This window comes from Lithobates pipiens, unplaced genomic scaffold, assembly GCF_037356315.1.
Source record: "Lithobates pipiens isolate NorthernLeopardFrog02 unplaced genomic scaffold, aLitPip1_a1.2 Scaffold_11, whole genome shotgun sequence".
In the NCBI taxonomy this organism is placed as follows: Eukaryota; Metazoa; Chordata; class Amphibia; order Anura; family Ranidae; genus Lithobates; species Lithobates pipiens.
The window spans coordinates 25,591,104-25,735,282 of record NW_027507696.1 but is presented as its reverse complement, the minus strand read 5'-3'; the positions used below and the strand labels follow the sequence as shown (position 1 = coordinate 25,735,282).

Below are 144,179 nucleotides of genomic sequence, written 5' to 3'. Positions count from 1 at the left end.
GTTCACTGTGAATAACGTGTGTGAATAAATTGAAAAATCATGAACATTTGTGAAAAACATGAGTATCCAAAATTTTGTCCATAACGGAAGAAGGCGAACAATCTGTGTAGTAATAACCATGAAATGTCACATCCACCTGTGCAAAAGTCAGGAGAAAAGTCCATCCACTGATGAGATGAATCTTCAACCAAAAAAGTGCAATCCACGTAGAGAGAATTGCTTGCCAAATAGTTGTGATCCCCCACTACAGGGGATCAGGAAAAGCATATGCTCTAGGCACAGCTATAACTTCAAAGCGCATGGAACGTGCCTGCTTGCTCACCAGCTACTCTCCAGATCACCTCATTGGTGGGTGCACATAACATGTAAAAAAGATGCTCCGATAGTGTAAAACCTTATGGTTTATTAGATCCGATGTGCTGGTCGGGCACACTTGGACAAACCCGTCCTTCTTCTGGATACACAACAGTCACTCGAGGTGACGTCCGTGCGGTCGTCCTGCTCCGCCCTATGCGTTTTGTAAGAATTGCATCATCCAGGGGCACTGGATGATGTAATTCTCTTACCAAATTTGGCCGGCAAATTGGACTTCAGGCTTTCTAAGATGCTACATTTGTAAGCTTTTTTAATCTTCTAATAAGCCATAAGGTTTTAAGGAGCATTTTAAATACTTTGCTGTTTTGTCTTGCGCAACTGGGTTTTTGTATAGTAATACTACTCCAAGTAGCCAGTGTGAGAGCTGTTTTATAGGGTGGTGGCTGGGCCAGAAATGTCTGCCAAATCTTAGAAGTGATGTCACATTATGCTAGCTTGTAGAAGTGAATATTTCTTTGCTAAATGTCTTATTTTATTTTTTTCCCTCTTTTATAGAACCTCACATACTCCTGTTTAGAAGGCCTCTTCCAAAAGACCAACAGAAATGAATTGCTCTTCACTTTTATCTTTTGGGACAATCTGTATATATTGTAGTATTCAGTGAATACAAAGACTATGACCCTCACAACCACAGCTGTGCACAAGCTGTATTCTTAACAGCACCGGAGCTCTGGGAGTGTTTTCTACATTGAGCTGCTATTTTTCTGTTTCTGTGTTTTTTCGTTTTACCGTCACATCTAATTTTTTATTTTTTTTTCTCCTTTAGACCACTAGCTAATAAAGTTTATGTATTTCATCTATATGATGTTACTATAGCTTATGGCAAAAAGTGCATTGAACGTTAAATGGATTTATTTCCATTTTCGAAGGAAGTTTAAATTTTGGATTGTATAGAGCAGTGCTCACGTTTGTTTTTTTTTTTTTTTTTTTTTTGTTCTTGTTTGCTTTAACAGAATGCTTGTTACTCTATGCAAGTCAAGGGTAATGCGAGATGGGCACAATCCAGTGCAAGCTGTTTTTCAAGTGTACTATGTGTACCCAAGAACAGGCTGGATCATCTGGGGTTTTTTTTTTATGAAACTCTAAGAACAAGTGTGCTTTTAATAAAGCAAAGCTGCATCCTGTTAAATGAAGAATAAGCGGTTTTTATTTGAGCTTCCTGGACTGCACACTTAAAAGATATTTTTAATTAAATACACATTTTTACAGTAACACATCTTGCCTTGTCTATACAGCCTACCTATTCAGTTCTTAAAGTGTGACTAAACTAACAAACTGCAAGCATGCATCTCTTTATTGCAGAAGAGACTTGCTATGGGGTTGATTTACCAAAACTGGAGAGTGCAAATCGGCTTCCAACTTCAGCTTGTTCAATTAAGCTTTGACAAACTGGAAGCTGATTGGTTTCTATGCACAGCTGTACCAGATTTTTCACTCTCCAGTTTCAGTAAATCAACCCCATGTCTCTTCTGCAATACCAATTGCTTACTGGCCTGTTTGCAGTCTATAGAACGTGCATTCCTGTCACATTATGGCTGTGCTGGAATGACCGGCTCCTGCGGGATGAGTTGTCATTCCCTGACCACCCAATTAAGAGGCCTGGAAACCTGGCACACAGAGTTAGTCTGGACAAAGATGGCAAATGGTGGGTTGGTTCATTATTGCGGGAATAAGTGAGTTCAGTTCCACTTTAAAGGGTTTGTTGCCCCAACATTTTATACTGATGTGTCTGCTGTACCATGTACTTGTATGAAAAAGTATCCTGTTTTTGTATTGCTGCCTTTGTGTGAAATCCCTGGGGTGCCTGCCATTCACTCTACTTTGCTATTAAAAAAAAAAAAAAAAACTGACCACACTATAGGAAGAACAGAACAACTCCTTCTTCTGCTCTGATGATCAGACTTGTCCTGACGCTTCTGTGCACGGCCTTTAACTGCAAAGAACAGTGTACTTTTGCTTCTCTTCCCCCCCCCCCCCCCCCCCCCCGGGTTCTTATGCAGCTGAGAACATGATCACGAAGACCCCTTGCACATTGAGGCACTTTTGGGCTAAAAATAGCGCCTGCAAAACATCTCCCCTGTGGTCTCTGGCTTTCACACTGATGCGATGTGCTGGCAGGATGTTAAAAAAAAAAAAAAAAAAACTGCAATCTTTGGAGCGGTGTATACACCGCCTCCTGCCCATTGAACTGAATGGGCAGCACTGCCACAAAGCGCTGCGGCGGCACTTTGTGGGTGGTTTTAACCCTTTTTTTTTGCCCGCTTGCGGGGGGGTTAAAAGCTCCCGCTAGTGGCCAAAAATGACAGTAAAGCACTGCCAAAAATGGTGCTTTACTGCCGATGCCTCAGTGTGAAAGCACCCTTGTATTAAAAAGTATTGATAAGGTATTTAACTAAAGGACCGCCTCCTGTACATATACATCGGTACTTTGAAGAGGGACAGCTCGTTAACAGCAGAAGCTGCCACAACCGAGATTTACCTCTTCACAGGAGGCGGAGCCGTAGGTAGCGGCGGAGGCGCTTGAGTCCTTACCTACGCTGGGTATGGAGACGAGTGAGGCTAAGATGGCACCCACTTGTCTCTATACCATAGGAGGGCTGAAGCGACGTCAAAACGTCACTTCTGCCCAGACCTCTTAAAGGAACAATGTAAAAATAAATAAAATCAAGTAAAATAAGGGGGAAAAAAATTAATAATAAAAAATAGAGCGAGAACAATAATTCTAGCCATAGACCTCTGTAACGAAAAATATGCAACCTGTAGAATTTTTTTAAATGTCGCTTATGGAGATTTTTTGAGGGTAAAAGTTTTACGCCATTCCACGTGCGGGTGCAATTTTGACGAGTGACATGTTGGGTATCGATTTACTTGGCGTAACATTCTTTCACAATATAAAAAAAAAAAATCTGGCTAATTTTTATGTTTTATTTTTTATTCAAAAAAAGTGAATTTTTTTTCCCCCCAAAAAAGTGCACTTGTAAGACCGCAGCGCAAATACGATGTGAAAAAAAGTATTGCAATGACCGCCTTTTTATTCTCTAGGGTGTTAGAACCCCCAAACACTATATATTTTTTTTCTCCAAGTAATTTTCTAGCCAAAAAAATGTTTTAAACATGTAAACACCAAGTCTGAAAAGAGGCCTGGTCCTTAAGTGGTTAAATATCTATACACCAATGTTTTGCCTTTCGTTTCTATTTTAAACTGGATTTTTTTTTTTTACAATCATTTTAAGTCTGACTATAGAAAAAGTAAAATACATGATGTTGACTGTCACTAGACTTATTCTATTATTGTGAGACTGAAATTTGGACTAAGATTGTACTGTTGTCCACAGGAGGATGTGAACATTGCCAAACAAAACTGCTTACCAGCTTGGTATAATGGCTTCAACTTCAGCGTGTGTGGTGGTGGTTTTTTTTTTTTTGGGTGGGGGGCTGTGTTCTAGTGTCTTAGGAGCGTTGACACCTTTTATCTTCTGCCCAGAGGTCTATTCACTGTCTTGTATCATACGTTGAGCGACTCAGAAACCTTGGATCCATGTAGTTTTAAAAGCAAGTGTTAATCCCATTTATTTAGATAGTGTGTTGCTAGGTTGAACAGCCGGTTTTGTCTGTGTTTAAGGGCGGGTTGCAACACAGACAAAACCTGTCCTTCAGCACACTCATAACTGTTACTGCAGAAGCGAGGCTCAATCTGACAACTACGGTGTCCCTCCCCCTGCGCATGTTTGGGCACAAACCGCTAGAACACTGGCAACACTGAAATCCTTGAAGTGTAATTTATTGGTACATCAGAGTGACAATATTGTGGCTCCGATGTACCAATAAATAACTTTTCAAGGCTTTCAGTGTTGTCAGCTCCTTTCTACTGTTTGATGCCTTCAAGTTACCCTCTTGCACAGAAGCAATTGGAACAAGCATATGTTGAGCAGCCAAATCTAGCTTTTGTGTCTGCTACATTAGACCGCATTCACACCTGGGCATTTTGGGATCTCTAAAAAGCAGGTTCAAGTGTCATTATCTTCAATGACACCTAAAACAGGATATGATTTTGCTGCGATTCACTGCGTGGAAAATCTCATGAGAAGCTTGTCGCCCAAAAAAGGAGCAGGAGCTTCTTGTAGGCGACAAACTTCACAAGATGTGACTTGCACAATATTATGTGCAAACCGCATTGAAAATAATGCCAACTTAACTTGCATTTTGTGATTGCAGCACAATCACTGATTCTGCTGCAATCCCAAAATGCCCAGGTGTGAATGGAACCTAAGCGCTGGTTTTCAAATGCACAGGTTCACGTGACAGCCTAGATACGTGTTTCTATTGAGGTGATTCACATGCATTGCTTTTTGAGTGCGTAGGTGATCAGTGTTTCTCCAGTCCTCAAGGCACGCCAACAGGTCATGATTCCAGGATTTCCCTCAGATTGAATAGCTGTGGTAATTAGTAAGGCAATGAAACTGATCAAATCACCTATGCAAAATAGTGAAAGGCCGGAAAACATGAAATATTGGGGTGCCTTCAGGACTGAAGTTGAGAAACACTGATAGATTATAGTGGCATGCGCGGATAAATGTTCACATAGGATTGCTATTGACATTCACATTGTGGCACGCATATGCATGAACCCAGGCTAAAGGGGCTGCTTGCCCACAGCAGGGATAAATGTAAAAGAAACTCCTTTTTGGAACTGCATTGCCTGGGTGTCTGGTGCTCTGATTTGCATATCCCTGAGTGAACAAGCATCGGGTCAATGAGGGAACTGAATAATATAGGAAACAAACATTGGGGGTTATTTACTAAAGGCAAATCCACTGCAGTTGCTGTAGATCTGAGGGGAAGCTCTGCTGGTTTCTCTTATATTCACCGACCGACCCAGCTCCTCTCATAACCATTGGGTTGTTATGCCCTATTACTAGGCATTAGTTGTAACACAACACTCGGAACTCTTAGTTCTGCCTAGGGGGCAGCCCCTTGGGCAACAACCCTCCACCCTGCCATGCAGTCATCAGTTTTATTTTGCCTAGTGAAGAAGGACCTAGGAACCCTGCGGGCCCATCGGTCTGTGCTTTTTTTATGCAGAAGTGTGAAGTTTTTGCGTGGTCGGTGAGCTTTTATGCTCTGGGGCATACATATGACGGGGCTACTGATGTCTGCATCACAGTATGCCAGGCCAGCAGCCACCCAGTACTGATCAGTGAGTGGGTCTGTGATGGAATGTCTCCCAGCTCTTCAGGACTGGTAAGTACAGCTCTCCCTGCCTCTGCGGGGCTGAGCAGCTGGACATTGCCTGGGAAGTCGAATCGGGGGTCCCTCACCTCCCTCCTCTCCTCTGTCTTCCCTTCCCCCCCCCCCTCTCTGGGGGGATGCTGCATGTGGCTGCTGAGTGGTGTGTGTGTGTCTATGCAGGGGCTCTTCGGGGGCGGGGGGGGGGGGGGGGGGGTTGCGCTGGCGCTAGCGGGGTCCTGTTCTTCATGCCCCTGGAAGGTGTCTGAGCTTTTGCTGATGTCCTGTACAGCGCTGTGTTCACTGCCATCGTTTTCTCCCTGTACCTCATGGAGCTGCTTCGTCTGCATTTTTAGGTGTGGGCAAGGGCAGCATGCTCTCCTGGGCTTCAGCTGCCATTTTCCTGGTGATCTCCTATACAGGACACCGGCGGCCACCTTCTTGAAGCCTCAACACGTTTTTCAGTGTTCTCTAGCAGAAGCATGTGCTCCTGTGCTCTCACAGCCATTTTCACTGTGTTTTATGTCTTTGTACTGGGCGGCCATTTTATTGAAGCCTGAGCACATTTCAGAGCGGTTTTGGCACCGTTTGCAACGGCTGCCACCGACACAGCTTTGTTTCCTCTGCACCTGGGAGCCCACAGGGACTACAGGCACTACTTGCTGGATAGCGCGGAACTCCCTAGGGAGGTGAGTCTGGCAGGAAGGAGCCCCTCAGCCAGCAGCAGTGAGGAGGGTGGGACTGTCACTGTCCTAAGTCCCCTTAGGGTGGCAGACAGGGTAGGATCAGCATGGCTTCAGAAACTGGTGTTTCTTCCCCCGAAATCCAGGCAATTGCAACCGGGTCACCAATTGCCAATGTACACCCAATTTGTTCGTTGCCAAGATGGAGGCGGTGCATGGGAAAAAGGGGGCAATAAAGCGGCCCCTGAGACGCCCCCCCCGTCTTCTGGGAAAAGCTGTGACGCAGACTTGGGTCCTGCTGAGGCTGGTGACCCCTGCTCTGTCTTGTCAGATGACGCTGACCAGGACCGTTTGGACAGTGAGGATGAGTCCCGTCTGGGTCCGTGCGTGACAAATCGCTTGTTGGAGCGTTTATCACAGCTGTGCGTGATACCTTGAAGATTCAGGAGCCAGCAGATCCCTCTGCTGATGTAGCGGTCCCTTTTGGGTCCCGCAAGCTAGCACTTTCACTTAAGGTGTTCCTGTATCTGACTTATTTTGACAAGTTCATTTACAAGGAATGGGGTCGTCCGCAACTGACCTTTTCGGTCCCCAAATACATGGTGGTGCGTTACCCTTTTGAGGAGAGCCTTCTCAAAAAATGGTCGGCTCCCCCAGTCGTGGACCCCCCAATATCCAGGCTAAATAAAGTAACCACGATCCAGGTAGAGTGGACTCCTGCATTCAAGGATCCCATGGACAGGAAGGCCGATGCAGTGGCTCGTTCCTTGTTTACGGTTGTGGGGTCAGCCGTGCGACCAGTACTGGCATCCGCACTTGTGTCGCAGACAGTAACTGAGTGGGCAAAACTTTTGCACCGCAAATTGGGAGAGCAACAGGCTTCTCCTGTCTGCGTTGAACTAGCAGACCTTAAGTACGTCTGTGAAGCGGCCCTGGATACTCTCCCTCTGTTATCCAGGGCTTCAATGTCAGCTGAGGTGCCTGATTTGGCTAAAATGCTGGTCTACTGACCAGGCATCCAAAAAAGCCCTGACGGATCTTCCCTTCCTTGGAGACTGTCTCTTTGGATGACATTATTAAAAATGCCACCGGTGGTAAGAGTACCTTACTCCCACAGGCCAGGAAGGCTAAGGAGCCACGCTGTAGGCAAGGACCCTCTTTTTCCGCTCAAAAACTGCTTTTTCGTCCGCCCGGAGCTTCGGCAAAATGCACCCAGGACGACTGACAAAAATGTACCTGTAACCACAAGCCTGCGAATAAAAGTGCTACCGCATGAAGGTTTGCCCCCACCCATGTCTCGGGTGGGGGGTCGCCTTTGGGAGTTTGCAGCCCGGTGGTCCTCTCGGCTATCCGATCAATGGGTCTGCGGTCTGATTTCCTCAGGCTACAGGATAGAGTTTTTCTCTTGGCCGCCAAACAGATTCTTCCCCTCCAGCATACCCTTACCCCCGGCTCGCCAGCAGGCCCTCTTGGGGGCAGTAAGGGACCTACTGAGTCATGGGGTGGTTGTTCCGGAATCTGAACGTTTCCAGGGATTCTACTCAAATCTGTTTGTAGTTCCCAAGAAGGAAGGGGTACGTCCAATCTTGGACCTAAAAGCCCTCAATCAATTTGTAAAAGTGCAGAGGTTCAGAATGGAATCAGTTCGCTCAATAGTCGCTGCACTCCATCAAGGGGACTCCCTGGCGTCCTTAGACATCCAGGATGCGTACCTGCACATACTCATATGCCTTCGGCATCAAAAGTTTTTGAGATTTGCAGTCGGGGAAGCCCACTACCAGTTTGTGGCTCTTCCTTTTGGTCTTGCATCAGCCCCTCAAGTCTTTACCAAGGTATGGGCTCCAGTTTTGGCATTGCTGCGGCAACGTGGGATTGCGATCGTGGGATACCTAGACGATCTCCTCCTGAGGGCATCTCAGATCCGTGGTAAAACTGCTTATGAACCGCAAGTGGTCGTTGCTCCGCTTTTGCATGCAAGTCCTGGGACTCATGGTAGCCTCCTTCGAGGCAGTACCTTATGCCCAGTTCCACACCAGAGTCCTGCAGAAGGAGATTGTGGGACAAATCTCAGTTGTCCCTGGATCAATAGATCCAGGTGAGCCAGTCAGAGATTCACTGATCTGGTGGCTGAGGTCCCCGGGGATTTAGTCCGGGAAATCGTTCCTACCTCTGAAGTGGACAGTGATCACAACGGACGCCAGCCTATCCGGCTGGGGTGGAGTGATGGGGGTTCAGTCAGCTCAGGGCCTCTGGTTGATGGAAGAATCCAAGTTGCTGATCAATCTGCTCGAATTGAGAGCGATCAGGCTGTGCCTCTCCACATGGTTGATGAGAATTCAGGGGCATCCAGTCATACAACGCCACAGCTGTGGCATACTTCAAGCACCAAGGGGGGACAAGGAGGTCGCTCACATACTTCGGTAGGCAGAGCGACACGTACCAGCCCTGTTGGTCATTTACATCATGGGAGTGGAGAACTGGCAGGTGGACTATCTGAGCCGCCAGATGCTGTAACCAGGAGAATGGGCGTTGCATCCGGAGATATTCAGGTTACTGAGCCTGAGGTGGGACACACCAGACGTGGATCTTCTGGCCTCCCGTCTCAATCGGAAGGTGCCAAGATTCGTGTCCAGGACAAGAGATCCATGGGCAAACGCGCTGGTGGCTCCGTGGGATCAGTACCAGCTGATCTATGCCTTTCCTCCAATGAAACTGTTACCACATCTGCTTCGCAGAGTGGAAGCCAAGGGGATCCCAGTAATACTGGTTGTCCCAGATTGGCCCCAGCGTCCTTGGTACGCAGACCTGGTGGCAGACGCTCCCTGGCGACTGCCGTTGTGAGAGGGCCTTCTGTTTCAAGGTCCGATTCTCCATCCTGCTTTACCATTGAGGGCTTTAATGGCATGGCTATTGAGAGCCAGGTGTTGAGGAACCGGGGTCTGTCGGACTCGGTGATCCCAACTATGCTGAGAGCACGAAAATCTTCTCAGAAGATATACCATCGTACCTGGAAGGCCTACATCTCCATGTGTGAGGAGAAAGGATGGCATCCTCGCTCCTTTTCTATATCCAGGATCCTGCTGTTTCTTCAGCAAGGAGAAGACCAGAAATTGGCGTTAAGCACCATTAAGGGGCAAATTTCAGCCTTGGCTGTCTTTTTTTTCAGCGACCCCTGGCGTCTCACTCATTAGTGAGTACCTTTGTTCAGGGGGTACGACGTGGAGTCCCTCCGGTGCATCCGCCGTAACCCCCGTGGGATTTGAACCTGGTGTTATCAGCGCTTCAAAAACCGCCGTTTGAGAATATCAGGAAGATTCCCCTGTTGACTCTTTCCCAGAAAGTGGTCTTTCTAATGGCCATCACATCGGCCAGGAGGGTTTCGGAACTGGCGGCCTTGTCTTGCAAGTCGCCCTATCTGGTTATCCACAAGGATAAGGTGATGTTGCGTCCGCAACCGTCCTTTCTACCGAAAGTGGTCTCTGCTTTTTATGTTAATGAGGACATTGTATTACCATCTCTGTGTCCTAAGCCGAAGCACCCTAAGGAGGTGGCCCTTCACGCTCTGGACCTGGTTCGGGCTCTGAAGGTGTATTTGTCTACCACTGCTCCCTTTCGGAAGTCAGACTCACTATTTGTTTCGGTGGCTGGTCCCAAGAAAGGCATGGCGGTCTCGTCGGCCACCATTTCCAGGTGGATCAGACAGATTGTAGTACAAGCCTACACCTTGAAGGGGCAGGTGCCCCCCTTTCCAGTGATGGCCCACTCCACAAGGGCAATCGGAACGTCTTGGGCCTTTCCGACATTAAGCGTCTGACGCTCAGGTGTGTAAAGCGGCGACCCGATCGTCTGTCCACACGTTTACCAAGTTCTACAAGGTAGACGTCAGTGCATTGGCTGATGCCTGTTTTGGCCGCAAAGTTGTAATTGATTATGCAATATATTTCAAGTATGCAGAGTATGGATGGGCATGCAGAGTATGGCTGGGTGAGCATGGATGGATGGATCTGTCACAGAGCAGCTCTGTGGGTACTAGTCATGCAGCCCACAGCGCTGCTGCCACCGATCTCTCCCCTCTCCGGTCACACTGGACAGGGAGGGAGGAACCGGAAATCATGCCAGTTTGTTTACATGTGATCGCTCCATCACTTGACGGAGCGATCACGTGGTAAACGGCCACAACCAGTGGATGGGTATGCAGAGTATAGGTGGGTATGCAGAGTATGGCTGGGTATGGATAGGTGAGCATGGATGGATGGATCTGTCACAGAAGTTCTCGGGTGCGCACAAGAGCGGAATTCTGGGAGGACATCATAGTATGCCCTCCCGGAGTTAACAAACCGCCCTGTAGCCGTCATTTGGCTATGGGCTGGTTATTAAGTGGTTAAGAGAAAATAGGATTTTTTATACACAACACCCGGCCCTCCTTTTTTATCTTTACGTTATAATGCTTGTTGATGCTCAACTACACTGCAAAGTGCATGAGCATCATGGGAAATGTAGTTCCAAAACATCTGGGGTGCCAAGGTTCACCATCACTGTAATAGGGCATAACAACCCAATGGTTATGAGAGGAGCTGTGTCGGTTGGTGAATTACAGAGAAAAGGATTTTACGGCAAGTACAAAAAATCCTATTTTTATCATCCAATCACGTGCAAGCTAAAATGCTGTTTTTTTTTTTTTTTCCCGTGCATGTCCCCCTCGGATCTATAGGGACTGCACTTCCAAGTGCACTTGTAGTGCAAAGTGGGTTTGCCTTTAGTAAATAATCCCCATTGTCATCTTGTAAAGACAGCGTACACTGCAATGTTTTCAGAGGAGTCCTGAGGATTAGGGAGAGGTACACCAGAAGACTGACAGTTTGATTTGGAGATTGATCAGAAAAATATTCTTCATCTCATTGATGTGGCTTTCCAAGTGGGAGTAATTGATAAAAAAGTAGATTTTTAAAGTTACAATATCCTATCCTGTATTGTTTGGGAACCACAAGGTCCAATAATCAGTTAGGGAACCTGAACTGTGACTGGAAAAGTAAGTAAATATATTGATAAGGTTTCGCAACCATTTATAATTGCCATTTCCTCAAATATGAGGGATACCACACATCTTTTAAAATTTCTGGCTAGTGTGGCTGTCCCTGAGCATGTTTTGTTAGTGCCATTGAATGTGGGCTCATGGGTTGATTTACTAAAGGCAAATGGATACTGCACTTTGCAAGTGCAGGTGCTCTAGAGCAAGGGTCTCAAACTGGCGGCCCTCCAGATGTTGCAAAACTATAAGTCCCATCATGCCTCTGCCTCTGGGAGTCATGCTTGTAACTGTCAACCTTGCAGTGCTCATGGGACTTGTAGTTTTGCAACAGCTGGAGGGCCGCCTGTTTGAGACCCTTGCTCTAGAGCCTTAGCAATTGGGTATTCTTTGCAAAGTGAAGCTTTACCTCAATCACCTGCAAGGATGTGTGCTTGCATGTGATTGGATGATGAAAGTCTGCAGATCACCCCCCATTTACAAAGCTCCGGAGCATCTGAACTTGCAAAGTGCACAGAGAGGAGATCTCCATTGTACAGCTACCTCGCCCCCATTTAACCCTCGATGTCCAGTGGTACAATCATTATTCCCCTCATTCGACACCAGTACTATAGACGCCCACCTGCCCCCTGGATCCCCTTCCCTCGCAAATGCTATGGTCACCTTCCTGGCTCTATCCTACACTCTAAAGGCCCGTACACACGATCTGACTTTTTGATAACAAACATGCAAATTAGCTGTTTTGGAGCAGCATCCAACCATGTGTACGCTCCATCGGATAAACTTTTTCGGTTTTCATCAGACTTTTGTTGGCTGTGCGAATGGAAAACTTTCTGGCAACAAAAGTCCGATGGAGCAAAGTCTGATCGTGTGTACAGAAACCATCGGAATTTTGTACAAAGTGCAAACACGCATGCTCAGAACCAATGCAAAAGATCACACAACAATACAGAAGTTGACCAAAGGTGGCGGTAAAGAGCAGAAAAATCACGTGATTTGGTGAAAGTTGGCTGAAAAAGTCCTGCCGTGTGTATGCAAAAAGTTCTCGGCCGATGCCCTTTGGTACAAAAATCGACAGGAAAGTTTGTACAAAGTCCGATCGTGTGTATGAGGCTTTACTCGCATCTTCAATTTCTCCCTCTCTTTGGCATCTTCTCCAACTCTGAAACATGCACTAGTCATTCCCATACTTAACCACTTACTGACCGCCTCACGCCGATATACGTCGGCAGAAGGGCATGTACATTGCCCTTTAACCACCTCAATACAGTGCACTTGCACCCCCTTCCTGACCAGACCAATTTTCAGCTTTCAGCGCTCTCAGTTTGAATGACAATTACTCAGTCATGCAACACTGTACCCATATGAAACTTACGTCCCTTTTTCCACACAAATAGAGCTTTCTTTTAGTGGTATTTAATCACTAGTGGGTTTTTTAGTTTTTGTGCTATAAATGTCACAGCCCATGAGAGTAAAAAAAAAACGTAAATTTTGTGAAAAAAAATTCCTTTTTCTTTGTTTCTGTCATAAAATTTTGATAATTAGTAATTTTTCTTAATACATTTTTGCCAAAATTTATACTGCTACATATCTTTGGTAAAAATAATCCACATTAGTGTATATTATTTGGTCTTTGTGAAAGTTATAGAGTCTACAAACTATGGTGCCAATCACTGAAAATGGATCACATCTGATCAGGCCTTCAGTACATCAGGTGTATCTCATTTCTTGAGAAACTAACAAGTCAGGAAAGTACAAATATCCCCCAAATTACCCCTTTTTAGAAAGTAGACATTTCAAGGTATTAAGTAGCATGGTGAGGTTTTTTTAAGTTGACATTTTTTCCCACAATTCTTTGCAAAATGAAGATTTTTTTTTATTATTATTTTTTTTTTACAAAATTGTGATATTATCAGGTTATTTCTCACACACAGCATATGCAAACAACAAATTACACCCCAAAATACATTATGCTACTCTTCCCGAGTATGGCGATACCACATGTGTGAGACTTTTACACAGCCTGGCCACATACAGAGCACCAACATTGAAGTAGTACCTTCAGGTGTTCTACGAGCAAAAATGACACATTGCCCATAAAATGACCCCATTTTGGAAAGCAAACACCCCAACGTATAATCTGCGAGGCATAATGAGTCCTTTGAACGGTTCATTTTTTTCCAGAAGTTTTTTGAAAATGTGGAAAAAAATGAAAAAGCATTTTTTTTACACAAAGTTGTCAATTTATGAGATATTTCTAACACATAGCATGTATATAGCAAAACACATTCTGCTACTCCTCCCGTGTATGGCGATACCACATGTGTAGGACTTTTACACAGCCTGGTCACATAGAGAGGCCGAACATTAAAGTAGTACCTTCAGGCGTTCTAGGAGTATAAATGACACATCTCATTTCATTCCTACCTATCACACTTTTGAAGGTCCTGGAGCACCAGGACAATGGAATTACTACAAAATAACCTCATTTTGGAAAGCAAACACCCTAACATATATTCTATGAGGCATGGGCTGCAAATAGGTACTCGGGTACTCTGATGGGCTGCAGATAGGTACTCTGATGGGCTGGGGACAGGTACTTGAGTACTCTGATGGCCTGGTGACAGGTACTCTGGTACTCTGATGGCCTGGTGACAGGTACTCGGGTACTCTGATGGCCTGGTGACAGGTACCCGGGTACTCCGATGGCCTGGTGACAGGTTCTCTGATGGTCTGGTGACTGGTATTTGGGTACTCTGAAGGGCGGTGATAGGTACTCAGGTACTCATATGGACTGTGACAGGTACTCAGATAAACTGTGACAGGTACTCGGGTACTCAGATGGACTGGGACAGGTACGTACTTTGATGGGCTATGACAGGTACTCGGATGGACTGTGACAGATACTCGGGTTCTCTGATGTGCTGTGGCAGGTACTCAGGTACTCTGATGGCCTGGTGACAGGTACTCGGGTACTCTGATGGCCTGGTGACAAGTACTCGGTACTCTGATGGCCTGGTGACAGGTACTCGGGTACTCTGATGGCCTGGTGACAGGTACTCGGGTACTCTGATGGCCTGGTGACAGGTACTCGGGTACTCTGATGGCCTGGTGACAGGTACTCGGGTACTCTGATGGCCTGGTGACAGGTACTCGGGTACTCTGATGGCCTGGTGACAGGTACTCGGGTACTCTGATGGCCTGGTGACAGGTACTCGGGTACTCCGATGGCCTGGTGACAGGTTCTCTGATGGTCTGGTGACTGGTATTTGGGTACTCTGAAGGGCGGTGATAGATACTCAGGTACTTATATGGACTGTGACAGGTATTCGGGTACTCAGATGAACTGTGACAGGTACTCAGATGAACTGTGACAGGTACTCAGATGAACTGTGACAGGTATTCAGGTACTCAGATGAACTGTGACAGGTACTCGGGTACTCAGATAGACTGGGACAGGTACTCAGGTACTCTGATGGGCTGTGACAGGTACTCTGGTACTTTTATGGGCTGTGACAGGTACTCGGGTACTCGGATGGACTGTGACAGGTACTCGGGTACTCTGATGTGCTGTGGCAGGTACTCGGGTACTCTGATGTGCTGTGGCAGGTACTCGGGTACTCTGATGTGCTGTGGCAGGTACTCGGGTACTCTGATGGACTGTGACAGGTACTCGGGTTCTCTGATGGACTGTGACAGGTACTCGGGTTCTCTGATGGACTGTGGCAAGTACTCGGATGGACTGTGACAGGTGCTCGGGTACTCGGATGGACTGTGACGTGTACTCGGGTACTCTGATGGGCTGTGACAGGTACTCGGGTACTCTGATGGGCTGTGACAGGTACTCGGGTACTCTGATGGACTGTGACAGGTACTCGGGTACTCTGATGGACTGTGACAGATACTCGGGTACTCTGATGGACTGTGACAGGTACTCGGGTACTCTGATGAACGGTGACAGGTACTCGGGTACTCTGATGGGCTGTGACAGGTACTCTGATGGACTGTGAGTAACAGGTACTATGATGGGTGGTGACAGGTCCTCTTTATTGGGGGGGCAATCAGTGTGTGGGGGGGCAATCAGTGTGATTGGTGTGTATACTGTAAGCGGTAACGAGATATTACCGCAATCTCCTCCTCACACGCGATCTATGTGTGAGGAGGAGAACCCGGTAACATCTCGTTACCGCAGTTTGTTTACATTTAGTGATCAGCTGTGAAACGATCACAGCCGATCACGTAGGTAAACAGCCGGCCAATGGTCACATGGGGTGTAGGAGAAAGCTCTGAGTGATTATGCAGTCTCATGGGATCTCAGTGTTGTGCCATAGGAAGTCCTGATAATAGATAGATCATGGGAGATATGGGCATGCTCAGTGACGTCATTCTAAAGAACAAAAAGGATTACAACAATATTATGCAAGTAAGGAGATATCTACAGCTGTGACAGGTACTCAGATGAACTGTGACAGGTACTCAGATGAACTGTGACAGGTATTCAGGTACTCTGATGGCCTGGTGACAGGTACTCGGGTACTCTGATGGCCTGGTGACAAGTACTCGGTACTCTGATGGCCTGGTGACAGGTACTCGGGTACTCTGATGGCCTGGTGACAGGTACTCGGGTACTCTGATGGCCTGGTGACAGGTACTCGGGTACTCCGATGGCCTGGTGACAGGTTCTCTGATGGTCTGGTGACTGGTATTTGGGTACTCTGAAGGGCGGTGATAGATACTCAGGTACTCATATGGACTGTGACAGGTATTCGGGTACTCAGATGAACTGTGACAGGTACTCAGGTACTCAGATGAACTGTGACAGGTACTCAGATGAACTGTGACAGGTATTCAGGTACTCAGATGAACTGTGACAGGTACTCGGGTACTCAGATAGACTGGGACAGGTACTCAGGTACTCTGATGGGCTGTGACAGGTACTCGGGTACTTTGATGGGCTGTGACAGGTACTCGGGTACTCAGATGGACTGTGACAGGTACTCGGGTACTCTGATGGGCTGTGACAGGTACTTGGGTACTCTGATGGGCTGTGTCAGGTACTCGGGTACTCTGATGGGCTGTGACAGGTACTCGGGTACTCTGATGGACTGTGACAGGTACTCGGGTACTCTGATGGACTGTGACAGGTACTCGGGTACTCTGATGGACTGTGACAGGTACTCGGGTACTCTGATGGACTGTGACAGGTACTCGGGTACTCTGATGGACGTGACAGGTACTCGGGTACTCTGATGGCCTGGTGACAGGTTCTCTGATGGTCTGGTGACTGGTATTTGGGTACTCTGAAGGGCGGTGATAGATACTCAGGTACTCATATGGACTGTGACAGGTATTCGGGTACTCAGATGAACTGTGACAGGTACTCAGGTACTCAGATGAACTGTGACAGGTACTCAGATGAACTGTGACAGGTATTCAGGTACTCAGATGAACTGTGACAGGTACTCGGGTACTCAGATAGACTGGGACAGGTACTCAGGTACTCTGATGGGCTGTGACAGGTACTCGGGTACTTTGATGGGCTGTGACAGGTACTCTGGTACTCAGATGGACTGTGACAGGTACTCGGGTACTCTGATGGGCTGTGACAGGTACTTGGGTACTCTGATGGGCTGTGTCAGGTACTCGGGTACTCTGATGGGCTGTGACAGGTACTCGGGTACTCTGATGGACTGTGACAGGTACTCGGGTACTCTGATGGACTGTGACAGGTACTCGGGTACTCTGATGGACTGTGACAGGTACTCGGGTACTCTGATGGACTGTGACAGGTACTCGGGTACTCTGATGGACGTGACAGGTACTCGGGTACTCTGATGGGCTGTGACAGGTACTCTGATGGACTGTGAGTAACAGGTACTATGATGGGTGGTGACAGGTCCTCTTTATTGGGGGGGGGGGCAATCAATGTGATTGGTGTGTATACTGTAAGCGGTAACGAGATATTACCGCAATCTCCTCCTCACACGTGATCTATGTGTGAGGAGGAGAACCCGGTAACATCTCGTTACCGCAGTTTGTTTACATTTAGTGATCGGCTGTGAAACGATCACAGCCGATCACGTGGGTAAACAGCCGGCCAATGGTCACATGGGGTGTAGGAGGAAGCTCTGAGTGATTATGCAGTCTCATGGGATCTCAGTGTTGTGCCATAGGAAGTCCTGATAATAGATAGATCATGGGAGATATGGGCATGCTCAGTGACGTCATTCTAAAGAACAAAAAGGATTACAACAATATTATGCAAGTAAGGAGATATCTACAAGCAGTGTTCGTTTTTTTTTTTTTTTTATGCTGACTCACATGGGACAAAGTTGTGAGGGAGAATTTACAACCACTTTAACAACCTATGCCCCATCTCCTCATTCTCCTTTTCCTACAAACTCCATGAATGTCTGCTCTACAAAACGAATGTGTGGCCACCTCACTGCGAACAACCTTCTTGATCCCCTTCCATCTGGATTTCGCCCTCAACACCCCACAGAAACTGCTCTCCTATAACTCACGAACAATCTACTAACAGCTAAAAGCCAATGAACAATATTCTATACTCCTACTCCTGGACCTCTCTGCTGCCTTTGACACAGTGGACCACACCCTCCTCTAAAAGCTCCATTGCTTTGGTCTCCCCGACTGTACATTTTATGGTTCTCATCCTTCCTATCTTACCGCTCCTTGAGCATCTACCTCCTCCTCTTCTCTTCCTTTCTTTTTTGGGTTCTCCCAAGGTTCTATTTGTGGACCTCTCCTATTTTCGATCTACACTTCCTCCCTGGGTCAGTTGACAGCCACCCATGGTTTCCAATACCGTTTCTATGGTGATAACGCCCAAATCTATCTTTCTACCCCTCAGCTCACTCCATCACTCTCCGTATCGCTAATTTACTAACAGTCTGGATGTCACACCACTTCCTCAAACTTAATCTCCAAAACCAAGCTCATAATATTTCCTCCCCCACGCGCCCCTTCCCCTGACTTTTCTGTCAAGATTGATGGCACAACTATCAACCCATCCCTGCATGCCAAGGTGTAATCCTGAACTATCTTTTCAAGCCCCACATCCAATCACTGTCCAAAGCTAGCCACCTTAACCTACGCAACATCTCCAAAATATGTCCCTTCCTAGCAATGACACCACAAAGATCCTAGTTCACTCCCTGGTCATCTCTTGCCTCGACTACTGCAATCCACTCCTCATTGGCTTACCGTTACATTATATTTATTATTATACAGGATTTATATAATGCCAACAGTTTACACAGCCCTTTACAATATAAGGGCCAGTTCACACTGCTGCGATGCCAGACATCGCATGTGATTTGCATTTCTGTGCACATGTATATTTGTGCGATGCGAATTCCGCCATACAAACTGTATGGCGGAATTCGCATTGCATTTGGACCAAACTCGTGCAGGGCCCTTTTTTTTGTTTGCACCAGAATTGGATTGCATGGGTGTTCACATCCATGTGATCCGATTTCTGTTCAAATTCACAGTTCATACTGCGAAGTGCGAACCACAAATCGATCTGGGGGTGTCATTAACTTTGTATTGACACTCTCAGCGGTTTGCATAGGGCAGTATTAACCACTAGCGATTCAGGCGCAATTCGCGAACCCACACTGGATTTGCAGGGTTTCAGCATCGCACCAGTGTGGACTGACTCTAAAGGGGTACAGTACGATTACAATACAGTAGGAAAAGGAGGGCCCTGCTCATGTAGCTGACAATCTAAGGGAGGGGGAAGTGGTACAAAAGGTAATAGCCGCAGGGGATGGTGGTGACTCAAGTACAGTTCTTGGGTGGAGGTGGGATAGGTGTTCCTGAATAAGTGAGTTTTCAAGTATTGCCTAAAGTTGGACAGGGTAGTAGCTGACAGGACATACTGGAGCAGGGGGTTTTAGAGGACGGGAGAGGCTCCAAAGTCCTGGAGGCGAGCACTGGAGGAGGTAACAAGGGAGCGCAAGAGCAGGAGGTCTTGGGAGGAGTGGAGAGGAGGATTTGGCCAATATCTGCAGATGAGGTTGGAGATGTAGCTGGGGGCGATGTTGTGGATGGCCTTGTATGTTGTGATCAGTGTTTTGAGTTTTATACGATGGGGTAAGGGAAACCAGTGAAGAGATTGGCAGAGAGGAGCAGCAGTGACGGATCGGATAGTAAGGTGTATAAGGCCCCATTCACACCTGAGTAGGGATGAGCTTCGCGTTCGACTCGAACATCGGTCGTTCGTGCGTTCGCCGAATTCCGAACGTTTGGGCCGTTCGCGGCAAAATTCGTGTGGCCCACAATGCACTGCGATGGCGCAATGCATTGCTGTCCATCTTTAACAATAGAGCTTGCAGTCAGTAGTGTCACTCAGGAGATAGTGCGTGCTGTGTGCCTGCTCTGTACCCAGTACATACCGCTATTATCCACCTACATAGCTGTTCTCTATTTGGGCCCGATTGGCATCTGCTGGAGTTATTGGAAGTTGTGTGTGCTTCCAGCACAGCACAGTATACATCTGTATATACCCCTTTAACTCTGCTGTTTTCTTGTTATTGTCTGCGTGCCCTGACCGCAGTATACACCGTGATATTCACCTCACCTATATAGCTAGTGGTCCATCTTTAACAATAGAGCTTGCAGTCAGTAGTGTCACTCAGGAGATAGTGCGTGCTGTGTGCGTGCTCTGTACCCAGTACATACCGCTATTATCCACCTACATAGCTGTTCTCTATTTGGGCCCGATTGACATCTGCTGGAGTTATTGGAAGTTGTGTGTGCTTCCAGCACAGCACAGTATACATCTGTATATACCCCTTTAACTCTGCTGTTTTCTTGTTATTGTCTGCGTGCCCTGACCGCAGTATACACCGTGATATTCACCTCACCTATATAGCTAGTGGTCCATCTTTAACAATAGAGCTTGCAGTCAGTAGTGTCACTCAGGAGATAGTGCGTGCTGTGTGCCTGCTCTGTACCCAGTACATACCGCTATTATCCACCTACATAGCTGTTCTCTATTTGGGCCCGATTGACATCTGCTGGAGTTATTGGAAGTTGTGTGTGCTTCCAGCACAGCACAGTATACATCTGTATATACCCCTTTAACTCTGCTGTTCTATAAAAAAGGCATCTGCAGGAGTTAGTGGGTGTTGTGTGCCTCCAGCACAATATAAACTACCCAACTACTGTTTTACCCAACTCCCTTCAGGCCATTACCATGTCTGGAAGGCCAGCAAGGAGAGGCAGACAGGCGCGAGCCGATAAAAGAGGGCAAGCAGGCTCTGTGTCTAGAGACAACAGTGCTGGTCGTGGACGCGGTGCATTGTCATCAGCACGTGGCCATGGGACATGCTTGTCCTTCTTTTCTGCAGCTGGACATGTTGAACCGCAACATGCCAACGACTTGGTAGAGTGGATGACCAAGCCCTCTTCATCCTCCTCATCCTCTCTCACCCAGTCTCAGGGTAGTAGAAAAGCAGCTGCCAACACATCGTCGTCCCTCCTCTCAATGTCATCATCAGTGACTCCTTCCCTAGACCCACCACGTCCTCCTGAGGAGTCTCCTGAACTCTTTGAGCACAGTGTTGGGTACATGCTCCAGGAGGATGCCCAGTGTTTGGTGGGCTCTGATGATGACACTCAGCTAGAGGAAGGCAGTAGCGTGAGCACAGAGAGAGGGGATGCTCAAGAAGGACAGCAATCTGGCAGTCATGTTCCACAAGCTGCAGCATACTGCCAGGTTTGCTACAGCGATGAAGAGGGAGGGGATGATGAGGGCACTGACTCCACGTGGGTGCCTGGAAGGAGGGAGGAGGAGGAGGAGGCACATGTCCAACGAGGCAGGATGCCCTCCGGGGGCCAGCTTAGGGGCAGCACACCGACTGAATCACACCGCAGAGCTCCGCCTGCGCAGAGCGCTTCCTCTGCGCAGAGCGCTTCCTCTGCACGTTATTCTAAAAGTTCTTTGGTGTGGGCCTTTTTTGAGACGAGTGCATCAGATCGCACCGCTGCTATTTGCAACATATGTCTCAAGCGTATCTCACGTGGCCAAAACATCAGCCGCTTGGGCACCACATGCTTGACCAGACATATGTTGACCTGCCATGCAGCTCGTTGGCAAGCATACCTCAAAGACCCACACCAAAGAACAAAGCGGACCTCTCCTTGCTCCTCATCAGCTGGCATCTCCAACCCCACTAGACCTTCAGTCCTCTCTGAAACCTGCTCTGAGAGGAATGAAGGTGTAGAATTAGGTGTGTCACAGCCAAGTGCTTCCGGGAACTCTGCTAGTGGTACATCCACGTCCGATTATAGCAGACAAATGTCCCTGCCCCAGCTGCTGGACCGGCGGAAGAAATTTACTCCCAGCCATCCACATGCCCAGCGGTTGAATGCTAGCTTGGCTAAATTGCTAGCACTTCAACTGCTGCCTTTTCAGTTGGTAGACTCGGCCCCCTTCCGTGAGTTTGTACAATGTGCGGTTCCTCAGTGGCAGGTCCCCAAACGCCACTTTTTCTCACGGAAGGCAATTCCGGCTCTCTACCGGCATGTGGAAGGCAATGTCCTTGCCTCGCTGGACAGGGCGGTCAGTGGTAAGGTGCATATTACCGCTGACTCATGGTCCAGCAGGCATGGACAGGGACGTTACCTGTCTTTCACGGCCCATTGGGTCACTCTTCTGGCTGCTGGGAAGGATGCAGGACAAGGTGCAGTAGTATTGGAGGTTGTTCCGCCACCACGCCTCCAAAATGCTACTATTGGTTGTGACACACCTCTCTCCTCCACCCCCTCCTCTTCTTCTTCCTCCATGGCCTCTTCCAGTGCTCTGTCCTCAGAACCAGCGGTGCTCCGTAGGCATTGCAGCGGCTACGCAAGTATGCAGGCAAAACGATGCCATGCCGTGCTTGCGCTGGTTTGTTTGGGGGACAGGAGCCACACTGGGGCGGATGTTTTGTCAGCTCTGCAGGGGCAGGCCGAGAGGTGGTTGACGCCACGCCAGCTTAAGCCAGGAATGGTGGTTTGCGACAATGGCACCAACCTCCTCTCCGCCCTCCGACAGGGACAACTGACCCATGTGCCCTGTGTAGCTCACGTCCTTAACCTGGTGGTGCAGCGGTTCTTGGGCAGGTACCCCGGCTTACAGGATGTCCTGAAACAGGCCAGGAGAGTCTGTGTGCATTTCCGCCGATCATTTAATGCCTGTGCTCGGCTGGTTGAGCTCCAAAAGGAGTTGAACCTGCCCAAGAACCGCCTTATATGTGACATGCCCACCAGATGGAACTCAACATTGGCCATGCTGCAGCGGCTGCACACGCAGCAGAGGGCCATCAATGAGTACCTGTGCGACTACGGCACCAGGACAGGGTCAGGAGAGCTTGGTTTTTTCTCACCACGCCAGTGGGGCATGATCAGGGATGCATGCACTGTCCTGTCACCGTTTGAGGAGGCCACAAGGATGGTGAGCAGTGACAGTGCATGCATCAGTGACACTATACCTCTTGTCCACCTCTTGGAGCATACGCTGCGTGGAATAATGGACAGGGCACTTGAGGCAGAACAGAGGCAGGAAGAGGAGGACTTCCATGCCTCTCAAGGCCCCCTTTATCCAGACAGTGTTCCTGCTGTGCCACCCATCACACAGGAAGAGGGTGAGGAGGAGGAAGAGGAGGAGGAGGATGATTGTGTCAGCATGGAGGTGGAGGCTGGCACTCAGCATCAGCAGCAGCAGTCTTATAGGGATGATTTACAGTCCCAAGAAACACGTGGACTTGTACGTGGCTGGGAGGAGGTAGCTGCGGATCATGTTGTCCTTAGTGACCCAGAGGACTCCGGACCGAATGCCTCAGCTAACCTACGCTGCCTCCCTGATCCTGCAAAGCCTGCGGAAGGATCCTCGTATTCTTCGGATCAAGGAGAGGGACCATTACTGGCTGGCCACTCTCCTTGATCCACGGTACAAGGGTAAGGTTGCCGACCTTATCTTGCCATCGCAGAGGGAGCAGAGGATGAGACATCTCCGGGAGGCCTTGCAGAAAGCTCTGTGCAACGCGTTCCCAGAGACTGGGAGGTCACAAACTCCTGGTCCTGGACAACGTGTTGCTGAGGCATCAGTCAGAAGGAGCGGTGGAGAAGGTGGCCGTCTGACTGATGCTTTCAGACAATTTTTTAGTCCGCAGCCCCAAGGTATGATTGGTTCCAGCACCCATCGCCAGCGTCTAATTTACATGGTGCAGGAATACCTAGGGGCAAGGTCAGACTTGGACACCTTTCCCACTGAAAATCCTCTGGCTTACTGGGTCTTGAGGATGGATCACTGGCCAGAGCTTGCACAGTATGCAATTGAGCTACTGGCCTGTCCTGCATCCAGCGTTCTTTCGGAACGCACCTTCAGTGCTGCTGGTGGCTTCGTTACCGATCACAGGGTGCGCCTGTCCACCGAATCAGTTGATCGACTGACCTTCATCAAGATGAATCAGTTTTGGATCACCCACAGCTACCAAGCACCTGAAGCTGATGTAACCGAATAATTTTTTTTGAAATACCACATCCCTTCAAGACTGCCTATGCTGATGCTGAGTGACTGTCCTGTTATGTTGATTGTCTATCCTCTTCCTCCTCCGCTGATATGTTGGAAGAACATTTTTGGTTCTGGGTGATGCCAGCAGCCCAATTTTTCTGCCCCTGTTTAACAGGGGCGTTTAAGTACAATTTTTGATGCAATGCTTTGCAGCAGGGCTAATTCCTGCAAAAAAACTAGAGTGTATGGCAGAGGTTGCAGTGTGATGGCACCAGTGCCTAAGGCCCAATTTCTCTGCCCCTGTTTAACAGGGGCGTTTAAGTACAATTTTTGATGCAATGCTTTGCAGCAGGGCTAATTCCTGCAAAAAAACTAGAGTGTATGGCAGAGGTTGCAGTGTGATGGCACCAGTGCCTAAGGCCCAATTTTTCTGCCCCTGTTTAACAGGGGCGTTTAAGTACAATTTTTGATGCAATGCTTTGCAGCAGGGCTAATTCCTGCAAAAAAACTAGAGTGTATGGCAGAGGTTGCAGTGTGATGGCACCAGTGCCTAAGGCCCAATTTTTCTGCCCCTGTTTAACAGGGGCGTTTAAGTACAATTTTTGATGCAATGCTTTGCAGCAGGGCTAATTCCTGCAAAAAACTAGAGTGTATGGCAGAGGTTGCAGTGTGATGGCACCAGTGCCTAAGGCCCAATTTTTCTGCCCCTGTTTAACAGGGGCGTTTAAGTACAATTTTTGATGCAATGCTTTGCAGCAGGGCTAATTCCTGCAAAAAAACTAGAGTGTATGGCAGAGGTTGCAGTGTGATGGCACCAGTGCCTAAGGCCCAATTTTTCTGCCCCTGTTTAACAGGGGCGTTTAAGTACAATTTTTGATGCAATGCTTTGCAGCAGGGCTAATTCCTGCAATAAAACTAGAGTGTATGGCAGAGGTTGCAGTGTGATGGCACCAGTGCCTAAGGCCCAATTTTTCTGCCCCTGTTTAACAGGGGCGTTTAAGTACAATTTTTGATGCAATGCTTTGCAGCAGGGCTAATTCCTGCAATAAAACTAGAGTGTATGGCAGAGGTTGCAGTGTAATGGCACCAGTGCCTAAGGCCCAATTTTTCTGCCCCTGTTTAACAGGGGCGTTTAAGTACAATTTTTGATGCAATGCTTTGCAGCAGGGCTAATTCCTGCAATAAAACTAGAGTGTATGGCAGAGGTTGCAGTGTGATGGCACCAGTGCCTAAGGCCCAATTTTTCTGCCCCTGTTTAACAGGGACATGTAATTACAATTCTTGATATAATATTTCACAGGAGGGCCCCTTCCTGTGCCCACCCAGAGTAACTGTGAGGACTTATAGTGTTGTGGCACCAGCACCACAACCACCAAAGGTCAATTTTTCTACCACTGTTCAACAATGGCATGTAATTACAATTTTTGATATAATCGTTCACAGCAGGGCGCTCCAGCGCCCACCAAGAGTCACTTTGAGGGCTTACAATGTTGTTGCAAAACCAACACCTTGTTCCGCCATTTCTGCAGAGCATATAGGGCAGGCCCCTACTTTCAAACATCCAATTTACAAACATCTCCTACTTGCAAACGGAAGGAGACAACAGCAAGTGAGATGAAAAAAGATGGACGACAAAACAAATTATACAGGGGTGATAACCCTTCCCTATGTTTTCCAAAAAGCTTAAAAATATTTTTTTTGACTGGAGCTACACTTTTTTTTTTTTTATTTCATAATCTTTATTCATTTTCAACATTCTTTTACATAATAAAAGCAAGAAAAACATTCTCTATAGCATGTGTAGCACTTATTTCACCTTTACAAATACAGTAATACTTTAGTGAGTAATAAAAACCTTTAGAAAACATTCCTATCCATGATGTGTCAATATTTCTTCTATCTAACCCCTCTTTTCACTCATTGCTCATATATTCCTCCTTCCCCTCCTACTTCCTCTCTCCCTACCCAGCTTTCACCTCTCCCATACCTCATTCTGGGTATCTCATTCTATCCAGCCAGGGTTTCCACATCTTTTTAAATTCTTTATAATTTCCTCTCCTCAAATATATCACCCTCTCCTTCCATATTGACTCCATAATTGCTATCTGCCAGTCCGCTACTGAAGGGGCATTTTTTGCTTGCCACCTTTGAGCTAACAATTTTCTTGTCTGAAACAGACATCTCAGTATTGCTTTACTGGTATGTCGCGATCTCCCTATTGCTTCACCCAGGCCCAGCACACATATCCTGGGATCCCCCTTGATCGTTACACCAAATGTTTCATTCAAGGTGGTAACAATCTCTGACCAGTAGCGAAACAATTTTGGGCATCGCCAGAACATGTGAGCTAGGTCTCCAGACTCTTGACATCTAGGGCACTTATCATCTGCTCTACGTCCGAAACTAAACAGTCTTTTTGGTGTATAATAGGCCCTATGCAGCAGCATTAAGTGTGACATCTTCTGGGCAGGCGAAACTGAGATTGAGTAACCATCCTCCAGTATTTTCCTCCACTGTTCATCCGTAAATATTCCCAATTCCTCCTCCCATTTCCTTCTGCATTTGAACCCTTCTGGGCTTCCTATACTTCCTTCGCATATAACTGGATATACATCCGCTATAAATCCTTTTGTCCTCACTGGGGCATTTAATCTGCTAAAAATAGGGGAGTTATTCCACACAGGACCTTGCCTATTAAATTGTTTCCCTAGGGCATGTCTAATTTGAAGGTATTTATAAAATGATTGTTTTGATATATCAAACTCTGATCTTAAAGCGCTAAATGTTTTTAATATTTTCCCTGTATATAACTGGGCCAACTTATTTATCCCTTTGACTTCCCAATCTTTATATACCCCTATTTCTTCCATTTCCTGCAGGTTCCGGTTATCCCACAATGGGGTGTACTGAGTTAAGCCTCCCAGGCCTTTAATCGCCTTAACTGCCTTCCACACCTTTACTACTAATTTTATTGTGGGTATTTTTTTTTGGGGAAATGAGTTTGCCTCCAGAGCTTCTACCATATTCTTATGGGGTGTCTCCATTAATATTAAGGCCCTATTAATTCCTCCACCCATCTCCTCACTCATGTCCAAGTGTTGTAATTGAGCAGCTAAAAAGTAGCTCCTTGGATGTGGAACTGCCATTCCTCCTTTTCTTGTAGGTGATTGCAAAGTTTGTAGAGCTATCCTGGATACTCCCCCTTTCCATATAAGTTCTCGGAATAATACCTCTATTTTCCTAAACCACATTATGTCTACCCAAATCGGGGAGTTATGTAACACATACAATAACTGAGGCATCCATACCATTTTAATCAAGTTACATCTCCCTGCATTCGATAATGGGAGTCTTTTCCAGATTTCGATTTTCTTTTTGAATTTAGCTATTAATGGAACCAAATTATCATTTATATATTTATTAGGATCTCTTTGTATGTGTATCCCCAGATATTTCATGCGCTCCACAACTTCCAGCTGCGCACCTGTCCCTGGGCTTTGGGCCCTACTTTTATCCAATGGCATAAGAACTGATTTTTCCCAGTTTATCTCCAGGCCTGAGAACCTCCCGAAATCTGTCATAAGTTTCATCCCTTGTCTGAGGGACTGCTCTGTGTCCCCCAGAAAAAGGAGAATATCGTCCGCGTATAGCGCTATCCTCTCTTCCCTCATCCTCCTTTGAAAACCGACCATATTCCTACTAGATCTAATTGCAATAGCTAATGGTTCTATTGCCAGGGCAAAGATCAGGGGTGACAGAGGGCACCCCTGTCTTGTCCCCCTCTCTAGGAAAATCCTATCTGAATATTCATTATTGACCCTAATTCTAGCACTAGGGCCGTTGTACAGGGTTTTTACCCATGCAATAAAATTAGGGCCGAACCCAAATTCCCCCAGTACCCGCCAGATATAGGGCCATTCTAAACTATCAAAGGCTTTGATTACATCTAAAGCCATTATTGCCTCATTACCATCATTCTCTATAGGTACCTGCATATTAAGATATAATCTTCTTATGTTCGTACTTGTAGTTCTACCTGGGATAAAACCTGTTTGGTCGGGATGTATCAGCCTGGAAATAATTTTATTCAATCTAATGGCTAATACTTTGGCCAATATTTTAGTGTCCGCACAGAGAAGGGAGATAGGTCGATAGGACTGAGTTTCCAATGGGTCCTTCCCTTCTTTGTGTAAGACTATTATTGTTGCCTCCGTCATTGACGTCGGCAATCTCCCCTCCTTTTTTGCCCAATTAAATACTTTAAGGAGCTCTGGAAGCAATATTTTACTGTAGTATTTATAAGTTTCCGCAGGAAGACCATCTGGTCCTGGGGATTTCTTATTGGCCATTTCTGCTACTGCGCACTGAATTTCCTCTATTGTTAATGGGGCTTCCATTATCTCACTCTCCTCCTTTGTTAGGGACGGCATTTTGATATTCGAAAAGAACCTATCCATATCCTCGCCAACCTCTGTCCCCCGAGAGGAATACAGTTTGGCATAGAATACCCTAAAGGTATCAGTAATCACTGAGCTCTGTGCTGATATTTCTCCATTCTCAGTCCTTATCACTAGGACAGTGGATGGCGAGGAGTTGCTTCTTACAATCTGTGCCAACATCTTTCCTACTTTTTCCCCTTCCCCATATTCCACTTGTTTCTGGAACAATCTTTTATTCTCTATTTTCCTAATAACCACTACCTTATGTTCCTGTTGTTTCTCTAACCATATTTTTTTTTTCTCTGGGGTAGGGTTTTCTATATATGCTCTCTCTGCTATTACTAAATCCCTTTTGACCCTATTCTCACATTCATTAGATGTTTTCTTAACATTCGCTACCTGTTGAATGAGAATACCATTAAGATAGGCCTTCAATGCGTCCCATATTACTCCTACTTCTGCAGACCCACTGTTAAACTCCATAAACTCTGCCACTCTACACAGCACCCTCTCGGGGTCTCCTATTAACTCAAACCACACTGGATTCATATTCCATACTCTTGGGGGCTTTATCCCCCCTAGATTTATCGATACTGTCACGAGCGAGTGATCTGACACCCCTCTAGGTTGATAAACTATTTCCCTTACTACACGGCTCGCCTCCTCATTCCCGAGGACTAAATCTATCCTTGAGAGTGAGGAGTATGAGCTAGAGAAACATGAGTATTGCAACTGGTCCGGGTTGCGCATTCTCCATATATCAGACAGGCCCCCCTCCAGCAAAAATCGAGACAGCCGGGTCTCAGCCTCCGTTTGCATATATATTCCTGGCGGAAACCTATCCTGGCTTTTATTTATAACCTCATTAAAGTCTCCCATTACTATAACAGGAATCCCCGATTTGTCCGCTATAAATTCCATCAAACAATATAAAACTTCCATTTTAAATGGAGGGGGAATGTAAACATTTGCAAAAACGTACTCCTGATTTTCAATTACACAGTGTAAAAAAATAAACCGCCCTTCTTTATCTATATTGATCTGCCGACAGGAGAACGCCACCTCACTACTTACCAGCACAGCCACTCCCCTCGAATAAGAGGTGTGGACTGAATGGTACTGGACTTGAAATTTCCTACTCTGACTTTTTGATATGGTTTCTTTAATTAGGTGTGTCTCTTGTAGGCAGATCAATCCTACCCTACACCTTTCCAGGGCGTCAAACACTACTGCTCTTTTTACAGAAGCTCCCAGCCCTCGGACATTCCAAGAGCCAATATTCAAAACTCTAGACTGCATGACTCTAGGAAGTGCGGAAAAAGAGTAAAGAAGAGCGAAAAAGGAATAAAACCTGGAGGCACAAAATTAGCATTTAAATTCTCTGACTTCCCTGACGATGAGCAGAAATAATCCCTGCTTCTCTCCCTATAATTCATGCCGAGGAGGAGAATGCAAGGGGGGGATGTAAAAAGGAAAGTGCAATCCCACTTAGTGAGTATTTTGATAAAATTATACAATCTTTTATACTTTGTGGTGTAATCCCTTCCCAATCTCCTCTTGTGAGCATGAGATCCAAACCTTCTATCTATACACACCATTACCCCGTGTTTACTCATTACTTTTAAATTATCATCTATAACTGTGCAAATATTACCCTTTTCCTTTTCCTGAATTTTATATGTTCCCATTTTCCCTGTTCCCTCCCCCCTACCCTCTCCATACCTATCAAGGTTACCCCTAGGGGCTTTTTCCGTGACCACTACACTCCCACATACACCCACATGCACCCCCCACCCCCCTCCTACTCTCATGCTTCCGTCCCCACCCACCTCCCACCCCCCCCTAATACTCAACAACCTCCCCCTTTGACCCTCCCCTTTCTCATACATAAATTCTTACTATACTGTGTGTCATTCTCTACACCCTGACTTCAGGTATATCATCTTCCCTTTCTTCATTTACAGTGCGCCCGTTACACCCCCCCTTCGCGGATCTTCCCCTCTCCCGGAAAAAAAAAAAAAAAAAAAAGAGAGAGGGAAAAAAAACAAAAAAAAAACAAAGGGGAAAGAATGAATGAAAAGGGGGTCATACACATACATATATGAAAAAGAAAAGCACATCACTTCTTCAATAACTGATCTCCCTTCTCCTGCATCCATGCTTCTACCCTTGCCGGACTGTCAAAAAATAAGGTCTCTCCTAGTGCTACTACCCGTAACTTTGACGGATAGAGCAGAGCATATGTAACGTCCAATTTTTGAAGTCTGCGCTTGACCTCTATAAACTCTGCTCTGCGCTTCTGCAGATCAGGGGAAAAGTCAGAGTAAAACGAAATTTTAGCGCCCTTATAGATGACACTCCCCATCTCCCGGGCCCTCCGGAGCAACACAACCTTATCCCGGAAATTCAAAAATTTAATTAATACAGATCTAGGCTGACCCCCCCGGTGCATGATTCTAAGCGGAACTCTGTGTGCCCTTTCTATAGAAAATTGTTGGGAGAAAGTCTCTCTGCCAAACACTTCAACCAGCCATTTTTCCAGAAATTCAGCTGTGTCAGAGCCTTCGCACTTCTCGGGGAGGCCTACCAGTCTTATATTGTCCCTGCGAAGTCTGTTTTCCAATTCATCCAATTTCCCTTCATATTTACCCATCTGTATTTTTAAATCTTTGACCTCTTGGTTTAATGGATACACCTCATCTTCAATCTGAGAAATTCTACCTTCTGCTGCTGTTAATCTGTCAACCGTTAACTGAACTTCCTGCCGTATAAAGGCCAGCTCTTCTTTAATACTTCTTGTTTGATCACATAGCTCTAATAATGACTGTTTACAAATATTAACAGCCCCAAGGACCTCCTTCAGCGTCGGCTCTTCTTCACCATTTATTACGGGTATCTGCATGGGATTTATCTCCGATCTTCCAGTTGCTCCCACATTTTTATTATTTATATGTTTTACGCCTGCTTGTGTCAGCTGCCCTTGACTCTTTCTGTCCGTTGGGGGTTTCACTTGACTCCCTTGCCCCCCCTTAGTTGGCGTGTTGTCGGGGGTATGAGCATGGGCATATTTTTCCAACTTGGCCGCTGCAGCTATCCCAGCTGTTGCTGCAGTGGCCTGGGGGTCTTTTTCTTTGTCCTTAGCTGATCTCAGTGATTGTGCCCCCACATTTTCCTGCCTGACATGCTCCTCCCCTCTCCTCCGTGCAGACATTGCTCAGATCCGCAGGTGTCCCGCAAAAAAAAAAAAAAAAAAAAAAAATTGAAATGGGGGGTAAATTTCCCTGGGCCAGGGCAAAAAAAATTTTTTCTCTTTTTTCTTTTCCCTTTTTTTTCCCCCAGTCAGTTTGAGCTACTCCACAGTTGCTCCAGGACTTGAAAGTGAACCAGTCCCTTATTTATAAAAGGCAGGCGGCAGCTAGGTTTCCAATATATATAAATATTACTTTCTTATTGTAACACTTTTTCCAAGGGTGATACAGCATTCCCAGCAACTCAACTCTTACTTCTCCTTTAGTTCAACTCAGAAAAGGGGCAATGGTGGGGGAACTGACATAAAGAAAAATGTCTCTCCACAGTCCATGCATAATACAATAACTATGCCTTTAAATATCTTCGCTGTACCTGGCAATGGCTGTGATCCTTCCCCAGACTCAATGCTGTGGCTCCACTCCCGAACGGGTCTCGCGGGACTTCACCTCCAGGAGCTGGGAGTCCTCTCCTCCGTACTCCGTCCTCCACACACCGTCCCCGGAGTACTCGAGAGACCCCACCGCTCCGCCGCAATCCTCCTCTCGCCGGGCACCACGCTCCACTGGGCTCCACAGATCCCCCAGGTACACCAAGCCCGTCTATGCTTCTCCGCTGGGGAAATCAAGTAGGGGTGTCACGGGCGCCGCTGATACAAGCTTACATCAGCGCGCAGAGAGCACACATCTCTCTCACTCCTCACACCACGCTACCGCTGCCGCTGCCATCACCATCCGGTCACGCCCCTGGAGCTACACTTTAAAAATGTACCAGTTGAAAATTACAAACAGATTCAACTTAACACAACAAACCTACACAGTCCCAGTCTTGTTTGCACCGCCTGTATACTGCTGTTCTGAGTATATAGGGCCTGGGGGGCCACACGCATTTCCTTTTTTTAATATGGGTACAGGGTTCCCCTTAATATGTGTACAAGACCCAAATAGGCTGGTAATGGGCAGGGAGGGCTACCCATGCCATTTTTCTGAATGATTTTCAACCATATTGCAGGAACCAGATATAACATTAAAACCGCAAGCAGTTTTAAATGGTGTTATTTCCGCTTAATGTCATTTTGTGCAGGGACTGTTCTAAACACGGGAAACACGTGGCACTTCACAGGCATACTACAGACACCCACCAGGCACCATATTTAAAGGAATATTTCACTTTTTTTTTTTTCACTTTAATCGTCATTAAAATCAGTGCTCCCGCCAAAACGGTAGTTTTTAAAACTTTTTTTTGCAGTGACCCATGTCCCCTGAGGCAGGAGGCAGGTCGCCAAACCCTTTTTAGGACACTATCTTGCATAATAGCCGTTAAAATTAGCCCTTTCCAATTCGAACGTTCGAGTCCCATAGACTTCAATGGGGTTCTAACGTTCGTACCGAACGCGGGGGTCGTTCGCAAGTTCTGGTGCGAACCGAACCGGGGGGTGTTCGGCTCATCCCTACACCTGAGCGTAGTGTTTTTAGGCGTTTTGTCGTGTGTATTTGCGCATTTCCATGCAGCATTTTCCGGCGTTTTTGAGCTTTGGCATTTTTTTTATTAGCCAATAGGAAAAATGATCACCTGTTTCATCATTTGTTGCTATGTTTTTAGATTTTGTCATCTGCTTCCTGCTCCAAAAACACCAAAATCTGACAGATTTGAACGACAAAAAAAGGGTCCAGAACTTGTTTGAGCTTCAGGCGACTTGGAGTGGAGATGTGAACCATCTCCACAGAGAATAATGGATTTTTTCCCCTCAAGCGTTTTGTAGCTTGAGGCTTCAAGCTACAAAACGCTCAGGTGTGAATAGGGCCTTAGTCTGGCAGCAGCATTCATAATAGACTGAAGGGGGGGGGGGTAGCCTGTGTAAACGTAGGCCAGTGAGGAGGGAGTTGCAGTAATCAAGGTGGGAAATAACCAAGGAGTGAATAAGTTGTTTTGTGGTGTCCTTAGTCAGGAAGGGGCGAATTCTGGAAGTGTTGCGGGTGGCAAGATGTAGCCAGTGATTGGATGTGGGGGATGAAGGAGAGGTCAGAGTCTACGATTACACCCAGCACCCTGACCCGTGTGGGGGGGACCAATGGTTGTGCCGTTGATCTCAATGGTAACACAGCACGCACCCAGCACAGAGATTTATAATTATACAAAGTGCACCATCATCCAAAATTATATGAGATAAACAATGGGAACTCTAGTCCCCAACCAGAGACACCAAGGAAGGGAAAGAGCGAACGGACTATTGCGGTGCACATCACAAAATACACAAGAAATTAAACACTAGTATAAAATATTAGAGGAATTTATTAAATTGTAAAATCGTAAAATCGAAAGCCAATATAAACAGTCAATGGCTAGTGTAGGAAATAGTGCATTTCGACTAGTTTCCCTTTTCAGCTTCTTCAGGAAATACATACATCTAGAACATATATAACATAATTAGACAAGTATGCATATATAAATGGATAAAGTGAGAAAAGAGGGGAGAAAAAGGGAGGCAAACAGTAAAATGACTTAACAATACATTTGAGAAAACTTCAGAGTCTTACCCTAGAGCCCAAGCCAATGAGGTAACTCAAGCACCGAGAGGAATCTTCACCGGTGACTGGGGGGGCGATATTAACCCAAAAACAGGCCCATATCTGTATAAAATTGTATAGGATTAATATGTAGTGCAACTGTCGACGGAAATCAAGAATCGGTCAGAGGTGAGATATAAGTTTCCCCCGAGGTCTAAAATTGACCAGTAAAGGTGAGGGGTGGAGCAAGTGAAAAAGATGAAGTGCACCAAAAGAGAGTGAGGTGATAAAAAAGACCAATTAAATAGAAGCCCAAGAGCATGTAGAGAACTGTAAGGGTCGTTAAAAACATGCAGAGATGACCGAGTATGAAAATAGGGTGAATGGTGAAAATTGAGAGAGTGACTGTGGAAAACCATAAGGACCAAGTGGTGATGTGAACATGATAGAACCTACAATCTAAATGACAAAAACAAGAGATAAATATAATTACCCATTCCAGCCAAGTATAATAATAAAACTCGGAGGCAGGCTGTAGACCCACCCCACAAATGGTGGGTATGGTCTCAGCCACAGTAGCCTAGCAGATATGTAAGGTAAACAGAAATCCATCAAGGAATCAAAGTGCTTAGAAGGCAACGTGATACCTGTGTAATTATATATAACGATAACCAATAAGTGGAGCTGTAAAAAGGGCAAATGACCACAAATATAGTAGCCATGAAGCTGTTATCAGAGCATACCAAATTACATGTATCTGTCAGGCATATTGATTGTGCTCCGGCCTGTCTGAGTAGCGGAAGATACCGCCCTAAATACCGCCCAACCCCGTTCGAAACCCTGGCGTTGGGTCGCCGACGCACAGCGTCACAGGGTCAGGGGCTCCACAGGAAGCGCGCCAGGATACACCGCGCATGCGCAACGTGCATCGAGCACCTGCAACAGGGCGCACGCGATGACGTCGCGCCCGCGCCTGCTCAGTGACTGACCACACACACCCACATGCGGGGGAACCGAGTGCATTTTAATAAATTCCTCTAATATTTTATACTAGTGTTTAATTGCTTGTGTATTTTGTGATGTGCACCGCAATAGTCCGTTAGCTCTTTCCCTCCCTTGGTGTCTCTGGTTGGGTACCAGAGTTCCCATTGTTTATCTCAATCAGAATTTGAGGCAACTCAACCAAAAAAACATTAGGCTGCAGGGGTAGCCAATCAGGATTCAATGGCACTTCTGAACCAGTGAGGTGACCCTGAGTTCTGATTGGTAGGAGTGGGTTATTCTAACAACATAAAAACCAACAGCTTAGGGATGCTAGTTCTCTTAAGGCTCATGGACTGAACATGTAAGATTCCTGTGTAATGTATTCCCTTATCTCTCTTTACTTTTCTTCTATATTACGATTTTGCCTAAGATTCAAGTAGCAGCCTGTGTATGTCCATTGTAACCATATCCCCTTTTTGCATTACCTATCTTTGTAAACACTGGCAACACTGCATTTATAACACCTCTATACTATATTTGATAATCTATGATTATTCTAATCTTTCTTTTCTGTATAAATAAATGTTATTGTTATTCTTTTTACACTGTTATCATTCCTTATTGATTTCATGGGTTATAGATGCAACCGCATGGTTTAATTCATATAGATAAAAGGTTTTTAATCACTTATTTTATGGGTAAGCATATAAGTGAGGTAGGTGTAAATATAGCCTTAACAACGTGTAAATAAAGGATAAGTAAAAAAAAAAAAAAAAAAAAGACATACACCAAATATGTCAAAGGAATATTGTTTCTCAAATATAAATAAATTGTATCTAAAGAAAAAATATACATTTATACAAATATTTCTATAAACAAAAAAACAGAATGAGTAAAGAAAAAGAAGGAATAAAAAGATATAGCAGATGTTCCACTTAGAAGAACAACATACCAATTGACGGACAAAAAATGAATATGTATGTGTCCCATTGCTGTTTCTATTGCGCAAAATAAACTCCTGCAATTTCGGCCAGGAATACTGATGTTCAGACATCAATAAACATCAATATCGCGTGCAAGTGCCCTAAGTTAGGACTTTTGCACAATGTACTGATGTATGAACATTACACATTCCTGGCAGAAAAAAAAGCAAGGATGGGTTGTATATCACTTGTGTGTATTTGTGCGTACTTGCGAAAAATAAAAATGATTCTAGCTTTATTTTAATAAAAGAAGTGTGATTTCTGTATTTTTCTTTTACTGATCTATACGCAGCACATGTTTACACGCCTGTGTGTACAGGCACAATGAAAAAATGGTATGCATTTACATCAGTTTAAAAAAATGCCTGTATGCCTAAAAATGTTGCACTTTATATAGACAAATTTGCCTCTTGCAGCAATTTTTGGACATGCAGACAGATTCCATCCGGAACCACTGAAAAGGAAACACCAACAGTATTTGAGAGTTCACCTTTTGCTTTAATTAAAGCCTTTGGTCTGTTGGTCTCTACTAACTTTGCTCATCTAGACTTTGTAATATTTGCCCACTCTTTGCAGAAGTTCAGTTACATTTGATAGTGAGCGTTTGAGGACTGCAGGCTTCAGGTTATTCCACAGTGGTTTGATGGTGGTTTAATGCTAGCCATACACCTGTCGAAAAATCGTTCGAACTGTATGAGAGCAAGTAGTAGTGATAGGGAATACTCAAAGGGCGAGGTCTTTATGAGATACACTGGTACATACCTAAGGGGATCAACAAGGAGCAAACAGCAGGTCAGACATTACCATATGTGAAAGTTGTGAGTACTGTAGATTCTTCATTGAAGGTGACAGTCTGATCTTATAGGTCTAACATTAAGAAGTTTTGAGAAAATTAGATGCAAAACATTTGCCATGGTTTAGGTTTTGATTTGCCTTCTATTTTAGAAAGACCTGCAGAAAATGTATGTGGAACCTCATAAGGGGGACTGTGATAATGGGACTCTATAGAAGGAAGCCCGAGGGATTAGACTTGTGCAGTTCGTTTTGTTCCAAATCGAATTTCGGACAATTGTTTTCTGAATTACAATAGTAATGAATTTAAATAAATCCGAAATAGCGAAAACAAAATTTGACCAAATTTCTAATTGAGTTTGAAAACGAATTAGAAAACAAGAATAGAATAAAATAGAATAGAAAATAATATGTAGCAATGTGGACTACGATTGCAAAGTACAGTGATTCACTGTCATTCCATAGATCGTATTGTCCCTCTAGTGCCCAGCGCCACTAACTGACATCAAATTTTTGGCCCAAACCAAAGGGATTGTGGGATTAGTCGTTTCTCAGAATGGCTACTCCTCCGCATGACTATACACTCAGACTACAAATTCCAGGAATCTTTGCTATGTAGCATCCTGATGTTTAGGCAGGATGGCTACTAAATTTATCCACCAAGTGATAGTTGCCTTTTCCAATTGATAGAGGGTCAATTGATTTCACCCTAATTCTGGAATTGCTGCAATTCTCTCTTCTGTCACTAGATGGCTGGGAATCTAGTGGGATTATTCCTACAAATCTTAACAACCCACTCCCACATCCCCTCGCTCCCCTTTTCTTCTAAACTCCTTGAACGCCTGATTTACAACCAACTGAGTGTCCACCTCTTTAGGAATAACCTTCTTGATCCCCTTCAATCTGGAATGCACCAAAAACTCCTCTTTTAAAACTCACAAATGACCTACTAACTAAAAAGAAACAACGGACACTATTCTGTACTCCTACTTCTGGACCTTTCAACTGCCTTTGACATGGTTGACCACCCCCTCCTCAAAAAAAAAAAACGTTACTCCCTTGGTCTCTGTGACTGTGCTCTTCCGTGGCTCTCATCCTACTTATCCCAATACACCTTCAGTGTCACTTACAATTCTACTTCCTCCACTCCTCTTCCCTTCTCCGTCGGGTCCCCCAAGGTTCTGTTCTTGGACCTCTTTTATTTTCAATCTACGACTTTTCCCTGGGTCAGCCTCTCACGGCTTTCAATATAATTTCTACACTGATGACACACACATCTATTTCTCCACCCCTCAACTCACTCCATCAGTCTCCTCACGCATCTCTAACTTACTAACAGACATATCTGTATGGATGTCACACCACTTCCTCAACCTCAACTTGTCCAAAACCAAACTTATAATATGTCCTCCCCCACGTGCCTCTTCCCCTGACTTATCTGTCAAGAGCAATGGCACAACCATCCACCCATCCCCACATGTCAGCGTGCTAGGTGTTATCCTGGACTCTGATCTCTCCTTTTGGCCCCACATCCAATCACTTTTCAAAGCTTGCTGTCTCAACCTCCGCAACATCTCTAAACTACATCCCTTTCTAACCAATGAAACCACACAGCTCCTGCTTCACTCCCTGGTTATCTCTCGCCTTGACTACTGCAACTCCGTCCTCATTGGCTTACCTTAAAATAGACTATCCCCCCCTTCAGTCCATCATGAATGCTGCTGGCAGACTCATCCACCTTACAAACCGCTCAGTGTCTGCTACCCCTCTCTGCCAATCCCTTCATTGGCTGCCAACGTCAACAAATTAAATTAAAAATACTAAGAATAAGTTACAAAGCCATCCACAACTCTGCTCTCAGCTACATCACTAGCCTAGTCTCAAAATACCAACCTAATCGCCCTCTTCGTTCCTCCCAAGACCTCCTGCTATCTGGCTTCTTCATCACCTCCTCCCATATCCGCCTCCAGGACTTCTCCCGAGCCTCGCCCAACCTCTGCAATTCCCTACCCCAATCTGTTAGACTGTTTCCAAATGTATCCACTTTTAGGCGATACCTGAAAAAAACTTTCCTCTTCAGAGAAGTCTATCCTGCCTCCATCTAACAACTGCACTACTTTCTCCATGAGCTCATCCCCCACAGCTATTACCCTTTTGTATCACTTGACCCTCCCTCCTAGATTGTAAGCTCTAACGAGCAGGGCTCTCTGATTTCCTCCTGTATTGAATTGTATTGTAATTGTACTGTCTGCCCTAATGTTATAAAGAGCTGCGTAAACTGTTGGTGCTATATAAATCCTGTATAATAATAATGATAATTAGATAAGACAAGGGTATTGCAAGGACAGATTAGGAATGAATGGCGTGTCTCAGCCAATGGGCAGGGATTTTCTTGGGTCCCTTGGCCTGCTGAGAGAGCCTATTTATTTGGGTGGAGTCAGGTGATCGGGGTTTGGTGCCACCTGGATGGCTGTCTGAGTGGACTTGTGTCGTGTCATGTTATCGGAATCCGGGAGCCCCCTTTAATAAGGGGGCCCCCGGATACCGGCCCCCCACCCTATGTGAATGAGTATGGGGTACAATGTACCCCTACCCATTCACCTGTGAAAAAAAGTACAAAAATAAAACACAACACAGGGTAAAAATAGTTTATTGCACAGCTCCGGGGGTCTTCCGTCTTCGGGGGTCTTCTCGCCGGACTCCTCCGCTATCTTCTGCTAGCTCTTTTGCTCCGTTTGATAATCTCATCATGTGTACGGGGCATTAGGTATTAGTTTAGGGAAAGACTGTTGCCTTTATTTGACTGTCCTGCCTGGTCTGAAGTTACTTCGAGGGGTGTAATGCAAGTAACTGGCACATATAATTCACACTGTAGGTCAGCTAAATGCCTTGGGGTATGAAGACATCAGTGTAAGCCCTTGTACACACGGTCGGACATTCCGACAACAAAATCCGTCGGATTTGGTCTGACGGATTTTGTCCGAAACTTGTGTTGCATACACACGGTCGGACAAAGTTGTCGGAAAATCCAATCGTACGCAACATGATGACATTATTTCGTTAGGACAGGACTACGTTCAGGCTAGTAGCCAATAGCTTTGGTCTAGGAAATAGATCTGGGCATGCGTGGCACTTTGTCCGATCGGAATTCTCTACAAACAATCGGACAAAGTCTGATCGGATCATGTTGTCAGAAAGTTTTATAGCCCAGCTCTAAAACTTTGTCCGTCGGATATTCCGACGGAAACAGTCCGATGGAGCCCACACACAGTCGGATTATCTGACAACACAGTCCGATCGGACATTTTCCATCGGAATGTCCGACCGTGTGTACAAGGGCTAAGAGGTAATACAGTGTGAAGATACAAGTGGTTACAAGGAAGGTTTCGTTAGAAGCCTGTCCTAAGTGTGTACCTGTGACGGGTGGTATAGCTTCTTGCAGGAGTTGTTGTCTGCACTCTCTCCATGAGCAGGTCTATCTCCCATAGCAATGGGATCAGATCGGCATTGCAGAGGTCCCCCTCCTGTACACAGGTACCGAATAGGAAGAGTTAAAGGAGCACAAGCCCAGCGGCTCCAGCCGCTGCCTCTGTCCTCATTGGATAGATTGATAGCAGCAGGAGCTATTGGCTCCCACTGCTGTCAATCAAATCCAGTGACACATCCATGTCTGCGTCGATGGATGCATCAGCAGGACTCAGGAGCACGCCCATAGGGGTGCCCCCATGGAAAGCGGCTCTTCGTGGGGGCACCTGATGAAGAGAAGGGACCAGGATTGTCAGTGGGACACCCCAGAAGAGGAGGATCAGGGTTGCTCTGTGCAAAACCCTTGCACAGAGCAGGTAAGTATGACATGTTTGTTATTTATATTTTAAAAAAATGCAAACCTTTACAACCCATTTAAGAAAGTGCACAGATGGAGTCTAGGTGCATGGCAGGGCCCCATACTACTACTGGGAATGAGGTAGTGGTGATATGCTGGACAGGTAGAGAGGTCATTGGCTCTGCGTGTCCCTCCTGAGTGCACAAGGGACTTTGGTGATGTATAATTACATTAAGAGAGTTTACTAGAGTTCAGTTGTCTGTGCAAGGAAAAGTACCCCATTGACCCTATCTAAAGTGCTTTGCCTAGCCCAAAAGACCCCCAACCCTGAGGTAGACCTCCTATGTGACCCTTGTAGGGTTGTAAATACTATATGAATCATTTGCCTTCACTCAAAATGGCCATGGCTAGAAATGCTGAGGGGGGGGGGGGGGGGTTCAAAGTAAAAGTATGGAGACATGGATGGTTGGGTGAGCTTGCTTTGAATACTAAAAATTCATTAAAGGGGTTGTAAAGGTTTGTTTAATAAAAAACAAAAAACAAACAAGTAAAGGGGGGGGGGCTCTGGGGGGCTGCTGTACTACAGAAAAACCTTGAGGGTTTACCATGCCTTTAAATAGTATTTTTAGTTTGTGTCACTCACATAAAGTTAATGTGGTTGTTAAGCCACTTAGTTGGTGTGTTTTGTATAAAAATACACCGCTATATATCTTATTTTATAGTGCTGCTCGGCACTCACGTGACCGGTGGCAGCTCTCCTCTCTCGATCTGGCAGCAAAGTAGGCGGAGCCGAGAAACCCCCGCTGACATCAGCCAAGGAGGCGTACACACAATCGGAATTTCCAACAACAAATGTTCGATGTGTGAGCTTGTTGTTGAAAATTCCGACCGTGTGTATGCTCCATCCATAGTTATGATACCAGCAGGAAGGGAGGGCCGGGGAGCGATCATAGCTGACAGGCAGGGAGGGAGGGGGGAGAGGAAGACAGAGGAGAGCTGCGAGTGATGGAGGCATGTAAATTTACCATGGTGTCAGGACTCAGCAACGATCATAAACCATGGTCAGTTTACAGGGGAGCGGGCAGAACCAGGCAGGATCAGCCAGGTATTGCAGGTGATAGAAGGGATCAAATTACACAGCACAAGCACTGTGCTGTATAACATGCTTTAAGGGAACAGGATTACGTGTTTTTTTTAGGGTAACAAACGCTTTAAGTTCTGCTCTAAAGTAAGTTAAAACAAGCATTTTCTTTTCAAGAGATCATATGGGGGGAGGGCAAGGAGTAAAAACAATGCCGGTGTGGGGCTTAAGCCCAGAGAAGTAGGGTAGAGTTTAAAGTGGAACTTCTAGTCAGAAAATTAAAGCAGAACAATACTCTCCTCAGATCCAGCGATGCAGCGTCCCCAAGCTCCTAGCCCATTTTCGGGTGGCCGGCTTCTCAATCACCCCCCGACAGAGGCCGGGTAGGGATGACATCACTCCTGCGCAAGCACAGGAGCTCAGTCAGATTCGGCATTGTGTGCAGCTCACTGTATGTACAAGGGAGGACAGGAAGGTAGGTAACTTTAATGCAGGAGAGACAAAGCATTCAAAAATTCTAGACTAAAGTTTCACTTTAAGTCCTGCTGGATCACTTCATGCTGGCAGCTGCAGCCATAGCCATGATTGGCAAGTTGGGAATCAACATTCCTGTAAAAGTGATCTGGGCAGCTCTACAGTCCCCAATCACTTTTACAGTGCCTGGAAGTTACCTCTCACCCTGTGCCCACATCCACCAACCCCCCCCCCCCCCCCCCCACCCGCCGCCGCCATTCCATTTCTGGGCTCTCTTGTTCCTCTAAGGACCAAAATAAATGGTTGGACCAGCTGCTCACAATGGAGATGGAGGAACATCTCCAAACTCCTCTGACAAATAAAGCCAGGAAGTGATGAGGATTTTCTTTGGCTTCAGAATTTTAATTTCCTGGCAGCCAGAAAAAGCATCTGTTCAAACACGATCTGTGTTTATCAAGGATCTAATAGACCCCTTATGTCTCAATAAACAGTACCTGTTACTGCCCAAAGCTATCATAAGGGGACTTCTTTACCCCTTTGTTAAAGCAATAAGGTTATATTTAAAAAAAAACGTTAACAGAAAAAATAAAAATATTAAAAAAAAAAATGTTAAAAAAACACCCCGTCCCCCTGTGCTCACATGCAAATGAGGTATTGCTGTGAATGCCAGAGTGAGAACAATAATTCTAGTGTCAGAGCTCACCTTTACCTCTAAATTGGTAACCTGTAAAGGCTTATAAAGCTTAATCAATGTACAATTTTAGGTACTGTAGTTTATCACCTTTTCACAGATGTGCGCATTTTTTAATTAACTGCCTGCTGACCATATAACAATATGACGGCAAGGCAGCTCTTCTGCTTTGGATCGCATACTAGGTATGTGAGCCAGTAGTTCTGGGCAGGGGGCCGATGACTCCGTTCTGCTGTAATTAGGCACAGCAGATGCCAATCAGCATGTGCCGGCCAATGTATGACCGCCGTCACCCGCAGATCGTCTGGAAGAAACACAGGACAGAACTCTGCCTATGTAAACAAGGCACAGTTCTGTCCTGTCAGTGAGGAAATGATGGATCTTCTTTCCCTGCAAAACAGGGAATAAAATCCACCTTTTCCCTTAGACCCCTTTCACACTGGAGGCGTTTTTCAGGCGCTAAAGGGTTAAAAATAGCGACTGTAAAGCGAATGAAAAACGCCTCCCCTGCCACCCCAATGTGGAAGCCTGAGTGCTTTCACACTGGGGGGCTGCACTGGCAGGGCATTACAAAATCTCTGAGGCAGTGGAGGAGCGGTGTATACACTGCTCCTCCACCGCCCTTGCCCATTGAAATGAATGGGCACCGCTGCCGAATCACTTTGGCAGTGGCACTACACAGGTGCATTTAACCCTTTGTTATACTGGCGGTGGTTATCTCCCCACTAGAGACTCGAATAGCGCCGCTAAAACCGCGGTAAAGCGCTGCTAAAACTAGCATTGCTTTACCGCTAATGCTGCCTGTGGCTCAGTGTGAAAGGGCTCTTAGTGAAAGCAGCACACTGTGTACACCAAAATACTGGCTAGGCATACATTTAACCTTTTGATCGCCCTACATGTTTAACCCCTTCCCAGCCAGTGTCATTAGTACAGTGACAGTGCATATTTTTAGCACTGATCACTGTATTAGTGTCACTGGTTCCCAAAAAATGTCAGTTGTGCCACGCACACACGACTGGACTTTTCAACGGACTTGGTCCAGCGGACTGGAATCTGTCGGACAATTCGATTGTGTGTGGGCTACAGCAGACTAGAAATAAAACTTGCTTGAAATCTTTCCGACAGACTTGAGTCCAGTTGAAAAATCCGGTCGTCTGTGTACTAGTCCGACGGACTAAAACCGACACTAGGGCAGCTATTGGCTACTGGCTATGAACTTATTCTACCTCATCACGTTTGAATCCGTCGGACTTTTGGAGTGATCGTGTGGGGCCAAGTCCGTTCGTTTGAAAGTCTGGACCTCAGCTGTAAAGGCCGTCGGATTGACCGCCGGACCAAGTCTGTCGAAAAGTCCGGTCGTGTGTACGCGGTATAAGTGTCAGAATGTCCACCGCAATATCGCAGTCCCGCTATATGTCGCTGATTTCCACCATTACTAGTAAAACAAATTAATTAAATTAAAATTCCAGTATATATCCCATAGTTTCTAGACTCTATAACTTTTGTGCAAACCATCCAATATACACTTATTGGGATTTTCTTTTTTACCAAAAATATGTAGCAGAATACATATTGGGCTAAATTTATGAAGAAATTAGATTTCTAAAATGTTTCTTATTGTATAGGTTTTATAACAGAAAGTAAAAAATATTGGGGGTCTTTGTTTTTGTCTATCTTTTTTTTTGTTTATAGCGTAAAAAACAAAACAAAAAAACACGCTGTTTTTAACCACCTCGCGCCCGCCCTATAGCCGAATGACGGCCGTAGAGCAGGCGCGTTCGTCCGGGTGGTCGTCCCTGGACGTCCTGATGTTTACTTCCGCAATGCGCGCCGCCGCGGGCGCGCATCACGGAAGTTCTGTGTTCGCCGTGTCCCCCGGGGACAGGCAAACACAGATCGCTGTAAACGGCCAATCACAGCGGCCGTTTACAGCGTGATCGGCATGTCCAATGGGAGATGATCTCATATGTAAACATATGAGATCATCTCTCAGCGCCGCTCTCCCTCCTCACACAGACAGTGTGAGAGGGGAGAGATGAACGGCTGCAGCGGCAGCCGTTCTGCCTCTAGTAAAAAAAAAAAAAAAAGTAGAAAAATAATGTAGTGCCATCCTCCTCCCAGCAGTGCCATCCTCCTCCCAGCAGTGCCATCCGCCCCAGTGCCATCCACCCCAGTGCTACCTGCCCCCAGTGCCATCCACCCCAGTGCTACCTGCCCCCTGTGCCATCCACCCCAGTGCCACCTGTTGTCAGCGCCACCTGTCGTCAGTGCCATCTGTCATCAGTGCCACGTATAAGTGCCATCTGTCATCAGTGCCACGTGTCTTCAGTGCCACATAGTGCCATCTGTCATCAGTGCCACGTATTAGTGCCATCTGTCATCAGTGCCACGTATCAGTGCCATTTGTCATCAGTGCCACCTGTCAGTGTTACGTGCCATCTGTTGTCAGTGTCACGTGTCATCAATGCCACTTATCAGTGCCATCTGTCATCAGTGTCACGCGTCATCGGTGCCATGTATTAGTGCCATCTGTCATCGGTGGCACGTATTAGTGCCACGTATTAGTGCCATCTGTCATCAGTGCCACATATTAGTGCCATGTGTCTTCAGTGCCACGTATTAGTGCCACGTGTCATCAGTGCCACGTATAAGTGCCACGTGTCATCAGTGCCACATATTAGTGCCATCTGTCATCAGTGCCACATATTAGTGCCATCTGTCATCAGTGCCACGTATAAGTGTCATCATTGCCACGTATCAGTGCCAATTGTCATCAGTGTCACGTGTCATTGTCCTGGTGCTTCAAAAGTGTAATAAATAGTCAACAAGTTAGATGTGTAATTTATGTTCCTAGAACACATGATGGCGCTACCTGCATGTTGGGCCTCTCTATGTGGCCAGGCTGTGAAAAAGTCCCACACACGTGGTATTGTAATACTCAGGAGGAGTAGCAGAATTTTTTGGGGGTGTCATTTGTGGCATACACATGCCACGTGAGAGAAATAACCTATTACAATGACAATTTTGTGGAGAAAAAAAAAATGAAAAATCTTAATTTTGCAAAGAATTGTGGGAAAAAAATTACAACATCAAAAAGCTCACTATGCCTCTTACTAAATACCTTGGAATGTCTACTTTCCAAAAAGGGGTCATTTGTGGGGTATTTGTACTTTCCTGGCTTGTTCGGGTCGCAAGAATTGAGATAGGCCACCAGTACATCAGATGTGATCAATTTTGTGCGATTCACACCACACCTTGTAGACTCTCTAACTTTCACAAAGACCAAATAATATCCACTAATTTGGGTTATTTTTACCAAAGATATGTAGCAGTATAAATTGTGGCCAAAATTTATGAAGAAAAATTAATAATTTGCATAATTCTGTCACAGAAACAAAGAAATATGCGTTTTTTTTCAAAATTTTCGGTCTTTTTTCATTTATAGCGCAAAAAATAAAAACCCCAGAGGTGATCAAATACTACCAAAAGAAAGCTCTATTTGTGGGAAAAAAAGGACAAAAAATTCATTTGGGTACAGTGTTGCATGACTGAGTAATTGTCATTCAAATTGTGAGAGCACCGAAAGCTGAAAATTGGTCTGGGCAGGAAGGGTGTTTAAAGAGGAGGGCCAGTTAAAAAAAAATAAAAAGTCAGCAGCTGCAAACACTGCAGCTGCTGACTTAATAAACACACTTACCTGTCCAGGGCGCCCGCGATGTCAGCCGCCCGAGGCCGACCCGTCTCTCGGCTCTCGGGTCCCGGCGCCGCCATTCCCTCTAAGGGAAACAGGCAGCGGAGCCTTACGGCTTCACTGCCCGTTTCCTACTGCGCATGCGCGAGTCCCGCAGCGCTTTCTGAATGGAACGCGCTGTGTTCTGGAACACACAGTTCCCAGAACACAGCGCGACCCATTACCCAGAAGACGCCGCGACGAAGACAGAAGACAGAAGATCTCCGCGGAGGAGGAAGAGGAAGATTAGGATAAAGTGCCTAGCAACAGGCATTTCTGGTAAGTAAAAAAAAAAAATTTTTTCATTTTATTTTTTTTTTATTTTTTTGTCATTTTTTACATTTTTTGGTTTTCAGGGTGGCCCTCCACTTTAAGTGCCCAGTAAGCAAGTGGTTAAGTGGCAAGTGAAGTAGTGGTCTCCACCAACTAGCACCAAAAGAAAGCTTTATTTGTGGGGGAAAAAAAATACATAAGTTTTATTTAGATACAGCGTTGCATGACAGCGCTATTGTCAGTTAAAGTGACGCAGTGCTGGATTGCAAAAAATAGCCTGGACATAAAGGGGGGGGGGGGGGGGGGTGTAAATCTTTCGGAGCTGAAGTGGTTAAAATAAGGTATGATATTTTGTTTATATGCACTAAAACTCATTTTATTTTTTCCTGAAAATTTGCGTTTGATAAATGGCTCTGCAAATATCGCGCAATATAAAAAATTGCAACAATGCCATTTTATTCTCCAGAGTCTCTGCTTTCAAAAATTATCAACAAAATGCGTATGGAAAAATGTCAACATTGCCCTGGAATTTCCGGAAAGCAAGCAGTTAAAAAAAAAAAAAAAAGTTTGGGCTTTTTACTTTGAGCAGCTGTACAGCGCACATGTACCTAAACCTAATACTACGGCCAAAGTCTTTGTTTATGAATGAGAGGTATAAAGGGAGATAGAGCCAAACGTCATTTGTTCCCACACCCTATCAACAGGCATGATGAAAACATTGTCACTAGAGCACGATTCTCCTTGTAGTCCCGCTTCCAGACTTTATACTAGAGATGGATAGCAGCGGCCATATTGTTGTAGCCCTTTTTTTTTAAGTGGCAAGTGAAGTCGTGGGCTCCACCAAAATGTTTCCTCTCATAGAGACAACCAGGAAGTGTGCCTCTTCCGTGTTTACTATCATTTCCGAAGTAATAGAAATGCGACTTACTTATACGTCATGGCAGTGAGCAGTAAGAAACTTACCATGTCGGAGGCTTTGGTTATCGGGACCGGTAGATGACGTCTGTGCCCCAGGAGACCAGCACTCAGTGTTGAAGCAGTACGCATTGCTGACATGCAATCTGGGGGTGAGTACAGCTCCTGGTTATTAACCCCCATAACACAAACTATGGTCACTGCTATGTCATCTTCTGACATAACAGTGACAAAACAAAGGTAAAGTGTAAAGTCAAAACTTTTTCATTTAGTAGTAGGGAATTTGTTTATGTTGTGTGCATACCATTGAGATATATATATATATATACACACACACACACCACTTTATTAGTAGGGATGGGCTCAGGCGTGTTCGAATCATGCCCACCAGGAAGCCGTCACTGCACACTCGCTGTCTATAATTGGTGGTGTACAGTGTCGGTTTCCTGGCAGGTACATTCTGAACACACCTGAGCCCATCATTATTAGGTACACCTGTTCAATTGGCTGATTAGCAATTTGTGTTACCAACCAATCACATGGCAGCAGCTCAAGGCATCTAGATGTGGTCAAGATAACTTGCTGAAGTTTAAACCGAGCATCAGATTGCGGAAGAAAGTGGATTTAAAGAGGAAGTAAACCCTCAGCGAAAAAAACAAAAAAACCCTGCAAGAGAAACACATGATTAGCTAGTATGCATAGTATCACTTACCTCAGATCGAAGCCCCCATATCGCTCCATGTCTCCCCCCCCCCCCCCTCCCCCCGACCGCCGACATGTTGTCCCAGAGTGACTTCCGGGTATTGCGGCTCTGTGCTTAGCCGGAGTCGCGTTGACGTCTCCGCACATGCGCGCGGGAACGGCACAGTACAACTGAAGCAAAGGCATATAGCGCCATTGCTTCAGTTGTCTTAAGTGTGCATGTGCCGCATGAAGTCGGCACATGCAATTACAGGGGATATCTCCTAAACCGTGCAGGTTTAGGAGATATCCTTGTTAGCTACAGCTAAGCCTTAATATATGCTTACCTGTAACATAAAGTTGTAAACAAGGGTTTACAACCACTGACTTTGAACATTGGATTGTTGGTGCCAGACGGGCTGGTCTGAGTATTTCAAAAACTGCTGATGTACTGGGATTTTCACACACAACCATTAAGGATGGGCTTGGGCGGGCTCGCAACTCCACGTGCATGAGCCCACCAGGAAGCTGATACTGCACAGTGCTAATCACAGGCATTGAGACATTTCCCCATCTCTGCAGCTGCAGATTGGGAAATGTCTCACTGCCTGTGATTAGCGCTGCTCCTAGTGGGGTTGCGAACGTGCCCAAGCCCGTCCTTAGTGGGCAGACTGATTCGAGATGATAAAAAGGCAACAGTAACTCACGTAGCCACTTGTTATAACCAAGTTATGCAGAATACCATCTCTAAATGCATAACACATCAAACCCTGAAGAAGATACAGCAGCAGAAGACCACATCGGGTGCCACTCCTGTCAGCTAAGAACAGGAAACAGGCTTCAATTCGCACAGGCTTGCCAAAATTGAACAATAGAAGATTGGAAAAACGTTGCCTGGTCCGATGAGTCTCAATTTCAGCTGCGACATTCAGATGATAGAGTCAGAATTTGGCGTAAACAACATGAAAGCATGGATCTATCCCACCCTGTATCGATGGTTCAGGCTGGTGGTGGTGGTGTAATGGTGTGGGGGATATTTTCTTGGCACACTTTGGGCCCCTTAGTACCAATTGAACATCATTTAAACTCCATGGCCTACCTGAGTATTGTTACCGACCATGTCCATCCCTTTATGTCTACAGTGTACCCATCTTCTAATGGCTACTTCCAGCAGGAAAATGCACCATGTCACAAAGCTCAAATAATCTCAGCACTGGTTTCTTGAACGTGACAATGAGTTCACTGTACTCTAATGGCCTCCACAGTCACCAGATCTCAATCCATTAGAGCAGCTTTGGGATGTGGTGGAACGGGAGATTTGCATCACGAATTTGCAACTGCCAAATCTGCAGTAACTGCGTGATGTTATGTCAATATGGACATTATACATCTCTGAAGAATGTTTCCATACCTTGGTGAATTTAAACCATGAAGAATTAAAGCTGTTCTTAACCACTTCAGTTCCGGACCAATAAACACCTTAAGGACCAGAGGTCTTTTTGCAATTTCGCACTGCGCTGCTTTAACTGGTAATTGCGCGGTCATGCAATATTGCACCCAAACGAAATTTGCGTCCTTTTCTTCCCACAAATAGAGCTTTCTTTTGATGGTATTTGATTGCCTCTGCGTTTTTTTTTTTTTTGCGATATAAATGAAAAAAGAGCGAAAATTTTGAAAAAAAAAGATATTTTCTTCTTTTTGTTATAAGAAAAATCGAATAAACTAAATTTTAGTCATACATTGAGGGCAAAATTTATTCAGCCACATGTCTTTAGTAAAAAAAATGTCAATAAGCGTATATTTTTTGGTTTGCGCAAAAGTTATAGCGTCTACAAACTAGAGTACATTTTCTGGAATTTACACAGCTTTTAATTTATGACTGCCGATCTCATTTCTTGAGGTGCTAAAATGGCAGGGCAGTACAAACCCCCCCCAAATGACCCCATTTTGGAAAGTAGACACCCCAAGGAAATTGCTGATGGGTATGTTGAGCCCATTGAATATTTATTTTTTTTGTCCTAAGGGATTGAATAATGACAAAAAAAAAAAAAAAAAATTTTTTTTACAAAAAGTTGTCACTAAATGATATATTGCTCACACATGCCATGGTTATATGTGAAATGACACCCCAAAATACATTCTGCTGCTTCTCCCGAGTACGGGGATACCACATGTGTGGGACTTTTTGGGAGTCTAGTCGCGCACGGCACCCCGAAAACCAATCACCACCTTCAGGATTTCTAAGGGTGCAAATTTTTGATTTAACTTCTCACTACCTATCACAGTTTCGAAGGCCATAAAATGCCAAAATAGCACAAAACCCCCCCAAATGACCCCATTTTGGAAAGTAGACACCCCAAGCTATTTACTGAGAGGCATGTTGAGTCCATGGAATATTTTATATTTTGCCAAAAGTTGCGGGAATATTACAAACTTTTTTTTTTTTTGCACAAAGTTGTCACTAAATGATATATTGCTCACACATGCTATGGGCAGAAGTCAAATTACACCCCAAAATAAATTCTGCTGCTTCTCCCGAGTACGGGGATACCACATGTGGGGGACTTTTTGGGAGCCTAGTTAACTAGCTACCTAGCGACACTAGCGACACTGATGCAGCGTTCAGAAAAATTATCGCTTAGTGACACTGGCAAAAGGGGGTGAAAGGGTTAACTAGCGGAAATCAGGGGGTTAAAACCATTATTGGGTAGTATATCGGGGTACCTAGCGCTATAAAAACCTGGCGGTGAACCTAAAAAAATAACTAGCTACCTAGCGACTGTAGCGACACTAATGCAGCGATCAGAAAAACGATTGCTTAGTGACACTGGCAAAAGGGGGTGAAAGGGTTAACTAGCGGCAATCAGGGGGTTAAAAACATTATTGGGTAGTCTATCGGGGTACCTAGCGATATAAAAACCTGGCGGTGAACCTAAAAAAATAACTAGCTACCTAGCGACACATGCAGCGATCAGAAAAATGATCGCTTAGTGACACTGGCAAAAGGGGGTGAAAGGGTTAACTAGCGGCAATCAGGGGGTTAAAAACATTATTGGGTAGTATATCGGGGTACCTAGCGCTATAAAAACCTGGCGGTGAACCTAAAAAAATAACTAGCTACCTAGCGACTGTAGCGACACTAATGCAGCGATCAGAAAAACGATCGCTTAGTGACACTGGCAAAAGGGGGTGAAAGGGTTAACTAGCGGCAATCAGGGGGTTAAAAACATTATTGGGTAGTATATCGGGGTACCTAGCGATATAAAAACCTGGCGGTGAACCTAAAAAAATAACTAGCTACCTAGCGACACTAGCGACACATGCAGCGATCAGAAAAATGATCGCTTAGTGACACTGGCAAAAGGGGGTGAAAGGGTTAACTCTAGGGGCAATCAGGGGGTTAAATCTTTATTGGGGGGTGATAGGGGGCTACCCTGGACCTAACACTAACTGTCCTGACAGTTTTTACTGTCACAACTGACACTGAATGCATTGATCAGTAAAGAAATGATCAATGCAATCAGTGACACTGTGACTGGGGGGGGAAGGGGGGGCGGGGGGGGGGATCGGGGGGCGATCGGGGGGGGGATCGGGGGGGGTTTGTGTGCCTGTGTGTACCTACATGTCAGTGTAGTGTTCGTGCAGACTTACTTTTACTCTTCTCCTCGTAGTCCGGTCAAAAAGACCGCCCCGAGGAGAATGACATCACTTCCTCCTTCCTGTGTAAACAATACACAGGGGAGGAAGCTTCTCATTGGCCAGGAGCGATCCAGAGGGGGTGGCCGAAAACGAACGGCCATCCCCTCATCACGGAGCGCTCCTGGACCGAATCGGACCGCCGTAACCAGCGGGAGGGGGTCCGATGGGACCCCCCACCCGCTGGAAGGCAATCACGTAGATGTACGTGATTGTGCCTGCCTGTGCCATTGTGCTGACGTACAATGGCAATACGGCGGTCCTCAAGTGGTTAAGGCAAAAGGGGGTCCAACCTGGTACTAGCAATGTGTCCCTAATAAAGTGGCTGGTGTGTGTGTGTGTATGTATGTATGTATGTATGTATATATTGAATAGGAAGTCTCCCAAAGTGATGGAAATTCCCATTGAAGACAATTGTCTCTATTGGGAGATTTTCCTGTTTTTTTTTTTTTTTTTTTTTTTTTCTTTTTCTTTTTCTTTTTTTATTTATTACATGTACTTGTATAGCGCCATCAGTTTACGCAGCACCTTTCATATATATTGTATGTTCACATCAGACCCTGTCCTAAAGGAGCTTGCAATCTAAGGCCGCGTACACACGAGAGGATTGTCCGTCCAACTTAGTCCGCTGAACCGTGTTTCAGCGGACAATCCCCTCGTGTGTGGGCTTCAGCGGACTTTTTCAGCGGACAGTCTGGCGGACTAAGTCTTTTTCCGTAATACAGTCCGTCCAAACTTGGTTTCAGCGGACAGTCCGCTCGTGAGTAGGCAAGTTGGACGGACTAAGTATGGCGCATGCTCAGAAAGGATTTGCACGGCCGAAGGTTGCATTGCAGTGTATTGGACGTCGTATTTCTAGTCCCGTCGTACGTGCTGTACACGTCATCGCGCAAGCTTTCAGCGGACTGTCTGTTCATCGTGTGTGGTCAAGTCCGTTCATTCAAAAGTAGGACGGACTGTCTGTCGGATTGTCTGACGAACTTAGTTGGCCAGACAATCCGCCCGTGTGTACGCGGCCTAACTCTCATTCATACACACATATTAGGCACAATTTAGACAGGAGCCAATTAACCTACCAGCACGTCTTTGGAGTGTGGCAGGAAAAGCAAAATACCCAGAGGAAACCCTCACATGCACAGGGAGAACATGCAAATTCCAGGCAGGTAGTGTCCGTGGTTGTGATTTTTCCCTCACCTCCTGTCCTGGAGGAGAACACTAAGCCCTTGTACACACGGTCGGAGATTCCGACAACCAAATCCGTCGGATTTTGTCCGATGGATTTTTTCCGAAACTGTTGTATACACACGGTCGGACAAAGTTGTTGGAAAATCCGACGTGATGACGTTATTTAGTTACAACGGGACTATGTTCACGCTTTGGTGTAGGAATTTGATCTGAGCATGCGTGGCACTTTGTCCGATCGGAATTCTCTACACATGATCGGAGTATGTCCGATCGGAGCATTTTGTAAGAAAATATTTCCGGCAAGTTGGAAAAGTTGGTCCGACGGATATTCCGACGGAAACAGTCCGATGCAGACCACACACAGTCGGAATATCCGACAAAACGCTCCGATCGGACACATTCCGACGGAATCTCCGACCGTGTGTACAAGGGCTAAGGGCAGGTTCACATTGGTGTGCTACGGTTTGTACACAGTGAAATTCTATGCGAGTTTTAGGTCTTATTCCATTGAATTCTATTAGATCATTCATATCAAAGTTCTGCATGCTGCATCTTTTACAAAATGTATGGTCTAGTAGAAATAAATTGGATTGCATCTAAAACTGTGTGTAGAACGTGCATACAATTGCACTGCTCCTAAACCACAGCACACCAATGTGAACATGCACTAAAGCCGCATACACACGGGCGGACTGTCTGGCCAACTTAGTCCGCCGAAACACATTTCAGCGGACAGTCCGCTCGTGTGAGGGCTTCAGCGGACTTTTTCAGCGTGCAGTCTGGCGGACTAAGTATTTCGGAATTTCCGCAATACTGTCCGTCGGACTCGCATTTCGTCAGACAATCCGCCCGTGTGTATGCCAGTCCGCCGTACTTTTGAAATGAGTGGACTTTTCCCGCCCGGAGAAAAGTCCGCTCATTTCGAGCGGGTATCCAGGTAGGCGGGGCCCGCGAAGGAGACGTCGCTGGCCCCGCCGCCTGGTATGGACTTAAAGGGGAACCCCAACGCCGAAAAAATCGGCATGGGGGTCCCCCCCAAGTCCACAACAGACCCTTGTCCGAGCACGCTACCCGGCCGGCCAGGAAAGGGGGGCGAGCGAGCGCCCCACCTCCTGAGCCGTACCAGGCCGCGTGCCCTCAACATGGGGGGGTGCCTTGGGGAAGGGGGGGCCGCGCGGCCCCCCCACCCCAAAGCACCTTGTCCCCATGTTGATGAGGACAAGGGCCTCTTCCCGACAACCCTGGCCGTTGGTTGTCGGGGTCTGCGGGCGGGGGGCTTATCGGAATCCGGGAGCCCCCTTTAATAAGGGGGCCCCCGGATACCGGCCCCCCACCCTATGTGAATGAGTATGGGGTACAATGTACCCCTACCCATTCACCTGTAAAATAAAAGTACAAAAAAAAACACAACACACGAGATAAAATACTTTATTGCACAGCTCCGGGGGTCTTCCGTCTTCGGGGGGTCTTCTCGCCGGACTCCTCCGCTATCTTCTTGTAGCTCTTTTGCTAGCGGAGGAGTCCGGCTTTCTTCCTCGCCGCCGGCCTCTTCTCCCGACTTCGGGGGTCTTGTCCCGCTCTTCGGTTCTTCTGCCGGGCCACCGCGCCTTCTTATAGCTCTTTTACAAGCGGTGGCTTGGTCTTCTGTCGCCGCCGCCTTCCGTTCTTCTTCTTCTTCTTCTTCTTCTCCTCCTCCCTCCTCCCTCCTTCTTCTTGCCTCGACGATCTCTCCGGCCGGAATGCCAGGGACACACTGCACGGCCACTTATATAGGGACAAGGGGCGGTGTCACATGGCTTTATGTCACATGAGGCGGTGTCACATGGTGACCCCGCCCCCTTACGATGTCATAGTCCCCATGTGACATCAACCCATGTGACCAAGCCATGTGACACCGCCCCTTGTCCCTATATAAGTGGCCGCGCAGTGCGTCCCTGGCATTCCGGCCGGAGAGATCGTCGAGGCAATATCTCCTGAAGGAGAAGAACGGAAGGCGGCGGCGACAGAAGACCGGGCCACCGCCTGTAAAAGGGCTATAAGAAGGCGCGGTGGCCCGGCAGAAGAACCGAAGAGGGGGACAAGACCCCCGAAGTCGGGAGAAGAGGCCGGCGGCGAGGAAGAAAGCCGGACTCCTCCGCTAGCAAAAGAGCTACAAGAAGATAGCGGAGGAGTCCAGCGAGAAGACCCCCTAAGACGGAAGACCCCCGGAGCTGTGCAATAAAGTATTTTATCTCGTGTTTTTTTTGTACTTTTATTTTACAGGTGAATGGGTAGGGGTACATTGTACCCCATACTCATTCACATAGGGTGGGGGGCCGGTATCCGGGGGCCCCCTTATTAAAGGGGGCTCCCTGATTCCGATAAGCCCCCCGCCCGCAGACCCCGACAACCAACGGCCAGGGTTGTCGGGAAGAGGCCCTTGTCCTCATCAACATGGGGACAAGGTGCTTTGGGGTGGGGGGGGGCGCGAGGCCCCCCCTTCCCCAAGGCACCCCCCCATGTTGAGGGCACGCGGCCTGGTACGGTTTAGGAGGGGGGGCGCTCGCTCGCCCCCCTTTTCCTGGCCGGCCGGGTAGCGTGCTCGGACAAGGGTCTGTTGTGGACTTGGGGGGGGGGGGGGGGGGGGTCCCCCAAGCCGATTTTTTTTTTTTCAGTGTTGGGGTTCCCCTTTAAGTCCATACCAGGCGGCGGGGTCAGCGATGTGTCCTTCGCGGGCCCCGCCTACCTGGAGACGCGCTCGAAATGAGCGGACTTTCCTCCGCGTGTGTGGGCGAGTCTGTTCATTTCAAAAGTAGGGCGGATAGTATGGCGGACTTAGTACGCCGTATTAGTCCGCTCAAAAAGTGGTGTGTGTGGTCAAGTCCGTTCATTCGAAAGTATGACGGACTGTCCGTCGGATTGTCTGACGGACTAAGTTGGCCAGACAGTCCGCCCGTGTGTACGCGGCTTAACATGTTGATTAGGTTCCTTCTTTCCACCATCACCTTCCCTCGTTTATTTATTTTTTTTATTTTTTTCCTCCTTCCCTGTCCCTATTCGCACTACAATGCTGGTGTGATGTGCGGTGTAGAAAAAAGTAGATATGCTTCATTGTTCTGCAGCACATTGAAACACACTTCTGTGCATAGACCATGAATGAAGTGTAAGTTTATCGCACTCCTTTGAAGTTAAAGTAGAACTATAGGCAAAATTTTTTTTTTTTCATTTTGGATAGAGTAAGGGAGGGTTTTAACCCCTGTCAGATATTTTTTCTTTGCCATCTGTATCCCATTGTGGAGATTTCCCTTCACTTCTTGTCCCATAGCCAAACAGGAATTGACAGGAAATCCCTGCTAATGAAGGGAATCCCATGGGGACCCTTAGGTAACCAGAACTAGTGTCCTCATTGGAAGATTTCCCCACTATTACTTTTCTGGGGACAACCCAAAATTTGGGATTTTCTTTTACTTTCACTTTCAATGATAATGGTAAACAGGACAAATAGAGAGGGGGCATTTCCTAAATGGAGCACAGACAGCAATAAAAATTGTCAAGCGTTCTAATCCCTCTCCACTTTTTCCAAAACGAACAAAAACAGGTTTTGCCTTTAGTTATACTTTAAGGATGAATTTTAAAATGGGTATAATCCTTTTAGATGATGACCCACCATTGAAGCTGGAAATCACTGCAGTACTCTCTACTATGTTGATTGCCACGATCATCTGGCCTTTTGCACACTGACCACAGGGCTTCACTCGCTTGGCACCACCACTATTCAACAAACACCTTGTATATTTTTAATGGAATACAATGATTGGACAAGGTGGAAAGGCAAGCAGGTGATGTCATTTAAAGTGGAACTAAAGGGGTTAATACCCACCTTTCCAATGGTCCCTTACCAGCACCGGTATCTTCGTCATTCCAGCACACAGAGACTGGCTTGGCGCTGTGTTTTTTCACCAGAAGGGAGATCGGCAGACAGATGCTTGCTGATCTCCCTCTGTTACACTAACACCTGCCGTGATGGGCATTAAACATTATAGGTGGGATGAGCGGTACCATCGTCAGGGTGCAGAAGTGATCGGGTGGCTTTACAGCTGCCTGAATCCCTTCCATGAGAAAGCCCAGCACTGACCAAATAAATGTAAACACATTTTTAGCTGCTGCAACAGCCAGGAGTGTTTTTTAAAATCCCATTCTACCAGCTGCTATTTATATACTACGCTGATAGACAAATGTTTAAACAAAAGTATAGTAAACAGTGCAATGCACTGAAACAGAGCATATCACTGCCTGACACAACAAACCCTAGGCCACAACTACGTGGTAAACCGCCACATTTTACTGTGCATGAAGTGCCAGTTCTAGCCAACAGTGCCTTGCACTTTTAAAGAAAAGTAGAGAGTTTACCCTTCTTTTCTTTCTTGGCGACAATCCCTCTGTTCCTGTACAGATTCAAAGTCAAGGATTGGATTTTCGCTCACTTTTAGCTACAGTGACAGAAAGTTGATAACTCTCCCCAATGGGCCACAGACAGCAAAAATGACTGGTTACTACGTGTTACTGTACTTTGCGTTTTAGTGCAGGCAGCTACAGACCAGATGTATAAATATGTCTTATATTCTGCTTATAGTCCTTATCATTTTGTCTGCATTAAAGCATAATTGAAGTGCTGAAAAGGTCTTTGCTACATAGGGGGAACTATCTGGCCCAATCTTTTCCTACTGTATGGAGAAGAAAAGTAGGCTAAAACCTATCATTTGCTGTCAATGTCAGACAATTATTGCAATGTGAATAATTTAGAAGACTGGCAGATATTACCAGCCACTTGGTCTGTGTGCTCATCTAGGGCTAGCCTTAATTTTCCTAGTTGGTTATTTTTGTGTGTGCTTTTTCCTTCTAGATACATCACAAGTGTCTTTTAGCAGCCCTTTTAGTCAAGAGACATGGGCCAGCAAAGTGAAACAACCTCCAAAAGTTAGGATCCCTCCAGCTACCTTCGTGAAACCTGTATGTTCTTCACCTAGCATTGCTAAGGATGCAAAATCACAGGGCTGGAATAAGGTACGTCTCCTTCCCTTTTATTTATTTATTTTAAGTAGAAAAAACTGGAATAGAGCTAAAACCCAAATGTGTAAAGCTACTATATCATACTTTATCGTATAATATCTCAATCTGATACATTATGCAAATTGCTTTTTAATAAGGGGTTCTGCTTTTAGGTAATATTTTTTAGGTGGGTTGAATCCGCTTCTGGCTTCTTGTATGCCTTTGGATATTCCCAAGAGTGAGCGCTCCCTGCTAGAATTCCTGATTCTGTTCCTGTCCAGCTGAAAGTCCTAGGTGCTTTCACCTACCTTTTGTGGATGTTCTTCTACTCCTTGTTGTATTCCATATAATTTAAAATAAATAGAAAACTCAACAGGAGGAGTCAGAATCCTTCATTATGCCCACAGTAGGTGTTGCAGACCCAGTAGATCAAGCACAGCAATCTCACTAATGGAGTCCTTCAGATTGTCAGGTGGTTTAACTTGCCAATAGCTACCAAAAACAGAAATCTCAGTTTTGGGTGGTCTGTCCCTTTGTTATAAAATGGCTTTTCAAAGGCATTTTGAATAAAAAAAACAATATATAAAAAAATAAATAAAATAAAAATTAATAAATCTACTAGGCTTAAAAAGTAAGCCTTTTAAATATACATATCATAGCCAAGATGATGGCACTTGCTGAAATTGGAAGGTTGCTCACACAGTGGAACTAGTTCAGTCCAATGAGATGTGTAATTTATGAGTCTGAGAGACCGCACACTTCTACAGTGTACACACAACATGAACACAAATTAGCCACACTACATTATTATATTATTATACAGGATTTAGTGCCAAGAGTTTGAACAGCGCTGTTGCAAAGGGGAGATAATACAGCAACAATACAAGAGGGTTAGGAGGGCCCTGCTCCTGGAAACTTACAATCTAATAGGGAGGGGCTGGTGGAACAAAAAGTAATAACTGTGAGAGATGAACTGATGTGAGAAATAAAAAATGTGGTTATTAGTTGAAAGCAGGATAGGCTTCCCTGAAGAGATGAGCTTTCAGGGATCTCCTATAAGTGGACAGAGATACCTGGACAGATTGGGAGAGGCTCTGGAAAATTTTGACTTAAGTGGATGTAAAGAACTGATGTAAACGTTTATACGTATACGTTTTTTTCTCAGAAAGAATGTGGCTGAATTGATGAAACAAACTGCAGGCATGAGTGAAGGGGGCCTTAGGCATGAAGGTAGTAAGTATGGGGGTGATCAGCACATGTTTTAGAGGGGAGGGAAAGGTGCCAGCAGTGAGGGAGATATTGAAGATGCGAGGGAACGAAGGATAGAAGAGGGTGACCGTAGTAGTTGTGCTGTGTGTGTCTATTTAGGCTTGGAGTCATGGCTCCACCCCACCACCTCTCTCCTCATTGGCTCACTTTCTTTGACAGCAGCGGGAGCCAATGGCACCCCTCTGCTGCCTCAGCTTAAGAGGAGGGGAGTCCCAGACAGCCATGACTCTTGTGAAAGATCGCTGGATCAAGATGGGGCTCAGGTAAGCATGAGTGATGCACACAGAAGGTTTTTTTATCTTAATGCAAGGAATGCATTAGGAGAAAAAAAAAACCTTCTGACTTTACAACCACATTAAGGCCGGGTTCACACCGCTGCGATGCGGGAACGCCGCGAATCCGCGGCGTTTTCCCGCATCGCACACCTCCCGCCGGCAGTTCACACTGCCCTATGCGGACGGCTGGGAGTGTCAATGATATGTTAATGACACCCCCAGATCTGTCCGCATATCGCAGTGCGATCTGCCGACTCGCACAGGAATCGGATCGCATGGTGTGAACCCCCCATGCGATCCGATTCTGTTGCGGACCAAAAAAAGGGTCCCGTGCGAGTTTGCTGCGGGAGCAATGCGAATTCAGCCATACTATCTGTATGGCTGAACTCGCATCGCTACGGAGATCGGATGTGATTTGCGGTGCGAATCACATCCGGATCTCCCCCCGCAGCAGTGTGAACCCAGCCTAAAGCTTAAAACATTTTCTCGAATAGTGAGAAGTGGTACAACTATTCTTGTTATCTGAGTCCCCTATTATGAGATCTTCTCTCCTCTCTCCTCCCCTCCTCTCTCCTCTCACAGTGACAAGAGGTCAAAGTACAGAGAGGGTAACAAAAATACTTCTATATTATTAGTATGGGTAAAGGTAACAAAAGTGCATACTTTTTATTTTCCCATTTCAGAAGTTTTTCTCTCACTCATCTGACAAAACATGTCACAGCTGGGTAGTCTAAACAAGAGTAAATAGCTTAGATCGCATGATGCCCCACTGTACGCAATGCTGGCAAATATAATTCTCAATCAAGGATCAGAGTAATTTAATGGTACACCTTGGGGTCAAGAAATGACCCCTTGATATCCATATCAGCAGCGGAATGGATTTAGAGTGCTTTTAGCCACTATCCTCTGAATTCATTAAGATCACCAGGTTTTAATCTCTATTGCACGCACACACAGTGCCTTAAAGTATTCATACCTCTTGAAATCTTCCACATTTTGTCATGTTACAACCTAAAATGTAAATGTGTTTTATTGGGATTTTATGTGATAGACCAACACAAAGTGGCACATGATTGTGAAATAGAAGGAAAATTATAAATGTTTTTAAATCATTTTTTTTTAACAGATAAATATGTGAAAAGTGTGGCGTACATTTGTATTTAGCCCACCTGAGTCAATACTTTGTAGAACAACCTTTTGGGGATGTCTCTACCAGCTTTGCACATCTAGAGAGTGAAATGTTTGCCCATTCTTCTTTGCAAAATAGCTCAAGCTCTGTCCGATTGAATGGAGAGCGTCTGAACAGCAATTTTCAAGTCTTGCCACAGATTCTCAATTGGATTTAGGTCTGGACTTTGAGCTATTCTAACACATGAATATGTTTTAATCTAAACCATTCCATTGTAGCTCTGGGAGTATGTTTAGAGTTGTTGTCCTGCTGGAAGGTGAACCTCCACTCAAGTCTTTTGCAGACTCTAACAGGTTTTCTTCTAAGATTGCCCTGTATTTGGCTCCATCCATCTTCTCATCAACTCTGACCAGTTTCCCTGTCCCTGCTGAAGAAAAGCATCCCCACAACATGATGCTGCCATCACCATGTTTCACAGTGGGTGGTCAGGGTGATGTGCAATGTTAGTTTTCTGCCACACATAGCGTTTTTCTGTTAGGCCAAAAAGTTAAATTTTTGGTCTCGTCTGACAGAGCACCTTCTTCCGCATGTTTGCTGTGTCCTTCACATGGCTTCTTGCAAACTGCAAACAGGACTTCTTATGGCTTTCTTCGTGCCACTCTTCCATACAGACCAGATTTGTGGAGTGCACAACTAATAGTTGTCCTGTGGACAGATTCTCCCACCTGAGCTGTGGATCTCTGCAGCTTCTCCAGAGTTACCATGGGCTTCTTGGCTGCTTCTCTGATTAATGCTCTTCTTTCCCGGCCTGTCAGTTTACCATTCTCTTTCCATTTTGGATGATGAATTGAACAGTGCTCCATGAGATGTTCAAAGCTTAGTATATTTTTTATAACCTAATCTTGCTTTAAACTTCTCTACAATTTTAACCCTGACCTGTCTGGTGTGTTCCTTGGCCTTCATGATGCTGTTTGTTTACTAAGGTTCTCTAACTGACAAACCTCTGAGGGCTTCAAAGAGCAGCTGTATTTATACTGAGATTAAGTACACACAAGTGGACTCGATTTACTAATTAAGTGACTTATTAAGGCAACTGGTTCCGCTAGATGTTACGTGTATCGGCGTAAAGGGGTCTGAATAGAAATGCACGCCACACTTTTCACATATTTATTTGTAAAAAAAATTTTTAAAAACTATTTATAATTTTTCTTACACTTCACAATTATGTGCCACTTTAGGTTGGTCTATCTCATAAAATCCAAACAAAATACATTTATGTTTTTGGTTGTAACATGACAAAACTTGAAAAATTTCAAGTGGTATGAATGCACTGTGTGTTCTCAACAAGGAAATGTATTTCAGAATCAATACATTTTTGTATGTCTCTGATCCCCAGAGACCTTTAAAAACCTCCAATATATCTTGACTCTGGAGAACTCATAACATGCTGTAATTGTATTGATTGTCAGGTAAAATATAGTAGTAGCTTATTTAATGAACTTTTTTATTTCTTTTTTTTTTTCCCCCTAGATGTTGCCATCTCCTAATTTAGCTACTGAAACAGAGGCTGAGGAAGTGGTTGCAAAGAAAAAGAGAAAGAGAAAGAAGAAAAATAAACAGAGTCCAAACGAACACCCTGAAAATGTAAAGTTTGCAAATGAGAACATTGTTATACAGGAACCCCCAAAATTTCAAGTAAGTTGTGAAATTATTAGCCTTCATTTTTTTTTTTATATATATTTTTTTAATCTGTATTAAAATATTTCAATTCATAAATATTTGTAATATGTTTGTATGTATTCGAGATAACCTGTCTGCAATGATCGGATATTTTTGAAATTTCTTACAAAAATGAACAACATATTGAATAAAAATAAAACATTAAAAGATTCAGCTGACCACATATAAATTCTGGTTTAGATTTAGTCTGTCAGACCAGTGATATGTACCAATGACTGTAGTCTGTGCCTGTTTTTAATGTAGTAGGTTAAATGGACTGTTTAGTTAGGCAGTCACACCACACAAATGGTACATATTGGAAGAATTAAAGTGGTTGTAAAGGCAGAAGGTTTTTTTTTTTTTTTTAATCTTAATGCTTTCTATGCATTCATATAAAGAAAAAACCTGTGTACATCAGCCCCCTTAATACTTACCTGAGCCCATCTCGATCCAGCGATGTTGCACGGCCATGTTGTGTGAGCTATTGGCTCCCGATGCTTTCAATCAAAGTCAGTGAGCCAATGAGGGGGCCGAGCCGAGCCGCACAAAGAGTAGAGGCTCAGCTCGGGTGCCCCTATAAAAAGCTACTTTCTGGGGGGGGGTGCTCAGCAGAAGGGAGGGGCCAGGAGCACTGGCGAGGGACCTGAGAAGAGAGGATCTGGGCTGCTGTGTGCAAAACCGCTGTAACAGAGCAGGCAAGTATAACATGTTGAAGAACAAGCCTATTTTTATTTTATTTATTTTTACACTGTACCTTTTTTTTACATTTTTATTTTTTTTATTGCTGTCACAAGGAATGTAATGTATACATCCCTTGTAACAGTAATTGACAGTGACAGGTACTCCTTCATGGAGGGATCTGGGGTCTATAAGACCCCAATCCTTTTTGGGAGCCTAGCCTCCTACAGGACCCTGAAAACCAATCACCGCCTTGAGGCTTTCTAAGGGCGTAAATTCTTGATTTCACTCCTCACTACCTATGACGGTTTCGGAGGCCATGAAATGTCCAGATAGCACAGTAGACACCCCAAGCTATTTGCTGAGAGGGATGGTGAGTATTTTGCAGATCTCGCTTTTTGTCACAACGGCTTGAAAATTTGAAAAATGTATAGTTATATAGTATATATATTCAGTTAAAGGAGTTCTGTAGTCACAGCATACTCAGCAATATAATTGTAATACAAGCAATAGTTATTTTTGACAATCTAGAAATCTCCTTTCATGATGTGAGTTCTGCCTGTCCGCTGGCCATCTTTTTTTCACAACTTACTGGATTTCCTGAATGCTTTGCAGCTTCTCCTCTGTTTACTTAGAATTTTATAGGGGATACAAAGTAAGTTTAGAAACTTCAAGATTGTTCAGATTAATAGGAGTATATTAATCTAAATTTTGAATTTAGATATGCTTTTAAGGAGACTGTGAGCCTAAATATACCTTTATACTGTCCCCCACTGGCTTTAAGACTGAGAACGGAGTGACCAAACACGTCAGTTCTCTGTGCTCCGTCAGTCACTCACTGGAGCATTGGGCTGTGGAGGCCAGTATGGTAGCCAGGCAACTAGCACTAGCTAGAAGAGGTGAGTAATGGCAGCCTCCATACTTCTCTCAGATTTAATTTAAGTGCTATATATATATATATATATATATATATATATATATATATATATATATATATATATATATATATATATATATATATATATATATATATATATATATATATATATATATATATATATATATATATATATATATATATATATATATATTATTTTTTTTTTTTTTCTTTCTTCATTTTCCAAAACAAATGAGAGCTGCAAAATGCTCACCATGCCTCTTAGCAAATAGCTTGAGGTGTCTACTTTCCAAAATAGGGTCATTTGGGGTGGTTTTGTGCCATCTCGTGTCCTTCAAAACTGTGATAGGTAGTGAGGAGTGAAATAAAAAATTTACACCCTTTAGCCTGAAAGCGGTGCTTGGATTTCAGGGTCCTGTACACGGCTAGACTGCCAAAAAGTCCCACACGTGGTATCTCCATACTCGGGAGAAGCAGCAGAATGTATTTTGGGGTGTAATTTCACATATGCCCATAGCATGTTTGAGCAGTAGATCATTTAGTGACAACTTTGTGGGGGGGGGGGAAACTGTTGTAATTTTCACGAAACTTGTGGCAAAATATAAAATATTTCATGGACTCAATTTGCCTATCAGCAAATAGCTTGAGGTGTCTACTTTCCAAAAAGGGTTCATGGGGGGGGGGGGGTTTGACCTGTCATGGTATTTTATGGCCAACATTTAGAAGCTTATGCCACACATCACCCACTCTTCTAACCACTTGAAGACAAAGCCCTTTCAGACACTTTTCTCCAGTCATCTTCCAGGACGGCACACCTGAGAGATGACTGGTCCACCTGACAGGAAACACAATCAACAACAAGTTTAAAAGTCCCCACCCCTCCCTCAGACCCTCAGTTCTTGATTGTGTTTCCCACAGATGACAGCGAAACCAAGTTTCTCCTTTTATTTTTTTTATGGAGAGGTCTGGGACCTCGCTTTTTCCTAGAGAGGATTATCCTTGTTTGTGGGGCTCAGCGGACAGGGTCTGCCTTTCTCCCTTGCAACCCCCAGAGACACCTGGGGGAGATAGTCCTCGCTTAAGGTCTCCTTTAGGAGCCCTGTTTGCAGCTTCGTGGGACAGGGGAGTTGTCCTAAACGTGCTGCTCCCCATTTGTGTTTGCCTACCTTGAGCGACTGTTCGTTGGTGGTAAGCTGCATTCCTCCAGTGCTGAACGCGGTGGCGTGCGTTCCAGCTCTACGGCGCAGGTCCGGAAGTCCGGATGCATCACTTCCGGCCATCGGATTTCTGGATGGAGGCTGGGAGGTCTGGACGCATTGGCGTGCGTTCCAACTGCACAGCGCAGGTCCGGAAGAGGCCGTACGTCACTTCCGGCCGACGGACCTCCTAAAGATGGCGCCGACCGGCGGGAATATTCAAACAGCAGAGGCTGCAGTGAAGCACCCCGGCTACTGTTTGTGAAAACGCCGTTTACCTTGCAGCACTTTCAAAGGCAAACAGGGGAACGCTCAGGACTGTGCCTTAACCCAGCGATTCTGCAGGGCAGCTAAAATCGTCATGGAACTGGAAGGTCCGTCTGAGCAGACAGCTATTGAGGTCGCCACAGGGGGTGAGTGATCCAGCTGTGTTTTGAGGGGCGGGGTACTCTGAGGTAGACTCCCCTTGGCCCTTTTAGACTTGAGTAGCTAATTGTTAAATTCCTATTTTCCAGGGACTGAAGGCTCTGCCCAGGGGTCAGCCTGTAGGTCTATAGGAAAGGCTACTTCAAAGTCCAAACGCTGTGGTTATTGTAATGCTAAATTAGCACAGGACCACAGCAAACCTTTCTGCGATAGGTATATCTTTAAACTCGCAGGCAGGGAGACCGCTCAGGTCGTGAAGGAAGGTAGGGCTTTACAGTCTGAAATGTTAGCCACCCTTCAATCTTTTCAAACTACTCTAGTGAAGAGCAGGATGAGAGTCCCTCTGAGAGAGAGATTCCTCACCCACAAGAAAATTTTTCCACATCCTATACGGAGAGCCAGGGCCAGGCCTCCCTATTGTCTGAGTGGAGGAAGGTCAGGTCCCAGAAGTTACTTCTGGGGAGGATTCGGACCAGGATAGCCAGGGGGAGGCAAAACCTGGGGGTTTTTTGTTCCCAAGTGAGGACATGGAGGGTCTTTTAAAGGCCATTTACACCTCGGAGGATATCCAGGTCCCCTCTACCCAAGTTTCAGCACAGGACAGGGTGTATAGGGGCCTAGGAAGGTTGCAGGCCAGAACCTTTCCCATCCACCAGTCTCTGAAGGAGATAGTCCTCAGAGAGTGGAAGGAACCTGAACGTAAGCTTCTCAGACTGTAAGCTTGGAAAAGAAGGTGTCCCTTTAAGTGTGAGGAGGAGGAAAGATTTTTTAAAAAAACCCTCGTTTGGATGCAGCCCTGGCACAGGTGTCCAAGAGGTCGGATTTATCCTTTGAAGATTCTGGAAATATCCAAGATCAGATGGATAAGAAATCTGAGACTTTACTAAAAGGGGCCTGGGAGGCGAATGCGGCAGCAATGGCGCCGGCCCTAGTTTCCGCCTGAGTAGCCAGAAATACAGACACCTGGCTTGGCAAATCAATAGATCACGTCTCCCGGGGTGAGGAGACTAAAGATATTTTAGAATCACTGGAGGTAATCAGTCGAGAGGTAGCATATGTGGCAGATGCAGCGGTGGAGACTGTTAGGACCACAGCTAAGACAGCAGCACTCTTAAACTCCGCCAGGAGGGCCCTATGGGTAAAGACCTGGGATGGAGATTTCACTTCCAAATCCCGTTTGTGTGGCATTCCCTTTGAGGGTTCCCTGTTGTTTGGGTCAGGCTTGGATCAGGTTTTGTCCCGATCTACTGAAAAGGGAAAGAAGTTCCCGGTAAAACCCAAGAGGGAAAGGGGTAAGAAATTTTTTCGAGGCCCCCACTCAAGGACTCATCATAAAGGGAAAGTTGAACAAAGGAAGAGGTGGAAAAGGAAAGGATAAGAGTACAATTCTTTTTTCCAGTTCCGGAACCTCTCAGAAAGAGGGTAAATGCGCCACCATAGGAGTGGGCGCAAGACTCAGCAACTTCCTTCCCCATTGGAAAAGGATGACGCAGAGTCCATATATTTTAAATCTCTTAGAAGTAGGGTACAGACTGGAATTCCAAAGTCTTCCCCCTCAGAATTTTCTAATTACCTTTCCTCCCAGGGACCCAGCCAGGGCAGCGGGTTTACTGGAAAATTTAAAGGAGCTGGCAGAGCAAGGAACCATTGCTCCAGTACCAGCCAGTCAATTAGCCCAGGGTTTTTACTCACACGTATTTGTGGTTCCAAAACCCTCAGGCAGATTTCGTTTAATAATAAATCTGAGAGCACTAAACCGTTACTTACTTCAGAAGAGGTTCAGGGTGGAAAGTATTTACTCAGTAAGAAAACATCTTCAGGCAGGAGTTTTTATGGTCACTCTGGACCTGAATGACGCATATTTACATGTACCCTTTGCTCCCGAGTATCAGAGATACCTACGTTCGCAGTCCATATACAGCAGAGAGTAGAACACTGGCAGTTCAGAGCTCTTCCCTTTGGGCTGGCGGCAAGCCCAAGGTTATTCACAAAAGTGATGGCCAAGGTCGTAGCATATCTACACCTACAGGGCATAAGGTTAATACCCTACCTAGACGACTTGCTGATCTACAGTGTGGATCAGAAGCAAGCAGTGATAGACAGAGACATTGTGTTAGAGGTTCTGGAAACCTTGGGCTGGTTGGTCAGCCGGGAGAAGTCCTTACTGACACCTTCTCAGTCCAAACTATACCTAGGCTACCTGTTAGATTCACAGGCACAGAGGGTGTTCTTACCAGCGGAAAAGGTAGTGAAGGTCCAGAATGCGGTTGTCACCCTTCTCGAAAGAAGAGAAGCCTCTCTGAGATATATAATGAGACTGCTGGGCCTCATGACGGCCTGCATACCGGCAGTAACCTGATTTGGTGAAAGGTCGCCCCTGGGCCCAGGTAAACCCATTAGTCTTGACCATGGACTCCAGCGCTTGGGGCTGGGGGGCTCATCTGGTAGACCAGTATGCCCAAGGGTCTTGGAACCACAGCCAAGCCAGGGAATCCTCCAATTTCAGGGAGCTCCTGGCTGTAGGCAAGGCCCTAGACTATTTCCAACAGTAGCTGCAGGACAGAGAGGTTCAGGTCCTCTCGGACAACCAGGTCACGGTGGCATACTTAAATCACCAAGGAGGAACAAGGTCTTGCAAACTGAGGGGGTTAGCGCAGTAAATCCTTGGGGAAGCAGAAAGGAAGGTCCTTTCACTGTCAGCGGTTCATATAAAAGGCTCACTCAATCTACAGGCAGATTTCTTAAGCAGACAGCCCATCCTTCAGGGGAATGGGGATTGAGCAAAGAAATCTTCTTCCTGGTTTGCAGACATTTCGGCAAGCCAGAAATAGATTTATTCGCTTCCCGGAGGAATGCGAAGGTCAGTAGATTTTTCTCCCTTTACAAGGATCAAGAAGCAAAAGGGATAGACGCTCTTGTACAGGTGTGGAATTTCAGGCTGGCTTATGCCTTTCCCCCACTGGTACTCCTTCCCAGAGTCCTACAGAAGTTAACCTACTCAAGGACAGACCTGGTGCTAATAGCACCCTGGTGGCCCAAGAGGGTTTGGTTTCCCACCATTCAGAGTCTCTCGGTAGCTCCCCCGTTGCATCTGCCGGTGCAACGAGACCTGCTCAGTCAGGGTCCAGTCTTTCACCCCGACCCGGGACGTCTCTCTCTGACAGCATGGCTATTGAGAGGGAAATACTCCGTGACAGGGGCTGTTCGGAGAGAGTGATAGACACTCTTCTCCTCAGTAGGAAAGGCGTCACCAGAAAAATTTATGCAAAAGTCTGGAAAGTTTTCTCCCATTGGCTGCAGTCTAAGGAGGGGGTTCTCCAGATGATACCTACCATCCTAGACTTTCTTCAAGAGGGGGTGGACCAGGGTTTTTCAGTCAGCACCCTCAAAGTCCAGGTGGCAGCCCTGTCCGTGTTTTTTGATAGGAAGCTAGGACAGGAGCCGCTGATAAAAAGATTTTTGTTGGCCAGGGAAAGGGTAGTTCCAGTCAGGTCGGTCAGTTGCCCTCCATGGGACCTGTCCTTGGTATTAGATGCCCTAACAAGGGGGCCTTTTGAGCCAGTGGCTCAAATTTCTGTTAAACTTTTATCATTTTAAGTTGGCCTTCCTTCTGGCTATCACTACGTCCAGAAGGGTGGGTGATATACAGGCCCTTTCGATTAAAGAGCTGTTTTTTTTTTGCGCATCCTAGAGGATAGGGTAATCCTCACTCAGGATCCTCTTTATTGGCCAAAGGTGGCTTCACTATTTCACAGGACGCAGGAGATTATTCTCCCGTCTTTTTGCCAGAATCCCAAGAATAAGGAAGAGGAAAGGTTCCATTTCTTAGATGTCAGGCGTTGTCTCCTAGCCTATTTGGAAAGAGTGAAAGACTTTAGGAGATCCAATCACTTATTGATCACCTTCTCAGGGAAGAGAAAGGGTCTACAAGCTTCTAAGACAACGATAGCTAGATGGGTTAGACAAACCATATCTATTGCTTATAGGCAGGCAGGTAAACCAGTACCAACCTGCCTTAAGGCGCATTCAACCAGATCCCTGGCGACCTCCTGGGCAGAGAGGGCAGGCGCCTCAATCGACAAGATCTGCAGAGCAGCAACATGGACGAGCCATAGAACTTTTCTGAGGCACTACAGAGTGGAGCTGTTGTCCCCTCAGGATTTGGCATTTGGCAGGAAGGTCCTACAAGCGGTTGTCCCGCCCTAAAAGTAGGCCTGAACTTCTTGCTTATCCTCTCAGGTGTGCCGTCCTGGAAGATGACTGGAGAAAATGACCAGTTACACTTACCGGTAACGTCTTTTCTAGGAAATCTTCCAGGACGGCAGGCCTACTCCCTACCCTTGTTTTATTGGTGTGGTATATTGATTCCTCACAGAATGTTCCCTCTGACACCGGTGTGGGATTTTCTTTACCATAACTGAGGGTCTGAGGGAGGGGTGGGGACTTTTAAACTTGTTGTTGATTGTGTTTCCTGTCAGGTGGACCAGTCATCTCTCAGGTGTGCCGTCCTGGAAGATTTCCTAGAAAAGACGTTACCGGTAAGTGTAACTGGTCATTTTTGTTTACATGAACAAATATCTTTTTTGCTAGAAAATTGCTCTAAACCCCCAAATATATATATATATTTTATATATTTTTTTTTGCACTAAAACACACTATATTGCCCAAATCTTTGGTAAAAGATGATCTTATTCCGAGTAATTGCGCACAACCGTGCAGTGGCGACAAACTACTTCCTTTTGTAAAAGCCTATACAGGTTGCCACTTTAGATTTACAGAGGGAGCCTACTACTAAAATGACTGCCCTCAATCTGACATTTGTGGTGATGCCTGCACACATGCATTGTGCAATTGCTGTTTACTTATGACGCCAGACCGATGCTTGTGTTCACCTTGCACGGGGGGGGGGGGGGGGACAGGTCTGCTCCTTCCCCTTCTTTTTATTATTTTTTTTTATATTAACTCAAGGAATGTAAATATCCCCTATGATAGCAATAGGTAATGACATGTACTCTTTAAAAAAAAAAATGGGGTCCATTAGACTCTCGATATCTCCTCTGCCCTCAAAGCATCTGACTAAACCAAGATCGGTGTGATGAGATGATTTCCCAATGGCGCTGTTTATATCGGGCAAAACCGAAGTCATGAAATGCTCGTAGCTTCCGGTTCCTTAGGCCATAGAGATGATTGGAGCCATTCTGGTCTTCGAGCAACTCTATGGTCAGCTGGTGGAAACCAGCGGCTACATTCTCAGGTTCCCCAGTGGGACAGGAGAGCCAGAGAAAACCATGGAACGTTTCAACCCACTGCTTTTAAAAGCAGTCTAGCATCTAATTGGCCGCTAGGATTGCTTTTACATAAAAGCTGACTGCTGGCTGAAAAGAATGATGCCAAGATGATGCCTAAACCTGCAGGCATCATTCTGGTATAACCACTCAAAGTCCAGCAACATACCAGTATGTCGCTGGTCCTTTTTGGGCATATATTATAAAGTTCTTTTTTTTCATGCATCCTGTGGGCTGAATGAAAAAAGAGATTGATCGGTGATACCCACCATTAGAATACTGCCCTGCACCCACTTCTAATGATGGGCATACACCGTGTGTTTTTCTTTTTTGTTTTGTTTTTTTTAACCGTGGTGGTGAAATTACCTCCTACAGTGCTGGAGTCACTGATTTGCGCATCGTGAGAGCAAACGCTGTTGCTGTCGAGATAGATAAATCAGTGCTGCAGCTGAATGGCGTACCTGAAAAGAAAATAATGGCTAACAATAAAACACAGTAATTAGTAAAGTATAAAATAATTGCATACCTGAAAAGCAAACATGATAAAGCACAGTAACAATAAAACATTGCAGTTAAAAAATACAGTAAATAGAGCAGAACAATAGAGAGAGAGAGAGAATAGAGAAAAAATAAAACAACAATTTTTGGCTTTTTTTTTTTTTTTTTTTATATTTATTTTTTTGTAATGGTTCCAGGTTTGGGTTTCTCAAAATGAGGTGGCATTTTTCGAGACCCTGTGAAAGTGTGTCCTAGTCTGTTCAGTGCTGTACCCTATACTAATACTTCACTAGTGTGTGGTAGCGTTCGAAACAGTCACCAATGCAGAGACCAGGTTAGCCAGGACAAGCGGGACAATAATAGCGGGTGTCACTCCTATATCCGCGTTTCCTACAGACACGACATTTTCTTTGGTGTGATCATTGGGTAGGGGTACCAGGGAGGACAGATGGAAAATGCCTCTCATGCAGACGACTCGCTGCATTTGCGTTTGGGAAGTTGGACCACAACACCATCTGGAAACAGAAGGGCTGTGATAATGAACTCGGGTAAGTGTTTAAGGGGGCTGGGGGAGTAGTTGAAAGGTTTTTACCTTAATGCAGAGACTCAAATAGCCCAGTTAAGGAGCATGCCCGCATGTTTGCCCCCCGCTTGGAGGCACAGAGAGCACTGGTGGGGGTCCCCACAAGAGGAGATTCGGGGACACTTTGTGCAATATCTGTGCAAAGAGCAGGTAAGTATAACATGTTTTAATTAAAAAAAGAAGTTAAAATCAGTGGCGGCTCGTCCATACAAGGCACCACCCCCCCTAATATATGCGTGCGGCCCCTAATCTACATGCAGGACGCATGGATTCCAGTGGGCTTTTATTTTATTTCATTTTTTTTTTTTTGAAGCAAGTGATTAGAGCCAGAGACTCAAAGAAAATATATGTATTAAAATCTGCACCAAATTTAAACGTTAAGTATACATTAAAAAAATAAAAATAAAAAAAAATGCATGCACATGCTTTTGCAGGTAAAAAATTTGCATTTTTTTATTTTTTCTCAGCAGCCAGCAGAGCAATTGCACCCATGATCAGTGGATTGTCTGTGCACTGTGTCAGGCTCCTGCACACTTTCCCTCCAGCTTTGTGCCTGTACCTCTCTATGGGCTTTCAGTTACAAAACTGGAGGAAAAGTGAATGAACCATGAGGGCACTCATCAGCGCCCTTGCAGTCCATTAAGAACTACAAGATAATCTGCTGCAGTGTCAGAGAGGACTTGTAGTTTAGTATTTTATTCATTCAGAATCCTGTGAATGAATGACTCAGCTTTGCGGATGGAGCCCCACACAGCTGCATTGTTTTTAAAACGTGCCAACAGGTGCTGGGAGAGGATCTCCTGCTCTTTGTCGGGGGGCGGGAGGGTGCTTAATAGTACAATGTTACACCCTAAATATATGGGTGTAACATGTTACTAAAGGTGAACTTATCCTTAGCCATAGCCATTTAACCACATACCAACCGGGCCATAGCCGAAAGACGGCTACAGCGTGGTCGGCTTATTCTGGGAGGGCGTCCTCACAGAATCTTACTCCCGCGGGCCCCCGCGTCATGGTAAATGGCCGATGATCGCGGCTGTTTACCACGTGATCGCTCTGTCCAAATGACGGAGCGATCACTTGTAAACAAACCGGCGTCACGTCATGGCGCCGGTTCCTCCCTCCCCTCTCTGTACCGATCGGTACAGTGAGAGGGGAGAGATTGCAGCAGCGCTGTGGGCTGAATGTGAAGTGCCCACAGCGCTGCTCAGTGACAATACTCTGCCCATACTCTGCAAAACTGCAATACTCTGCCAATACTCTGCAACACTGTGCAATACTCGCCAATACTCTGCCATACATTTTAAAGGAAACAAAGAATTTTTTTTTATTTTTACTGAATTTTCAGTCTTTTTTTGATTGCGCAAAAAATAAAAAACCCAGCGGTGATTAAATACCACCAAAAGAAAGCTCTATTTGTGTGAAAAAAAGGACAAAAAATTCATTTGGGTACAGTGTTGCATGACTGAGTAATTGTCAATCAAAGTGTGAGAGAGCCAAAAGCTGAAAATTGATCTAGTTAGGAAGGGGGTTTAAGTGCTCAGTGGTCAAGTGGTTAATAGCCCTCATAGTACAGTAGTACAGTTACTATAAATCCCATCATTAAGAAATGTAGAGTAGAGCACAGCTGTAAATCTGCGAAGTACAGGCCATCGATCACTAGCAGGAGACTAGCGAGGGAGGACTACCAATAGATTAGCACACTGCCAGCAAAGCAGTGTGTCACATTACTCAATGTGGCAGCATGCATTTGTCATATATCTTACAACTAGCTTCTCTAAATATAATATCCAAACATAACTTCTCTTTAAACCAAAGGGGAATTTCCTCTTTAAGGCTTCCTCCCGGCTCCTGGGGGAGCAGATACCCGATTTTGACAGGTACCCGCTCCCACTTCCGTTCCGGTCGCCTTAGGGGATCAGAAGCAGAAGTTCTCCATCCTGAAGTCTTCTGGAACACATGATCGGTAACAAGACTTGGGGACCAGTCACAGAGTGCATTGCCGCTCGTGCATGCGCAGTGGGCACCCAGCTGTGAAGCTGCAAGCTGCCACAGCCGGGTGCCCATAGTGATGATGTCAGCGCCACCGAGGGTGGACAAAGGATGAAAACGGCAGGGGTAAGTGCACTGCTGGATACTGGGACAGGTGAGTGGCTCACTACACTTTTTGTAGCTGCTGACTTTTAATAAACACAAAAATTACTGGAACTCCGCTTTAAGTGTGTCAGGCAGGGGCACTCTGTTCTAAAAGAACCCTGCTGTTTATTTTATATTCTGTAAACCTGGTTATCATACACAGCCTTTTTTCCAAAAGGATGATGAGGAATTCCCTGACTTGATGTCTTCTACTGGTGTTGCTGAAAGAGGTTTAAGACCTGAAAATAGAAGTTTTTCTAGTTACAGCCGGGGACCTCGAGAGACATTGGTAAGAAAGTAAATGTTAGAAAATGTTTTACTGCCACACGTTTATCAGAACTTTTCTAAAACATCCCCATGGTAAAACTGTGTAGCTCCATGAATGACAATAGAAAAGAGCCTGAGAAGCATTCCACCAGCGATGGTGCCATGCAGGTCTCCTGCAGACTGTCAGTGTGAGCTATCTGCCCCGTACATTGCACAGCCAAGCAGTTTCACACTGACAGGAAGACTTGATGAACTACCACAGCGCTCAACAGTGCCATGGTAGTTGATTGAAAACTACAAGCCGACAGCCGCAAAGCATGTTGGGATTTGTAGTTCATTCATACACAGAGCTCTGTGTATGAATGACGTGGCCTTGTGGGGGCGAAACACTGCGCGGCTCTGCTGTTTTCAAAAAGTGATAGCTAGTACAGGGAACTGCTCACCTGACTGCTGTCGCAGGGAGTGGCTATAGCAGTGGGAACATGTTACGTGTTCCACCCTGAAAACAGGTGTTACATGTAATGTAACATGTTCCCATAGGTGAACTTATCCTTTAAAACAAGTAAATATGATATACTTTCCTATCTATTTACTAATCTAGCAGCATAGGGATTAAGAATGGTCAATAGAGTGGGAGGATGGACCACCAGGGAGGACCCTCTAATGTTTGGACAAAAATGTCTGGTACCATATACTATCAAAGAGGTTGCACAAAAAAGACCCTATAGACTGGTATTAAGGACTTTGACAGTACCACTTGATTGAAAAAATTTCAAAAATTTATTGTATATAGTCTTGCTTCACTGATAGTGACAGCTCTTTGGATCTCATGTTGAGAGTTGACAGCAACAGATTCCAAATGCAAATAGCACACTTGAACTCTGTACCTTTTTTTTATCTGCTCCCTGTAAATTGGATAATGAGGGAATAACGCACACATGGCCATGGAACAGCTGAGCAGTCAATTGTCCCATTACTTTTGGTCCCTTAAAAAGTGGGAGGCACATATACAAACTGTTGTAATTCCTACACCGTTCATCTGATTTGGATGTAAATACCCTCCAAATTAAAGCTGGAAGTCTGCAGTTAAAGCACATCTTGTTCGTTTCATGTCAAAACCATTGTGGTGGTGTATAGAGCCAAAAGGATTAGAGTTGTCAGTGTCCCAGTGTGTGTGTGTGTATGTGTGTGTATATATATATATATATATATATATATATATATATATATATATATATATATATATATATATATATATATATATATATATATATATATATATATATATTATAGGTGTGGGGTCTGGTCAGAGTCGATAGAATATCGTCTGCAAACAATGATAGTTTGTACTCGTTATAATGCAGGGAGACCCCCCGAATGTCAGGGTGGATACATATTGCTGCAACTAGGGGTTTGAGACATAGGCTAAAAAGTAAAGGGGATAACGGACATCCCTGTCTGGTACCGTTACTCAAAGAAAAGGATGGGGATAAATAGGAAGACCGTTGGATTGGGAGGAGACTTGGGAATATAGAGCCCACAGTGCTGCCATAAAGGGGCCGCTGAAACCATAATTGGAAAGTGTGGCAAATATAAAGGGCCAACGGAGCCTATCAAAGGCTTTCTGCGCATCCAGGCTCAATATCAGAGCTGGACAATTGGTTCTGTTCAGTAAATATATAAGGTCTATGGTGCATCTCGTGTTACAGGCATGTCTGGCAGTTACAAAGCCTACTTGGTCTTTATGCACGAGTCTAGGTATGAATTGAGAGTCGATTTGCTAAAATTTTTGTAAATATCTTGTAATCGGAGTTAAGTAAAGCGAGGCCTATAGTTGTCAGGGAGGAAAGGGTCTTTACCAGGTTTCGGGATTACGGAAATATATGCATGAAGGAATTGAGGATGGGGTACAGTATCTTGAAGTAGGGAAGTAAAAAGAGAAAGCAAATGTGGGCTCAAAATTGGCAAAAATGTTTTCTAATATGAGTAAGGCAGGCCATCCGGGCCAGGGGACTTTTGAGTAGGGAGGTTTTTGACCACTTCAGCTAATTCCTCAGGGGTGATTGCAGAGTTCATAAAAGAGAGGTGGTCAGGGGAGAGTGTGGGTAAGTGTAGCGAGCTAAAGGAGTCGAATTTCTCCTGTGTAAAATTTTAGTTAGGGTCCGTTTTGTAAACACTTATATAATTTGCGCTAAAAGTCTCCAAAAACTTTGGACATAGCGAGAGGGCAATAGGTAGGAGTACCGTCAGTTTGTCTGAGAAATCTGGGAATCAGAGAAAGGGGCAAGCTTTCAGCTTATTCACTAGCATTCTGTGGGGTTTATTTGAATATTCATAGAATTTTTGTTTGGGCCACAAAAGGGATTTGTCAATCTTTTTCATATCTAATGAGCTGGTTTCGCAGGAAAATAACGGCCCGGAAGCCCAACTACCGTGGGGGAAGACAGCAAACGTCTCTCAGCTTTACAGAGTTTGGACAGGATAGAGGAGCATTGAAATGCTGTGTCTTTTTTTCAGACGAGAACCAGTAGCAATGCAATGTCCCCGGAAGACGGCTTTATGGGCTTCCCACAGGGTGGAGGGCCCCGAGACCGTATCCTCATTAAGTTCGAAAGTTTTCAGCTAGGCTGTTGGACAAAAGGTCTCCAGTTTCAGGGATACGAAGGAAGGTCTCTTTAAGGCGCCAATGACAAGTTCTGGGAGAAGAGGAGGAAAGGGAAAAATCTGTGTACAGAGGAGTGATCTGACCAGGCTATAGGGTTAATTTCAGAGGAGACTGTGGGCGTCAAAAGGGGTGAAAAGATGAAGAAATGGTCCAATCTAGAGTAAAGTTTGTGGGGATGTGAATAGAAGGTGTATTGTCTGTGCTTGTGGGGTGTTTAACCTTCCAAATGTCCAGGAGATGTTTGGCTCTAATGAGTTTGCGGAAAGATTTGGAGAGGCGGTCAGACGTAGATGAAGTTGTGGATAGGAATAATACGTGCCTATCTTTACTGGGTGACATGGCCATATTGAAATCTCCGCCCATTACCAGAAAGGGTTGTGAAAATATGTCTAGTGTATCAAGCATGTTGGTGAGGAACTGGACCTGACCAGAATTAGGAGCATAGACATTAAGTATAGTGAGGGATTGAGTGAGAAACTAGCAGTCCAGGATAATAAATCTGCCCTGGGGGTCCAGGTGAGAGGATCTAACTCTTAAAGGGCAGGAGCATCTAATTAAAATCGCTACACCTGCTCCCCCGAATGGGTCAGAGGCCATGAAGGATATCTGGAAGTGTTTACTAGCAAATTTAAGGGATCTCCCTTGATGGAAGTGAGTCTCCTGGACCAAAATTACATCAGCCCTGGAAGCTTTAAACTTTCAAAGCCAACCATCTCTTTTGAATAGAGTTTAAACCTTTCACATTACAAGTTAAGAACTTTAACGCCATAACATTTCAACCTGGTGGATAAGCATAAGATAAGCTGCAAAACATACCTTAAATGAGAAATTCCATGGTACAAAGGTCATATAATAAGTAAAAGAGAACATAACAGTTAGTATAACAGCAGCATTGTAACTGAAAAATAACCAGTCTAGAAAGTGAAAAGAAAAAAAAGAAGAAAAACTGCTGTATTCAAAAAGAAGCCTGGAAGGCCAAGCGCCTCCAGGAAACCCAGGTCTAAGACTGGGATGGGGAGCATGAGGGCCACCAAAAATGGAGGGGACGTCCCCCTTCGCCTTCAGAAGCATCAAGGCCTTGACCACACACTAAAAACTGTGGGAACAAACAAATTCTCGGTCCAGGGTGCCAGAAAAACAGGCAATACACCCCATGGACAAGGGGGCGAACAGGCCCACTCGGAAAGAGATGGGCTAGACAGGAACATCAAAGAGCCATATAAAATTGGCAATCAAGGCTACAGCCATGTGTAGGCATCTCCAGGTCGGGAATCTGGAAGAAGGGCACCTCTGGGGTGTGAAATTGGATTTAAGTGGCTTCTGCCGCACCGGGGTCCTTATGCGGCCTGGAGCTGTCGGTGGCTTAGGAGTAGCAGGAAGCGGCACAGAATCGTCATCAGGGAGAGGTGGTAGACCTAAGTTACGTAGGAAGTTGTCACTTTCATGGAGGTCACATAGAAAGTACTATATGCCTTCACGAGATGCAGAGGCGAAATGGGAACCCCCAACGATACATGACCTTGTTGGTCTGAAGATGAAGTGTCAGTGGGCGTAGATTTCTTCGTCTCGCTAGGGTTATAGGCGAGAGATAACTAAAGATCTGGATCTTGGATCCTTTAAAATCTAGCCTAGATTGGTTGTGGGTAGCGATAGTGAGTGCCTCGGGAGTTTAGGGGCAAGGGATCTGTGGGTCCTGTCCAGGCACCAGTCAATGTCAGGGATGTTGGGAGGCCATCACATTAAACAAGCTTAAAAGATAGGGGCGGATGTCTTTGTCTTCCACTGCTTCAGGAATACCCCTGATTCGCAAGTTCTGTCTGCGTTCTCCATTTTTCGAGGTCCTCATGTTGTGCTTGGAGCTGTGTGATTGGGTGTTTCATGGTGGCTTTATCCTCCTCAAGGACTTGAACATGCTGTTCTAGCTGGTCAAATTTAGATTCCAGGGTGTCCTTTCGTTCTCCCAACTGGCCTATTTCTCCTGAAGAAGTAACTCCCGGGGCACGCAGAGCTTCAGATCAATCAGCGGAAGTTTCGGGAAGGGGCAGGGGATGGAGCACTGGACTCGCTCGTCTGTCATTTCCAGAAGCCGCACACGCGCCCAATTTAAGAAAATTATCTGTCCATTACTGGACCAAAGTGCTCTGACCTCCAAGGATGGCTTACCAGTCATAGAGGATGCAGAAGTGTTTCCTTTTCATAATATATATTGGTTGTACTTTTACTACACAGTATAAAACTGAATCATCAACCCTGGGATCAGGTGATGTATGGCCTGCTGCGATTTCCAACGCAGATGCGTTTCACAGGTCACTGCTCGCTTCTTCAGGAAAGTAAGTTACAGTCAAGCTCTAAAATAGAACATGTACAATTAGCAATTTCAATGCTGTCATTGTAGACTAAAGTATGAAGCGAAGCGTCAAATGTAGACACTCCACATACCTAGTGTATATAAGCATCAGCATAAACAGTGGTAAACATCATTTATCCTATGACCAGCTGTTGCCAACTCTCTTGGTTGATGGGGTAGTCCAAAAAGGGCCTCATCCATAGCTTGTCAAAGCTTAAATCGCCAACATACGTGTTGCGGTTGATTTATCAACTTGTGCAGTAATGCTAAGGCTATCTAGTAGATAAATATGGGTGTAGCATGGGGGGGAACAAACATTTTAAATATAAGGACGTTTTCAATAGTCCTACATGGTAGGGGCGTAGTTGGGTATATAGATGGGTTTCTATCATGTAGCACTATTCGAAATGCCCTTATAATTAAAATTTCCTTTGGTCACTGTCCCTCCAATGCTACACCCATGTTTATCTAATAATAATAAAACATATATATGGAATTATGTATTCTGTTATGTCCTGAATATATTTTCCAATGATTTTAAACTCTATACAAAAATTTTCTGCCATTTTTTTTTTTTAATGAAGTGGTACCATCAAAGTCCTTAATACCAGTCTATAGTCTATATAGTCTATGTGTAAAAATGGTCAATGTTGATTGAGAGAGTGAAGTTACGCTTTAAAGTGCATTACAAAAATTTTAGAGATTTCACCAGAACAAAAGGTATAGGAAAATCCAATAACCGTTTGTCCTAATTCCCCTTGCTTTGTAGAGATTCCCTCTCACTTCCTGTTGTATCTCAAGGACAGGAAGTGATGGGACATCACCCTAACAGGACACAGCAAAATGAAAAAAAAAACACATTTTATCCAAAACTAAAAATATGTTTTAAGGGATATTTGACTTTCAAGGAAAAGGGTGTCCTTTTGAGACATTTCTGAATGATTGATTCTATAGTAAGGTGAGGCCATCGGGCAAAATGACGCAATTCTACTTTGAAACCACGGCAGAAGGTAACCAGACATGTAGGCTGTTATGTACCTCACCTAGGAACCACTTTGCAAATCTGAATTGAGTCTTGGTTGGAATTGACCTTTGCGCATAGAAGTAGACACCGCTAATATATCCTTAAATCTCCCAGGAGTCATCAAAGACAAAAGGCAGTGGCAGGAAGAGCAAAACTCCTGTACAGCTGGATTTAGGAGGCATGCTGGCAGCACTTGAGCAGAAACAACACATAGATAAAGCCAAACCATCTACTAAGCCAGTCGTCTTGTCTGGTAAGTGGGATATCAATGTGATATTTGTATGTTTTTTCCAAAATCCTTACAGTTCAGTGAATCATCTTTGGCCTTCATTCACACTGGCGCATATAGCCATAACCCGGTGTAGAGGGTTTATGCGCCTGGGGAATGGCAAGTGTCCTGTTGAGCCAGCCTCTTAAAATCAATGCCATGCTGAAAGATGCAGTGGCTGTACTGATCTTCCCGCACATGCTGATTAAATAATCTGCGTCCCAATGCTGTGCATCTGTTGGGGTACGCATGTAAACACTGACATATGCAGGAGGATCTGCAAAAAACACTGCATCTCGCAGCATGTCATTGATTTCAGGTGCGTAAACACATCCTTCTGCATGGATATACGGGTTTATGGGCCATTCTGAATGAAGCTTTGATGTGTTCCTTGTCCTTTTGCATTAATGATTGCACTTTGAAGTCAGCTATTGCAAGATTTACCTGAACACCTCGTGATAAAATTTTGAGGTTCTTGGATAATTATTTTAGCCCTCAAACAGTTAGCTCTTAGGCTGAGTTTGCTGGGCCAGCTAGTCCTGCACAAATTGGCATTTGTTTGATATCTGCACCATTTGTAGATTTTTTTCCTTACGGTGAAATGATCGGCTTCCAATAATTTTGGATTCTAATTTAGTGGTTATAAATGTAGGGATGTACTTATTTTATCCACGTTACAAATCTGCCTTTTTATTCATTTGGATTATGAGAATGAATAAACAATGATCATGTTGTGTGTGATATTTGTTCATTTTTATCTTTAGGCACCATTTGAATGAAGACTTATTGTGTGCCTGATCAAAGATGTTGAAAAAGTCAACAACTTACATTGGGTGTAAAATTTTTACATAACTGTATTTAATTTTTCAGCTCAAACATGTGTTTGGAGTGGCAAACTTGTTTAGTTTTTTTAGAATAGCTCTCTAATATGCTGAAAAAATAAAGTGGTACTAAAGCCAATGGCAAACATTTATATTGCAGGTTACCAATTCTTCAATGTGATGGCTGCATTCGTTTTTTGTTTTTTCCTTTTAAATTAAGCATAATGTTTATTGGCCAGAAAAAATAGCACAATGCATACAAACATGGTCAACTGCAACAGTGTTCCAGAATAAAAACATGATATGCATGGATAATATAGACTCAGACTATAGCCATGCTAATAGCATAAACTTGACATGTACAGTATATGACTAAGGAATTACAAACCCCACCAGCAACCAGGGGAGGGCTGGCAGCCTTAGGCCTGGGGGGCAAGTCCAGTCAAGTGGCCCATTGAACCACTGAATCAGCTCACCACCCATCTACACCACATTCCCCGTACAGAAAGAGAGGGAGACTGCTCCACATTGCCCAAAAGAGAGAGAGACTGCTTGAGACTGCTTCACACTGCCTCCACAGAGAGACCCCGCTTCACACTGCCTCCACAGAGAGACCCCGCTTCACACTGCCTCCACAGAGAGACCCCGCTTCACACTGCCTCCACAGAGAGAGACCCCGCTTCACACTGCCTCCACAGAGAGAGACCCCGCTTCACACTGCCTCCACAGAGAGAGACCCCGCTTCACACTGCCTCCACAGAGAGAGACCCCGCTTCACACTGCCTCCACAGAGAGAGACCCCGCTTCACACTGCCTCCACAGAGAGAGACCCCGCTTCACACTGCCTCCACAGAGAGAGACCCCGCTTCACACTGCCTCCACAGAGAGAGACCCCGCTTCACACTGCCTCCACAGAGAGAGACCCCGCTTCACACTGCCTCCACAGAGAGAGACCCCGCTTCACACTGCCTCCACAGAGAGAGACCCCGCTTCACACTGCCTCCACAGAGAGAGACCCCGCTTCACACTGCCTCCACAGAGAGAGACCCCGCTTCACACTGCCTCCACAGAGAGAGACCCCGCTTCACACTGCCTCCACAGAGAGAGACCCCGCTTCACACTGCCTCCACAGAGAGAGACCCCGCTTCACACTGCCTCCACAGAGAGAGACCCCGCTTCACACTGCCTCCACAGAGAGAGACCCCGCTTCACACTGCCTCCACAGAGAGAGACCCCGCTTCACACTGCCTCCACAGAGAGAGACCCCGCTTCACACTGCCTCCACAGAGAGAGACCCCGCTTCACACTGCCTCCACAGAGAGAGACCCCGCTTCACACTGCCTCCACAGAGAGAGACCCCGCTTCACACTGCCTCCACAGAGAGAGACCCCGCTTCACACTGCCTCCACAGAGAGAGACCCCGCTTCACACTGCCTCCACAGAGAGAGACCCCGCTTCACACTGCCTGCACAGAGAGAGCAGTCACTTTCTGTGCAGGCACCAAGTCCACCAGTCTCTGCGTTTAATAATATCCTCAAATCTTCTGAAAGGGGGCTCCACTTAGGTGTAGAAATTTACTTTGAACTCCACCTTATTTCCAGAACTCTCTTTAGGGTCCTTTAACACTGAAGGCGCTGTACAGGCATTTTAGGGCTTAAAAATAGCACCTGTAAAGCACTTCTTATGCCACCCCAGGTTTCCCACGGGGGCGGTGCGCTTGAAGGACATTCTGAAAAGTCCAGCAAGCAGCATTATTGGGGCGGTTTGGGAGAGGTGCCCAGCCCATTGAAATGAATGCAAGACAGCCGTTTTTAACACTCTTTGGCCACTAGTGGGGGTTAAAAGTTTCCCCCGCTAGCGCCACTAAAACAATGGTAAAGCACCACTAAAACGAGCAGCACTGTACCACTACCGCCCACATCGCCCCAGTGTGAAAGTACCCTTTGGTATTAGATGTGTAAACAAAAAGGTGAGACCACATCTAATACCTACAGAGAGTAATGGAAATAAGGTGGAGTTCAAATTGAACTGTGTCATTACCTGCAGGGATTGGCATTTAGGGGGGTTAAAGCAGGCAGGGATGAAATGTGATATCAACTATTAACTGCCTGTCAAATGCCTCTGAAAAGTGACCTGAGCATGGATCACTTTTCAGAGGAGTGGCAGTGGCTGCTACAAGTGAATACAAGCATTTAGGCTCACACTGGTGTGCTGCGGTTTGGCTGCAGTGCAGGTGAACTGGAGGGTGTCACACCCCCTCAGACTTCTTTTAGGTTACTCATTGTTGCTGCATGTTCTGAAAGTGCACCAAACATGCAGCATGCAGGACTTTTTGTGCACTTTAAGAACATGCAGTAAAAATGTGCATCCTCTGTCCCAGGGGCAACATGCAGGATGACTGCCAGTACACCAGCACTGCAGCCAAACTGCAGCATGTCAGTGAGAGCCCACATCATACCACCTAGCCCTTGGAGGGCAAGGTACTGGCACAGGCTGCTAGAAAAAAACTCTTTGGCTGCAGAGAGGAGGAGAGAGGAGGAGCTCACTTACTTGGATGGTCCCAGCCTCCCAGGAGCCTCACTGGATTCCAGCCGACTGCTCAGATTGAGCAGAGAGCAGGTCCAGCCTCTGCCAGCCAATGGTGTGTAGTAGGGAGGGGCTGGGCGGGGCTGTGCTGTGTAACACAGACTGTCAGCCCTGACATGAAGACATCGCTGGCTCACAGTACTGGACTCAGCAAGCTCAAGAACTGTGCATGTTGCGGTTTTAAGCTGATGACACAGCAGCCTTTGCCACCGCATATCAGAGCAGCCCAGGGGGCAATTGCATCCCTGCCAGCAACATCTTACAGTAAGCATAGAGGTGATCAGGCAGTTTAATAAATATACAACAGCCATACCCGCTATCCCAAGATTCTGTCAAGGTCAATGGGTGATGTGCCCAACACCACCAACCAATCTCCCCATAGCTTTTCAAACTTCCCCGGGCAACCTCTGTGTTGAAAAATTAACTTTTTTCTAGTCAGAGGATATCTCCCATATTGTTATACCATTCCCAACGAGTTGGAGACTGATCCAAATGTCAGTATTGTAGAATAAGTCTCCTCGCCTGAAATAGTGCTCTATTGATTGCTGCGGTCTGAAACTCATTTAAGTCCTACTCTTGTAAAACATCTAGTATGCAGCATTTTGGATCTAAAGGAATGGTGATTTGAAATACCATCTTAATTGTGTCCACTATTTCCACCCAAATAACAATGTAATTTAGGGCAACGCCACAGTAAAGGACTGAGGTCACCATGGGCAGTATTGCATTTGGCGCAGAGAGGGAATTGCAGGATCCCATGTGGTATAATTTCAGAGGTGTGTAATGGGCTTGAAGAACAATATAAATCTGTGAAAGCCTTTGTGTTGTGTTGGACAATACTGACTCTAAGACATTATCCAATTGGTCTTCCTCAAAAATGGCAACATCTTTTTATAATTTTTCTTCATCCTTGCATGGGTATTCTTCCAAATAGGAAAGAAGGAGCATATCGTAGCACTGGAAAATAAAACCTTTGGTCCCCATGACCAATTATACATAATTTAATATAGGGTATTGAAGAGGTTCCAATCTGCTGTGGATCCCTGGGTTCGGACTGTAGGCAGAAGACATTTTTTTTTTTTTTTTTTTTTTTTTTTTTTCAGGCTTTCTATTATTATTACTTGGTCAGTCTGTTTTTAATCAAATGCTGTCCTGCAGATATAGCAGTTAGAGGGCTTATGCCAAAAGGAAAAACCCTGTTGTTGTAACTGATTAAAAAGTGTTAGCTGGAGTTTGGCTTCAGTTTTGTTTAGTGTATCTAAATCTGCTAGTCCATCTAAGGCCTCATGCACACATGAAGTTTTGCAAACTCTTAGAAGCCTTTCCTCCTGGCAGCAGCATTTTGGCAGAAAAAAAAACACCTGATGCTTGTAAAAGTGCATAACGTTTTTAAAGGTGTCTAGGCGCGTTTACAGGCGTCGGGCACTTGGATGTTAAATTATTTTTCTGGCCAATGAAATGAATTAACAATCAAGGGCTAAGCATGCTTAACCTTAACACCCATCAAGCGTTTTTTCCTGCCAAAACTCTGCTGCTCCTAGATGCACTGGCAGTGGCGTTTAGTGCTGCTAAAAGTCTGTGTGCATGGACTCCTAGGCTAACATGCAGGGGAGATTAACGGCAGAGAAAAAAAGACTCCCCTAGAAGCAGTTGCAAAAACATCCCATGAGCATGGAGCCTATTACTCCACTTCCCCCAGACTGGCAATGTTGCTGTCCAAAGGTGCCTCTGTTGCTCCTTCAACCAGAGTGGAGGCACTCTAATCACCAGGTGAAAACAGAGAGAAAAGAACCTACAAAAAATTACGTAGCCACCACATCTAATGATTGGCAAGTTGCAATATATTTAATTTTTGGTTTTGGAATATTTAATTCACATACCGTATAGAAGAAGAATGTGGACACCTGATCATCACATGCCTACATGGCCAAAAATATGTGGACACGCCTTCAAATTCTGAGTTTACATAGAAAGGTACTGTTAATGCTACAGCATGCAAATTCGTTTTAGACAATTGTGTGCATCTAACATTGTAATAATAGTTTAACCCTTTTGCCCAGCACACACGCACATGCAAATGTCCCCACTAGCAGCGAGCATCCATCTTCACGACTCTTCCTTCTGGGGCCACAAACTCTGGCTCTTTGACTGAATGGAGTCACGTGACAAATGCACACAGGAGCCGCCAGTCACGGCATGACCCCTTTAGAAACAGCACAATCTGCCCTTTCTAAATTGCGCATGTGCCGTAGAGATTGGTGCATGGCTTTATTGTAAATATCTCCTAAACCATGGAGATTTAGGAGATATTTCCAGCACCTACAGGTAAGCCTTAATATAGGTTACCTGTAGGTAAAAGTGGTTGTACAACCACTTTAAGGTTTGACTTATTTGGTATCTGTTTATTCAGTGCAAACTCATCTTTTATATTTTACAAAAAAACAGGGTATTATATTGCGTTTGGGTGCCCTAAAATTATATTTTGTTTGTATTTTGCTGTAATATTGTGTGTGCCATAAAAACTGAAATTTCCACGATTTAATTTGCTAGGCTGGCTGCTTTCAGAAAATATGTAATGTTTTGGAGGGTTTATGTAATCTTCAGGCCTAAAATAATTTTTTCAAGCATGTGTGCAATAATGGCGTTGGCAGTGGAAGGGTTAAGGAAGGCCCTTCCACAAACAAACGCCACTTTCCATGTGTTTTTATGATCTATTTGTATTCTAGTTGGTGGTGGTGTTCCTGTGCTATCCAGAGAGCCCAACAATATATCTAAGAACCCTCAGGTAAAGCAAGGCCAAGGACCACACAATCCTCTAGATTCTAGTGCTCCTCTGATCAAGAAAGGAAAGCAGCGAGAGGTGCCCAAAGCCAAAAAACCAACTTCCCTCAAAAAGGTTTGTATTCAATGATATTGGAATGCTGCTTCTAAGCCTGGAAATAATTTATTTGATCATTTTAAGTTAATGAAAGGGCAGTATACATAATTGTTTTTAAAAAATTTTTATTTATTTGTATAAGTATAGTAAATTTTATTAGTATAGTAAAAAGACAATCGTAGCACATTGCACACTTAAGGCCTCATTCACATGATGCGGATCCGCTGATGACAGGTCCGTCTTTGCTCACTGATTGGTGGAGGGACATGTCAGAGCAGCGCTGATCCTTATGGAGCGATCGGATGAAACTCGACAGTATGTCCATTTTCATCAGATCTCATCTGATCCAATCCACCCAGACGTGTGGCGAACGTATTGCCATATGTCCGATTTTAGCGGATCAGATGGCAGACGGGTGTCAGCAGACGCATCTCTGCTGACATCCATCTCCCTATAGGAGTCAATGGATGGCCTGCTCAGATCTGCCTAAATGGACAGGTGGATCCAAGCGGTCTTGCCATGTGAAAGGGGCCGAAAACATGAGGATGGGGGAAGATGGTTACAGATGACACAAAGAAGACAACTGTACTAAATGCCTTCTTCTCCACAGTTTTTACGCAGGAAAAAGAAGGGTTTACAGACAGCGACTGCGGTGTTAGTAACACAGCCACATGGGTATGTCATGTGTTAAGAGGTCAGAGTAAATAAAAGACTTAATAAACGTAACACAAATAAATCACCACGACCAGATGGCTTACACCTCAGAGAAAAAAAAATATATAATATTATAGCCAGGCCATTATAACTGATCTTTGTGGACAGCATAATGACAGGATTGGTACCAACTGACTGGAGAAAAGTCAACGTGGTACCAATATTCAAAAAAGGGCAGAGACATATTCCTGGGAATTATAGGCAGTCGGCCTAACCTCATTTGTGGGTAAATTAGGGGACGATGACTATATCCAAAGTCTTACTGAGGAGAAGAATATCATTAGTGGTAATCGGCATGGGTTTATGAGAGGATGTTCCAGACAGACCAATCTGATAACAATCTATGAGGAAGTGAGCTGCCTTCTAGATAGGGGGAGGCCTGTGGATGTAGTGTATATAGACTTTGCAAAAGCATTTTATACTGCCCCCCTCCCCCCCCCATAAACGCTGAATTTACAAGCTGAGGTCTTGAATCGTAGGGTTTGTGCTTGGGTAAGAAACTGGTTACAAGGACAGGTCCATAAAGTAGTGATAAATAACATGCACTCAGATCTGGAGTGGTAAGTGGGATACCCGAAGGCTCTTTCTTGGGACCAATTCAATTCAACATATTCATAAATGATATAGAGTATGAGATAACTAGTTTAGTCTCTCAGTTTTTGCGGATGACACAAAGATAAGCAACGTAATAAACTCTCATCAGGACGTAGACATTTTGCAGAATAACCCGAATAAAATAAAGGAGTGGGCAGACAAATGGCAAATGAGGTTTAACGTGAAGAAATGTGAAGTAATGCACTTGGGGTCACAAAACATACATTTAAAAAATGTTCACTAGGTGGAGAACAGTTGGAGGAATCAAGAATGGAGAAGGATCTGGGGGTGCTAATAGATGACAGATTGAGCAACAGCATGCAGTGCCAAGCTGCAGCTAACAAATCGGGCAGAATATTAGCATGCATAAAAAAGGGATATACTTCAGGGACAAAACTATAAACCTGCCACTTTATAAAACTCTGGTTAGGCCTCATCTGGAGTTTTCCCATCCAGTTCTGGTCACCACTACTCTGAAGGCATGTGCTGGAGCTGGAGAGAGTCCAATGAAGGGCAACGAAACTAATAAGGGGACTGGAGGACCTCAATTATGAGGAAAGACTGTAAACACTAAATTTATTCTTGCTGGAGATGAGACTCTTAAGAGGGGATATGATGGCGATCTACAAATATCTCAATGTGGATCCCAGCATAGGAAATAAACAAATTAGTCATAGCGATTGTAAAAGGACACGGGGGCACGTGATACTGGAAGAGAAGCCGTTTACCTTAAATTGCGTATGGGGTTCTTCACTGTTAGGGCAATAAGGATGTGGAACTCTCTCTCACAATTGGTGATGGCTGCAGGGAGTATGGATATTTTTAAAAAACTCTTAAAGGTCACAACATACAGGGATATTGGAAATCGTAGACACTGATACAGGTACACCTACGGAGGTTGAACTGGATGGACAATTGTCTTTTTTTTTTTTTTTTTTTTGTTTGTTTTTGTTTTTTTAAACCGACTATGTAACTAATGTATATTCAGAAATACATATGTAAGAGATTTACCGTGCACCTTATTGCTGATCACATGTGACACATTGTGCAACAAAAGTCAGTGAGTTGTGTATAATATTTTTGCAAAGATATTTCTTAGTTCTTTTTGTTAAATAGGGGACTCCAGAAAGTGCAGAATGGGCGTTTTAATTCTAATCACTTGGATGATTGTTCGGATCTTCAGCTTCAAGTCTTGGTCCCAGCATGTTTCTGACACCTGTGTCTACTACTTCCATCTTCTTGGATGTAGGGAGTACATGTTATAGGCTTGACAAACAGCAAAGTAAGATCAAAGAGTAGAACACCGTTTCTGGAGAGTTGAGGTAATTAGCACACTGCAGTGCCATGAACCTAAACTACCAGTTTGTACACTAAACATTTGCTCGCCATGCTTTTCTCTCTTTTTTTTTTTTTTTTTTTTTTTTTTTTTATGCCTTATTTGCACCGCCCTATACCTTTTTAAATACACTATTGGGAAAATGTAGCTGAGCCCGATTGTGACAGGGCATCATTGAATGTGATTTAATGATTCTGTAGTGCAGAACAACATGCGGACCTCTAGTCAGTCACAAACTTCAAACCTTTTGAATCCTGTTTGTGTGTAAAGACTTTCTTTACTGTTGGGGTCCATACACACTGGGCTTAAAAAAATGCCAGTTCTTTTAGCAGACAAAAATGCTCATATAGAGTGTATTTGTACAAGCTTTTAGGAGTGTTATCATATACATATACATATATATATATATATATATATATATATATATATATTATTTTTTTTTTTTTTTTTTTTTTTTCTGCTAGAAAACTGCTCTCAAAAATGCAAAGCAGAAGTGTTTTGTTTTTTTGCTGAGCCTAAGATATGCCTCTAAACCTCCTCATGTGCATGGACACGGACACATAGGATAGCATTGAGCTGCTGCTACAGGCAGAACACTAAACTCCTCTAGAAATATTTTTAAGCCAGTGTGCATGGACCCTTTCAATACACAGTGCCTCTCTTGCAATGTAAATAGTTCTGTCCTTTTTTTGGAGTGCAGTTAGAGATAAGATATAAACAAACAGGCAGTCTTTGCAAGGACAGAATATTCTTTAGGCAGTAAGGCCTGGTTTGCAGAAACGCACTACAGTCCTTTTTAACATAGTTTTCTATGGGTCACGTTCACATCTGTGCATTTTATAGAAAGGGCCTGGGACTTGTTTTTGGTTCCTTGGACTTCAATGTATCAAAGGCATGTATTGAAAAATGCAAAAGGACACCTGGAATATGCAAACTGCAAGCTGCATAGGTGTGAACCAGGACTTCTGTCTTGTTATGTGAAGCTTCATGGTTAACTTTCTGTAATATATGTGTTATTTTTTTACATCTTCAGATTATTTTGAAAGAAAGAGAACAAAAGAAACAGCTGCAGTCTTCTGTGTCCCAGGATGCATCTCAGAAAGTGGAGGAAGCTCATTTAGACGATGAAGAGGGAACAGTGGAGTGCCAGGATGTGTCTGAAGAGCTTCTTGGTTCTCCAAGCCCAGAAGATATAGGTATCTTGCATTACATTTTTTGATTACATTTGCAAAAAATTAGTGCCCCTAACACATTTTTTTGCCTTCCTCTGGATCAACTGTGGGTATAGGATTGTGTATATGGGATTGTATTTATTTATTTTTATGGATGAACTAGATGCACTTTTGTGTCTTTTTTTTTTTTTTTTTTTTTTTTTTTTTTCAACCTGACTATGTAACATTAACAATGCCACTCACGGGCCTTGCCATTCCGCAGATTTTTCCTCGTATTTCAGTGAAAAGTTTTATACCACTAGTCAGAAGTGGAAATATTCATGTAACACAAATGCATCCTGGTAAGGGCTCATTCACAAAGCACATGCTTTAACTGTCTTAAAGTGATTGATTGTAAGCCTTTTGTTGTGTTTTTTTTTTTTTTAAATCGCAAACATATCGTTGAAAAAAGGGGGTAAAAACACACATGAATCCAGTATACTGCTGTAATAGCAACAGCTAAAAGTAATAGAAATAAGTTGGTCCACACTATCCCAGAGACACATTACTGTTGAAGGTACCTCATCCCCTAATAATTCTATAAATATTGTATCCAAGAATAGGAAAAAAGGGGGGGGCAGGGGATTTTTTTACGGTACACTATATAAAGAAACAGAGATTTCTTAAAAAAGAATTCATAGCTTTAATATTTGAAAATGTGTTAAAATTATTTTGGAAGAACCAAAATAACAAAAATATAATAACAAATACACTTTTTGTACAAAAAATTATTACATGACACAAAATATAGGGGATCCTGAAAATGTTAGTTGCTGAGAATGATCATGTATCCTCCCGACATGTTTCGCGTTTTTGCTTCTTCAGGGGAGTATGCAACTAACATGAACATAAACACAAAGAGAAAGGGGTTTAAGAATACAAAAAATACATTTATGCCATACAATTAGATACACATAAATTTCAGAACATTAAATATGAAATTGGTCTCAATTCACTCAGTCCGAGGAGGTACAATGCTTACCCAGGTGTAATCATTCCCGGCATCGCAACCCACAAGCCAATAGATGGTGAAATAGGTGGCAAGAATTAGGTGACAGGATCAAATGCTAAAAACAACCCAGCCCCATGCAGGGCATAGATGGAGGTAGACAAGCGCTACAAAGATCAAAAACAAAATCCAAAGATAAGTACCAAGTTTACAAATCCAGCACAGGTATTGAAAAATGTTACTTGGTGACAGAAAGGATAAACGATATCAATCCCTAAATTATAAGAGGGAATTGGGGCTGAAAGACATGCCTCCATAGTAGAACATGAGATGCTGATTATCAAAGGAATGAAACAATTGATTTTAATTACGCCTAATTAGTATAAGGGTTGTAAGAAGTGACTGTTGGGGATATACAATTAATATACTGTTAAAGAGAGAAAAAGGAATAAAAATTATTTTTACCTGCAGTTAGAGTTAAAGATGAAAGAATTAGTTCCATATGATAATATTGGTGCAATACACATGCAACAGATTACAAAGAAAGAATCAATTGATTCATTGTGATGTTTTATAAATTACAGAGTGCAGCGGTATGCTGCCACTGCCAGGCTTGCTGAACCTACAAGCAAATAAAAGGGAAGATGAATAGGTATAGGTATAGAAAGATGAGAAACGGTGTTGTAACAGTATAAAGTTCAACTAAAAAAGTATATTTACCAGAAGGAAGAGTCAGCGTGGCGGTAGTATCTGTGCTGAACCTGCACTACAGATGAAGTGACAGCGCTGCCTTTTGTATCCCCCATCCATCGAGCCGGCGTCTGACGTCACCGGCTCGATGCGGACAGTCATAGGTGGAAGCAGTGAGCATGTGCAAAGCCTTTCGAGTCGGCATTTGAACTACCAACCCCATAATGCCTCAGTGCTGACACGAGGTTCATTTGGGTAAATGCTGATGGAGATAGGGCTACGCTAGCTCTCCGCCCTTAAAGGGGCGGGAAGACACAAGCCTGCATAGAGGGCAGATGAAACGACGATTGTCATGGCTTTTAACCCTAGAGGGGATTACATGCTCCCTTCCACCTCAAATCGGGAGCCGCCTGGGGATATAACCCGGCGGCGCCCTTGGGTGTCCATATGCCCTTGCATACTTGGAGCAAGGGAAGATAAAAAACAGAGGATCCAGTCCCAAATCACAAAATAATATGGCTTAGGAATGCGGTGTAGGGAAGGAGGGAAAAAGCAAAGCTCCTCAATGTGGGTGGGACTCATAGAGAGCAACAGAGATCCCCAAGTGTGCAAACCATGAAACCCACCTTGGGCCAAGCAAAGCGAGACATTAAATGGTATATATTACCTGTACAGCGTTAATAGTAATTAGAAATGACATTTTTTGATGTACAGAGATATTTTTAAATATAGCATAAACATAGCAATGAAGAAAATAAAAATAAGAATAAAATGAAAAAATACAAAAATAACCAAATAAATTGGGGGGGGGGGGGGGGGGGGGGTTAGGAGGAAAAGAGGGAAAGGGAAAAGATGAACAAAAAGGGGAAAAAAAGGGGGATATCACCTCTCTCTCTTCATGCCAGGCTCCACGGGGGCTCACAGCTGAGGTAGGAGGGTTCATGAAACAAACAAACAGAGATTAGCTATAGAAAAGATCTGTAGCTTATATTTTCATTGAAACCAGGGTATTTTGTGGCTTTTAGGATAAAGATCCACTTAGCTTCAGTTTGTAAGAGAAGCTTGTCCACTGAGCCACCTCTTGAGTTTAGAGGTATATGGGTCAGGGCTGAAAATCGTATCCAGTTGGGGTCAAAGGCATGATGGGTGCCTATGTGCCTACTTATGGCTGTAGTAATTTTTTTATTGAGAATGGGTTTGATGTGGTCTTTTATGTGGATAGAAAATAGTCTTTTGGTTTTACCTACGTAAAATCCTCCACAACGGCATTGGGCCAAATATACAACGCCTGGAGTGGAGCATGTAACGTGAAATTTCGAAACAAACAGATTGCCATTTGGCAGTCTGATCTTTCGAGAATTGTATATATAAGGACACATGTCACATTGCCCGCATGAATAAGTGCCTGGATGTTTAGGTTTAGTTTCACCTGAGGAGTCCTGAAAGTGACTTTTAACCAAGCTGTCCTTGAGTGATTGAGGTCTCATATAGGTGATTGATGGTACATCGTTTATGTACTGATTAACAATGGAGTCGGCTTTTAGAAGAGGCCAGAACTTATTGATTATAGCACGGAAAGAATGATGTTGGTTAGAGTATTTGGTAATGATACGTACTTTATTATCAAAATTTTTTTGTTTATTGGAGAAGAGAAGAGAAGTCCTATCTTTATTTTTTACTCTGTTATATGATTTTTTCAAAGATACATGACTGTATCCACGTGCTCTGAGTCTATTATATAAGTCATTGGCTGCAATCTTAAAGTCCGAGTCAGTACTGCAATTACGTTTGGCCCTTAGATACTGGCTATAAGGGATGCTCTTAAGGAGAGGTTTTGGATGAAAGCTTGTCGCATGCAGGACCGTATTGCCGGCAGTGGGCTTTCTGTATAAGGCAGAATATACATGTCCAGTGGCATCAATTTTAATGGTTAAGTCCAAAAATTCAATAGAATTTTGACTGTAATTTAACGTGAACTTTAAATTGAATGGATTCACAGAAAGTAAATTAACCATCTATGCCCTGCATGGGGCTGGGTTGTTTTTAGCATTTGATCCTGTCACCTAATTCTTGCCACCTATTTCACCATCTATTGGCTTGTGGGTTGCGATGCCGGGAATGATTACACCTGGGTAAGCATTGTACCTCCTCGGACTGAGTGAATTGAGACCAATTTCATATTTAATGTTCTGAAATTTATGTGTATCTAATTGTATGGCATAAATGTATTTTTTGTATTCTTAAACCCCTTTCTCTTTGTGTTTATGTTCATGTTAGTTGCATACTCCCCTGAAGAAGCAAAAACGCGAAACATGTCGGGAGGATACATGATCATTCTCAGCAACTAACATTTTCAGGATCCCCTATATTTTGTGTCATGTAATAATTTTTTGTACAAAAAGTGTATTTGTTATTATATTTTTGTTATTTTGGTTCTTCCAAAATAATTTTAACACATTTTCAAATATTAAAGCTATGAATTCTTTTTTAAGAAATCTCTGTTTCTTTATATAGTGTACCGTAAAAAAATCCCCTGCCCCCCCCTTTTTTCCTATTCTTGGATACAATATTTAGCTAAAAGTAATGATTACCGTTTCGTCACTATTTTTGATGGGATACCTCCAGAGCAATGGAAAACCATTGACAAAAAATGATTAAGGGTGGGGCCCCCTGAAAAGCCCTTACAGAGAATCAACCACGTTATACCATAATAAATTATAAGATTTATTGTATCAAAAGATGTGTTAATTCCACTAAATGTAACATGATACATGTAAAGAATATTACCCTATCAAAACCTATCAATAAAAAAAACATATAGAATAAAGGAGAATATGCAACTAATACATACAGAGGTCGCCCCTTAGGCAGAAGAATATGGGGAGTAACAATATGTAAAAAATGCACATAAGTGCCAACTTTATTCATTATAGAAAAAATAGTATAAATACAAAATTCACTTTAAAATACATTAATGAATCAAATTGTATACAAGGTAAGAAATATCAACACAAAGCTAACAAGCCACTGCCTAAATCAAGTTGAGGACAGATGGAGAGTTTTACAGCATATATCCCGACATGTTTCTGAGATTCAACAATATTCCTTCATCAGGGAATTTACAATTGGGTGATTTGATCTTTGTCTGTAACTTAAATTATATATAGTGCAATGGTAATAGCATTTTTAATATAATAGTATAGAAAAGTCAATTTGCACTTTATACAGTATTCTCAATAAAGACTGATGGTACTCACATGGATAGAATTTGTTATAAATCATAACAGGGCAAAAACAGTGATGGAGGGAATACAGGCTGGCTAACAAGTCCACAAAGACTGAGGTTAATCAGTCATGGATCTAGAGCCAGTCGCTGCAGCACATCCAAAAGAGATGCCTGATTCAGAGCTCACAGCCAAGGTATGCTATGTAGGAAAGTCATGGACAGAGAGTATATGGAGTTAATCATACATGTAGAATAAGGCAATGTAGGGATAAAAAAATATGTATCTCTGGTATTGCCTGTTTAGATTAGATTAAAGTATTTACTGTTTACTGTTTTGATTCAAAACTCAGATCTCTGGTTAGCAGTCCATGGATTGACAATTGCCAACTAACAGCTGATTATGAGGCTCAGAAGCATCTCCCAGACCTGGGGGATGATGTTGCATGTCTCCGCATCACCACCACGCAGGAAGTCCCTGTCTGGCGAACCGGCAGTGGGGACACATAGATGCTCCATCCTGCGCATGTGGCCAGGGCGGACACCAGGAAGGTGCGTAAATGTGACCCTGATGCACCCATCGGCCACCAATATGGCCTTGGTCCATCCGGAGTCATTTCCCAAAGTTCACTTTCTTGCGCTTGACTGTAGCCCCTTCAACTCCAGAGGCGGCGATTTTAATAAGCGCCTTCTCCAATGTGAGTTGAGGTGGATATTTAACTTGCAGGCAATTTCACCACCCGGCCTGAATGAGGCATTTCATTTTAGACCCTTACTCCCTGGTCTGGGAGACGCTTCTGAGCCTCATAATCAGCTGTTACACATAACAGCTGGTTAAATGAAGCATGCTCACACAGCCTGAAGCCAGACTGATTGGCTGATTCCATATCAGGCACAGTATTTAGAATGCAGACACTCAGTTGGCAATGGTCAGTCCATGGACTGCTACCCGGAGGTCTGAGTCTTGAATCAACACAGTAAAAGGTAAATACTTTAATCTAAACAGGCATTAATACCAGAGATGCATATTCTTTTATCTTATTCTTTTATCTCTACATTGCCTTATGCTACAAGCATGAATAACTCCATACTCTGTCCATGTCTTTTCTACATAGCATACCTTGGATGTGAGCTCTGAATCGGGCGTCTTGTGGATGCGCTGCAGCGACTGGCCCTAGATCCATGACTGCTTAACCTCCTGTCTTTGTGGACTTGTAAGCCAGCCTTTATCCCCTCCATCAATGTTTTTGCCCTGTTATGATTTATAACAAATTCTATCCATGTGAGTACGATCAGTCTTTATTTAGAATACTGTGTAAAGTGCAATTGACTTTTCTACACCATTATATTAAAAATGCTATTGCCATTGTACTATATAATTTAATTAATGTTACAGACCAGGATTAAATTCCCTGAGGAAGGAATATTGTTGAAACTCCAAAACATGTCGGGATATATGCTGTAAAACTCTCCGTCTGTTCTCAACTTGATTTAGGCAGTGGATTGTGAGCTTTGGGTTGATATTTCTTACCTTGTGTATGATTTGATTCATTAATGTATTTTAAAGGGAATTTTGTATTCATACAATTTTTTTTTTCTATAATCAATAAAGTTGGCACTTATGTGCATTTTTTACATATTGTTACTCCCCATATTTTTCTACCTAAAAAGTCCTAAGGGGCGACCTCTGTATGTACTAGTTGCATATTCTCCTTTATTCTATTTGTACAAGGATGTTGGCAGTACCTCATACATCTCCATCTCTCATATCTCCTTTTTCCGCAATAAAAAAAAAAAACATACATACAAAACAGTGAAAAAATTACAACGTTGTCACACCAAGGGCCAGACCTAGGGGCCCCACACACATGCACTTCTATATATACGTCCAGCTGGAAGGACACAATCTAAGTAGTACTGCTGTGTATTATTTAAAATAATATTACATTGAAATTGGATACTTAGAATTAGGACTCAATCTCTAAAGAAGTATAGGCTAAATGTCAATTGAGAACTATTCGCATAGTGATAGGTCCATGATTGTTTCCTTCCAGCTGGATGTATATATAGAAGTGCATGTGTGTGGGGCCCCTAGGCCTTGGTGTGACAACGATGTCATTTTTTCACTGTTTTGTATGCATGTTTTTTATTGATGAATTTTGATAGGGTAATATTCGTCACATGTATCATGTTAAATTTAGTGGAATTTTAACACATCTTTTGATACAACAATAAAGCTTACAATTTATTATGGTATACCGTGGTTGATTCTCTGTTAGGGGTTTTCAGGGGTCCCCACTTGGCCCCATCCTCAATTTTTTGTCAACAAACATATACTTACCTCCACTGTGCAGTTCATTTTGCACAGTGTGGCCCTGAATCTGGTCTTCTGGAGTCCCCCAGTGGTGCTCGTGGCTCCTCCTTGCATCGGTAAACCCCCCTGGGAAAAGTATTCTCCCTGAGAGTTACCTTATGGGCGCGCTCCCGAGTCCAGCATTTGCATGCGTAGATGCAGAATGCAGGGCTCTGCCCCAGCACCCGCCTCATTGGATTTGATTGACAGCAGCGGGAGCCAATGGATGCTCTGCTATCAATCTATCCAATCAAGAGTCAAGAACCCGGGGAAGAGCGCATCTCTGCCGTGGGAACAAACGGGCTCAGGTTAGTAAAACAAGGGGACTAGGGGGCCGGTCAGTGTCAGAAGTTTTTTCACCTATGCATAGTATGCATTAAGGTAAAGAAAACAGGAGGGTTTACAACCCCTTTTTAAGCTTGGTACACACGGTTAGAAAATCAGACAAATGATATATATATTTTTTTTCTTGTCCTTGTCACATGTTGAAAACATAATGCCTAAAATGGTACAATTCAATTCATGAACAACAGAGGACAAATTCCCACAGACATAGCAATGGTCTATGTCTAGTCTATGGTCATACTTTGTTTCTGATCATGTGTGGATTTGCTCATTTGATTTTTATTGGACGAATACTATGCTAATTAAACCCAAAAAAAATAAGTTATGATGATGTAATTTTGGAAATTTTCATATGACCAGTCCAGTACATCTCGGCTCTCGTGTACTAACTAACTGAAAATCAAACAATCGTTTCAAATCTTCGTCCAATTTTCTAATATTGTGTACTAGGCCTGCAAACTTTTTACAGAATTCGTAGAACCATTCACATCGGTCTAAGAGCTACCACACTAAAAATCCAATTCACCTCCGAGTGTTTTTTTGTTTTGAAGGAAGAAACATGCAAACAGTGTCCCAGGTGTGGTTCAAACCCAGCATATGACCTGCTAGGCACTGTGCTGTCTCTAGTTGGAGGTCATGTTTTAATGTAAATAATTTAAAATGTAAATTAAATGTAATATCCATCTCCTCTTTTTATTTATTTTAATTTTTTCAGAGACGGAAGCGGAACCGAATGTTGATTGCTGCTCTGCTTCAACAAGTGAATCTTCAAAAAACCTTTCTGATGCCACCAGTGTTGTCTCTATTCATCAAACGACAACCAATCTCCCAAAAATTCACAGCAGAAGATTTAGAGAGTGAGTTTTAAAATGTTCTGTGCATCTAAAAAGATGTTTCAAGTTTGCCTTTGGTAAATTGTGCTTTTTATCTTATGCCATTATTTCTCATTTGAACAGAAGTTGCATTAGAGAATGTTGGAGTCATTTGGTGAAACCTGCTAATCACATGATATGCTTCCAATCTCACAACACTTTTTGATCTGGAGCCCAACCGATATGTTCTGCCCCATTCAGACACCATAATGCCATGTACACACGAATGGTTTTGCCATCGGAATAAACTCTGAAGTTTTCTCTGCTGTAATTCCACTGACGCTGTCTTGCGTACACACGATCACACCAAATTCCAACTGTCAAGAATGTGGTGACGTACAACGGGACTAGAAAAAGGGCGTTCAATAGCCGGTAGCCAATAGCTTTCGTCTCGTACTTGCTTCAGGGCATGCGTCGTTTTTGGTACGTCGGAACAGCATACAAATAGTTTTCCCGATAGGAATTTGTCCTGTCGGAAAAATATAGAACATGTTCTCTTTCTAGGTCCATCAGAATTTTCGCTGTAAAAAGTCAGATGGGGCATACACACGATTGGAATATATGATGCAAAGCTCCCATCTGATTTTTTCTGTCGGACATTCCGCTTGTTTGTACACTGCATAAGTGTTTCACTCATGTTCCAAGTGGACCCTGAAAAATACACAGATTTTGAAGGGGGATGGGTACAGTAGAAGAGGACAACATTACGAGGAAGACATTTTGTTGGTGGCTTATGTTTTGCAATCACACAGGATTTATAGATTGTAGTAATGAATTGTGTATGTATTTGTACATTTCACAGGTAGATGTTGATGGTAATTTTTGGTTTTCAGGTATTGTAGCCAGGTTCTCAGTAAAGAAGTGGACAGTTGTGTGACAGAGCTTCTTAAGGAACTGGTGCGCTTTCAGGATCGTTTGTACCTTAAAGATCCAGTAAAAGCAAAGACAAAAAGGCGTCTTGTGATGGGATTGCGTGAGGTATTGAAGCATCTGAAACTGAAGAAATTAAAGTGCATAATCATTTCTCCCAACTGTGAAAAGATCCAGTCTAAAGGTACAAGTGAAAAGTCAGAAATTTTAAATATTGCTAATTTAAAGGTGTATATTGTGTGTATGGTGTGTGTGTGTTTGTGTATATATAATCCTTGTTTCTATATATTAATTTGTAATGTAGAGGTTCATGTGGGCATCCATACTTGCACGTTACGGACTGTGGTTCTTTGCTTTACACAAGCCTTTATCTTTTCTTCTATTTGTCCTTCTTGAGAATGGTAGACTCTCTGTGACTTATCCTGTAATTTCAGCAATTGTTAAGCAAAGATGCTAACCATATTTCATGATGTTCAGATGGTCATTATAGGTAAAATATACACTATGTAAATGAAATGCATAAAATATAAAGCAGTGAGCAAGCAAGCATCACCAACATTAGTTTCAAGGACATGTTTTGATTATAAATGTGTACTTGGCGACCACACACTATAATTTCACTTTAATAACAATCTGTCATTTTAAATGGCTTAACCCTCTGAAATGTATGCATAGGAAAGTCTTGCTGTAAATCTGGTGACTGTGCTGCTGTTGGCAACACTAAACTTCATAGAAATGGACATGGGAAGTGACTGACCATTTAATATCTGGGGTTAAAATGGCTGTAAAGCCTTAAGGCCCGTACACACGATCGGACTTTTTGACAACAGACATGCAAATTTAGCTGTTTTGGAGCAACATCCGACCGTGTGTACGCTCCATCGGACAAACGTTTTCCGCTTTCATCTGACTTGTTGGCTGTGCGAACGGACAAACTTTTTGACAACATAAGTCCGATGGAGCAAAGTCCGATCGTGTGTACGCAAAACCATCGGACTTTTGTAAAAGGTACAAACACGAATGCTCAGAACCAATGCAAAAGATCAGACAATACAGAAGTTGACCAAAGGTGGTGCTGGAGTAATTGAACATCCTCTTTTGAAGTGTCATCAGTACGTTGAAACGTCACTACGTTCATGTTGCCTAAAAAGTCCGATCGTGTGTATGCAATACAAACTTGTGAACTACGCCCTTTGTACAAACTTTCCCGTGGACTTTTGTACAAAGTCCGATCTTGTGTATGAGGCTATACACATTCCCAGTGAAGTGAGTGGCCTCAGATGATGCACAGAAATGAAACCAATCCTCCTACATAAGTTGTATACATCTATCTGCAGCTATTTCTTCTCTACAGCCATTCAAAGGGAGCGGATAGCTGAAGTTACACTCTGCAGAGCTCAGTGAAAAGGGCTCTGAGAGCTGATTGGCGTGAAGGGACACTCCCCCTTCCCCTTGCCCTTCCCCTTCCCCATCCCCCTCCCCCTTCCCCTTCACACAGGAACAGAGCTGAGGTTGTCAATCAGCTGGAGCTAATTTATTCTATTTGATTATTAGTAATCCTGTGCACTTTGGTTCTGAACAAGAAATTGAAATTGTGAGCCCTTGAAAAAATTTCCCAATTAGCGTTTGTCAAGTATTTAGTAAGTGGGGTACTCAGGCCCTCATCTCTGTTGCCATTTGGTGGGGATGCTAAATACTCTTGCTTATTCCCAAGAATCTGTGCTTTTTTTTTACATGCAAGACAGACAAAAGGTTCATGTCTGTGGATGCCCCACCAGGACATACTCAACCTCCCTCTGCTCCCCCACCTTTCTGTTTGCCAACAAAGAGAAATACCTGGATACTTGGGAAAGTATAGCATGTGACTCTGCCTTCCTCTTTTGTGATTGTGCTGTTGATAGGGTTGTGGCTCTAAACAGCCAATCACAAGGGAAAAGTAGAAGGTAACAACTTTTACAGGGCTTCATTTTTTTCATATTTGATCAACATCGGCAAAGCAAAGGTTAATTATTATTTTTTTTTTTTCTACTTTTGGATAACTTGGGCATGATTAGAACCCCTATGGGGGATTAACCACTCAATACTTGGCACTTTTTGCCCGCTTCCTTCCCAGGCCAATTTCAGTTTTCAGTCCTGTTGCACTTTAAATGATAATTGCGCGGCCATGCATCACTGACATTTTTATCATTTTTTTTCCACAAAAATAGAGCTTTCTTTTGGTGGTATTTAATCTCCACTGGGTTTTTGTATTTTTTGCTAAATAAACAAAAAAAAAAGTGTTCTCCCTGAGGGTTACCTTGCAGGCGCGCTCCTGAGTCCAGCATTTGCATGCATAGATGCAGAATGCAGGACTCTGCCCCAGCACCCGCCTCATTGGCTTTGATTGACAGCAGCAGGAGCTAATGGCTGCTCTGCTATCAATCTATCCAATCAAGAGTCAAGAACCTGGGGAAGAGCGCGTCTCTGTCGTGGGAACAAACGGGCTCAGGTTAGTAAAACAAGGGGACACTCTACCTGACATTTTTATCATTTTTTTTTTTTCTCACAAAAATAGAGCTTTCTTTTGGTGGTATTTAACCACTTAAAGACCGCCGCATGCCAATGTACGTCATCACAATGGCATGTACAGGCACAAGCACGTACCCCCTCCCGCTGGATGCGGCGGTCCGTTTCGCTACAGGAGCGATCCGGGATGAGGGCCATCCCCTCTCGATCGCTCCTAGCGAATGAGAAGCTTCCTCCCACTGTGTATAGTAAACACAGGCAGGGAGGAAGTGATGTCATTCTGCTCTGGGCGGTCTTTTTGAGCGGACTACGAGGGGAAGTGAAAGTAAGTGTGCACCAACACTACACTAACACGTAGGCACACACAGGCACACAAACCCCCCCCGATCGCTGCATTAGTGTCGCTAGGTAGCTAGTTATTTTTTTAGGTTCATCGCCAGGTTTTTATAGCGCTAGGTACCCCCATATACTACCCAATAATGGTTTTAACCCCCTGATTGCCCCTAGTTAACCCTTTCACCAGCGATCACAGTATAAGTGTCACTGGTGACGCTGGTTAGCCAGATAGTTATTTAGGTTCCCCGTCAGGTTTTTATATAGCGCCAGGGACCCCCATATACTACCTAATAAAAATTTGAACCCCCTGATTGCCCCTAGTTATCCCTTTCACCAGTGATCACCGTATAAGTGTCACGGGTGACTCTGGTTAGTTTGCTTTTTATAGCATCAGGGCACCCACCATTTATTATCCAATAAAGGTTTAACCCCCTGATCACCCGGCGGGTGATATCAATTAGGTTTTAGGGTCAGGGTCTGCGTCGCCCCAGGCAGCGCTAGGTTAGTGCCAGTACCGCTAACACCCACGCGCAAAGCATAAACCTCCCGTAGTGGTATAGAATCTGAACAGCTCAATATCTGATCTGATCAGATCTATACTAGCGTCCCCAGCAGTTTAGGGTTCCAAAAAAAAACGCATTGTTAGCGGGATCAGCCCAGATACCTGCTAGCACCTGCGTTTTGCCCCTCCGCCCAGCCCACCCAAGTGCAGTATCGATCGATCACTGTCGCTTACAAAACACTAAACACATAACTGCAGCGATCGCAGAGTCAGGCCTGATCCCTGCGATCGCTAAGTTTTTTTTGGTAGCGTTTTATATTTAAATCCGGAAGGCAGTGCTTGGTTTTCAGGGTCCTGTACGTGGATAGGCTCCCAAAAAGTCCCCTCATGTGGTATCCCCATACTCGGGAGAAGCAGCAGAATTTATTTTGGGGCGTAATTTCATTTATGCCCATAGCATGTGTGAGCAATATATCATTTAGTGACAACTTTGTGCAAAAAAACAAAAACATTTTTAATATTTCTGCAACTTGTGGCAAAATATAAAATATTTCATGGACTCAACATGCCTCTCAGTAAATAGCTTGGGGTGTCTACTTTCCAAAATGGGGTCATTTGGGGGGGTTTGTGCTATTTTGGCATTTTATGGCCTTCGAAACTGTGATAGGTAGTGAGGAGTGAAGTCAAAAATTTGCACCCTTGGGGGCGTGGCCTGGAGCTTCATGGTGTAGGACGTGCTGAGTGAGAGCTCCGTCTGAGACCTTATCCTTTTACCTTATCCTTTGGGGATTTTTCTTAGCTATTTACTGTACAGACGCCCGGGAACCTTGTGCTCACTTTGTGCCTCATGTCGCCGACTAAAAGACCCTCCGAGGCGGCCGCCAAGCTGGCTAGGTTCCGCCACGAGGGCCAGGGCGCGACGGAGCAAGATGGCGCCGGCCCCGCACCTACCGCGGAGGAGTCTCCTGCAAACGACACCGCCAAGATCCTTGAGGCCGTCTCCTCCTGCCAAACCGCCCTCACTACCAAGATAGAGGAGGTTAAGATGGACATCTCCCATATTCGGCATGACCTGCAGAAGCTGAGGGACAGGGTGTCCGAGGCCGAACGAAGAGTGGAACACGTGGAGACGGACATCCCTCCTTTACAACACTCGGTCGAACGTTTGCAGCACCAACTTAGTGTCGTCCTTCACAAGCAGGACGACATGGAAAATAGACTTCGACGCTGCAATCTTCGTTTCGTGGGTCTCCCGGAACGATCGGAGGGCTCCGACCCTCCCACCTACCTGGAAAACCTCCTCGTTAAAACCTTCGGCAGGGAATCTTTCTCCTCCACGTTCGTGATCGAACGAGCGCATCGTCTGGCGGCCCGTCCGCCTCCAGCCGGCGCACCCCCGCGGACTTTCATTGCCAAGCTACTTAACTACAGAGACCGGGATACGGTGCTTCGCCTCACCCGCGAACGTGGAAATATCCCGGTTGACAATGTTACGGTGGCAGTGTTCCCAGATTTCTCGGCGGAGGTCCAACGAAAACGAGCACAATTTACGGAGGTCAAGCGCCAGCTGCGAGTTCGCCATTTGCCATATGCAATGTTGTTTCCAGCTCGACTCCGGGTGACCCGTGAGGGCAAGACCTATTTCTTTGAAGATCCTGCTGCGGCCTCGTCATGGTTGGAACGGGATGCGGTGCAAGGCCCTGCTTGAAAGCTGACCACTACAGCCCCTGAGTAGTGCCTACCTATCCACCTTGGCTACCGTGAGTGATCCCTGCCCTCTCCTGTTCCCTCTGCTATACCCCCCCTCTTTTTTCTCCTTTGACCCTATGGACTGCCTCCATTTTTGCTGCTATCACCCCCTGCATGGGAGAACGCTGTGCTGATTGCCCTCTGCGGTGACCGCCGCTGAACTCTCTCTGTGCCCTGGATTTACAGTTTCTGCCTCCCCTCCTTTGTCAGACTCCCGTGCACTCTTCATTGTTTTTTCTAAGATGAACATCGGTGTGATGGCGCAGATCGTGAGGGGGGTCATGTTCTGGGACGTGCTACCCTTGCCCCTGTCTCGCTCCATTTTTTCACTCCCCCCTCTCTCCCTTCCCTCCCTATTTTTACTGATGCACACGGAGGTAACCATGTACTGCTTGAACTCCTTGTCTCCCCTATTTGGCCCATTTTTCCACATGCCTGGGTTCCCCCCCCCCCCTTTTTTTTTCCCCTGTCTGCCCCACGCGCTATGCTTTTACTTGGTCTCTCAGACGACCTGCTGACTCTTGCTCTGGAAAGTACACCCACTGCAACCCGCTGCACTGTCTGCTCTGCAGTTTGTTATAATTGCGCCCATGTTTGTGTTGTTTCCCTGGCCAGCAGTCACTACCGCGGCTGCGGCGAGTGACAGTTTTTTTGGTTTGCCCCGCTGGTCCAGAGTAGGCATTGTTATGACTGTTTTACTGGTTGTATGTGTTTTATATTGTGTTATTTACAGCTGTAATTTTATTGCAAATGTGTTCTTGTATTTGTTGCTGCCAGCCAGGGAGGATCCAGAGGTTGCCCAGACGCCCTGCATGCCCGAACTTCCTGGGCCGGGGGCCTACACTAGTCTAATCTGTGCCGACATGTTCCATGGCTGCGCTTAAATTTGTAACCTGGAATGTCAGGGGCCTTGGCGCTAAACCCAAGAGATTAGCCGTCCTTACTCACCTCAAACGCCTGAAAGTGGACATCTCGATCCTCGTCGAGACTCACCTTACAGGCCAGTCCCAAAGGGCGCTTAGAAAACCTTGGGTCGGCTGGATGTACAGCGCCCCTCACACTTCCCATTCCCGAGGTGTAGCCATTCTAATTGCTAAAACTGTGCAGTTCCAGTTACATGACCTATGCTCAGACCCTCACGGTAGATTTCTATTTTTACATGCCACTGTGAGCGGCCTGACGATGCTTATTATGGCGTTTTACATACCACCACCCTTCCAGTTTCAGGCCCTGCACGAAGGTCTTAATTTTATGACCAAATTCCCTACAGTCCCGGTAATCTGGATAGGTGATTTCAACATGACCATCAACCCCGGCCTCGACCGACTTGGCGCACCTGACCGCACGTCTTCCCCCCCTCATACCACTAGGTTCGGTAGATTTGCAGCTGAACTGGCCATGACAGACTCCTGGAGACATAAGCATCCAACAACACAGGCCTTTTCTTGCTTCACTCCCGCCCGCCGAGCTATGTCTCGTATAGACATGGCCCTGCTCTCTCCCTCCCTGCTTCCCGAATTATTGGAGGTCGGCTTTGATGCCAGGGTGCTGTCGGATCACTCCCCATACTGGTTGACGCTGAGACTGCCTGCGACTGTCCCCCCCCGTGTGTGGAGACTGAACCCCTTCTGGCTTACGGTTATCCCAGATCTGGAGGACCTACAGAGGGAACTAGTTTTTTTTCTCCGTTCAAACGCGGGATCTGCGTCCCCTGGGTCAATATGGGAATCATTTAAGCTTCATGCTAGGCTGCTCCTGATCACCCGTATTAACAGGTACAAGGCTAATTCTAGACAGGTACTGACACAGGCTGAGGAGCGCCTACAATCCCTTGAGCAACTGTTTGTGACGGATCCTTCCCTGGAACATGCCACCCAGCTCCGCCTCCAGTCCCGACTGACTGATCACCTTCATTATGAGAAAGCGAAACAGGGCCTTTTCTTTAGTAGACAGCGTGTGTTTGAACACGGCGAGCGGGCGGGCAAACTGCTAGCTTATATGGCCCGGCTTGACCATAGCCCTCCGGTGGTGGTTCAGCTCCGTGGCGCCGCCGACGACTTGATCTCCGACCCTGACCTGATTCTACGTGAGTTCAGAATGTTCTACTCCACTCTATATACCTCCACAACCAGACACACGCACGCTGACCTCACCCAATTCCTTCACTCCATAGATTTCCCCTCTATCAGCCCAGAGCAGAGATCCCTCCTGGAAGCCCCCATCTCCCCTGACTGTATTGCCGAGGCACTTGCCTCCCTCCCATCCTCCAAGGCGCCTGGCTCGGACGGGCTACCCCTGGAATTTTATTCTCATTTTCAAGACACGCTAATCCCAGAACTGCACACGTTATACACCCATATGTTTGATACAATGTCCCTTCCCGCCTCCATGGGAGAGGCCCTTGTTGTCCTCATACCCAAGCCCGGTAAGGACCCCTACTACCCAGAGTCGTACCGCCCGATTTCCCTCCTACAGCTGGATGTAAAAATCCTGGCTAAAATTCTGGCCCTGCGACTCAATAAAGTTGTCCTCAGCCTTATACATCCAGATCAAACGGGGTTCATGCCTAACAAAAATACTGCCTTCAATCTCCGCAGACTCTTTATGAATCTGCAGGCCACTCACGATAACATCGGCTCCCGGGTAGTCGTGAGTCTAGATGCCGCGAAGGCGTTTGACTCCGTTGAATGGAGTTACCTATGGGAATGCCTGACTAACTTTGGCTTTGGCCCTAACTTCATTAAGTGGATTCAGCTTTTATATAGCGCTCCCACTGCCCGGATCCAGGTTAATGGCAGGATCTCGGATCCTTTCCCTCTGTCTAGGGGTACTCGCCAGGGTTGCCCGTTGTCCCCCCTCCTGTATGCCCTCGCGGTTGAGCCGCTGGCCATTGCCATTCGTGCTCACCCGCAAATTAAGGGCCTGCGTTCGGGCCTTTTGACGGAAACCCTCAGTTTATACGCTGACGATATGTTATTATACCTCGAAGACTCGGGTCCCTCTTTGCAAGCAGCCCTGCGATTGATAGAGCAGTTTGGGGAATACTCTGGACTACGTATTAACTGGTCCAAGTCCCAGATCCTCCCTTTAGACTTGGGTGCCCCGTCCGCTGATCAGGCGGCAATGCCCCTGGTCAGGGCAAGTCAGGTGAAATATTTGGGAGTGCAATGTTCACGATTGCTGACTGACTACACCCTTTTAAATGTGGAACCCTTATTCACCCTGCTCAAGCAAAAAACCCAGACTTGGTCCCGTCTCCCCCTTGGGGTGATGGGCCGTGTAAACTTGGTCAAAATGATTCTCCTCCCCAAGCTGCTCTATGTGTTTTGGCATGCTCCCCTGCGCATCCCTCTCAGAACCTTCAAATCCTTGGAGGCCATCTTAAACACGTTTGTTTGGGGTTCGTCTCGACACAAGCTCTCATGGAGTGTTCTGAAATGTCCTATCCACCTGGGCAGCACCGCCCTACCAGACCTGTACTATTATTATCTGGCCGCTCAACTGTCCCATTTCTACTATTTCAATCAGATTGACAAAGATCGCTATGCCTCACTGGTATGCTCCCCGCACTACACTCTGGTCGTACACCCACTCCGTCTCCTTATGCGTGGCTCCGGGGGACCTTCCGTCCCGATGAGAGACATGTTGTCCCACCACTGTTTGATTTGGCAGCAGGCCACGTCCATTACTGGGGCCCCTAGGTTTCACTCCCACACCCCCCTTTGGGACAATCCCCTACTTCCCGAACTCTCTACGATCCCCGACCGCTCTGTGTGGCTAGCCGGGGGCGTTATCTTTCTGTCCCAGGTTATTACCAATGGCTCTGTCAGACCCTTCCAGGCCCTCAGAACTGACTTCAACCTCCCTAATAGAATGTTTTTTAGGTATCTTCAACTCCGCCATGCCCTTAGCTCTCAGTTTGGCTCCCATATCCCCAGGCTTGAAACACCTCCGATAGCAACAGCCGTGCTAGGTGATGACCCTAAGAAACTGATTTCTTTTTTTTACACCAACCTGCTCACGCCTGGGGCGACTGCCCGCGCCTACCGACTTAAGGCTAGATGGGAGGCCGACGTGGGGGTTATCGAGGACGCGGACTGGGAAACTGCACTTGACACCCCTAAGCTGGTCTCCCCGAAACTTTCTGACAGACTTACACACCTCTACATGCTACATAGGTCATACCTGACCCCTGGGCGGCTGTCCAAGTTTAGACCTGGCTATGATCCAGCATGTCCTAAATGTGGTGATCCTCAGGCCACGTTCTACCATCTCCTTTGGTCCTGTCCTGAGTTGCAGGTTTACTGGAAGCAAATTGTTGACTTCCTTCATGACCAAATGGGCTCCCCTCTGACGCTATGCCCCCGCCAATGTTTGCTGGGGATTCTCCTCGTATCCGAGGAGGCAAGGATCCCGACTGTTTTTCTACAGGAGACCCTATACCTAGCCAGACTGCAGATAGCCCGCACCTGGTTGCGCTCTGCGCCCCCCACCGCCCGACAATGGAAGGCGGCTGTCAATGCCACTCTCCCCTATAAAAAACTGCTGTATATGCATAGAGGCTGCCCGAGCAAGTTTGCCAAGCTGTGGGATAAATGGATGGGGGATTCAGATACATGTACCGACTAGTGTAGTCTGTGGTCTGTACGCCTCCTTACACCTATCCGGGTTCGGCCCGGCGAGTCTAGCTGTCTCCGTGGTTGTAGGTGGGCTTCCCGCCCTCATAATAATGGTTTCCTGCTCCTCTCTGCAAATTACTTTGAGTAGAATGTACTATGGCTCGGCATATGATTCCCAACCTCTGAGTTCCTCTTTTCCCCCCATATCTGAACACACTATATTGCCCCTTGTTTTTTATGTAATGTGCAATCTGTAAACAAAGAACCCCCCCCTCCTTGTGTTTTTCAGCCTGTGGTATTGTTAGCAGCTGTTTTTTATCCGTATATTTGGTGTATGTTGCACCCCATATGTGTTACTGTTATCCTATGTATTTTGTATGCTCAATAAACGTTCTTTTTAAAAAAAAAAAAATTTGCACCCTTAGTAATCCTGAAGGCAGTGATTGGTTTTCGGGGTGCCGTACGCGGCTAGACTCCCAAAAAGTTTTTTTTTTTTTTTTTTTTTTTTGTGTCATTATTCAATCACTTGGGACAAAAAAAATATTCAATGGGCTCAACATGCCCCTCAGCAATTTCCTTGGGGTGTCTACTTTCCAAAATGGGGTCATTTTGGGGGGGGTTTGTACTGCCCTGCCATTTTAGCACCTCAAGAAATGAGATAGGCAGTCATAAATTAAAAGCTGTGTAAATTCCAGAAAATGTACTCTAGTTTGTAGATGCTATAACTTTTGCGCAAACCAATAAATATACGCTTATTGACATTTTTTTTACTAAAGACATGTGGCTGAATACATTTTGCCCTAAATGTATCACTAAAATTGAGTTTATTCGATTTTTCTTATAACAAAAACGTAGAAAATATATTTTTTTCTCAAAATTTTCGGTCTTTTTCCATTTATATCGCAAAAAATAAAAATCGCAGAAGCAATCAAATACCATCAAAAGAAAGCAACGCAAATTTCGTTTGGGTACAACATTGCATGACCGCGCAATTACCAGTTAAAGCAGCGCAGTGCGAAATTGTAAAAAGACCTCTGGTCCTTAGGCTGAAAATTGGTCCGGGGCTGAAGTGGTTAATCTTCACTGGGTTTTTGTATTTTTTGCTAAATAAACAAAAAAAAACAAATATTTGAGGAGAAAAAAAAACTATTTTTGCAAATCTTTCTTCATGAATTTAGGCTCAAATGTATTCTGCTAAAAAAAAATGTGAAAATAACCCAAATCAGTGCATATTTAGTGTAGGAAAGTTGAGTCCACAAACTATGGTATATATCTGAAAATCGATCAATCCAGTTGTACTGACTATCTCATTTCTTGAGGCCCAAAAATGCCAGGACAGTACAAATATCCTCCAAATTACCAGTTTTGGAAAGTAGACAGTCCAATGTATTTAGTAAGAGGCATGGCAAATTTTTTGAAGTTGTAATTTTTTTCACATACTTTCGTTTACATACGGTCACCAGTGCAGTACAGCACTATCATGTAACGGGTGTGGCAATGATCAGGGACATGGAAATTAAAAAAAAAAAAAGTGTTTTTTAAAAAAATCCATTATTACTTATTTTTTTATTTTTACACACTGTGACCAGAGCAATACAGTGTTACCATAGTAACACTGTACAACCCTGGGGAAATGATCAGGATTATTTTTTTAAAACACATTATTATTGTTTTAGATTGTAAGCTCTTCTGAGCAGGGCCCTCTTAATCCTTTTGTGTTTTTATTGTATTGTAACTGTATTGTCTCTCTTTTATATTGCACAGCGTAAACGTTAGCGCTTAATAAAAACCTGTATAAAAATGTTGTTTATACCAGTGAATTTCACTGCTGTGAGCAACCATTTTTAATGAAGGAAACCGATCTATTCAGTGTGTTTTGTTGTGAATAGCTGTGATTGGCCACAGCTATTAACATGGTACAGAAGGGCTGTGATTGGCCCTGTCTGTACCATGTGACCAATCGCAACTGGCAACAAAATTGTACACAATGGCATTTAAAGGAAGCCATTCATTGTTTAACATTGTCATCACATGGCACCAGCAGCAGCCCAGTACACTGATCAGTCATTAGCCTATGGACACAGCTGGTGACAGATTGCGCTGCGGCCCCAGTCATGATCTGGGAGGACACCATAAGTCTCGCTCAGCCGTCATTTTGCTATAGGCTGGGTGCAACTGGTTAAAGATAAAAAAAAAAGCTCCCCTTTAGTGAGTGGCAATCTACTCTCTCCCCCCCCCCAAAGGAAAAGAGATCAGATTGAAATCTGATTACATCCATCCAATACTGCAAAACTACAGCTTTTTTTCACTGGATACACAAATGTATTTTGCAAGCTGATTATTATCAGCGTTATTGCAATAATACAGGGAAAGTTATGAGACTAAAAACCATTAGTGGGGGGGGGGGCTTTGTAAAGAGCATGTCTGTCTGGAAATGTTGCCATTATAAAGTGCTGATTGTATCTGTATGTATGTTGTTTGTGCAGGTGGGTTGGATGACACTCTGCAGACAATTATTAGCTGTGCCATTGAACAGAATGTCCCTTTTGTGTTTGCACTGAATCGCAAAGCTCTGGGCCGTTGTGTGAACAAAGCTGTCCCTGTTAGTGTGGTCGGGATATTCAGCTATGATGGAGCCCAGGTGAGGCATAACTAACCTTTTGTCTATTAGAGTAATAGCAGCCATTGAAGGGAGCATTGTTATGCACCAATGTGGACAAACTATTGTATAGCAAAATAATTGATAGAACAACATACACGCATAAAGGCATCTACAGAAAATGAATACATGTTCTTCATACAAACTTGTACAACCTATGTAGTGTCCTCAGATTCTACTGTATGTGAAAATAACTTTGGAGGACAGGAGCGTAAAGATCATTTATATACACTCCAAACCTTTTGGTTATGCCTAGTAGCTCTGTTCACTCTCATCCAGTGTACAAGTGAAGAAGAACAAAGACTTCTTCTTTTTTTATTTTTTATTTTTTTTTATGTTTGGCTGTTCACTATATGACGGTAGTAAAGGAGCCTCTGAGCTGGTAGATTTAACAAAGTGTAATAAAACGCCAATGTCAGAAAAGGCCTACAGTGGCACTGGTGTTATAAAAGGCATATTATACATGTGATTTTAATGCAGAATGGGAGAAAATTAGTTCATTATAAATTGTAAGAGGACAATAAAAATGTATTTATTATGTATTTGTTATACCCATCAGTATAAGTTATTATTCTGAATCTGTAACCTAACTGAAATAAACTTGGTAGAGTAATATACTACACGTTACTGAGAGTTCATTGGACAGTCAGCCCCCTTACAGTCTCACAAGCATATACATGCTAAAACCACTTCAATCGCTTAACGGAACTGTGAGAGAAATCCATAGCACTTGGTGGAAAGTTAAATACACAAATATCTACAATACAGTATTGCTACTCAAAATGTGTGCTCATGCAAGACTAATTTACTAGCATACATATTACTGATCTGTAAGGCATTTCACGCGTTTTGTCCCCTATGTAGATTTATTTCTTTATTAGTATCCGGTATTTGAAGTTTAACATTCCCCTGCACAGTGCCCTGTGCTGAGGGCATGGTAAAGTACAAATAAAGGCATTTTTAACCACTTCAATATAGGGCATATTTCACCCCCTCCCTGTCTAGGCCAGTTTTCAGCTTTCAGTGCTCTTGCAGTTTGAATGACAATTGAGTAGTCATGCAGCGCTGTACCCAAACCAAAATTTTTATCATTTTTTTTTAAACAGATAGAGCTTTCTTTTGGTGGTATTTAATCACCATTGGCTTTTTTATTTTTTGCTAAACAAATGGAAAAAAGCCTAAAAATTTTGGAAAAAAAAAAAGTTTCTTATTTACTAAGAGTAAAAGCAGGGGTAGATCCATCATTTAAGAGTTGCCACTGGAGGATGATTAGAGGGGAAATATTCCAATGGGGACATTTGTTTTGGGACAGCCCATTTCCTTTTGAGTCTAAAGGACAGGAAGTGAAAGGAACCAAAAAAAACTTGACAGTGATTTTTAAAACTCCCCTACTACTTAAAATGATAAAAAAAAATTACCTTCAGATATACTTTCATTCTATGTTCTTCCTTTGAAAGCGAACAGCTGAAACTGTGCATAGCTAAGAGCTATCAGATTGGGCTGTCATTGGCAGTTCCAGTCTCCACTACTGATGGGAAAACAGTCGGAATGCTTTTTGATCATGTGATGCTACAGTGAGGGGAAAAAAGTATTTGATCCCCTGCTGATTTTGTACTTTTGCCCACTGACAAAGAAATGATCAGTCTATAATTTCAATGGTAGGCTTATTTTAACAGTGAGACACAGAATAACAACAAAAACACGCTTTTCAAAAAAGTTATAAATGGATTTGCATTTTAATGAGTAAAATAAGTATTTAATCCCCTATCAATCAGCAAGATTTCTGGCTCCCAGGTGTCTTCTATACAGGTAACGAGCTGAAATTAGGCGCACTCTCTTAAAGGGAGTGCTCCTAATCTCAGTTTATAACTGGTATAAAAGACACCTGTCCACAGAATCAGTCAAAGAGCTGTCCAAGGATGTCGGGGACAAGATTGTAGACCTACACAAGGCTGAAATGGGCTACAAGACCATCGCCAAGCAGCTTGGTGAGAGGGCGACAACAGTTTGTACGATTATTCGCAAATGGAAGAAACACAAAATAACTATAATTCTCCCTCAGTCTGGGGCTCCATGCAAAATCTCACCTCGTGAAGTTTCAATGATCAAGACAGCAGTAATCAGCCCAGAACTACACAGGAAAATCTTATCAATAATCTCAAGACAGCTGGGACCATAGTTGCCAAGAAAAACAATTGGTAATACACTATGATGTGAAACATGGCGATTGAAACATTATGCTTTGGGGGTGTTTTTCTGCTAAGGGGACAAGACAACTTCAATGCATCAAAGGAACGATGGACGGGACCATGTACCGTCAAATCTTGAGTGCAAACTTCCTTCCCTCAGCCAGGGCATTGAAAATGTGTCGTGGATGGGTATTCCAGCATGACAATGACCCAAAACACACGGCCAAAGCAAAAAAAGGAGTGGCTCGAGAAGAAGCACATTAATGTCCTGGAGTGGCCTAGCCAGTCTCCAGACCTTCATTCCTTAGAAAATATGCGGAGGGAGCTGAAGGTTCGAGTTACCAAACGTCAGCTTCTAAACCTTAATGACTTGGAAAGGATCTGCAAAGAGAAGTAGGACAAAATCCCTCCTGAGAGGTGTGCAAACCTGGTGGCCAATTACAAGAAACGTCTGACCTCTGATTGGCAACCAGTGTTTTACCACCAAGTACAAAGCCATGTTTTGCAGATGGGTCAAATACATATTTTACTCATTAAAATGCAAATAAATGTATAACTTTTTTGAAATGCGTTTTTCTGGATGTTTTTGTTATTCTGTCTCTCACTGTTTAACTAAACCTACCATTAAAATTATAGACTGATTATTTCTTTGTCAGTGGGCAAATGAAATACTTTTTTCCTCACTGTAGCTGGCAGCTTCATTTAGAAAATAAGTCTTCAGCCTGAAGATGCCAGTGTGCCTTTTGTATAATACTGTAATCATCAAATACAATTACATTATATAAAAAAAAAATATAATAGGGAAAAGCTGCTGTCTAATGATGTGTAAAGACACCTAAACATGAAAGTGAAAACAGACAGCGCTACACCCAAACAACAACAAAATATAAAATTGAGGTGACACTGATTTTTATCAGCAGCTACCATAAATGCATAAATATGTGCTAAAATATATGGTGTGAAAAAGGGGAAAAATAAATATATATAATTATAATATAATATATGCCTTTCACGGCCCATAATAAAACAGAATTTTACATTACATTAGTGAACAGTGTCCTAAACTAAAGCCCTGTGAGTAAATTCTATTTAAGTATGCAGATCAATCATAGGAATTAATAGTCAAGTTAACCAATGCATATGCATTTGGCCTGGACAGCTAGACTTTGATGACCTCAGCATGAGAGGGTTTACAATTGTAGTGTCCAAATACAGCAAATGATATATATTCCTCCCTATTTCTTATGTCCTATGTGTGAGTAATTGTGGGATGACTTTACTTTGATATTATTTGGTATAATATTTTTTCGTATTTCTGATTAAATTTCTCTTCCCACAGGATCACTTCCACAAATTATATGAACTTACAATGCAAGCTAGACAAGCATATAATGACATGGTTTGCTCATTGCAAGAGCAGCAGAAGGAAGATGCAGAAGCTGAAGATAAGCTGGAAAGTGTCTTGGAAAACAATCAGCACAAACATGTGGAAGTGAATGCAGAGTCCACAGCGGATGAGGCAGAAGAGCCAAACTACAGTGAGTATTACTAAGTCCATGATGTGTAATAGCCTGAGCCTTCTGAGTAATGAGCAGTTTTTTTAGACTAGTAAGATATTGAAGTAGAATATTGATTATACTGTTGAACTCCGTAAATGAAAAATTGAGTTCAAATCAATTGAAGAAGTTTCTTGCTGTATTGCCTTGTTATAAACTGAATAGATTGTATTGCTAACCTGAAGGAAGAGATGGCTGCACATCTGCGTCTGTCCAACAAGTTTATTAAATATACAAAAACTGCTTCACTTCACATTTATAGAGCATAGCAGTGTGCTTTAAAAATCTGCATTGCAATTTGCTTGCATCAATTCTTGTTAGTGGAACACTGTCTATTTCAAATAAAAAGAAAAAAAACTTGGAGTAGGCCCTAGTCATGTGACCAACCCCCCCCCCCCCCCCCCTCTCTAGTCATGGAGTTCTCTCTGCAGTGGAACTCTGCTTTGTGGAACAATTAAGGCTCCACACCCTAGCCTTCATTTTATAAATGAGTCACATAATGCAGGCACAGTATGAGTGGGTAAGCACTGTGGTGTACAGCTGTAATCATAATGTGATTTATTTACTAAAGGCAAATATACTGTGTACTGCAAGTGCACTTGCTCCAGAGCTTAGTAAATGAGGTAAAGCTTCACTTTGCAAAGAATATCCAATCACATGCAAAGAAAATAAACAGCATGTATGTTTGTACATGATTGGATGATAGAAACTAGCAGAGCTTCCCCTCAAATCTTGCAGTATATTTGCCTTTAGTAAATCAACCTCATTGCCTCGCTACTATAAATATGTGCCTTAGGCCTCATTCTGGCAGTATTTTGGTGCCAGCTGCGGAAAGAATTCAGCGAATTCCTCTGGCTTGATTCACAGATGGATGCAGATAGTTGTGGCTGCATAGCTTGTACAAAGCAATAACCAATTAATGGTGGCTGCAGCTGTCCACGAGTATTTGGGTGTAATCGTTCATGGAGTGATTACCTACCATTGGGCATAGATAATCATCTCTGGACACCAGCTGTTTACATCCATGGATGATCATTTGTCCCTAACTGCAGGTAATCACTCCATGCTAGTGGACAGCAGCAACCACTATCAGTCTGCCCTCGCTTTGTACAGGCTGTGCGGCTCAACTATCTGCATCCACCTGAGAATCCAGGGTTTCCTCTGCACTCCAACACTAAGGCCTTATTCACATGGTATTATAGTGCCAGCTGCGGCAAGAATCCAAAGTGCTGAAGCAGACTGAGGACACTGGGAACTTTTCACTTAAAGTGATAATAAAGGCATAATAAAAAAAAATAAAAATAAAAAAAAGACGTGTCATACTTACCCTCTCTGTGCAGTGGTTTTGCACAGAACAACCCTGATCCTCCTTTTCTTGGGTTCCTCACTAGGCCTCCTGACCCCTCCCTCCTGCTGAATGCCCCCATAGCAAGCAGCTTGCTTTGGGGCTTCCGAGCCACTGGCTCGGCCCTGTCCCTGCTCTCTCTGCATTTGCTCAGCCCCCCCCCAGACCAGGCCATTTTTTGCTTTTTGGCACTGTTTCTTTAACCACTTCAGCCCCGGAGGATTTTACCCCCTTCCGTACCAGAGCACTTTTTGCGATTTGGCATTGCATCGCTTTAACTGACAATTGTGCGGTCATGCGATGTTGCACTCAAACAAAATTTACGTCCTTTTTTTCCCCCACAAATGGAGCTTTCTTTTGGTGCTATTTGATCACCTCCTGTGGTTTTTATTTTTTGCGCTATAAACAAAAAAAGAGTGACAATTTAAAAAAAAAAAACACAATTTTTTACTTTTTGCTATAATAAATATCCAATTTTTCTAAAACAATTTTTTCCCTCAGTTTAGGCCAATACGTATTCTTCTACATATTTTTGTGAAAAAAAATTGCAATTAGCAAAAGTTATAGCATCTACAAAATAGGGGATAGATTTATGGCTTTTTTTTTTTCTTGTGACTGCGACATTATGGCGGACACATCAAACACTTTTGACACATTTTTGGGACCATTCACATTTACACAGCGATCATGCTATAAAATTGCACTGATTACTGTGTAAATGTGACTGGCAGGGAAGGGGTTAACACCAGGGGGCGCTGCAGAGGTTAATATGTTCCCTATGGGAGTGATTCTAACTGTGGAGGGAGGGGACTCACAAGGGGAGGAGACCGATCGGTGTTCCTCTGTACTGGGAACAGACCATCGGTCTCCTCTCCACTGACAGGACGTGGATCTGTGTGTTTACATACACAGATCCACGGTCCTGCTGTTTTCCCAGGCAATCGCGGGTGCCCGGCGGACATCGCGGCCGCCGGGCGCACACACCATGCCCCGAGCGATGCCGCGCACGCGCCCCCTAGACGGCGGGAATCGGAGGACGTCGTATGAAGCCCACCCAGGATGGGAGATACCATCTGTGGGGGCGTCGTATGTCTATAGGCCGGGGCTGAAGTGGTTAATTGACAATTGCACGATCATGCAACGCTGTACACAAATTACATTTATACAATTTTTATTTATTTTTTTGTATAAACACAAATAGAGCTTTCTTGTTTTTGTTTTTGATCACCACTGTTTTATTTATTTTTTTTGTGCTATAAACAAGATTATATTTTTCACTGTTTGCTATGACATATCAAATAAAAAAAAAATCTAATTTCTTCATAAATTTAGGCCAATATGTATTCTGCTACATATTTTTGGTAAAAAAAATCTGAATAAGTTTATATTGATTGGTTTGTGCAAATGTTATAGCGTCTACAAACTCTGGGATTATATACTGCAATTTTTTATTTTTATTGTACTAGTAATGGCAAGGACAAGCGACTTATAGCGCAACTTCGATATTGTGGCGGGCAATCTGACATATTTGTGGGAACCAGTGACATGAATACAGTGATCAGTGCTAAAAATATGAACTGTCACTGTACTAATGCCACTGACTGGGAAGGGGCTAAATATCTAGGGCGATCAAAGGCTAAATTTGTGTACTGTGAGGCGTTTCACTGCCTTGCAGTGAAACAAAATCCAGCATATCCCCGCTGACAAGACAACACTCTGTATTGTTTACATACACAGAGCTCTGTCCTGCCTTCCTCCTCGCCGATCAGCGGGTGCGACAGTTATCCATTGGCCAGCTGGGACTAATCACAGCACAGCCAGCGTGCCCTTTACCCAGAAGTACTGGATCTCGTACTAGATACGTGATCTGGCGCAGGATAGCCGCTCTGCCGCTATACTCCCAAGTGAGGCGATCAGCAAGTGCTTTATTCTTCCTGTCCTATTATGTTAAATAAGAGAGGAGAGGAAGAATTCTCCTTGCTTCTCGCTTGTGAGTAGCATTCTTTGCCAATAACATTCTAATGGCAGAGGCAGGATAGTCCATCAGCTATTAATGCTTATGCCGCGTACACACGTAGCCGTCTATCCGACGGACTTAGTCTGGCTGACTTACCGCCAGACTGTCCATCTGACTTTCCGAACGGGCTACTTGCCCACACACAGCACTTTTTCAGCGGACTAATACGGCGTACTAAGTCCGCCGTACTATCCGCCCTACTTTTGAAATGAACGGACTCGCCCACACACGCGGAGGAAAGTCCGCTCATTTCGAGCGCGTCTCCAGGTAGGCGGGGCCCGCGAAGGAGACGTCGCTGGTCCCGCCGCCTGGTATGGACTTAAAGGGGAACTCCAACGCCGAAAAAAATTGGCGTGGGGGTCCCCCCTAGGTCCACATCAGACCCTTGTCCGAGCACGCTATCCGGCCGGCCAGGAAAGGGGGGGGCGAGCGAGCGCCCCCCCCCCTCCTGAGCCATACCAGGCACCCTCAACATGGGGGGTGCCTTGAGGAAGGGGGGGCCGCGTGGCCCCCCCACCCCAAAGCACCTTGTCCCCATGTTGATGAGGACAAGGGCCTCTTCCCGACAACCCTGGCCGTTGGTTGTCGGGGTCTGCGGGCGGGGGGCTTATCGGAATCCGGGAGCCCCCTTTTAATAAGGGGGCCCCCGGATACCGGCCCCCCACCCTATGTGAATGAGTATGGGGTAAAATGTACCCCTACCCATTCACCTGTAAAATAAAGTACAAAAAAAACACAACACACAAGATACAATAATTTATTGCACAGCTCCGGGGGTCTTCTCGCAGGACTCCTCCGCTATCTTCTTGTAGCTCTTTTGCTAGCGGAGGAGCCCGGCTTTCTTCCTCGCCGCCGGCCTTTTCTTCCGACTTTGGGGGTCTTGTCCCCCTCTTCGGTTCTTCTGCCGGCGCCGCCGCCTTCCGTTCTTCTTCTTCTCCTGGAGATGTTGACTCGATGCTCTCTGCGGCCGCAATGCCAGGGACGCGCTGCGCGGCGAATTATATAGGGACAAGGGGCGGGGTCATCGGTTGATGTCACAAGCTTCGAGTCAACATCTCCAGGAGAAGAAGAAGAACGGAAGGCGGCGGCGGCGACAGAAGACCAGGCCACCGCCTGTAAAAGAGCTATAAGAAGGCGCGGTGGCCCGGCAGAAGAACCGAAGAGGGGGACAAGACCCCCGAAGTCGGAAGAAGAGGCCGGCGGGGAGGAAGAAAGCCGGGCTCCTCCGCTAGCAAAAGAGCTACAAGAAGATAGCGGAGGAGTCCGGCGAGAAGACCCCTGAAGACGGAAGACCCCCGGAGCTGTGCAATAAATTATTTTATCTTGTGTGTTGTGGTTTTTTTTGTACTTTATTTTACAGGTGAATGGGTAGGGGTACATTGTACCCCATACTCATTCAGATAGGGTGGGGGGGCCGGTATCCGACAACCGCCCGCAGACCCCCGACAACCAACAGCCAGGGTTGTCGGGAAGAGGCCCTTGTCCTCATCAACATGGGGACAAGGTGCTTTGGGGTGGGGGGGGGGGGGCGCACGGCCCCCCCCATGTTGAGGGCGCGCGGCCTGGTACGGCTCAGGAGGGGGCCGCTCGCTCGCCCCCCTTTCCTGGCCGGCCGGGTAGCGTGCTCGGACAAGGGTCTGATGTGGACCTGGGGGGGACCCCCACACCAATTTTTTTTTTTCTGCGTTGGGGTTCCCCTTTAAGTCCATACCAGGTGGCGGGGCCAGCGAAGTCTCCTTCGCGGGCCCCGCATACCTGGAGACCTGCTCGAATGAGCGGGCTTTTCTCCGGGCGGGAAAAGTCCGTTCGTTTCAAAAGTACTGGCACACACACGGCTGGATTGTCCGCCGAAATGTCAGTCCGGCGGGAAGATTGGAGTGCAAAACTACTTTCTAAGTCCGCCGTACTTTCGGGTCAAAAAAGTATGCCGGAGGCTACACACGGGGGGATTGTCCGGCGGACTTGAGTTTGCCGGATTTTTCCACCCGCTTGTTTGATCGTGTGTGCGCGGCATTACAGACCATGACTGACAATATCTGATAGTTGGTGCCAGGTGGTGAGCTGATCACCTTTGGACCACATAAGGTGTTTTTTCCCAAACACAATATGTTGAGGCTTGAGACACCATTGCTATCCCTACACCATAGAACAATGGAACCAGTGCTCAAATGTCAGAACCTCCTGTTCTCATTCTTTTACCTAATTGTAATGACAGTTACTGTGTTAAAAAAAAAAAAATACTTGAGCCCCAGAGAGTTAACTTTTCACTGCCGTTTTTGTATATATAAAAAAAGTATGTGTTGTGCCAAAACAAGATTAAACAACCTTAAACTGTGAGTGAGCAAAAACAAATCTGTAGCTCCCTGAAGTTTAGGCAGGGTTGCTGGGTTGCTAGTAAATTTTACCTGCCAAGTATAGTTCCCTTGGCCAATTGATAGATCAATTGATCCCACTCCAATTGTGGAATTGCTGCACTTCTCTCTTCTTTCACTGGATGGTTTTGTATCTGGTGATATTAGATAAGACAAGGGTGTTGCAAGGGCAGATTAGGGTGATGCTCGAGGAGTATCTGTGAGTGCCAAGCTAGAGACCCAGCAGGGACGCGGGGGTGAGGCTTGAGGAAGATGCTCAGTGAGAAGATTGGAAAAGCTCAGGAGATCCAGTGGCAGTGGATCAGCGGGTCTAGGTGATAGACTGGGAGCTCAGTTGAGTGAAGATTGAAAGAGGAGATTGTGGAGGAAGTGAAAGAGTTCATTACAACCTTTATTAGAAACTGTTCAAGATTGTTGCCATAGGAGACAGCGTGGCTATACATGCAGATGTCGCATCTGGCTGGGTGCCTTTCCTGCATGGCTGTCCTATGGAAGTCTCAGAGTCTGCTAATTTAACATTGCAACTACTAAAGGTTGTCCTGGCCCTAATCCTCTCTCCTACAGTTCTGTTTAAGAGACAATAAATCTCTTTGCATTCAAAAAGTGTCTGGCACCCATTAATCTACCTTGCGTTGCTCCCACCATGCCTCATCTCTTCTCTACACAGAAGGGGTGTCAGCTGTCCCCAACTCTGGAGGTTACCATTAGGCTTGGAGAGGCCCGGGACTCGGCTACAAATCCAAAATAAGGATTTTTGTATATAGCTTACAAACTTTGAAAGAGAAATACATAAATTACACATAGACATAGAACACAAGCTTCTTACGAGAAAATGATGTACTACTGTATGTTCAGGTTTTTCTCTTTCTTTTGTCAAGGTAGTAAGGTGTGAGATTAAGGCTATGCTATTTGTTTTCAGTTTTACTTGATGGAAGAGATGTACTATCTGAAATAATTGTAGACCTGTAACAAGATAATGTAATGTGTCGTGTAATTTTTGTTTTATGTCCCCAGTTAAAGTGTGGAAGAGGATGCTAGAAGAGCAATACACTCCTTACACTCCTTACACCCTGAGCCTTGAAGAAACTGTCTCCAATGACCTGTTTAATTTCCATTTATCGTGACTTCAGACACATAACCTTTCCACTCCAAAAAAGATCTTGTTACATCCCGAATATGGGCGTAACATGTAACAAGTTGTGAAAGATGAACTCATCCTTTTAAAGCCACTGTTGAGTGGCTCCAGAACTTTTTTTGTGGTAGATACAGGGCTGATATAGCTGTATGGTTAAATGTAGTTGTGTCCCTTCACTAGGGCATCTACGTTTTTATAAAGGGAGTTGTATTACATTACGTCATTAAACATTTCTGACCATACATTACTACTGTGGCCTTGAAGTCAGCATTGTGTACAGTTTGTGTGGCCTGCATTTGAAATGACTATAGCTGTAAGGGCTACACTGATGCGTCTGGTCTTAATAAATAGTGCAAATAGCACAGTGTTAATTTTAGTAATTCATAGCAGCAAATCAGGATTAATTTTACTTAAACTAGACCAGTATAAGGTAGATCCTGACTGGTTACTGCATGTATTACCCAATGGATTTAGCACTTTGGTTCTTAAACCTATGCAGTAATCCTATTGCTCAAATCTTTTGATGTTGAGGCTTTAATGCCATCGTGCAAGTGGTCAAACTTAGGCCTCATGCACACGAGACGCAGTTAAACGCGTGTTCAGATGCAGTTGGACACTTTTTTCACCCCTGAACTCATTCAATGTTATCCTATGTGTCCATGCACACAATCTCGTTTTTTGCCGTTTTTATGCAGTTGCGTTTAACCTCGTTTTTCCAGAAGCAAAAAAATGGGTTCAGATGCAAAAATTTCCACGTTTCAGACGCTAAACGCGGCACTCGCGTTTAGCTGCGTTTGCGTTTATATGCGTTTTTAAAGGAACCCAATTTTTTGGACCTGAAAACTCAGAAATATGATCTGAGAATGACATTTTGTGACCCGACTTTGGGGGCCCATATCTTGGGGCCACTTATTGCCAGGAACCCCAAATTTGGTATGCAGACACTGTGGATCTAGCACTACAACATATCCAAATGGGGTTCCTATCACCAAGTGACCCCGAGATAGGGGGCCCCAAAGTCGGGTCGCAAAATGTCATGTACTTTTCTGCATCAGAGAATGACATTTTGTGACCCAACTTTGGGGGCCCATATCTTGGGGCCAATTATTGCCAGGAATCCCAATGTCATGTCATGCATGACATTGGGGTGACATGCATGACATGCATGTCTTTTCTGCATCAGAGATACATGGCCTCAAAGTCAACTGTGACCATCTGCGGCAATGTAATTTGGTCATTAGGGCTGGGTGTTATGGTAAATGGTTATCGGTTAGGGTTATTGTTTAGGATTAAGGGTTGGATTAGGGTTAGCTGTTAGGGGTTAGGGTTAGTGTTAGGATGAATGGTTAGGGTTAGGATTCTGGATATTTTAATAAGGCATTAAAAAATATTATACTACCATATACAGCAGCAAAGAATTAAAATATATTAATCAATACATTTTTCACGATAAAAATATATTAAAAAATTGGCCAAATAAATTTAAAACAATTATAAAAAATCTAATTAGCATAGATTTGCTTTTAAATAAAACAATTTGAAACTAGAAAAAAATGAATAAAAACATATATTAAGATTAAAAAATAAATAATTAACTATTTTAATATTGTTTTATATTAGAAATAATGAAAACATGTTAACCACTTTCAGACCGGACCATTTTGCTGGTAAATGACCAGAGGTCTTTTTACACTTTGGCACTGCGCTGCTTTAACTGGTAATTGCGCGGTCATGCAATGTTGTACCCAAACAAAATTTGCGTCCTTTTCTTCCCACAAATAGAGCTTTCTTTTGATGGTATTTGATTGCCTCTGCGATTTTTATTTTTTGCGATATAAACGTAAAAAGACCGCAAATTTTGAAAAAAAATGATATTTTCTACTTTTTGTTATTAGAAAAATCCAATAAACTCAATTTTAGTCATACATTTAGGCCAAAATGTATTCAGCCACATGTCTTTGGTAAAAAAAAAGTCAATAATTGTATATTTATTGGTTTGCGCAAAAGTTGTCACATCTACAAACTAAGGTACGTTTTCTGGAATTTACGCAGCTTTTAGTTTACGACTGCCTATCCCATTTCTTGAGGTGCTAAAATGGCAGGGCAGTACAAACCCCCCCCAAATGACCCCATTTTGGAAAGTAGACCCCCTAAGGAAATTGATAAGAGGCATGTTGAGCCCATTGAATATTTTATTTTTTTGCCTCAAGCGATTGAATAATGACAAAAAAAAAAATATTTTTTTTTTTTACACAAAGTTGTCACTAAATGATATATTGCTCACACATGCTATGGGCGTATGTGAAATGACACCCCAAAATAAATTCTGCTGCTTCTCCTGAGTACGGGGATACCACATATGTGGGACTTTTTGGGAGCCTAGCCGCGTACGGGGCCCCGAAATCCAAGCACCGCCTTCAGGCTTTCTAAGGGCGTAAATTTTTGAGTTCACTTCTCACTACCTATTACAGTTTTGAAGGCCATAAAATGCCAAGATGGCACAAAACCCCCACAAATGACCCCATTTTAGAAAGTAGACACCCCAAGCTATTTGCTGAGAGGCATGTTGAGTTCATGGAATATTTTATATTTTGCCACAAGTTGCGGGAAAATTACAAACTTTTTTTTTTTTTTTTTTTTTTTTAACAAAGTTGTCACTAAATGATATATTGCTCATGCATGCCATGGGCATATGTGAAATGACACCCCAAAATAAATTCTGCTGCTTCTCCTGAGTACGGGGATACCACATATGTGGGACTTTTTGGGAGCCTAGCCGCGTACGGGGCCCCGAAAACCAAGCACCGCCTTCAGGCTTTCTAAGGGCGTAAATTTTTGAGTTCACTTCTCACTACCTATTACAGTTTTGAAGGCCATAAAATGCCAAGATGGCACAAAACCCCCACAAATGACCCCATTTTAGAAAGTAGACACCCCAAGCTATTTGCTGAGAGGCATGTTGAGTCCATGGAATATTTTATATTTTGCCACAAGTTGCGGGAAAATTACAAACTTTTTTTTTTTTTTTTTTTTTTTTTCACAAAGTTGTCACTAAATGATATATTGCTCACGCATGCCATGGGCATATGTGAAATGACACCCCAAAATAAATTCTGCTGCTTCTCCTGAGTATGGGGATACCACATATGTGGGACTTTTTGGGAGCCTAGCCGCGTACGGGGCCCCGAAAACCAAGCACCGCCTTCAGGCTTTCTAAGGGCGTTACAGTTTTGAAGGCCATAAAATGCCAAGATGGCACAAACCCCCCCAAATGACCCCATTTTGGAAAGTAGACACCCCTAAATTTAGGGGTACACTAGTGAGACTAGGTAATAAATGGCGGGTGCCCTGAAACTATAAAAAAATAACTAACCAACCAGCGTCACCTGTAACAGTTATATGGTGATCACTGGTGAAAGGGTTAACTAGGGGGCAATCAGGGGGCTTTATGCGGTAGTATATGGGGGTCCCTGGCGCTATAAAAAGCTGCGGCGAACCTAAATACCTACCTGCCTAACTAGCGTCACCTGTGACACTAATACGGCGATCAGAAAAATGATCGCTTATTAGGCTGGGTTCACACTGGAGCGATGCGGAAACGCCGCGAATCCGCGGCGGGTTCCCGCATCGCATGCCTCCCGGCGGCAGTTCACACTGCCCTATGCGAACTGCTGGGAGTGTCAGTGAAATGTTACTGACACCCCCAGATCAGTTCGCATATCGCAGTGCGATCTGCAAACTCGGATCGCATGGTGTGAACACCCATGCGATCCGATTCTGCTGCGGGCCAAAAAAAGGGTCCCGTGCGAATTTGCGGCGGGTGCGGCGAATGGCTGAACTCGAATCGCACAGAGATCGGATGTGATTTGCACTGCAGTGCGGTGCGAATCACATCCGTTCTCATAAACCGCTGCAATGTGAACCCAGCCTTAGTGACACTGGCGACGGGGGGTGATCACGGGGTTAAACCTTTATTGGGGGGGTTAGGGGGGTACATTAGAACTAAAGGGGGCTAACTCTAACTGCCCTAACAGTTATTACAGTCACAAATGACACCAATGCAAAAAAAAAAAAAAAAAAAAAATGACATTGGTGTCACTGTGACTGGGGGGCAGGGGTAATTGGGGGGGTGATCGGGGGGTAAAGGGGGGGTGTGAGTGTGCCTGGCATGTTCTACTGTGTGTGTAGAGTGTTGGTGCAACTTACTGATCCGCTCTCCTCCGTGTCGGAACGAAAAATACCGACACGGAGGAGAGAATACATCACTTCCTCTCCTGTGTTTACATTACAGGAGAGGAAGTGATGTCACCGGGGATTTCTATTCGTCGGGAGCGATCGCGAGGGGGTGGCCATGAATGAATGGCCATCCCCTCGTCCGGGATCGCTCCCGAACGAATACCGACCGCCGCAGGCACCGGGCGGGGGCCCGATCGGGCCCCCGACCCGCGGGAGGCAAGGGACGTACATGTATGTCCTTATGCCTGCCCGTGCCATTGTACCGACGTACATCGGCGTGCGGCGGTCGGCAACTGGTTAAAAATTGCCACAAGAAAATTTTAGATATTTTAAAAAATTGGATAATTTGCTATAAATAGACGTTCTTTTTTTAAAAATAAAGGACAGAGAAAAAAATTCATCTGTACATCTATAGATAAATATATTTTATAAATATATACACATACCTGATCGTTACCAACAGACGTTCCTCTGGTGACACACTGTTTCTCATATTGGTGTCTATGAATGTCAGACCAGGTCGTCCTTTTTCTAAGAGCAGATCAAATGTGACAATGGACATCCGGCTAAAATTAAAAAGCTTGTCGGGGTAGGTACGCAGCTGCACATACATGTTTGTAAAATATCCAAAGGACATTCGCTGTCCCATCAACGGATGGGTCCAATATTGATGAGCTCTGACTCTGGACCTCTCATGAAATTTGCGACGACGTTGCTGTCTCATCAGGAGCATTTCCTGACATATATTCAATATGGGATCCATTTAAAAATATATACCACAGAAAGAGAGGCGAATGCAAGTGTACAACTGCTCTCTATGCTGCTGCTGCTCACTCTGATCAAAATAGCAGAAATAGTTAAAAAAACATGCTTTGAGAGCTTGGGGAGGGTCTACATGATGTTATCTTTATAAACGCTTATAAACGCAAACGCGGCAAAACACGCGTTTCAGCTTTTTTTGAGCAGAGTTTTCACCTGCGTCTCACGTGCATGAGGCCTTAAAGAAGAGCTCCATAATGAAGTTGCTATTGAAAATATGCTGGCCTACACTTATCTCTTTTATTTACAATTTTACAGAGCAGTAAGCTGTCTTCAGCTATACTTTAGTGCTCTGATGCTGGATCCTGCAGCTGCAAACTCTGCCTCTCCTTTCCTCTTGTGAAAATATGAAGCTTTCTGTGAATAGACAGCGGAGGCGAGGGACGGGCAGTCATACAGCAGCCGCATCTTTCCCGTCTGAGCACTGTTGGATTTAACCCATTGTAAGCCAGCAGATTTTAAATGGTGACTTAATTCCAGGAGTTCTCCTTTAAGCTTGTTTGTTTAAACATGACACAATTTTCAAAATTGTGTTTGTCTATATACCACTAGCAAGTCTATTAGACAGCAGGAACATTGAAAGGCACATTTCTAAAACAGACATTTATAAAACATTTTCTTTTTGCATTATATACTAAAATCTGCTGAAAAGCGATATAATGACACAATAATAGAAATACTAATGAACTATGACCAATGGCTTTTGTGATGGTATGTGTAGGAACATTCATAGCAAAACACACCTACGGACGGAAATGGCCTTTCCCTTTATATATAATAGTGTGTGTGTGTATATGTGTGTGTGTGTGTATGTGTGTGTGTGTATATATATATATATATATATATATATATATATATATATATATATATAATGTGTATATAAATTGGTTTCAACCCTAGCATACCAAATTTGTAGATTTTGAAAGGGTTTAATCATTTATAATATGATTTTAAAGATGATGCAATCTAACATTAAATGTAAATGACACTGGTTTGGTTTCCTTAATTTAATTCATTTATAATGCAGTACCATTTCTAGGCAGCAGATGGCAAGAATGTTGTTCTGTATAAATTGTCTATACAGTAAAAAAATGACAGACTCTACAGGAAACAGGTATTTGACTTGCTAGAAAGTACAAACAGCATTTTTTAGTCAGTTTAGGTGGCATTATCTGTTTGTCATAGCACCTAAAAGTCCCTGTAACATTAAAAAGATTTTGTCTGGACAACGGTTGAACAACTTCTTTTTAGATATGTTTAAAATAAAAAAAACAGTAGCTTTCTTTTCTTACATCAGGGGATACAGAGCCATAGTAATAACTATGTGGGTTATATCGGACCATCAGGTGCTGGACACCTGCACGCCCCTTAAGGCACGAACTTCCCCCATATAGCTCCTCTCACGACTGGGAGTACTCAGTTTTTTTTTTTTTTTGCCAGTGTCTGGGTACATGTAAAGATGTGTGTACTGAGCTCCACTGGCAGTAATCCTTTGATGAGAGCCAGCCACCCTGACCGGATCCGTTCTGATGTCTCCGTAATGGACTAAATGAATGGTACCCAGGCCTCGTCATACGAAGACGCAAGGTTTTGCTTGCGAATGCTTTAAGACCTGGGCCCTGGGATCCAGTGCTTTTTGGTAGTAAGGCCAATAAATGTTTACTGGCAGGGTCTTCTCGCAGATCCAGGATTGTGGGATAACCCTAGTGTTCCCCGGTTCCTGAAGGTTTCCTTTTAAGGTCTCGGAGCCTTGAAGGTCGAAGATAAACCCTGCTGCGAGTTCAGGTAGGGGAGATTTTCTCAGGAATCTCTCCTTCCATGTATTATGTTGCCATGTCATGTCTATGTGTCGCCACTGGAGGCTGTATTGCGTACTCACCATTCTGATGCTGGAAACAGCAGAAGCTCCACTCTCCTCTCCGTTCAAGCCAGCTCAGACCCTCAGGTATGAAGGGGGGTCTGATCACTTCCTGGGCCCCCAGATTGGCGATTTTTGTCTGATTGAATGCCAGTCAGCTGCCTTTTTTTTTTTTTTTTTTTTTGGCAAGCCGCGGCCGCTCGCTAAGTGGAGGATTTACCCGCCCGCCATGATGCCGGCGCTCACGCGGGAGATTAAACTTCCCTGTTTAAAAGAGGAAGGGGGGGCCGTTTCCGTGGGGGGGGGGCGTGGCCAAGCGGCGTCTGACGCCGGCCACATGTGTAGGAAGTAGTTTAGAGCTCTGCAAGAGAAGCTTCTGCCTGGCGATGGAGGGACAGATTAGAGTGGTTGCTGGTCAGGTTTGGTGACACAAGCATTTCCCTTTTGACAACATTGTACTGTATAGCTAGGATTAATAGCAGTTATTGTACTGTATGATTTTAATTACATTTTTTAAATAAAGTTGAATAATTCGGAGTGAGGCTATCCAGCTACATCTTTTCTACTTCAGTTATTGTACTGTACTATAGCCTAGCAAGTGAAACATTCTTTTGCTGGTACTGCCTCTGCTTTGTACTGTAAGCTATGAGTGACCAGGAACTCCTCTAAGGGTTCTAAGGGGTTAATGGTATACAACAAACTTAAAAACCCTTCCAAAAGAATGTCTTCCTCCCCTGAAGGGTAAAAAGAAAAATACGGCCAGTCAGATGAGCCGTCAAGGGTAGAACACTACTGTCCCTGTGTATTTCATACTAACAGGTTATTTCTTCTACCATTTAAAAGATTATTGCTATGATGTCTCTCTATAGTAGGACTAAACATAGCAGATTCCCATCTAGTCCTCTGGGCCCTTTTGTTGAGGTGCAGGAGGCTGGGGATCAGGTAGATCTTCCCAAATATTGGACGATACTTATTTTTCCTCTTCGGAGGATCCTAACAGGGAGGGAGTAGCCGCACAAGTCAGGTGTTTGTCTACTCCCTTCACTAACCCTTTTGTTGCCTGCAGCACAGGCTCTTGAGGTATCTACCTCTAATAGGGTTCATTTGAACCTCCCCCACCTGGGGATGTTATTCCTATTCTTCATGGGAACATTTCTATGAAAGAAATGGGGGGGTTTCAGCTATTAATACTGCAATCACCCCAGTGAGCACAGTCTCACATGTCCAGTGGGCCTATGGCCACATCACCCAAAAAAGCTCCCGATCTCGTCTGATCTTGGAGGCTAAGCAGGGTTGGGCCTGGTTAGTACCTGGAAGGGAGACTGCCTGGGAATACCAGGTTCGGTAGGCAAATAATGCACTGATGTTAAAGGATCCAGCAAGTTAAGGTTGGATTTTCCTTTAAGAGACAGGATGTCTTTTGCAGTTCTGGATGCAATTGGAGTAGCTCAGTCCATTAACCCTTTAACGTCTGCTCCACTATTTTGGTGGAGCACATTTTGAGTGACGCCAATGCATTGGAATGTGGACTCCAAGGGGTTAAGGAACAGGTGTGAGATACCTGAAAGTTCTGCCTGATCAGCAGGCCAGGCAAGGGGCTGGTGTATTTGATGCACTGTGTCTCACAGATGCTATGAAGGACTCGATCGTTTACGCCCTATGGCTTATACTTGGACTAGTGCATTTTTGCAGAGGTCCGTGGCTGAAGTATTGATCAGCCGAAGCACCAGGTGAAAACCCTTAGCCAGTCTGTGTCCCTTCCTGGGGTACAACTATTTAGAGTGGATAAGTACATCCAAGAGGGGGTAAAGCTCTCTTTACCAATAAAAGGAGGTTCAAACAGTTCTCCTCGTGCAGCCTCTCCTATGCCTGGGGTATCTGCCTTTAGGCAGTCTCAATGGTCTCAATAGTCAGGTTCAAGAGTTCCCAGAGGCAGCACCAGGATCTTGGGGTCCGAAAGCCTGTAAAGCAGAATGCTAAGGCCTTCCCAGGAAGGAGCACCCCCACTCGTTTGGGTGAGAGGAAAGGTCCTGCCATTCTCAAGGTCTGGCAGGAACAATGTTAAGAGCAGAGGGATTTCTGTGATTTTTACTATTTTTATAATTTTTTTCTCTAGGTTACATCTAGAGCTTCAAGAGCCCAGGTGGCCCAGTCGGCTTTCGATCTGAGGGTCCGGGGTTCGGGTCCTGTTTGGGTGCTGCCTGTGGGGTCCTTGGGGCTGCTGATGCAGCAGTCTTTATGCAAGAGTGTCCATCTTCTCAAAGAATGCTCCAAAGGTTCCAGAGAAAAAAAGTCTCTTTCTAGCCTCTGGATCAGCTGTTATCCCAGTCAGTGATATCAGAGATTCCCTTAGTGGAACAGGGAGTTTTTGGCTCAAATCTTTTAAGGTCCCAGAGCCAGAGTGGTAAGACCCATTCTAGATCTCAGATCTGAATTGGCACTTGAAAATCAGATCCTTTCATAATTCGATCAGCTGTGTCCATCCTGCAAGAAGGGGCGTTGCAGATCTCCATGTACCAAAGTTTCCCGCTTACCAGAAATTTCTGCGATTTTGAAGTATAAAATTATTTTTTCAATCGTGGCACTGCCATTCGGCTTAGCCACAGCATCACAAGTGTTCTGAAAGATTCTGGCACCTCCTTTAGCCAGGTTAAGGGCTCAAGACATAACGGTCCTAGCCTATTAGAATATCTACTTTTAATCGATCATTCAGTCTCAGGTCTAAAACCAGAGTCTGATCTCAGCTGTAGATATCTGAAATCTCTAGGTTGGATTCTCAGCCTAGGAAGATTCTCCTTAAAACCATCAAGGAGGTTACTTGGGGGCTGGTTATAGATACCATACAGAAGAAGGTATTCTTACCCCAGTCATGAATCAGTTCCATTGTAGGACTAATTCAACTTATCAGGATAAATTAAAATTCCTTTATTCGGCTGCAGGAGATTTTTAGGGGAAATGGTGGCCTCCTTACGTGCAGTTTGATTCAATGACTGCTTCAAGACACCATCCTGTCGGTCTGGAATAAAGAGGATTCAGGCCTTGTTTGTTTCCAATACGCTTGGCTCCTGACATAGGTCAGAGCCTAAATCGGTGCTTGTTATCCAGCAGGAGGGAAAATCTTTATCCTGCAAGGTGTTAACAACAGATGCCAGTATTCTAGGCTGGGGAGCAGCCCTGGAAGAAGATTCAGTCCAGGGGAGATGGTCCAGGTTAGAGGACCTTGCCTATCAACTTTGTTGGAAGTTTCAGGCAGTACATCTGGCCATAGAATTTTGGCGGTCAGATTACGGGACTGTCCTGACAGGATTCAGTCTGACAGAGCCACGGCGGTGGCTTACATCAATGACCAGGGGAGGCACGAGAAGTCGTGCAGCCCATAAGAGGTGAATAATGTTCTAGCTTTGGCAGAACACAACACTCCTTGCCTATCGGCAATTTTTAATATTTCAGGTATACTACTTGAGACGCCAACAATTCTTTCCGGGAGAATGATCTCTTCACTCCGACATCTTCCTAGCAATATGTCAGATGGGGTACTCCGGATATGGACCTATTCGCGTCCAGATTCATAAGGTCGACAACTTTGTCAAACAAGGGGGTCCGCTAGCAGGCAGAACAGACACATTAGTCTTCCCAGGGGATCAGTTTTCACTGATCTATGCATTTCCTCCAGCTCTGCTACTTCCGCACCTTCTCTGCAGGATTAAGCAGGAACAGGAGGTGATTCTGTTGGCCCCAGCCAGGTCCCGGAAGATCTTAATTTATCGAGATCATAAAGATGGCAGTAGGAGTCCTTTGGACACTGCCATTATACCCAGACCTTCTTGCACAAGGTCCGGTATTTCATCTTTACGGACACGGAGTTTAACAGGTTTCACTGTTGAATTCCACTCTATAAAAGATCGTGGGTGATCTCCTTCAGTAGTGTCAACTTTGACTAAGCCCAGGAAGCCGGCTTCCAGGATCATTTATATATAGAATCTGGAAGGCATAAGTTTCTTGGTATGGATCCAGGGGTTGGCACCCCAAGAAGTATGTCAATAGGCAGGATTCCTGCATATGCGATCTGAAAGGAAGCTGGCCTTGACTTTTATCAAGAGCCATATCCAGGCTGTGTTGATGTCTTTTCCTATGGCCTCTTGCTTCCCACTCTTGTTGTGTAGCTTATTCAGGGGGTAACACTGTTTATTCCCCCTATCAAGGCACCTCTAAATCCTTAGGATTTAAAATTGGTCTTATCGGCTTTGTTAAATCAGCCGTTTGAACCTTACGAGAAATTCTCTTGGTTCTTTGACAAAGAATCTTTTTATGCTTGCCATTTCTTCTGCTAGAAGAGTATGGGAACTAACGGCTCTGTCTAGTAAAGAGCCATATTTCATCATGCATAAGGATGTAGTGGTTTTATGTCCTCATCCTGAATTCTTACCAAAAGTGGTAACAGGTTTTCATTTAAACCAAGATATTCTTCCTTCTTTCTCCCCAAAAGGCTTAATCTGGGGAAGTGAAAGCACTACAGTCTCTTGATGTAGTAAGAGCGATCAGAATCTATTTAAAGGCGACCGCTCAGGTTCGCAAAACACAGGTTTTGTTTGTACTGCCAGAGGGTCCAAGATATGGACAGGCAGCGTCAAGATCCACTATTTTCCAAATGGATTTGTCAAAGGATGGATCAAGCTTCAGCTTAAAGAAGAAAATTCTTCCTTTTCAGATTAAGAGCACACTCATCCAGGGTGATTTAGTGCCTCTTGGGTGGTGCATCATCAGGCCTCTATGGTCTTCGGTTCAGACATTTATCCGATTAATCAATATTAAAGGTCATGAGGATATTGCCTTTGTGGACAGCATATACTGCAGGCTGCAGTATGAGTCCTCTGGCCTCCTGTTTTCTTGATTCTGTCTCACCACCCCCCCCTTCAGTTGCCATTACTATGGGACATCCCACATAGTTATTACTATGGCTCTGTGTCCCCTGATGTAAGAAAAGAAAATAAAATTTTTATAACAGCTTACCTGTAAAATCCTTTTATTTGATGTACATCAGGGGACACAGAGGTCCCTCCCTTCTTCTTATACACTTTGATTGCTTGGCTACAAAACTGAGGACTCCCAGTAGTGGGAGGGGTAATATGGGGAAAGTTCACGCCTTAAGGGGTGTGCCAGTGTCCAACACCTGATGGTCCGATATAACCCACATAGTTGTACATCAGGGGACACAGAGCCATAGTAATAACTATGTGGGTTATATTGGACCATCAGATGCTGCACACTTAAGGCATGAACTTCCCCCATATAAGCCCTCCCACTACTGGGAGTCCTCAGTTTTGTAGCCAAGCAATCAAAGTGTATAAGAAGGGAGGGACCTCTGTGTCCCCTGATGTACATCAAAGAAAAGGATTTTACAGGTAAGCTGTTATAAAAATCCTATTTCTCTTATATTCACCGAATGACACAGCTTCTCTCTTTAGACTATTGGGTTGTTATGCCACCTTCAGGAGAGGACTAGCTATTACAGGTGGCATAACAACCCAATGGTCTAAAGAGAGAAGCTGTGTCAGTCGGTGAATTACAGAGAAAAGGATTTTACGGTGAGTCCAAAAAAATTATCCTATTTTTCTCGCATAGCTCTCAGACAGTAATCTCAGAGTGCAAATTCACTTAAAAATGTAATTGGCTTCTTTTGGATTTTCATTTTTGATCACTTGTTTTTCACAGTGCAGAATATAGACATAAAGGGGTGGTTTATATAGTGTATACGTGACAATCAGCACCACCCCTGATTATAAAGTGCTAAGTGCAAAACTAATACAGTGGAACCTTGGATTACGAGCCTAATCCGTTCCAGGAGAATGCTTGTAATCTAAAGCACTCGCATATCAAAGTGAGTTTCCCCTAGAAGGCAATAGAAACAAAGATAATTTGTTCCACATTGACTTCTATTGTATGCAGTACCGTATGTGGCCAGAGGTGGGGGGGGGGCGCCGGAGAGACTCTGAAATACTCGCAGACTGCTCCGATGCACCCGGAAACACTTGGGAACTGAATAATTCCGAGTGCATCCGAGTGTCACTGGCACCTCTGGCCAAATTCTGTACTGCACACCGCAGAGGCTTGAATCCTGCACGTTTTGCAAGACAAAGCTCGCAAACTGAGTCCGGATTTAAAAAAAAAAAAAGCTTGTATTGTGAAACGCTCGTTGACAGTGTTCATCGCAATCCGAGGTATTACTGTATATCAAATACTGTGCAAAATATATGTAAAAATATTGCAGCTGCTGAACACCCTAAGTGAATCACCTCACTATACACAGTTACGTTTATATAAAGTGATGGTTGTATTACTTTTTGTGGCTAATTTGTTGAACATTATGTGTTTTGATTCTCATCATTACTTCTGTAGTGCTGGCAGGAAACCTTTTCTAGCATATTGAACAATCTCTGTTGTACACAAGTCCGAGACCATCCTTTTATATAAAGGGTTTAATGCCAAGGTGTTTAAATTACTTTTCTGTGCAGAGGGATTTGATAGCAAAAAGAAGATAAGACCTGTCTAGAAAGCCGCAAAGAACTCCTGACCATTAAATGTAGAGAAGTGTGGCTTCCTTTATCCGTTTGCTGCCTTGACATTTTTGCTCTCCTCAGTGTCCCTGCTGCTTACTTGGTGGCTGTCTCTGTTCTGTGCTGCATTGTTTTTAAGATTGGAGAAATCGACCCAATGGAATTCTAATGGCGCGTACACACGTAGCGGACTGTCTGGCGGACTTTCCGAACGGGCTACTTGCCCACATACGGCACTCTTTCAGCAGACTAATATGGCGTATTAAGTCCGCCGGACTATCCGCCGTACTTTTGAAATAAACGGACTCACCCACACACGCGGAGGAAAGTCCGCTCATTTTGAGCGCGTCTCCAGGTAGGCGGGGCCCGCGAAGGATGCGTCGCTGGCCCCGCCACCTGGTTTGGAAAAAATCGGCGTGGGGTTCCCCCCAGGTCCACATCAGACCCTTGTCCGAGCACGCTACCCGGCCGGCCAGTAAAGGGGGGGACGAGCAAGCGCGGCCCCCCCACCCCAAAGCACCTTGTCCCCATGTTGATGAGGACAAGGGCCTCTTCCCGACAACCCTGGCCATTGGTTGTCGGGGTCTGCGGGTGGGGGGCTTATCGGAATCCGGGAGCCCCCTTTAATAAGGGGGCCCCGGATATCGGCCCCCTCACCCTATGTGAATGAATATGGGGTACAATGTACCCCTACCCATTCACCTGTGAAAAAAAGTACAAAAAAAACAACAAAAAACGCACAAGGGTTAAAAGTTTTTTATTTCACAGCTCCGGGGGTCAGTGACGCATCCTTCGCGGGCCCCGCCTACCTGGAGACGTGCTCAAAATGAGCGGACTTTTCTCTGGGCGACAAAAGTCCGTTCATTTCAAAAGTACGGCGGAGTGGCACACGCACGGCCGGATTGTCCGCCGAAATGCAAGTCCGGCGGAAAGATTGGAGTGCAAAACTACTTTCTAAGTCCGCCATACTTTCGGGTAAAAAATTCAGCCGGAGGCTACACATGGGGGGATTGTCCGGCGGACTTGAGTTTGCCGGACTTTTCCACCCGATTGTTTGATCGTGTGTACGCGGCATAAGATTTCCCAACTTCGCGACATGCATCAGAACAGAAATGTGCAACTGGCAGGGACACACTTGGGCCTTATTTACACAGGTATGCTATACCGACACCCATGATAGGGCTATGTTTGCCAGCAGGGGAATGCAAAGGTGTTCCGTGCATCCCAGTACAGCTAGTCAGTTGAGACACTCCCAATTTGTCAGGCTGGGACTGAGCACCCATGCAGGCAAACACAGGCATATATTTTACCACGTCCATGTGAATGTGGTCTTTGAAAGTTTAAGATTTCAAAGCAGCTGATGTAATAAAGGATGTTACATGGCAATCTACATATTACACTTTCATCTGCATATTTGAATAGAAACATCCTTAAAGCGGGGTTCCACCCTAAAGTGGAACTTCCGCTCATCGGAACGCTCCCCCCTCCGGTGTCACAGTTGTCACCTTTCAGGGGGAAGGGGGGGGTGCAGATACCCGTGGACCATTCCTATTGCGCTGCGTGACTCGCACATGCGCAGTAGGGAACCTGGAAGTGAAGCCGCAATGCTTCACTTCCTGATTCCCCCACCTAAAATGGCGGTGGCAGCAGCCGAGAGCTGAGCGATCGATTGGCCACGGCTGCCGACATCGCTGGACCCTGGGACAGGTAAGTGTCCATTTATTAAAAGTCAGCAGCTGTAGTATTTATAGCTGCTGGCTTTTAATATTTTTTTTTCAGTGACATCCCTCTTTAAGTTCTTGTTATTGTTATAACTGCTGAACTGTGCTCTCTTGTATTTGTGGAACATTGTGCCTTTCTCCATATATTACACACAGCTTAGGCCCCATTCACAAACATTGCAATAAACCATGAGAAAAAAAAAAACATTTTACCGCATTGCATGCATTACAATTCATTTTGAGATCTGCCCTGACCAACGCAGGCAGTGCACCACAACACAGTTGAGTTGGGGTGCACTGTATTAAAACAAATAGTGGTCCATGTCAGGTTTTAGGTTGCTTTGTGGTGTGTTGGCAGCCTATTCAAAATGAATGGGTTTCCTAATCCATCACATGTATACACTATTTTACTTCAGAATCAGGAGTGCAGCTTGTTGTAGCTGTCAGGCTGAGATAATGGATCCTGACCAAGTTTACAACTCTTTTTTATTTTTATTTTGGTATGAAAGAGTGAAAAGGAGGACATGAAAATATAAGCCTGTGTACTGGACTGATGAGTAATATTATGGGGGGCGTTCTTGGTAAAACTGGAGTACTCAATAAGATACAGCTGTGCATAGTAACAAATCCGCTTCTAACTTCAGCTTGTTCAATTAAGCTTTGACAATAAAACCTGGAAGCTGATTGGTTTCTATGAAGAGCTGCACCAGATTCTGCACTCTTCAGTTTTAGTAAATCTCCCATATGCCATTTTGTAATATTACCTTTGGAAATCCCAAGATTGATATCAACAAGTGGTTCTCTGCTGATCAGATAACAGCTTGGCAATCATCCTAAATCTACTGCTTCATTATGTCATCTGTGTCATGATGTTTGATCTCTGACCAACGTTTGTTTCTTTCGTAGATCCTTTTGTAAAACATTGCACTAGCAGCACTAGTATTACATGTATTCTTGTATTTGGAGGAGAAATAACCCAGTTATCCCAAAATGTGAAAAAAAGATTTCATTTAAATTCTTTCCACAATAGGGCATTTCTCACACCAAACGGTGCACTAGCAAGGTGAAGTCTAATTTGTTGTGTTTTCATGACAGAGGCTGCAATGCTTTTTCTGTGGAAAAATAAAAATGTTCCATTTTCGATTGTGTTCCTTTTGATTGCATTTAACATTTTTATTTATATATATATATATATATATATATATATATATATATATATTCTGTGAACTATTCCTGGCAATGCGGGTCGTCAACCAAGATAACATTGTGTTTCATTGGCACATTTATCAAGAATTTCTGCAGATGAGTCACTTTAATTTAAAATGCATAAACCAGGAAGTTTGTTTAGTGAATGTCACATTTCCTGTTTTATATCCGTATTCCTTTTGCAATTTACAGTCCATTTAATTGTATTGAAAAATGTCTGTTGGGTGGACGTCAGAAAGTTAGCTTAATGTCATACTTTGAGATAACCGGGTTTGATTTTAATACTGCGCCTGCTGTTTTCTTCCATTGAGTATTTAGCCAGAACCAGATTTTGATATTTATAATCTCTAAGCATCCCTCTGCTGAAACCTCACACCTTAACCACTTCAATACAGGGTGATTTCACCCCTTCCTGACCAAGCCAATTTTCAGCAATTGTGCGGTCATGCAACACTGTACTCAAGCTACATTTTTATAATTCCCCCCCCCACAAATAGAGCTTTCTTTTGGTGGTATTTTATCGCCGCTTTTTTTTTTTTTTATGCGCTACAAATAATAAAAAAAAAAAAGTTCGGAAAAAGAAAAGTTATTTTTTTCTTTTCTGCTATAAAATTTTGTAAATATGTTTTCTCCTTCACTGATGCAGCTGCACTTATATGCAGCACTAATTAGGAGGCACTGACAGGCAATCACTGATGGGCACAGCTTGGCATCCCAGGTGGGCAACCTCAATGCACTGATTATCAGCGCAGACCCCCCCCCCCCCCCCCCATCAGGACACCAGCGGACCGTCTCTCCTGTATTTGTGCCTTGTCGGCACAAGTAGAGGAAAAGCCAATAAACGGCACTTCCTGGTTACCATGTGATCAGCTGTGATTGGACACGGCTGATCACATGATAAAGCCTACGTCAGGCTCTTCACAGCAATGTGTGTCAGATTGACATCCCCCCCCCCCCACATCCATACCAGACCCTTATCTGAGCATGCAGCCCGGCAGGTCAGGAAGGGGTGGGGGAGGAGACCCAGATCCTGCCCCCCCCCCATGCGAATAAGTATGGGGTACATTATACCCTTACTCATTCACCCCAAAAAAAGGTAGTGTATTGTAAATAGAAATAAGACATGGTTTTGTCAAGTCCTTAAAAATCTTTCTCCGGTTTTCTCCACTGCCGACCTGGTCCCCTTGGACGCCGTCTCCTGTCGTTGTGCTAGCTCCACTCTCTGCTAATCCTTATATAATTATGGGACGTGGCCATCCAGTGACATCACCATGAGACCCTGCCCATTGTGACGTCACAACACTTCTCTATATTTATATGTTACCCCTTTTAGATTCAAAACCTGTGCATATTTAGGCATACACATTTATAAATATTGGTGGGAAACTCCACATGACTCCCCCTTGTGTACTGTGAAATAACAATAAAACTGAAAATTTACCATAATTTCCTTTCCTGATGGACATGGAAGCATACGTTTTGCTAGCCCCATCTTCACTCCTACTCCATAGGACACCACTCCCATAAATTTTCAGGCTGAGCCAGAGGCCGCATTCCGAAACTAGCCTACTCATGACTTTGGGAGGGAACTCCTGCTGCCATGGAGTCCATCAGGAAAATAAAATTACGGTAAGTATTTGATAGTACATTTTCCTGACAGACTTACATGGCAGCATACGTTTGGGAACTAACTAGCCCAAAAAAACAAGAGTGAGATGTTGGAAAAGTAGGGTTTCAATCATAGCCAGCAGAAACCCTATGGATATATATTAACAGCATATAGAACTTAGCTATACCCCACAATGAGTCAGAACAGCTTCAATGGAAGACGTCCTCCTCCTCCAACTATTCCTAGCACCCTTTCCCAGGGAGCTCACAAAGCGTACACACTCCTGGATGAGTGTGTGGTGACTTCTGTGGGAACCAAGCTCTAAGCTTTATAAGCCTAATAGCTAGCTCGAATAACCCTTCCAGTGAAAATTGTGGATGACATCTTCATCCCGCTGGTTCTGCTAGAGAGAGTGACAAATATGTCCTAAAATGCTGAGCAAAGCTGTAGCTTGAGAGCATGCTTGAAGTATTCCAATATCCATGGCATGGAACCAGTTATCCTTGCTGGTCCTGCATATGGGAGGAACAAATCTTTTGTTCTCATAGAATGCCAAAGCCACCTCAGATTGTCGCCCAGTATGGATATAAACACTTACCCGTACTAGGCAGAAAGCCACAAGGATCCCTCTCAGCACAAGGCCCAGATCCCGGCAAACCTCCTGACTGAGGTAAATAACTCCTAGAAAGGCTTCTTTCATGACTGAGACTTAAAGGCCCTGACTCTGGCCAAGCTTCCTGCTGAGCATGTAGGCCTAGAGAGATTGACATCGTGGCTCAATCCTTATTCCAACTGGACTGAAGGGGCTCCCACCTGGAGCTGTAAGTCACCAAAGGGTACTTCCTAGCCTAAAGCTTTGATCTTGGCAAACTTCCTGGCTGAAGAGATAGTCCTTAATATGCATGTCTTCATAGCTCAGTCCTTACCCAAGCTGGACTGCAAGGAGATCTCACCTGGAGCCGGAAAGGAAGTCCAGAGCAGGTAGTAAATCCTTCCTAGAGCCCCCCCATCAAAGTATTGGATTAGTAAGGGATAGTCTACCCATGAGACATTGGATATGACAGGGACTGCAGAGATCTACCCTCTAAACAAGCTTTAGGGTCAGTTGAAGTCTGGAATGCACCTGCCCAGAGGACTAAAGCAAAGAAAACAAAGCAGTCCAAACTGAACAAACTCTATTCAAATCCTTTTGTAGGATTTATAGATCTAGTTTAGAGAAACCACAGCCAAGCTTGATCAGTCTCTTCCTGCCATAATGAGAAACTGGAAGAGATGAACAAGGGTGGAATATTGCTTTCTATGACAATATCTCATCTGAGACAAAGGACTTCAATCCGGTGTCAAGGCAAGAATCGGGGCCTGTTTGGTCAATAGGGAAATACTTCAAAAATTGCCACGGTCTTTAGCAACAGACCCCCCCCCCCAAAAAAAAAAACTGTATATGGATTGAACTGGAAAGCATGTGGCTTGTGAGACCTTTCCTGATCTGACACAGCATCCCCACCCAGGGCTTGGCCCAGGCCCCTAGGGGAAAGCTTTCCAACTTGTAACAAAAAGGAGATGCTACCAGATCTAACTCTGAAATCTTGTGCAGTGATAAATCCACTTGGAGGAACCTGGATGTAGGAATACTTATTGCCCAATTGGGCCACAGAATGTGTATTCTTCCCAGACATTCAATGTAGACTCAAAAGAGATATTAAAGAAGATTCTACTCCACCCAGATTAGTGTCATCTCTACCTCTTCTCCGTGGACTGACCTGCCCTTCCGATTTAGAACACCATTCTGATGTTGTTCAGCCATGCTGTCGGGACACAAAAGGTGAAGGGACCATGAACGGGCCAGAATGTTCAAAATAACTTACCGACCGGGGAGTTCTACTGGCAATAACTCAGTAGCACAGAAGATTTATTACTGTGCCAGCACCAAAGGCTTTATCTGCCTTTTTGCGAGACATGAATCGCTGGGTGCATGAGCAACATTGGAGCAAAAACCCTTTCAGGACAGGAGGCCATTTCCATTGAGCACACCTCAATATAGGGATGGGAGAGACTATGGTCCTTATCATCAGGTATTGAGACTCTGATAGGCGAAGAGAGGAAAGCCAGGATTACCCAGTGTTCTACCACCAGTATGCTCTAGTGGCAAAAACGATGTATCCTGAAACATGATGGATTAAGCTCTCAGATACAGAAGGATTTGTGTAGGGGTCACATGGCCCTTTTGAAAGACTAGAAATAGTACTCCTCTTAAACTCGCATATGCTGGCATTTGGAATTGCCATCCCTAGAGGCGGTAAGAACCACTGTGGCTAATAGAACTTGTCTATTGTGAAAGCAAAGGATTTTAGGCATCCTAACAGCCTTACAAAAAGGAGGTACAAATCCTGCTCAAAGATCTTCCTTGTCGGAATTGTTTGAGGAGGGTTAATTAAAGCAGAGGTCCGCCCACTGCTGCAAAAATTAAAAACCAGCAGCTAAACATACTGTAGCTGCTGGCTTTTAATAATCGGACACCTGTCCTGGAGTCAGTCCAACAATTCCGGCACCACAGCTGATTTTTCCATTAGCTGTCGGGTGCTGTCGCCTCCATTGCGAGTAAGGGAACCTGGCAGTGTAGCCTTGCAGCTTAACGCCAGGAACCCTACTGTGCATGCAGGAGGCTCCACTTCTCTCTTCCACTAGTCCGGGGAAGGAGGGAAGAGGTGGGAGCCTGAGCGGTGGCG

The 144,179-nt window shown here is 44.5% G+C and overlaps 2 protein-coding genes, 1 long non-coding RNA gene and 1 pseudogene across 3 annotated transcripts in view; 3 read left to right on the top strand and 1 right to left on the bottom strand.

Moving 5' to 3' along the window:
- The window catches only part of CKS2 (CDC28 protein kinase regulatory subunit 2), a 12,252-nt gene extending 10,665 nt beyond the window's left edge, over positions 1–1,587 (top strand). The window contains exon 3 of the mRNA XM_077469984.1: positions 871–1,587. Within this exon, the coding sequence (XP_077326110.1) occupies positions 871–923 (53 nt within the window). The 3' untranslated portion in view covers positions 924–1,587. The remainder of the gene's footprint in view (positions 1–870) is intronic.
- A 46,115-nt stretch (positions 1,588–47,702) lies between these two features.
- Positions 47,703–123,821, top strand: SECISBP2 (SECIS binding protein 2). The gene is made up of 12 exons (XM_077469964.1): positions 47,703–47,923; positions 58,216–58,376; positions 62,565–62,729; positions 74,632–74,742; positions 80,871–81,009; positions 87,158–87,327; positions 90,987–91,149; positions 99,440–99,581; positions 100,430–100,650; positions 112,664–112,818; positions 116,365–116,563; positions 123,330–123,821. Exons 1-12 carry the CDS (start codon positions 47,911–47,913, stop codon positions 123,437–123,439), a joined length of 1,749 nt encoding a protein of 582 aa, XP_077326090.1. The 5' UTR covers positions 47,703–47,910; the 3' UTR covers positions 123,440–123,821.
- On the bottom strand, positions 91,640–93,147 carry LOC143960936 (uncharacterized). The gene is made up of 3 exons (XR_013270385.1): positions 92,579–93,147; positions 92,147–92,280; positions 91,640–92,001 (listed from the first exon to the last, which is right to left on the bottom strand). It is a non-coding gene; the product is annotated as an uncharacterized LOC143960936 (long non-coding RNA).
- A 7,773-nt stretch (positions 123,822–131,594) lies between the features above and the next one.
- On the top strand, positions 131,595–131,714 carry LOC143961179 (5S ribosomal RNA; annotated as a pseudogene).
- Positions 131,715–144,179: the final 12,465 nt, after the last annotated feature.

What these genes read in the sequence shown, in the direction of transcription:
- SECISBP2 (XM_077469964.1), top strand. An exon ending in GGGGACCTCGAGAGACATTG is followed by an intron (nt 74,743 to 80,870) that starts GTAAGAAAGTAA and finishes TAAATCTCCCAG; the next exon opens with GAGTCATCAAAGACAAAAGG. An exon ending in TGAAAAGATCCAGTCTAAAG is followed by an intron (nt 100,651 to 112,663) that starts GTACAAGTGAAA and finishes TTGTTTGTGCAG; the next exon opens with GTGGGTTGGATGACACTCTG.